This window comes from Pseudophryne corroboree, chromosome 3, assembly GCF_028390025.1.
Source record: "Pseudophryne corroboree isolate aPseCor3 chromosome 3, aPseCor3.hap2, whole genome shotgun sequence".
NCBI classification, from domain to species: Eukaryota; Metazoa; Chordata; class Amphibia; order Anura; family Myobatrachidae; genus Pseudophryne; species Pseudophryne corroboree.
In genome coordinates, this window is record NC_086446.1 from 358,470,858 (window position 1) to 358,615,036 (window position 144,179).

General features: G+C 43.6%; 2 protein-coding genes across 3 annotated transcripts; both read right to left on the bottom strand.

The window, feature by feature from the left end:
• Positions 1-2,467: 2,467 nt before the first annotated feature.
• LOC135055584 (keratin, type I cytoskeletal 19-like) lies at positions 2,468-53,831 on the bottom strand. 2 transcript variants are annotated; one of them, XM_063959814.1, is made up of 7 exons: positions 53,326-53,831; positions 48,743-48,825; positions 28,650-28,806; positions 24,043-24,204; positions 21,911-22,036; positions 16,599-16,816; positions 2,468-2,550 (listed from the first exon to the last, which is right to left on the bottom strand). In XM_063959814.1, the coding sequence occupies exons 1-7, from the start codon at positions 53,737-53,739 to the stop codon at positions 2,535-2,537; spliced, it is 1,176 nt and encodes a 391-aa protein (XP_063815884.1). In that variant the 5' UTR covers positions 53,740-53,831; the 3' UTR covers positions 2,468-2,534. The 2 variants fall into 2 exon arrangements, with proteins under 2 accessions (XP_063815884.1, XP_063815886.1); XM_063959816.1 differs by having other exon boundaries at positions 16,595-16,816; positions 53,326-53,828.
• Positions 53,832-56,651: 2,820 nt separating this feature from the next.
• Positions 56,652-87,480, bottom strand: LOC135055585 (keratin, type I cytoskeletal 19-like). Its single transcript, XM_063959817.1, has 8 exons — positions 87,062-87,480; positions 75,355-75,437; positions 73,606-73,762; positions 72,047-72,208; positions 70,323-70,448; positions 69,732-69,952; positions 65,618-65,646; positions 56,652-56,845 (listed from the first exon to the last, which is right to left on the bottom strand). The coding sequence occupies exons 1-8, from the start codon at positions 87,476-87,478 to the stop codon at positions 56,733-56,735; spliced, it is 1,308 nt and encodes a 435-aa protein (XP_063815887.1). The 5' UTR covers positions 87,479-87,480; the 3' UTR covers positions 56,652-56,732.
• Between the last annotated feature and the right edge of the window lie 56,699 nt (positions 87,481-144,179).

Genomic DNA, 144,179 nt, shown 5'->3' on the forward strand with positions numbered 1-144,179 from the left:
AGCCGGAAGGACGTCCGGCTGCGTTGCTAGGGGGAGGAGGAGATTACCTTCCAGGTCCGGGGCATCATGGAGGAAGGTAAGCTGGGGGGGAGGGGGGGAGGCGTCTGCGGCGGTGTCGACGGTGTCGGCGGGTTGCGGCGGTCGGCGAAAAGAAGCCCATAGACTTCTATAGGGTATCGCCATCCAGAGATGGCGATACCCTGGACGCCGAAAACGCGGCGGTAGGGTGTTAGTAAATATGAAAATGCGGTAAAACCCCTGTTTTCGGGGGTTTTACCGCATTTTTGCTTTAGTACATCCCGCCCCGTGTGTACCCCCCTTTACAGCTGACCAGTGGCAGCTCTAGTCTGAAATTGAGGCATCATATGACAAAAAATGCAAAAATGAAAGTCATTTAGCTCTTCAGTACAACCCAGCGTAAGTTCATGCCAGGCACTCAGAGGCAAAAGAGAAGGTGGTCCAGTGGTTTTGGCTTGCACATGTGCTGACGTCCCACTGATGGTACATCTGGGAGAATAAAGATTACTTATTGTAGCTAATTGTGGTGATAAGGAACCTTTATTTTCAGGTACTGGCTGCAAATCATAATAAATAGAGCCCTGAGAAGGGGTTTTATCAAAGCTCAGAGAGAGATTAAATGGTGAGAGATAACGTACCATGCAATCAGCTTCTGTCTTACATTTTACAGGCTGTGTTTGAAATATAACAGTAATGGATTGGATGGTACTTTATCTCTCACAATTGTATCTGTCTCCAACCTCTGAGAAATTCCCCCACTTATAAGTAACTTCTACTTTCCTTTCTTTCCTCATATAAGACACAGCAGCAGAGCTGTAGCTTATTATACACACTTTGGTCTGTTATCAGACACATTCCAGACTCTTCAGCTGAAGGGGTCTTCAAAGGAGGTTTCTTAGCATGAAAAGCAGTCAGCAGTGACTGCAGCAAGTCACTATGAAGTCAGCAGTGACTGCAGCAAGTCACTATGAAATGAGTGGTGAGAGATCTTTTCTAGTTCTGAAGCCACCTCTGTCTTTGTTTCTTAGGAACCCCTCTGACAGTTGAAGCCCTAGGAACCCCTCTGAAAGTTGAAGCCCAGCTGCAAATGTCTCTGTTGTCTCTGGGAGTTAGACCACTAGTACAATCCATTCTAATGCTAGTGCACTATGGGGATTGCATTGCTGTATGCTGGATTAAACTGTATTATTACTACAGTGTGGTGTAATGTGAACTGGGGCCACTTTGTGGCATATCATGAAGTGAAGGTACTGTGTAGACTCAAGTGAACTGCAGTCAGTACAGTGTGGCATCATGTGGACTGGGTGCACTATACTGTATATAACACATTTGTTGTACTGGAAGCATTTACACATTATACAGTACTTTTTAATAACATCACCAGTATATAATTTTGACAATTTTATTGGTAATTTAATAGCATTTAAATTCCAATGGCAAATATGTGGATCTACTTGGTGATGTTTGGATGCAATAATGGTTATGTACTGTTTGGGCATAATATGTTATGTGTAGTCATTGGTGTTAGTATATTATGGAAATAATGGTATAAATTGTATGATGGATGCACTTATTGTTTTTTGTTGGAGTACTGTGCACAACAAACATAGCTGGTTCCTGATATTTGCCCATTATTACTAGCTGTTATTACTGCCGGTTCCACTCCCAATGTTGTTGGACCCTTGTTTTGCATTACATATGATAATTTTGCTTGCGTTACAGGATGACCACTTCCCCTTTAGCAGTGCTTTGTGACTTGATGTGAAATATGTTATTTTGTTAACCCCTAGCATTTGTTCCCCAATGGTCCCTTTATGCCCTATTCGGAAACTGGCTGCTCTCCTCAGTTGTTGACACTCCTTCAGTGGGCCCCTGCCATTGCATTCCCTTGGTGGGCCCTTCACGATTCAGTCTGACACTGGGACACAGGTACTTCTTGCTGGAACCAACAAGTGGTTTAAACACTGACCGGACTACAGCAAAAACGCTATGGTTTTATGTTTTCATGGTTACCTAGTCTTACAATTCTGTTCTGCACCCTGCACCCAGGGTTTCTCAGCAACAGGAGCCCATCCCCCCACAGGATGCCTCTGCAAGTCTGCACCAGGCCTTATGTGCATACAGTCAATAGCTAACTGTTCTAATTGAGCACTATAGGATGTGGACTTTGAACCTAACTAAAGAATGTTAATGTACATTTACTGAGGTTAGTATATGTTTCTTTTATTACAACCCAATTGTGTATGTATCAAACCTATGAAAAACTTTCATAGTTTCATTTTTTTATTGCTAATGTCATGTCCAAGAAGCAAGTTGAGACTGTGGTTTAACCGCATGTAGGAAAAGACACACTGTGCGTGCCAAGTGTGTCTTGTCTGTTACAGTAATTCTATAGTTTCAGAAACACATTTTGTAATATATGAATGCCATAACCAAACAACAGACCAGCGCAGTTGTATAGCTTTATTTACACATGCCAGTTTTTGTATATCTTCCATTAACCTTTCAGTGTATCTTCATTTGGACATTGAACTGCAAAACAAAAGAGGTTTATTGGCAGTGAGAACAGGCCTACAGTAGAAGCTGTCAGAGTAATGTCATTCACACCTGTTCCTAATCCTGCTTTACAACAAACATGACATCATGGCTGTGAAGGTGCAGTGGTGATATTGTGAGTCCTTGCACACTAATCCCTGTGTCCTTACAAGACTAATTTCATGGACATTACAATAAGCTTTGAGACATGAAAGACAGAACTGACATTGCTGTAGCTTGATCATCTAATATACTGCAGAATGATATCTTTTAATTATTATTTTTTTGTTGCCCTTTTGAACTGAGGTTTTCATTGTCAGAACATTAGGATTTATATGGTATTAAATATTTGAAATTGCTTTATACTGTATGTATATGGTATTATCCAAATGTGTATTTTTTGTGATATCAAAGGTGCTGAAGATGCCTATGATAAAATGTACACTGTTACCTTTTGTTTTCCGTGTCACTGCCTTGCCAAGTTTCTCATCCTTCTTCATGCTTTCCTCTTGCTACTGTACACTGCACTCAGTGGCGTAACTACCATGGGTATAGGGGACCCGGTTGTCTCCAGGGCCTGCAGCTCCCCTACACCCAGTCATACATGGATTGCGCCAACACTGCAGGAAGGCTCCGATGATTAAAGTTTTTCCAGTGGTGCATGCTAGGGAGATGGCCATTAACAGTCGATGATTCAAAATCATCGATGGTGAATGGCCGATGTAAAATACTTTTGCCATCGATGGGGGGAGAACCAGATGGTTTCCCTTTATCGATGGAAAGGTACTGTATGACCAAATTTTTTATTTATTTATTTTTATCATAAATGTTGAGAGGTTTGAATAGGATACACTAATTCGACCTGATTCTGAGTCTGAGGCAATGTCTGAGGTTCAGTCCGTTCTTCTACCACTTGTCCATTCTCAGCGCTACAGTGTTGTACTTATAATTTTGTTTAACAATTAATTTTCTTTTCAGTTCTTGTTTTGTTTGAGGACAATATACTGTATTATTAATGCTGGTATTAGTGCAAATGATCAATGTTTTTCAACTGCACATTGTCTGAGATGAGTAGCTAAAATATTTCACAGTGCATGTATCTCCACCGTGTGTGTGTACAGTAGTGATTTAGACGCATGGTCACTGAAATGCAGGGGTTAAAGTTAGTGATGTGCACAGGACATTTTTCGGGTTTTGTGTTTTGGTTTTGGATTCGGTTCCGTGGCCGTGTTTTGGATTCGGACGTGTTTTGGCAAAACCTCCCTGAAAATTTTTGTCGGATTCGGGTGTGTTTTGGATTCGGGTGTTTTTTTTCAAAAACCCCTCAAAAACTGCTTAAATCATAGAATTTGCGGGTCATTTTGATCCCATAGTATTATTAACCTCAATAACCATAATTTCCACTCATTTCCAGTCTATTCTGAACACCTCACACCTCACAATATTATTTTTAGTCCTAAAATTTGCACCAAGGTCGCTGGATGACTAAGCTAAGTGACCCAACTGGCCGGCACAAACACCTGGCCTATCTAGGAGTGGCACTGCAGTGTCAGACAGGATGGCACTTAATAAAAATTGGCCCCAAACATCACATGATGCAAAGATAAATGATAGAAAAAAGAGGTGCAAGATGGAATTGTCCTTGGGCCCTCCCACCCACCCTTATGTTGTATAAACAGTAGAGATGAGCGCCTGAAATTTTTCGGGTTTTGTGTTTTGGTTTTGGGTTCGGTTCCGCGGCCGTGTTTTGGGTTCGAACGCGTTTTGGCAAAACCTCACCGAATTTTTTTTGTCGGATTCGGGTGTGTTTTGGATTCGGGTGTTTTTTTCAAAAAACACTAAAAAACAGCTTAAATCATAGAATTTGGGGGTAATTTTGATCCCAAAGTATTATTAACCTCAAAAACCATAATTTACACTCATTTTCAGTCTATTCTGAATACCTCACACCTCACAATATTATTTTTAGTCCTAAAATTTGCACCGAGGTCGCTGTGTGAGTAAGATAAGCGACCCTAGTGGCCGACACAAACACCGGGCCCATCTAGGAGTGGCACTGCAGTGTCACGCAGGATGTCCCTTCCAAAAAACCCTCCCCAAACAGCACATGACGCAAAGAAAAAAAGAGGCGCAATGAGGTAGCTGTGTGAGTAAGATTAGCGACCCTAGTGGCCGACACAAACTCCGGGCCCATCTAGGAGTGGCACTGCAGTGTCACGCAGGATGGCCCTTCCAAAAAACCCTCCCCAAACAGCACATGACGCAAAGAAAAAAAGAGGCGCAATGAGGTAGCTGTGTGAGTAAGATTAGCGACCCTAGTGGCCGACACAAACACCGGGCCCATCTAGGAGTGGCACTGCAGTGTCACGCAGGATGTCCCTTCCAAAAAACCCTCCCCAAACAGCACATGACGCAAAGAAAAAAAGAGGCGCAATGAGGTAGCTGTGTGAGTAATATTAGCGACCCTAGTGGCCGACACAAACACCGGGCCCATCTAGGAGTGGCACTGCAGTGTCACGCAGGATGTCCCTTCCAAAAAATCCTCCCCAAACAGCACATGACGCAAAGAAAAAAAGAGGCGCAATGAGGTAGCTGACTGTGTGAGTAAGATTAGCGACCCTAGTGGCCGACACAAACACCGGGCCCATCTAGGAGTGGCACTGCAGTGTCACGCAGGATGTCCCTTCCAAAAAACCATCCCCAATCAGCACATGATGCAAAGAAAAAGAAAAGAAAAAAGAGGTGCAAGATGGAATTGTCCTTGGGCCCTCCCACCCACCCTTATGTTGTATAAACAAAACAGGACATGCACACTTTAACCAACCCATCATTTCAGTGACAGGGTCTGCCACACGACTGTGACTGATATGACGGGTTGGTTTGGACCCCCCCAAAAAAGAAGCAATTAATCTCTCCTTGCACAAACTGGCTCTACAGAGGCAAGATGTCCACCTCATCTTCACCCTCCGATATATCACCGTGTACATCCCCCTCCTCACAGATTATCAATTCGTCCCCACTGGAATCCACCATCTCAGCTCCCTGTGTACTTTGTGGAGGCAATTGCTGCTGGTCAATGTCTCCGCGGAGGAATTGATTATAATTCATTTTAATGAACATCATCTTCTCCACATTTTCTGGATGTAACCTCGTACGCCGATTGCTGACAAGGTGAGCGGCGGCACTAAACACTCTTTCGGAGTACACACTTGTGGGAGGGCAACTTAGGTAGAATAAAGCCAGTTTGTGCAAGGGCCTCCAAATTGCCTCTTTTTCCTGCCAGTATAAGTACGGACTGTGTGACGTGCCTACTTGGATGCGGTCACTCATATAATCCTCCACCATTCTATCAATGTTGAGAGAATCATATGCAGTGACAGTAGACGACATGTCCGTAATCGTTGTCAGGTCCTTCAGTCCGGACCAGATGTCAGCATCAGCAGTCGCTCCAGACTGCCCTGCATCACCGCCAGCGGGTGGGCTCGGAATTCTGAGCCTTTTCCTCGCACCCCCAGTTGCGGGAGAATGTGAAGGAGGAGATGTTGACAGGTCGCGTTCCGCTTGACTTGACAATTTTGTCACCAGCAGGTCTTTCAACCCCAGCAGACTTGTGTCTGCCGGAAAGAGAGATCCAAGGTAGGCTTTAAATCTAGGATCGAGCACGGTGGCCAAAATGTAGTGCTCTGATTTCAACAGATTGACCACCCGTGAATCCTTGTTAAGCGAATTAAGGGCTGCATCCACAAGTCCCACATGCCTAGCGGAATCGCTCCCTTTTAGCTCCTTCTTCAATGCCTCCAGCTTCTTCTGCAAAAGCCTGATGAGGGGAATGACCTGACTCAGGCTGGCAGTGTCTGAACTGACTTCACGTGTGGCAAGTTCAAAGGGCATCAGAACCTTGCACAACGTTGAAATCATTCTCCACTGCACTTGAGACAGGTGCATTCCACCTCCTATATCGTGCTCAATTGTATAGGCTTGAATGGCCTTTTGCTGCTCCTCCAACCTCTGAAGCATATAGAGGGTTGAATTCCACCTCGTTACCACTTCTTGCTTCAGATGATGGCAGGGCAGGTTCAGTAGTTTTTGGTGGTGCTCCAGTCTTCTGTACGTGGTGCCTGTACGCCGAAAGTGTCCCGCAATTTTTCTGGCCACCGACAGCATCTCTTGCACGCCCCTGTCGTTTTTTAAAAAATTCTGCACCACCAAATTCAAGGTATGTGCAAAACATGGGACGTGCTTGAATTTGCCCATATTTAATGCACACACAATATTGCTGGCGTTGTCCGATGCCACAAATCCACAGGAGAGTCCAATTGGGGTAAGCCATTCCGCGATGATCTTCCTCAGTTGCCGTAAGAGGTTTTCAGCTGTGTGCGTATTCTGGAAAGCGGTGATACAAAGCGTAGCCTGCCTAGGAAAGAGTTGGCGTTTGCGAGATGCTGCTACTGGTGCCGCCGCTGCTGTTCTTGCGGCGGGAGTCCATACATCTACCCAGTGGGCTGTCACAGTCATATAGTCCTGACCCTGCCCTGCTCCACTTGTCCACATGTCCGTGGTTAAGTGGACATTGGGTACAACTGCATTTTTTAGGACACTGGTGAGTCTTTTTCTGACGTCCGTGTACATTCTCGGTATCGCCTGCCTAGAGAAGTGGAACCTAGATGGTATTTGGTAACGGGGGCACACTGCCTCAATAAATTGTCTAGTTCCCTGTGAACTAACGGCGGATACCGGACGCACGTCTAACACCAACATAGTTGTCAAGGCCTCAGTTATCCGCTTTGCAGTAGGATGACTGCTGTGATATTTCATCTTCCTCGCAAAGGACTGTTGGACAGTCAATTGCTTACTGGAAGTAGTACAAGTGGGCTTACGACTTCCCCTCTGGGATGACCATCGACTCCCAGCAGCAACAACAGCAGCGCCAGCAGCAGTAGGCGTTACACGCAAGGATGCATCGGAGGAATCCCAGGCAGGAGAGGACTCGTCAGAATTGCCAGTGACATGGCCTGCAGGACTATTGGCATTCCTGGGGAAGGAGGAAATTGACACTGAGGGAGTTGGTGGGGTGGTTTGCGTGAGCTTGGTTACAAGAGGAAGGGATTTACTGGTCAGTGGACTGCTTCCGCTGTCACCCAAAGTTTTTGAACTTGTCACTGACTTATTATGAATGCGCTGCAGGTGACGTATAAGGGAGGATGTTCCGAGGTGGTTAACGTCCTTACCCCTACTTATTACAGCTTGACAAAGGGAACACACGGCTTGACACCTGTTGTCCGCATTTCTGGTGAAATACCTCCACACCGAAGAGCTGATTTTTTGGGTATTTTCACCTGGCATGTCAACGGCCATATTCCTCCCACGGACAACAGGTGTCTCCCCGGGTGCCTGACTTAAACAAACCACCTCACCATCAGAATCCTCCTGGTCAATTTCCTCCCCAGCGCCAGCAACACCCATATCCTCCTCATCCTGGTGTACTTCAACACTGACATCTTCAATCTGACTATCAGGAACTGGACTGCGGGTGCTCCTTCCAGCACTTGCAGGGGGCGTGCAAATGGTGGAAGGCGCATGCTCTTCACGTCCAGTGTTGGGAAGGTCAGGCATCGCAACCGACACAATTGGACTCTCCTTGTGGATTTGGGATTTCGAAGAATGCACAGTTCTTTGCTGTGCTGCTTTTGCCAGCTTGAGTCTTTTCATTTTTCTAGCGAGAGGCTGAGTGCTTCCATCCTCATGTGAAGCTGAACCACTAGCCATGAACATAGGCCAGGGCCTCAGCCGTTCCTTGCCACTCCGTGTGGTAAATGGCATATTGGCAAGTTTACGCTTCTCCTCCGACAATTTTATTTTAGGTTTTGGAGTCCTTTTTTTACTGATATTTGGTGTTTTGGATTTGACATGCTCTGTACTATGACATTGGGCATCGGCCTTGGCAGACGACGTTGCTGGCATTTCATCGTCTCGGCCATGACTAGTGGCAGCAGCTTCAGCACGAGGTGGAAGTGGATCTTGATCTTTCCCTAATTTTGGAACCTCAACATTTTTGTTCTCCATATTTTAATAGGCACAACTAAAAGGCACCTCAGGTAAACAATGGAGATGGATGGATTGGATACTAGTATACAATTATGGACGGGCTGCCGAGTGCCGACACAGAGGTAGCCACAGCCGTGAACTACCGCACTGTACTGTGTCTGCTGCTAATATATAGACTGGTTGATAAAGAGATAGTATACTCGTAACTAGTATGTATGTATAAAGAAAGAAAAAAAAAACCACGGTTAGGTGGTATATACAATTATGGACGGGCTGCCGAGTGCCGACACAGAGGTAGCCACAGCCGTGAACTACCGCACTGTACTGTGTCTGCTGCTAATATATAGACTGGTTGATAAAGAGATAGTATACTCGTAACTAGTATGTATGTATAAAGAAAGAAAAAAAAACCACGGTTAGGTGGTATATACAATTATGGACGGGCTGCCGAGTGCCGACACAGAGGTAGCCACAGCCGTGAACTACCGCACTGTACTGTGTCTGCTGCTAATATATAGACTGGTTGATAAAGAGATAGTATACTCGTAACTAGTATGTATGTATAAAGAAAGAAAAAAAAAACACGGTTAGGTGGTATATACAATTATGGACGGGCTGCCGAGTGCCGACACAGAGGTAGCCACAGCCGTGAACTACCGCACTGTACTGTGTCTGCTGCTAATATAGACTGGTTGATAAAGAGATAGTATACTCGTAACTAGTATGTATGTATAAAGAAAGAAAAAAAAACCACGGTTAGGTGGTATATACAATTATGGACGGGCTGCCGAGTGCCGACACAGAGGTAGCCACAGCCGTGAACTACCGCACTGTACTGTGTCTGCTGCTAATATAGACTGGTTGATAAAGAGATAGTATACTCGTAACTAGTATGTATGTATAAAGAAAGAAAGAAAAACCACGGTTAGGTGGTATATACAATTATGGACGGGCTGCCGAGTGCCGACACAGAGGTAGCCACAGCCGTGAACTACCGCACTGTACTGTGTCTGCTGCTAATATATAGACTGGTTGATAAAGAGATAGTATACTCGTAACTAGTATGTATGTATAAAGAAAGAAAAAAAAACCACGGTTAGGTGGTATATACAATTATGGACGGGCTGCCGAGTGCCGACACAGAGGTAGCCACAGCCGTGAACTACCGCACTGTACTGTGTCTGCTGCTAATATAGACTGGTTGATAAAGAGATAGTATACTCGTAACTAGTATGTATGTATAAAGAAAGAAAAAAAAACCACGGTTAGGTGGTATATACAATTATGGACGGGCTGCCGAGTGCCGACACAGAGGTAGCCACAGCCGTGAACTACCGCACTGTACTGTGTCTGCTGCTAATATAGACTGGTTGATAAAGAGATAGTATACTCGTAACTAGTATGACTATAAAGAAAGAAAAAAAAACCACGGTTAGGTGGTATATACAATTATGGACGGGCTGCCGAGTGCCGACACAGAGGTAGCCACAGCCGTGAACTACCGCACTGTACTGTGTCTGCTGCTAATATATAGACTGGTTGATAAAGAGATAGTATACTCGTAACTAGTATGTATGTATAAAGAAAGAAAAAAAAACCACGGTTAGGTGGTATATACAATTATGGACGGGCTGCCGAGTGCCGACACAGAGGTAGCCACAGCCGTGAACTACCGCACTGTACTGTGTCTGCTGCTAATATAGACTGGTTGATAAAGAGATAGTATACTACTAATATTATATATACTGGTGGTCAGGTCACTGGTCACTAGTCACACTGGCAGTGGCACTCCTGCAGCAAAAGTGTGCACTGTTTAATTTTAATATAATATTATGTACTCCTGGCTCCTGCTATAACCTATAACTGGCACTGCAGTAGTGCTCCCCAGTCTCCCCCACAATTATAAGCTGTGTGAGCTGAGCAGTCAGACAGATATATAATATATATAGATGATGCAGCACACTGGCCTGAGCCTGAGCAGTGCACACAGATATGGTATGTGACTGACTGAGTCACTGTGTGTATCGCTTTTTTCAGGCAGAGAACGGATATATTAAATAAACTGCACTGTGTGTCTGGTGGTCACTCACTATATAATATATTATGTACTCCTGGCTCCTGCTATAACCTATAACTGGCACTGCAGTAGTGCTCCCCAGTCTCCCCCACAATTATAAGCTGTGTGAGCTGAGCAGTCAGACAGATATATATATAATATTATATATAGATAATAGATGATGCAGCACACTGGCCTGAGCCTGAGCAGTGCACACAGATATGGTATGTGACTGAGTCACTGTGTGCTGTGTATCGCTTTTTTCAGGCAGAGAACGGATTATAAAGTAAACTGCACTGTCCTCACTAGTAAACTCTCTCCACTCAGTCTCTACACTTCTACAGTAACAGTACTCCTCCTAGTCAGCTCCAGTAAATCTCTCTCAGTCTCTTATAATCTAAATGGAGAGGACGCCAGCCACGTCCTCTCCCTATCAATCTCAATGCACGTGTGAAAATGGCGGCGACGCGCGGCTCCTTATATAGAATCCGAGTCTCGCGATAGAATCCGAGCCTCGCGAGAATCCGACAGCGTCATGATGACGTTCGGGCGCGCTCGGGTTAACCGAGCAAGGCGGGAAGATCCGAGTCGCTCGGACCCGTGAAAAAAAACATGAAGTTCTGGCGGGTTCGGATTCAGAGAAACCGAACCCGCTCATCTCTAATAAACAGGACATGCACACTTTAACAAACCCATCATTTCAGCGACAGGGTCTGCCACACGACTGTGACTGAAATGACTGGTTGGTTTGTGCCCCCACCAAAAAACAAGCAATCAATCTCTCCTTGCACAAACTGGCTCTTCAGAGGCAAGATGTCCACCTCCTCCTCATCGTCCGATTGCTCGCCCCATTCACTGTGTACATCCCCCTCCTCACAGATTATTAATTTGTACCCACTGGAATCCACCATCTCAGGTGCCTGTGTACTTTCTGGAGGCAATTGCTGCTGGTGAATGTCTCCACGGAGGATTGATTATAAATCATTTTGATGAACATCATCTTCTCCAAATTTTCTGGAAGTAACCTCGTATGCCGATTGCTGACAAGGTGAGCGGCTGCACTAAACACTCTTTCGGAGTACACACTGGAGGGGGGGCAACTTAGGTAAAATAAAGCCAGTTTGTGCAAGGGCCTCTAAATTGACTCTTTTTCCTGCCAGTATACGTACAGTATACGCCAGTATACGTCTGACGTGCCTACTTGGATGCGGTTACTCATATAATCCTCCACCATTCTTTCAATGGTGACAGAATCATATGCAGTGACAGTAGACGACATGTCAGTAATCGTTGGCAGGTCCTTCAGTCCAGACCAGATGTCAGAGCCCGCTGGCATCACCACCAGCCGGTGGGCTCAGAATTCTTAGCCTTTTCCTCGCAGCCCCTGTTGTGGGAGAATGTGAAGGAGGAGCTGATGACGGGTCACGTTCCGCTTGACTTGACAAGTGTCTCACCAGCAGGTCTTTGCACCTCTGCACACTTGCGTCTGCCGGAAAGAGAGATACAACGTAGGCTTTAAACCTAGGATCGAGCACAGTGGCCAAAATGTAGTGCTCTGAGTTCAACAGAATGACCACCCGTGAATCCTGGTTAAGCGAATGAAGGGCTCCATCCACAAGTCCCACATGCCTAGCGGAATCGCTCCGTTTTAGCTCCTCCTCCAATCTCTCCAGCTTCTTCTGCAAAAGCCTGATGAGGGGAATGGCCTGACTCAGGCTGGCAGTGTCTGAACTGACTTCACGTGTGGCAAGTTCAAAGGGTTGCAGAACCTTGCACAACGTTGAAATCATTCTCCACTGCGCTTGAGTCAGGTGAATTCCCCCTCCTTTGCCTATATCATAGGTAGATGTATAGGCTTGAATGGCCTTTTGCTGCTCCTCCATCCTCTGACTGAAGCATATAGAGGGTTGAATTCCACCTCGTTACCACCTCTTGCTTCAGATGATGGCGGGGCAGGTTCAGGAGTGTTTGCTGGTGCTCCAGTCTTCGGCACGCGGTGGCTGAATGCCGAAAGTGGCCCGCAATTCTTCGGGCAACCGACAGCATCTCTTGCACGCCCTGTCGTTTTTAAAAAAATTCTGCACCACCAAATTTAATGTATGTGCAAAACATGGGACGTGCTGGAATTTGCCCACATGTAATGCACGCACAATATTGGTGGCGTTGTCCGATGTCACAAATCCCCAGGAGAGTCTAATTGGGGTAAGCCATTCTGCGATGATTTTCCTCAGTTTCCGTAAGAGTTTGTCAGCTGTGTGCCTCTTATGGAAAGCGGTGATACAAAGCGTAGCCTGCCTAGGAACGAGTTGGCGTTTGCGAGATGCTGCTACTGGTGTCGCCGCTGCTGTTCTTGCTGCGGGAGGCAATACATCTACTCAGTGGGCTGTCACAGTCATGTAGTCCTGAGTCTGCCCTGCTCCACTTGTCCACATGTCCGTGGTTAAGTGGACATTGGGTACAACTGCATTTTTTAGGACACTGGTGACTCTTTTTCTGAGGTCTGTGTACATTCTCGGTATCGCCTGCCTAGAGAAATGGAACCTAGATGGTATTTGGTACCGGGGACACAGTACCTCAATCAATTCTCTAATTCCCTGTGAATTAATGGTGGATACCGGACACACGTTTAACACCACCGCAGCTGCCAAGACCTGAGTTATCCGCTTTGCAGCAGGATGATTGCTGTGATATTTCATCTTCCTCGCAAAGGACTGTTGGACAGTCAATTGCTTACTGGAAGTAGTACAAGTGGTCGGCCGACTTCCCCTCTGGGATGACGATCGACTCCAAGCAGCAACAACAGCGGCGCCAGCAGCAGTAGGCATTACACTCAAGGATGCATCGGAGGAATCCCAGGCAGGAGATGACTCATCAGATTTGCCAGTGAAATGGCCTGCAGGACTATTGGCTTTCCTGTCTAAGGAGGAAATTGACACTGAGGGAGTTGGTGGTGTGGTTTGCAGGAGCTTGGTTACAAGAGGAAGGGATTTAGTGGTCAGTGGACTGCTTCCGCTGTCACCCAACGTTTTCGAACTTGTCAATGACTTCTGATGAATGCGCTCCAGGTGACGTATAAGGGAGGATGTTCCTAGGTGGTTAACGTCCTTACCCCTACTTATTACAGCTTGACAAAGGCAACACACGGCTTGACACCTGTTGTCCGCATTTCTGTTAAAATAATTCCACAACGAAGAGGTGATTTTTTTTTGTAATTTGACCAGGCATGTCAATGCCCATATTTGTCCCACGGACAACAGGTGTCTCCCCGGGTGCCTGACTTAAACAAACCACCTCACCATCAGAATCCTACTTGTCAATTTCCTCCTCAGTGCCAGCAACACCCATATCCTCATCCTGGTGTACTTCAACAGTGACATCTTCAATTTGACTATCAGGAACTGAACTGCGGGTGCTCCTTCCAGCACTTGCAGGGGGCGTGCAAATGGTGGAAGGCGCCACCTCTTCCTGTCCAGTGTTGAGAAGGTCAGGCATCGCAACCGACACAATTGGACTCTCCTTGGGGATTTGTAATTTAGAAGAACGTACAGTTCTTTGCTGTGCTTTTGCCAGCTTAAGTCTTTTCATTTTTCTTGCGGGAGGATGAGTGCTTCCATCTTCATGTGAATCTGAACCACTAGCCATGAACATAGGCCAGGGCCTCAGCCATTTCTTGCCACTCCGTGTCCTAAATGGCATATTGGCAAGTTTACGCTTCTCATCAGACGCTTTTAATTTTGATTTTTGGGTCATTTTACTGAACTTTTGTTTTTTGGATTTTACATGCTCTCTACTATGAAATTGGGCATCGGCCTTGGCAGACGACTTTGATGGCATTTCATCGTCTCGGCCATGACTAGTGGCAGCAGCTTCAGCACGAGGTGGAAGTGGATCTTGATCTTTCCCTATTTTACCCTCCACATTTTTGTTCTCCATTTTTTAATGTGTGGAATTATATGCCAGTAATATATCAATAGCAATGGCCTACTGTACCGTACTGCTATATATATATATATATATATATATATATGCACTTTTTGTGCTGAAGTGTTTGGTTTGTTTGGGCCCCAACAAGCGCCCATCATTTATACAGCTGAACATTCACCATCTAGTGAACACCATTCCCATTCCCTAAAACAAATTGGGACTTTATAATTTGCTTTGGAGCGAACCAGCCACACTGGTCTTTTGGATGTGGACATCTGTGTAATATACAATTGGGATACAGTATATGGCAGCGTGTAAATAATAGCAGCAGTGAGAATAATTATTTTATGAAAAAATGCATTGCATTTTTTATGCTTTTATTTTATGTGATTGAATAAAATGTTTATATAGTAATGATCGGTATCTAGCGCTCTCTTGTGATATTGCATGTTTCACAATTACTTTTTATCTATTTGAGTATCGCAGAATACTCATGTGGGAGCAGCTATAAGTATATAGATATCAGTATATCAATTCTATTATATAAATTGGGTGACCAACAGCTTTATTTTGTGCCTTATATCAGAGCGCCTGATTTGATAATTTTAGGAGTCATAATTATCAAGCACTATAGGATATTAAAAAGGACATGCATGATTTAACAAACCAAGCACTTCAGCGACAGGGGCTGCCACTTTTGTGCTGAAGTGTTTGGTTTGTTTGGGCCCCCACAAAACAAGCTAACAAGCTAACAATAGGCTTAAGGCAGCTAAGCTAACAATTCTACATTGCCAAGATGCAAGCTCAGCTCACACTGCTGGGATTCAAAGGACTTTTCTACATACAGCTCACAAAACAGTGCAAACAATATAATTATGTATAATTATATATACAGTATATATATATATATATATATATATATTTTTTTTCAATTCGTTGCTCGACTCACACTGTGATTCAAAGGGCTTTTATATGTACTTGAATAAATGCACTGGAGTACAGTTTCTACTAACTTTAACTTTATATAAAAAAAATTAAAACTTTTTTGCAACTGACACTGCAGGGAGTCACACTGTTTATATGTGAACGCAGTTGGGTATGGCTTGCAGAGTCACTGCAGTACCACTGTGTGACAGAAATAATTAGACTAAGGGGACTGAACATGGCACAGCCACTTGATGGACACAGCACAGCTTGTGGATGGACACAGTGACAGCACAGCTCGTGGATAGATAGTGACAGCACAGCTTGAGGATGAACACAGTGACAGCACAGCTTGAGGGTGGATACAGTGACAGCACAGTTTGTGGATGGACACAGATATAGCACAGCTTGTGGATTGGCACAGTGGCAGTACAGCTTGTGGATGGACACAGCACTTATATACAGCACAGCACAACAGCTCGACTGTAATGAAAGGTGCAGAGTCACCACCGAGGGGTTCTTCTTATACAGCGTCTACAACCCGCAAGAATCCAAAGCCAGGATGATGCCATTTTGCCTTGATTTGTAATTTGAGCCTACTGGGAAAACCCAAGCCAGGACTGAGATTTACCCGGATGCCAGAAGTTAGGCTGGCTTAGATTTCCTAAAATCTGAACTGCTCATCTCTAATGACATGTGGGTGAATGGGGCTATGTTTGTGTAGTTCTTTCCTGAATGCCACCAAATTGCATGGTATATGTATGTTTCCAGCCATGGGAACTACAGAGGGTACCAGCTATTGTTATACCTGTACATGCGGTTGTGCTGCCCGTCTGTACATTATATATATATATATATATATAAATATATAAATATTTCAGAGACACACATTCACATGAAAAAGGTGCTCATTGCAAGCCTGGCAGCGCGAGTAGGGATGTTTGCCATGCTTATAGCAATAGTGTATGAAAACAAATCTGTACTGAAGTGAAACTACTTGCAAATTATAATATGTAATCCCATTATTCCTAAAAAGATAAGCAAATCAATTATTACAGGGAAATTGTTAGTATGTTACAGTAGATACATTACCTACTTAGCTTCTCCATCCAGGAGACTACGGTAGGTTGCAATCTCCACCTCCAGCCGGCTCTTTAAACTCAGCAGGATACTGAATTCAGAGATCTGGTGGCTGACATCATTCCGTGTTCGGTGAAGAAGCGTCTCTATGTTAGTGATATGTTCTTGCAGTTCTGCCAGCTGCATGGCGTATTGGGTGTTTACATTCTCCAAAGTGACATCTGCTGCATTTTTCTGCCAATACAACAATGCACTGTCAGTTATTTTAGAAGGACAAATAGAAGCAGACAGAAATGTGAATGCAAAGTTAGGAATGAGCATCAATATATGTGCAAAAATCACAATTGTATATTAGTGCATACTGTATTTAGTTGAACTTAGACAACAATCTGTTCTTGGGTCTGTGTAACTAATCATACACAATGGGGAACAACTTTAAAAATGGTATTATGTCAAATATCTAGCAAAGATTGTGTGTACACAGCTAGAACATAAATAATCCGGTAATTTAAAATCATTATCTATATTAATAACACCTGTGCTGTGGTTGAATAGCATGAGACATATTGGTGTAATGCAGTGGTTTCCAAACTTTTTTGAATCACGGCGCCCTAGAATATCAGAATTTTTTTCACAGCACCCCTAGGCCAAAAATTTCTTATTGAGAAATTTAGAAAGAAATATTACATTAAGTACATTGCGTTTATATATGTCATCCTTAGGATCAGTTGTGTGGTGAGGGACAAGAATTGCTTCTGTTTGGCCACATACTTAATGACTGGCAGCCACCAGCACTGGTTTTGCCTATTATATTGACCATGAATAATTTGAATTGGTCCTGGACCACCAACCCAGGGCACCCCTGCAAGTGTCCCGAGGCACCCCAGGGAGCCACGGCACACAGTTTGGGAACCTCTGGTGTAATGTCATCACTAGCAGGGAAATATACAAGTGCACTAAATTGAAAGAAATCCGAAACAAGAAATACATTTTTATCTTAAATTAAAATCAAACTAAACCAGTGACGTGCGGTGAGGTGAGGTGAATGGCTGGGGAGGCACTGGCTAGAATCAGAACCAGATTTACACACACACACACACACACACACACACACACACACTCACACACACACACACACACACACACACACAAATCCGATGGTTCATGTAGGCTTTATACAAAGTTGTAGCAGTTTAACTTGTGTCACCCTTATATAAAATTAGACAGAAAAAAAAAAGTTGTGTTTCACTCCAAAATAAATATTACATTGTAGAAAACCTTTGCAGAATAACACACGAATACATCACATTTGTTCTGGAAATTGACAAATTACACACACACACACACACACACAAAACCATATGGGGGTGGTTCATTAAATAAGGTAACAAGCCCTCTCATTGCCTTAACGTGTTCAACTCGTACATATACGTGTAATCAATAGTATAGCCTTAGTACAGATTATTTTTCCACATAGTCCCCATACAACGAAACACCGAGGTATCTATCCCAACATAGGAGAAACCAGTGTCAAGCGCGTGAAGCCAGGACATGATGGCTTGCTGAACTTCACCAAAAGTTGCAAGTAGTTTTCCACACAGGTGCTTCTCAATGGTCCAAAAGAGATGGAAATCACTCTGTGCAAGGCCAGGGCTGTAGGGAGGATGGATCAGTACCAATGGTAGCACAATTCACACATGGAATTGACGAAATGTGGCCAGGCATTATCATGCAGCAACCCATGTTCTCAGCAACACAGGTCATTTTTGACAAATTGCCCTCCACAAATGGCCCAATGTGTCATAATAGCGGTCAGCATTCAAAGTATCTTCCTTGGTAGGAACTCAACAAGAAGCATGCCCTTTTCTGCTGAAGTTGGGTACAATGTGTTTTTCCATGTCATGGATGCTTGTTTCATCTCTGGTATCACATGAAACACCAACATTTCATTTCCTGTAACAAAATGGTACTATGTCAACTGCACGAGAGACAATCCCATCCTATTTGATTTTGTGAGCTGCTTCGGTATAAAGCGTGAACACTTTTTCCTGTACCCCAGTTGCTCATGAATGATGTTGTGCACAATACCCACAAAGATGTTCAGTTCCTCTGCAGTATCACTAACTGGAATGCCCCAATCATTATGAATCTGGTCACAAAAAGTCATGCAGAGAGCATTAAAATATTTTTAAAAGCTTCTATATTGCACTAACCCTTTTGTCCTCTAGGCTATTACTCGTGGTCCATACACTGAATTCTCACACTTGTCTTGGAAAGCAAATCTCTGTTTTTAAGCATGCCAGCCCCTGTGGCAGCTTAAACCCGCTGCTAACAATTCAAGTCATTACAACAACAGATTTTACACTTGAGGAATTAGCTCACGCCAATTGTTACTATATTTTGAAAACTCAATTTCTCTAACGTCCTTGAGGATGCTGGGACTCCGTAAGTACCATGGGGGAATAGACGGACTCCGCAGGAGATAGGGCACTTTAAGAAAGCTTTGGATTCTGGGTGTGCACTGGCTCCTCCCTCTATGCCCCTCCTCCAGACCTCAGTTTTACACTGTGCCCAGAGCGAGATGGGTGCACTGCAGGGAGCTCCCTGAGTTCTCTGCCTAGAAAGCATTTTTGTTTGGATTTTTTCTAAATTTTTACAGGGAGCACTGCTGGCAACAGGCTCCCTGCATCGAGGGACTGAGGAGAGAGGGGCAGACCTTCTTGTCGAAGATAGGCTCTGCTTCCTCGGCTACTGGACACCATTAGCTCCAGAGGGGGTGAACACAGGTTCTTACTGGGCGTCCACCCTCAGAGCCGCGCTGCCGTTCTCCTCACAGAGCCAGAAGAACGTCAGAAGACGTCTCAGGCGGCAGAAGCCTTCAGAGCTTCACTGAGGTAACGCACAGCACCGCAGCTGTGCGTCATTGCTCCCATACACCTCACATACTCCGGTCACTGTAAGGGTGCAGGGCGCAGGGGGGTGCGCTCTGGGCAGCAATATAACACCTCTCTTATGGCAAAAAGTATATATACATGTACAGATGGGCACTGTACATGTATATAAAAGAGCCCCCGCCATATTTTAGTAAGTTTGAGCGGGACAGAAGCCCGTCGCCGAGGGGGCGGGGCTTCTCCCTCAGCACTCACCAGCGCCATTTTCTCTCCACAGCACCGCTGAGAGGAAGCTCCCCAGACTCTGCCCTGCTTGACACATGGTGAAAAGAGTTTTAAAGTAGAGGGGGGGCACATATTTGGCGGTTATACATTACAGCAGCGCTACTGGGTTACTTTCGGTCAACCGCTGACCACAAAGTTCCCACCATTGGTTATAATGGAGCGCATAGGCGCTACATTGTAACACTGCCGTGTGCCGCCTGTCATACAGTACAGGAGCACACAGCCGATCAGGAGGATGGCACAACGTGGCATTCCCTGATTGGCTGAAGAAACCCTCTTAGACATAAGTCAGAGGGTGTTTCTGGCATTCGGGGAAAGGGGTCCCATGTGAAAACATGGGGCCCCTTTCAGTGCGAGGTCGGGTGTCCGTTTTATTATTTTGACAAGTTCCTGGATTACAAATGGATTACAAGAAGAAGAGGCTTCTACACTGGAGTATGTAAGTATAATTTTTTCCACAGGTACACCATGGATTCTACATGGAGAAGAGGACCGACCCTCGTGTGAACATAAGGTAAGTATGTGTATATGGAGGTGTGTATGTATGTATTAAAGTTATACTTTCAAGGTGTGTGTCTTATGTTTTTATTGGGGTATTTTTTTTAGTAGTAGTACTACAGGTACCAGCGGGCCCGGTTTTCCTCCGCATGCTGGTACTTGTGGTTCTCCAAGTACCAGCTTGCGGGGGAGGCTTGCTGGGACTTGTAGTACTGCTACTAAAAACAATATTCATTTTTTAACACAACGGCTATCAGCCTCCCATCCGCAGCCCATGGATGGGGGGGACAGCCTCGGGCTTCACCCCTGGTCCTTGGGTGGCTGGAGGGGGGGGGGGGGCCTTGATTTAAGGGGTCCCCACTCCTCCAGGGTACCCTGGCCAGGGGTGACTAGTTGGTTATGTAATGCCAGGGCCGCCGGGAGCTATATAAAAGTGTCCCCCGGCTGTGGCATTATGTATCTGGCTAGTGGAGCCCGGTGCTGGTTTCAGAAATACGGGGGACCCCTACACTTTTTGTCCCCTGTATTTTTGGAACCAGGACCAGGCGCAGAGCCCGGTGCTGGTTGTTGAAATATGGGGGAACCTCTATCATTTTTTTTCCCCATATTTTTGCAACCAGGACCGGCTCAAAGAGCCCGAGGCTGGTTTTGCTTAGGAGGGGGGAGCCCACGCATTTTTTTTTATTAATTTAACACTGATTTTTTTTTTTTTTAAAAGTGCACAATGAAGCCCAGCACGGATCTCTCAGATCCGGCCGAGATTCATTGTATTAAAGTCGGCAGTGTTTTACAAGTCACTCACGTAAAACACTGCCTAAAAAAACGAATGACATCGACATCGGTAAAACCGAAAATGCAGAATACGGCAGCTTAGTAAATTAGTCGCAATAAATTCAAAAAGTTGCATATTTACACTTTCGATGTCATTCGTTATTGAACTTTGACCTCAAACGGGAAAATACGAATCTTAGTAAATTTACCCCCCTGTTTCATCATTCATCTATTATTTTTCACATTTGAACTTTTGCTGTATTTATGATTCAGTGCTAATCATTTTTTAAATCGTGTGTCGACTTTCAGAAGTTTAACATTTTTATGTTTGTACATATCCAGCTTTTACTACAATAACATTTTTATACAACCAAACTTTTATGTTTTCCATCAAGGACTCTATATCATAACAGAATTCCCATTATTTGGATGCTACACAGAAGCAGATATGCTATTTGCATTGTACACAACATTATGCTGTACCCAAGCGCAATATAAATAAATAAATATGTTGACATATAAATACTTTAAGAACAAAGAGTAAAACCAAGACTAAATTAATGTTTAGTGAATATGTCTTTAACATTACTACAAAGAAATGTATTATTCTTTGGTCCATAAAAGTCTACTGTACCATCTGTTAACATAAAGACAAGCACAGATGGTACAGTAGACTTTTATGGACCAAAGAATAACACATTTCTTTGTAGTAATGTTAAAGACACATTCACTAAACATTAACTTAGTCTTGGTATAGTGCAATACCATATTATTACAATACACCAGCCACCAACATAACCCCACCAAACCATTTACAGAAAACCAGTCCCAGCACATGCATCAGCTTGGATAAACCCAGCACATACTGTAGTTCACTACTGACCTTGCTGTATTCAGCCTGAGACTCTATTTCCAGCTTTTGCACATTTTGTCTGTATTCTGTTAATTCCCTCCTGTACTTTTCCAAATCACTTGTGTTACTATGTACCTCTATATTCCATTCCTCCACCTGCAATGGTAAAACATGGTTTTCCAAACAATGTTACATTTGTGTACTGTGTGGCGTGTATAATATGTTTCAATATTGGGGTACATTTTGAAATTATCATAAAACAGTGGTGATTTTCTGTATTTTTTTCTTGTTGTCAATCCTTTGTGGACAGGAGGTTTTAAAATGCAGTATGAGATTCTATACCTGTACATGATGGCCCTCATTCCGAGTTGTTCGCTCGGTATTTTTCATCGCATCGCAATGAAAATCCGCTTAGTACGCATGCGCAATGTTCGCACTGCGACTGCGCCAAGTAACTTTACTATGTAGAAAGTAATTTTACTCACGGCTTTTTCATCGCTCCGGCGATCGTAATGTGATTGACAGGAAATGGGTGTTACTGGGCGGAAACACGGCGTTTCAGGGGCGTGTGGCTGAAAACGCTACCGTTTCCGGAAAAAACGCAGGAGTGGCCGGAGAAACGGTGGGAGTGCCTGGGCGAACGCTGGGTGTGTTTGTGACGTCAACCAGGAACGACAAGCACTGAACTGATCGCACAGGCAGAGTAAGTCTGGAGCTACTCTGAAACTGCTAAGTAGTTAGTAATCGCAATATTGCGAATACATCGGTCGCAATTTTAAGAAGCTAAGATTCACTCCCAGTAGGCGGCGGCTTAGCGTGTGTAACTCTGCTAAAATCGCCTTGCGACCGATCAACTCGGAATGAGGGCCGATATACCTAAGCCAATGCAGGAATTCTGGAGGGGGGTTTCCAAATGTTTGATTTTAGAGTGATTGTTGTCCATGAAGGATGCATAATTCAATTAATATGTAACAAGCTACAGTATAGTCTACCCTAAACAAAGTGCAGTTTATGTAATACAGTACTTCAGACATATGCAAGCCCAATGATCATGGTAAGCCATTCACAAGATTCTCTTTCAGTTGCAATGAATGAGCACTCAAATCCAAAGACACACACGCACACAGCAGATTTGGTAGAAAAAATCTGCTTCTAAAGGGCACTTTCAGCAGCTCCATTCTGCCCTTTATACTGCACACATGCACACAGCAGATTTGGTAGAAAAAAATCTGCTTCTAAAGGGCATTTTCAGCAGCTCCATTCTGCTCTTTATACTGCACGGAGTGGCCACGGACCCCCCCCCCACCACCACCACCCCCCGTGTTTGCCAATGATATATGCAATTCTTGAGATTCAGGGATCATTTTATATGGAAAATTTAATTAACGGACATGTGCTTAATTAGTTAAGCCTAAAGCCTACCCCCGTTCCACGCGTTATCTTGCCCAAACATTTATGTTATCCTAAAAATTTATGTCTGAAATACATGCTTAGATGTCATCTTTTCACGCCTTGGGAACTTGTCTACGCTTGCCTGCAATTCTTATATACAGGATGTAGCATATATAAAGCAGTTAGCTGCTACTAAAACCCTTTAAAAGTGGTGGAATAATAAATAGCATCTATATGCTGTACATAGCAATTAGTATTATATTAATATATCAATATTCACATAAGGGTGTTTATATTACTACAACCTAGTTTATCATGAGATATTTTGTGGTGATTCTCCTGTTGTTGTTTTTTTAAAGTTGCAATCATTTACATGGCAAAAGCAGGTTGATTTAGCCATGTAAATGATTGCCACTTTAAATAAAAAAGGATAACTCTCACAAAATCTATCACTTCCTGATTCTCACACCCTATTCCCCCAAATATACACTCTTTGCAACATATTGCACATAAATCTTATACATTTATTAATTCTTATATTATACCTATAAACACCCTCTGCTGTACATACTAATTTTGCAACGCCTCACACAGGTCTGCCTACTGTTTTTTGCCTCTACTTTGGCTGAATTAAATGTTACCTTTATACCAATTACTTGGGACACAGTTATGTAATTCTGCTAGTCCAATGGTTTATGTGTTCCATTATATATAACCTACTTTGTCACTCATATACAAACTTCCAGGAAAGTCTTTTCAGACAAACTCACTTTTTTCTCAAACAAAAATTTGGCTTCCAAACGATATTTTTCCACCAGCTGCTCATACTGTGTTCTCATCTCCTCCATGACTTTCCCAAGATCCGCAGAGGGAGCAACATCCAGTGCCACATCTACGGCACCATTTGATAGTTTACGTAGCTCATTTATCTCCTGGGCAGAGATTAATAAGTAAGCAAATAAACATGCATGTTGAGTTTCTAAGAGTTACCAATCAGAAACAAGCTTATATTGATTTGATGCAGTTATTATTATTATTATTATTATTACATATTATTTATAAGGCGCCACATGTGTTTCGCAGCGCCGTACAAAGGACAGTACAGGGAGACAAAACATAGCATTACAGTAAATAAATAACAGAAATAGAGTACAGGTAACATAGAGCACCACACATTCTCAAGACATAATACAGCTAAGATGTAAGTATTGAAGGAATGATCATCGTACTACTAGAGGCTGGTGGCCAGAGATGGAGATGAGCCTTTACTAGCAGGGTAAAGATGGTCTTTGAGTAGGGGAGAGCTGCGAGTGAAATGTGTCGAGACGAGGGCTTAGATAACAAGAGGAAAGAGGGCCCTGCTCTGAAGAGCTGACAATCTAGTGGGGAGGGGTGACAGACAGATGACAAGAGGTGCAGGCAAACGGGAGTTAGCCTGATGGCAATATGCAAGCAAAGCTGAGATGTTCATGGCATGAGGCAGGGGGTAGGAGGCGCGGCTTCAGGACTGGGTTATGCATCGGGAGGGTATGCTTTGATGAATAAGTGGGTTTTTAGTGCCCGTTTGAAGCTTTGCAAGGTCGGGGAGAGTCTAATGGAGCGGGGGAGTGCGTTCCACTGAAGGGGTGCAGCACGGGCATAGTCTTGAACATGAGCATGGGAAACAGTGACCAGGGCGGTGGAGAGGGAACGGTCATTGGTCGACCGTAGGGGGCGGGAGGGAGTATGAAAGGAGAGGAGGTTGGAGATGTAAGGAGCAGTGGAATTAGAGATGGCCTTGTATGTGAGGGTGAGGAGTTTGAAGAGGATTCTGTAGGGGAACGGGAGCCAGTGTAGATTTTGGCGAAGGGGAGTGGCAGATGTGGTGCGGCGGGAGAGGAAGATAAACCTAGCTGCAGAGTTTAGGACAGATTGGAGGGGAGCAAGATGGGAGCAAGCGAGGCCAGTGAGGAGAACATTGCAGTAGTCATGTCGTGAGATGACCAGTGAGTGGATGATGTGAGTGGATGATGTAGTTGCACTCTGGGAGAGATATGGCCTGATACGAGCAATGTTGCGTAGCTGGAAACGACAGGATTGTGCCAGAGCTTGGATGTGGGGTGCAAAGGAGAGGGAGGAGTCAAGAGTGACACACAAGCAGCGGAGTTGGGGAATGGGGGAGATGGTGGTGTTGTCAACAATGATAGAGATATTGGTTGGGGATGTTGCTCTGGATGGGGGGAAGATGATGAGTTCAGTTTTGTCCATGTTGAGCTTCAGAGAGCGCTCAGACATCCAGGAGGAGATTGCGGAGAGGCAGCTGGAAACCTGGGAGAGGACAGAGGGGGACAGATCGGGAGAGGAGAGGTAGAGTTGTGTGTCATCACCATAGAGGTGGTATTGAAGGCCAAAGGAGTTAATGAGCGCACCCAGGGAAGAGGTGTACAGGGAGAACAGAAGGGGTCCAAGGACAGAACCCTGAGGGACACCAACAGGAAAGATGGAAGGGTGTGAGGTGGTGCTGGAGGCAGACACAGAGAAGGAGTGGTTAGTGAGGTAAGAAGTAAACCAGTCAAGGACAGTGATAGAGAGGCCAGCGTTTTGGAGTGTGCGCAGGAGGAGAGGATGATCTACGGTGTCAAAGGCAGCAGAGAGGTCCAGAAGGATGAGCAGAGAGAGGTGGCCCCTGGATTTGGCCGAAAGCAGGTCATTGGTGACTTTCACCATGGCAGTCTCAGTTGAGTGGAGTGGGCGAAAGCCTGATTGTAGTGGATCGAGGATGGAGTTGTCAGAGAGGTGGCTTGTGAGATGGCAGCAGACCAGTCGTTCAAGTAATTTGGAGGCGAAAGGGAGAAGAGAGATGGGGCGGTAGTTAGTGGGTGATGAGGGGTCGAGGTTGGATTGTTTGAATGGTGAGGGGAAGATGCCGGTAGAGAGGGACAGGTTAAAGAGGTGAGCAAGGTGGGAGCAGGCAGTGGGGGAGAGGGAGCGGAGAATACGGGAGGGAAGGGGGTCCAGGGGGCAGGTGGAGGGGGGGGGGGAGGATAAGATGAGGGAGTGGACTTCTTTTTCTGAAGTGGGACGGAAGGAGGACAGGGTGGGATAGATGGAGGGGAGGGATAGAAGGGGCAGATGGGTGACGGCGGGAGATGTCGTGTTGGATGTCCTCAATTTTGGAGATGAAGAAGGAGGCAAAGTCAGTGGCAGTGAGGGAGGATGGGAGGGGAGGAGGAGGGGGGCGAAGGAGAGTGTTGAAAGTTTCAAAGAGACGGCGTGGACAGGAGGACTGAGAAGAGATGAGTGCTTGGATAAAGGATTGCTTGGCAAGGGAAAGAGCAGAGCTGTAGGAGGAGTGAATAAACTTGAAATCGAGGAAGTCCGGCAGAGAGTGTGATTTCCTCCAGGAGCGTTCAGCGGAGCGTGAGCATTTTTGTAAGAAACGTGTTAGTTTGGTGTGCCAAGGTTGGGGTTTGGAGCGGTGGAGGGGGACAGAGGAGAGGGGGGCCACAGAGTCGAGAGTAGCGGTTAGGGAAGAGTTATAGAAGGAGGCTGCCTGGTTGGGACAAGTCATAGTGGAAAGAGGAGAAAGGAAAGTCTTGAGGGAGGACATGAAAGTGGGGTTGAGAGACCCGAGATTGCGTCTGGTGGTGGTGGGTCTGGGCGTGGAGAGGAGGAAGGAGGATGAAAGGGTGAAAGAAAGCAGATGGTGGTCAGAGAGAGGGAAAGAAGAGTTGGAGAAATCAGAGAGATCACATCGGTGGGTGAAGACAAGGTCGAGGGAGTGGCCGAGATTGTGAGTAGGGGTGGAGGTCCATTGAGAAAGTCCAAAGGAGGTGGAAAGGGCGAGAAGATTAGTGGAAGCAGCATTAGTGATGTCAATAGGGATGTTAAAGTCACCGAGGATGACAGAGGGGAGGTCGGAGGAGAGAAAGTGGGGAAGCCAGGCAGCAAAGTTGTCAAGGAAAGGTGAACAGTGGGGCGGTAGATCACTGCCACATGGAGGTGAATGGGGTAGAAGAGGCGGATAGTGTGGACCTCGAAGGTGGAGAAGGTGAGTGAGGGCTCAGGTGGGATGACACGAAAGGTGCAGTTAGGGTAGAGAAGGATGCCCACGCCTCCACCCTGGCGGCCATCAGGTCTGACCGTGTGGGTGAAGGAGAGGCCTCCATAGGAGAGGGCTGCAGGGGAGGTGGTGTCAGAGGAGGAGAGCTAGGTTTCAGTGATGGCGAGAAGGTGAAAAGAGTGGGAGATGAAGAGGTCGTGGATAGTTGGCAGCTTGTTGCAGATTGATCTAGCGTTCCAGAGTGCACAGGAGAAAGGAAGGGAGGGGACAGGGGATATAGGGATAAGGTTGGCTGGGTTCTGAGTGTATGTGGGTGGGTTGGAATTTGGGGGGTGAGACCTGGCAGTGAGGATTGGTATGGGGCAGGATCGAGGAGCCATAATTCGGTACAGTAGTGTTGTTCAGAGGAATAGAGTGGTGTGGGTGTAATATAGAATGAACAAGGAGAATGTGGGGTGTAGTGAAAGCAAAAGACAGTGCAAAAAGGATTTTAAGAAATAATGGAAGGAACGGAAAGGCTGAGAGGGATACACAGTGGTTGTAGATTGTATAAATGAGGAGTGTGAGCAATGTGTGAGAGCAGTAGGGCTGTTACTTAATCAGACAGGTAGTTTAGTGTCCAGGCTGTGCAGGCTGCAGGTGTTGCTGGTAGTGGTGTAGATAACTCACTGTAGTCTGTTGTTTGCAGGTCTATTGTGGAGGTGGTGATGATAGTCTGTTGTCCTTCTGTTTCTCTCCTGTTTCTCTCCGTATATCTCCAAAGATTATATCATCATACTTTGCACTAACATACTTAGCAACAAAAGATGCTTTCAGCCAAAGATGCTTCCAGCCTTGATCTATACTAGTTAAATAACCATGCAGACATATCTACAGGGTTAATTGATAGCAGCACCCACCCTCTGAAAACTCAACCCACAACAAAAGGTTGCCTCAAGGTGTGAACAAAGCAGTATACCCCCACTAATACACAGTGAGAACAGACTATAGTCTGGCCTAGAAATCACTAATTAAAGATAAAGTTGTCATTACCAAACATAAATCAAAAAGCATGTGATGGATGTAAAGTTGCAGCAGTGAGAGATTTTTGCAGGAGTGATAAAGTTGTCATTACTCTAAAGAATCAATGTGTCATATTCAGACAGTATCAGGGCTGTGCGGCATATATTCCAAAATTTATATGACAATTACTGTAGTAAATCAACTCTCAGCCATTGAATAAACCAGACAAAAAAACAAAAAAAACAAAAAAAACACATGATTGTTTGGTACAAGTTTCTGAGTTATTGGATTATGTCACTGTCCTATGAGAATCCCTTTTGTATCTACACTCACCTCAGTGTGGTTACTCTTGAGATAAATTAATTCCTCTTGGAGGCTCTCTATCTGAGCCTCTATTTCTGTCTTCAAGATGGTGTGATGATCAATGACCTTTCGCAGATCAAATATATCTTTTTCTGCTGAGGCTCGAGCTGCCTGCTCATGTTCAAACCTGGAGCAGAATTTGGGAAGAATAACTTAAAGCAAAGTGAGTCTGTCATCTCACCAGAACATTTATTGGGGATTGTTTATGACAGACAAATGCTACTCAGCACAATCACTGATTTTTTACACAGTTCTGCCTTAACATGCTCATCACAGACTTTGTACTCAAAGATGACTGCTTTATTGACATATATACATTTTGGATATAAAGGGCCTGACTCCACAAAGCATGCAGCTTTGTATGTAACTGCATCTTGTGAATTTGAGCAAACTGTGCATGCTAGGATGGGGTGTAGTATACTGAAGACCACCCCTAGTATGAGTACCCTACATTTAAGGCACATGGATTTAATACAATGCCAACTAATAGTTTAACAAACTAAAGATACAAACTAGGCTTCCTATATGCTGTAATCAGACTCAGGGAAATGTATTAAACCATGTAGAGAGATAAAGTGGAAAGAGGGGTGTGCAATAAGTTTCCAAATGTGCAGTGCATAGGTAGAGTAGACACAATCTGACTGGTTGTGAACTGTAATCTGTGACTAAAATACTTGTGAAATGTCAGGGCACAGAACCATATAAGCAGCACTACACACCCAAGAAGTCAGAATGTTCACTTCCTTCATGAGCTCATTATGGAGCTCAACAGAGACCACTGGAGAGCCGTGATCTTCTATGACTACATGATCTCATTTGACCAACTGTGAGCTGCTTTTGGGAAGGCAGCACTGTCTCGGTTCACTGTGTTATAGTGGTTTGCAGAATGTCAGTGTGGGAGAGGGTCCCTGAAAGATGAGGAGTGCTGTGTCTAAACTGTGTCTGCCATCACAGAAGACAATGTTGCTGCCATGCGGAGCCTAGTTGATGTGGATGCAAGGGTAACCATGGCCCAGCTAGAGAAGGAGACAGGCATCTCCTCGGGATCCATCCACTTGATACGCCATGAAAGCTTAGCCTGAGCAAGGTTTCTGCACACTGGGTGCCCCATCAACTGACTCAAGAGAAGAAAGAGGCTCCGGTGACTCTGTCTGGGAGATCATCAGTGACAATGAATCCTTGATCTACAGTTTTGCCCCTGAGACCAAACAACAGTGGCCATGGCTATTCCTCCCACCATGTTCCGTTATGCTGAAACTGTGACTTTGAACATGGGTTTTAACAATTCCTGTGGGCCAAAATTCACAACCTAGTGTTTCTGGTTCATTTGTAAGAGACTTTGTATGTAGCTCAGATGTAATTTACATTACATTAAATAGTAAAAAAAGTACATTATGCTCCCATGACAGAATGTTTCAGTTAGAGATGTGCACGAACCTCTTTTGGTATTGGTTCTAATTCATCATTGTGTTTTGGTTTTGGCAATTGTTTTGGTTAGGATTCTGTCTATGGTTTTGTTAAAACTTGATTTTAGAAGACAAATATTGATTATCATTAATACAACTCATTAAAAGTCAATAAACAGCTAAAATCATGTAATTTTTGCAATCCAAAACCCAAAATTCAGATTTAAAATCCAAATTCTGAACCAAGAGAAGATCCGATCCGAGTCCCTGATTTTCCCCGGATCAGGTTTTGGTTCAGTTCAGATCAACAAAATACGGGTGGATTTTGAAATTTGGAGAACCACACCGCACATCTCTAGTTTTAGTAGTGAAAAGTGCCATATGGCGTAAAGACACTGCATGAGGACGCATCTGTATATAGTGATGTGCACCGGACATTTTTCGGGTTTTGTGTTTTGGTTTTGGATTCGGTTCCGCGGCCGTGTTTTGGATTCGGACGCGTTTTGGCAAAACCTTCCTGAAAATTTTTTGTCGGATTAGGGTGTGTTTTGGATTCGGGTGTTTTTTTACAAAAAACCCTAAAAAAACAGCTTAAATCATAGAATTTGGGGGGTCATTTTGATCCCATAGTATTATTAACCTCAATAACCATAATTTCCACTTATTTCCAGTCTATTCTGAACACCTCACACCTCACAATATAATTTTTAGTCCTAAAATTTGCACCGAGGTCGTTGGATGACTAAGCTAAGCGACCCAAGTGGCCGACACAAACACCTGGCCCATCTAGGAGTGGCTCTGCAGTGTCAGACAGGATGGTTGATTTAAAAAATAGTCCCCAAACAGCACATGATGCAAAGAAAAAAAGAGGTGCACTGTGGTCGCTGGATGGCTAAGCTAAGCGACACAAGTGGCCGACACAAACACCTGGCCCATCTAGGAGTGGCACTGCAGTGTCAGGCAGGATGGCACTTCAAAAAAATAGTCTCCAAACAGCACATGATGCAAAGAAAAATGAAAGAAAAAAGAGGTGCAAGATGGAATTGTCCTTGGGCCCTCCCACCCACCCTTATGTTGTATAAACAGGACATGCACACTTTAACGAACCCATCATTTCAGCGACAGGGTCTGCCACACAACTGTGACTGAAATGACTGGTTGGTTTGGGCCCCCACCAAAAAAGAAGCAATCAATCTCTTCTTGCACAAACTGGCTCTACAGAGGCAAGATGTCCACCTCATCATCATCCTCCGATATATCACCGTGTACATCCCCCTCCTCACAGATTATTAATTCGTCCCCACTGGAATCCACCATCTCAGGTCCCTGTGTACTTTCTGGAGGCAATTGCTGGTGAATGTCTCCACGGAGGAATTGATTATAATTCATTTTGATGAACATCATCTTCTCCACATTTTCTGGAAGTAACCTCGGATGCCGATTGCTGACAAGGTGAGCGGCTGCACTAAACACTCTTTCGGAGTACACACTGGAGGGGGGGCAACTTAGGTAAAATAAAGCCAGTTTCTGCAAGGGCCTCCAAATTGCCTCTTTTTCCTGCCAGTATACATACGGACTGTCTGACGTGCCTACTTGCAGGGCCGGTGCAAGGTCTCTTGGCACCCTAGGCAAAACTACTGCCTGCTGCCCCCTACACCACCAATTACACACTTTCCCAGTCAGTAAGGTGAAAGTGCATGGACAGCTTCTTATATGTTTCCCAGCAGTCTAACTGCATTGAGTACAACAAGAATGTCTCTCTCAGAGACATCCAAATTTGATGGGTACACTCAGTGGCTCTCCCTTCCCAGATTCTGGCACTCTACCCAGTTGCCTATCTCTTTCCATTTCATTCTGTCTCTCATACATACTGTACATACATATCCATACACTGCCTATTTCATATATACATTCATACATACTCTGTCTCTCTCCTATTCCTTCACATTATCTACTTTTTCTGTGTCTCTCATTCTCGCTCTCCTTTACACACATACTATCTCCCTTTATTTCTGCCACACACCTCTATCTCTTATACATACATATACTCTATACATACATACACTGCCTCTCTCATATATACATTCATACATACAGTACACTGCCTCTCATATATACATTCATACATACACTGCCTCTCATAAAGTATATACATTCATACATACACTGCCTCTCTCATATATACATTCATATATACAGTACACTGCCTCTCATATATACATTCATACATACACTGCCTCTCATACAGTATATACATTCATACATACACTGCCTCCCCCATATGTATGTACGTACATACACTGCCTCACATATATACATACATTCATACACTGCCTCTCACATACATACATACATACATACATACATACATACAGTACACTGCCTCTCATATATACATTCATACATACACTGCCTCTCATATATACATTCATACATACACTGCCTCTCATATATACATTCATACATACACTGCCTTTCATATACATACATACACTGCCTCTCATATATACATTCATACATACACTGCCTCTCATATATACATTCATACATACACTGCCTTTCATATACATACATACACTGCCTCTCACATACATACACTGCCTCACATATATACATTCATACATACACTGCCTCTCATATATACATTCATACATACACTGCCTCTCATATACATACATACATACATACATACATACACACACTGCCTCTCATATATACATTCATACATACACTGCCTTTCATATACATACATACACTGCCTCTCACATACATACACTGCCTCTCATATATACATTCATACATATACTGCCTCTCATATACATACATACACTGCCTCTCACATACATACATACATACATACATACATACATACATACATACATACACTGCCTCTCATATATACATTCATACATACACTGCCTCTCACATACATACATACATACATACATACATACATACACTGCCTCTCATATATACATTCATACATACACTGCCTCTCATATACATACATACACTGCCTCTCTCATATATACGTTCATACATACAGTACACTGCCTCTCATATATACATTCATACATACACTGCCTCTCATAAAGTATATACATTCATACATACACTGCCTCTCTCATATATACATTCATATATACAGTACACTGCCTCTCATATATACATTCATACATACACTGCCTCTCATACAGTATATACATTCATACATACACTGCCTCCCCCATATGTATGTACGTACATACACTGCCTCACATATATACATACATTCATACACTGCCTCTCACATACATACATACATACATACATACAGTACACTGCCTCTCATATATACATTCATACATACACTGCCTCTCATATACATACATACATACATACATACATACACTGCCTCTCATATATACATTCATACATACACTGCCTTTCATATACATACATACACTGCCTCTCACATACATACACTGCCTCTCACATACATACACTGCCTCTCATATATACATTCATACATACACTGCCTCTCATATACATACATACACTGCCTCTCACATACATACATACATACATACATACATACATACATACACTGCCTCTCATATATACATTCATACATACACTGCCTCTCACATACATACATACATACATACATACATACATACATACATACACTGCCTCTCATATATACATTCATACATACACTGCCTCTCATATACATACATACACTGCCTCACACATACATACATACATACATACATACATACATACACACACTGCCTCTCATATATACATTCATACATACACTGCCTCTCATATACATACATATACTGCCTCTCTTATATACATTCATATATACACTGTCTCTCATATACATACACTGCCTCTCTCGTATATACATTCTTAAATACACTGCCTCTCTCATTCGTACGTACATACACTGCCTCTCATATATACACTTCCTCTCTCGTATATACATTTATACATACACTGCCTCTCATATACATACATATATACAATGCCTCTCATATACATACATACTGTATATACACTGCTTCGTACGTACGTACATAGCCTCTTTCATCCATCCATACACTGTCTCTCTCATATATACATTCATACATACACTGCCTCTCACATACATACATATACTGCCTCTCATATATACATTCATATATACACTGTCTCTCATATACATACACTGCCTCTCTCGTATATACATTCTTAAATACACTGCCTCTCTCATTCGTACGTACAAACACTGCCTCTCATATATACATTCATAAATATACTTCCTCTCTCGTATATACATTTATACATACACTGCCTCTCATATACATACAATGCCTCTCATATACATACATACTGTATATACACTGCTTCGTACGTACGTACGTAGCCTCTTTCATCCATCCATACACTGTCTCTCTCATATATACATTCATACATACATACACACACTGCCTCTCACATTATATATATTTCTCTAACGTCCTAGTGGATGCTGGGGACTCCGTCAGGACCATGGGGAATAGCGGGCTCCGCAGGAGACAGGGCACATCTAAAAAAGCTTTTAGGTCACATGGTGTGTACTGGCTCCTCCCCCTATGACCCTCCTCCAAGCCTCAGTTAGGTTTTTGTGCCCGTCCGAGAAGGGTGCAATCTAGGTGGCTCTCTTAAAGAGCTGTTTAGAAAAGTTTTTTTTTAGGTTTCATTCAGTGATTCCTGCTGGCAACAGGATCACTGCAACGAGGGACTTAGGGGAGAGATCTCCAACTCACCTGCGTGCAGGATGGATTGGGATCTTAGGCTACTGGACACTGAGCTCCAGAGGGAGTCGGAACACAGGTCAGCCTGGGGTTCGTCCCGGAGCCGCGCCGCCGATCCCCCTTACAGACGCTGAAGAAGACGGCAGAACGGAGGTCCGGAAACAGGCGGCAGAAGACTTCACAGTCTTCATGAAGGTAGCGCACAGCACTGCAGCTGTGCGCCATTGTTGTCACACGGCTCACTGACCTAGTCACGGAGGGTGCAGGGCGCTGCTGGGGGCGCCCTGGGCAGCAATATAAGTACCTTATTGGCAAAATAAATACATCACATATAGCCATTAAGGCTATATGTATGTATTTTAACCCAGGCCAGTTCTTAAAAACCGGGAGAAAAAACCCGCCGAAAAAGGGGCGGAGCTTATTCTCCTCAGCACACAGCGCCATTTTCCCTCACAGAAAGGCTGAGGGGAAGGCTCCCATGCTCTCCCCTGCACTGCACTACAGAAACAGGGTTAAAACAGAGAGGGGGGGCACTGATTTGGCGATATAAATATATATTAAATGCTATAAGGGAGGAACACTTTTATAAAGGTTGTCCCTGTATAATTATAGCATTTTGGTGTGTGCTGGCAAACTCTCCCTCTGTCTCCCCAAAGGGCTAGTGGGTCCTGTCCTCTATCAGAGCATTCCCTGTGTGTGTGCTGTATGTCGGTACGTGTGTGTCGACATGTATGAGGAAAATGTTGGTGAGGAGGCGGAGCAAATTGCCTGTAATGGTGATGTCACTCTCTAGGGAGTCGACACCGGAATGGATGGCTTACTTGTGGAAGTACGTGATCATGTCAACACGCTGCGAGCCGGTTGACGACATGAGACGACCGGCAAACAAATTAGTACCTGTCCAGGCGTCTCAGACACCGCCAGGGGCTGGTAAAAACGCCCATTTACCTCAGGGACACTGACTCCAGTGTCGACGGTGAAGAAACAAACGTATTTTCCTTTAGGGCCACACGTTACATGTTAAGGGCATGAAGGAGGTGTTACATATTTCTGATACTACAAGTACCACAAATAAGGGTATTTTGTAGGGTGTGAATAAATTACTTGTAGTTTTGCCTGAATCAGATAAATTAAATGAAGTGTGTGATGATACGTGGGGTTCCTCCGATAGAAAGTTATGGGCGGTATACCCTTTCCCGCCAGAAGTAAGGGCGAGTTGGGAAACACACCTTAGGGTGGATAAGGCGCTCACACGCTTATAAAAACAAGTGGCGTTACCGTCTCCAGATACGGCCGCCCTCAAGGAGCCAGCTGATAGGAAGATGAAAAATAGCCTAAGAAGTATATACACACATACTGGTGTTATACTACGACCAGCAATCGCCTCAGACTGGATGTGCAGCGCTGAGGGGGCTTGGTCGGATTTCCTGACTGAAAATTTTGATACCCTTGACAGGGACAAGATTTTATTGTCTATAGAGCATTTTAAGGATGCATTTCTATATATGCGTGATGCGCAGAGGGATATTTGCATTCTGGCATCAAGAGTAAATGTGATGTCCATATCTGCCAGACGAAGACACGACAGTGGTCAGGTGAGGCAGATTCCAGACGGCACATGGAAGTATTGCCGTATAAAGGGGCGGTCCATCGGACCTGGTGGCCATGGCGACAGCTGAAAAATCCACCTTTTGTTCCCCGAGTCACATCTCAGCAGAAAAGGACACAGTCTTTTCAGTCTCAGTCCTTTCGTCCCCATACGGGCAGGCGGGCAAAGGCCAGTCATATCTGCCCAGGGGTAGAGGAAAGGGAAGAAGACTGCAGCAAGCAGCCCATTCCCAGGAACAGAAGCCCTTCACAGCTTCTGCCAAGTCCGCAGCATGACGCTGGGGCAGTACAAGTGGACTCAGGTGCGGTAGGGGGTCATCTCAAGAGTTTCAGCACGCAGTGGGCTCACTCGCAAGGGGACTCCTGGATCCTACATGTAGTATCCCAGGTGTACATTGGAAATTCGAGACGTCTCCTCCTCACAAGTTCCGGAAGTCTGTTTTACCAACGTCTACCTCCGACAGGGAGGCAGTATTGGAAACAATTCACAGGCTGTATTCCCAGCAGGTGATAATCAAAGTACCCCTCCTACAACAAGGGAGGGGGTATTATTCCACACTATATTGTGGTACTGAAGCCAAACGGCTCGGTGAGATCTGGAATATTTGAACACTTACATACAAGCGTTCAAATCAAGATGGAGTCACTCAGAGCAGTGATAGCGAACCAGGAAGAAGGGGACGAGATGGTGTCACTGGATATCAGGGACATTTACCTACATGTCCAAATTTGCCCTTCTCACCAAGGGTACTTCAGGTTCGTGGTACAGAACTGTCACTATCAGTTCAGACGCTGCCGTTTGGATTGTCCACGGCGCCCCGGGTCTTTACCAAGGTAATGGCCGAAATGATGATTCTTCTTAAAAGAAACTTGGACGCTTTCCTGATAAGGGCAAGGTCCAGAGAACAGTTGGAGGTCGGAGTAGCACTATCTTTAATAGTTCTACGACAGCACGAGTGGATTCTAAATATTCCAAAATCGTAGCTTTTCCGAGGACACGTCTACTGTTCCTAGGGATGATTCTGGACACAGTCCAGAAAAAGGTGTTTCTCCCAGAGGAGAAAGCCAGGGAGTTATCCGAGCTAATCGGGATCCTCCTAAAACCAGGAAAAGTGTCAGTGCATCATTGCACAAGAGTCCTGGTAAAAATGGTGGCTTATTACGAAGCAATTCCATTCGGCAGATTTCACGCAAGAACTCTTCAGTGGGATCTGCTGGACAAATGGTCCGGATCGCATCTTCAGATGCATCAGCGGATAACCCTATATCCAAGGACAAGGGTGTCTCTCCTGTGGTGATTACAGAGTGCTCATCTTCTAGAGGGCCACAGATTCAGCATTCAGGATTGGATGCTGGTAACCACGGAGGCCAGCCTGAGAGGCTGGGGAGCAGTCACACAGGGAAAAAATTTCCAGGAAAGTGTGATCAAGTCTGGAGAATTCTCTCCACATAGAGGGAGCTAAGAGCGAAATTATAAGGCTCTAAACTTAGCAAGACCTCTGCTTCAAGGTCAGCCGGTATTGATCCAGTGGGATAACATCACGGCAGTCGCCCACGTAAACAGAAAGGGCGACACTAGAAGCTGGAGGGCAGTGAAAACACTGCAAGGATTTTTCGCTAGGCGGAAAATCATGTGATAGCACTGTCAGCAGTGTTCTCTCCGGGAGTGGACGACTGGGAAGCAGACTTCCTCAGCAGGCATGACCTCCACCTGGGAGAGTGGGAACTTCATAGGGAAGTTTTTCCGCATGATTGTGAGCCATTGGCAAAGACCAAAGGTGGAAATGATGGCGTCCCGCCCGAACAAAAAACGGGACAGGAATTGCGCCAGGTCATGGGACCTTCAGGCGATAGCTGTGGATGTCCTGGTAACACCGTGGGTGTAACAGTCGGTGTATGTGTTCCCTCCTCTGCTTCTCATAACCAAGGTATTGAGAATTATAAGACATAGAGGAGTATGAACTATACTCGTGACTCCGGATTGGCCAAGAGGGACTTGGTACCCGGAACTTCAAGAGATGCTCACAGAGGACTAAGGGCCTGGGGAGCTAAGAAGGGACTTGCTTCAGCAGGTACCATGTCTATTCCAAGACTTACCGCGGCTGCGTTTGACGGCATGGCGGTTGAATGCCGGATCCTGAAGGAAAAAGGCATTCCATAAGAGGTCATACCTACCCTGGTCAAAGCCAGGAAGGAGGTGATCGCACAACGTCATCACCACATGTGGTGAAAATATGTTGCGTGGGTGAGGCCAGGAAGGCCCCACGAAGAAAATTCAACTAGGTCGATTTCTACACTTCCTGAAAACAGGAGTGTTTTGAGCCTAAAATTGGGGTTCTTTAAGGTTTTAAGTTTCGGCCCTGTAGAATTTCTTCCGAAAAGAATTGACTTCAGTTCCTGAAGTCCAGATTGTCAAGGGAGTATTGCATATACACCCCTTTTTGTGCCTCTAGTGGCACCGTGGGATCTCAACATAGTGTTGGGATTCCTTAAAATCATATTGGTTTGAACCGCTCAAATCTGTGGATTTGAAATATATCACATGGAAAGTGAACATGCTGTTGACCAATATCTCACATGGACAGTGACCATGCTGTTGGTCCTGGCCTCGGCCAGGCGTTTGTCAGAATGGGCGGCTTTGTCTTGCAAAAGCCCATATTTAATTTTCCATTCGGACAGGGCAGAACTGGGACTCGTCTCCAGTTTTCTTCCTAAGGGGGTGTCAGGTTTTTCACCTGAAACAACCTATTATGGTGCCTGCGGCTTCTAGGGACTTGGAGGACTCCAAGTTACTAGACGTTGTCAGGACCCTAAAAATATATATATATATATATATATATATATATATATATATATATATATAGTTTAGGACGGCTGGAGTCAGAAAGTCTGACTTGCTGTTTATATTGTATGGCACCCAACAAGATGGGTGCTCCTGCGTCTAAACAGACGATTGCACGTTGGATCTGTAGCACAATCCAACTTGCACATTCTGTGGCAGGCGTGCCACAGCCTAAATCTGTAAAGGCCCACTCCACTAGGAAAGTGGGCGCATCTTGGGCGGCTGCCCAAGGGGTCTCGGCATTACAACTTTGCCGAGCAGCTACGTGGTCAGGGGAGAACACGTTTGTAAAATTTTACAAATTTGATACTCTGGCTAAGGAGGACCTGGAGTTCTCTCATTCGGTGCTGCAGAGTCATCCGCACTCTCCCGCCCGTTTGGGAGCTTTGGTATAATCCCCATGGTCCTGACGGAGTCCCCAGCATCCACTAGGACGTTAGAGAAAATAAGAATTTACTTACCGATAATTCTATTTCTCGTAGTCCGTAGTGGATGCTGGGCGCCCATCCCAAGTGCGGTTTGTCTGCAATGCTTGTACATAGTTATTGTTACAAAAAATCGGGTTATTCTTGTTGTGAGCCATCTTTTCAGAGGCTACTTCGTTTTGTTATCATACTGTTAACTGGGTTCAGATCACAAGTGGTACGGTGTGATTGGTGTGGCTGTTATGAGTCTTACCCGGGATTCAAGATCCTTCCTTATTGTGTACGCTCGTCCGGGCACAGTACCTAACTGAGGCTTGGAGGAGGGTCATAGGGGGAGGAGCCAGTACACACCATGTGACCTAAAAGCTTTTTTAGATGTGCCCTGTCTCCTGCGGAGCCCGCTATTCCCCATGGTCCTGACGGAGTCCCCAGCATCCACTACGGACTACGAGAAATAGAATTATCGGTAAGTAAATTCTTATTATATATATATATATATATATACATACACACACACACACACACACCATTGCACTGCCTTGTATACTGTATACATATATATGCAGCCACTCTCATTCATTCATACATACATACATACACACACACACACACACAGCCTCTCTCATACATACATGGCCTCTCATCATACATACATACATATACGGTCTCTCTCATACATACATAAATACATGACCTCTCTCATACATATATATATGGCCTCTCTCATACATACATACATACATACATACATACATACATGGCCTCTCATCATACATACATACATACATACATGGCCTCTCTCGTACGTACGTACGTACGTACGTACGTACACATATATATATACATATATATATATATACGGATTCTCTCATACATACATATATGGCCTCTCATATATACATACACGGCCTCTCTCATACGTACGTAGGTACACATATATATATATATATATATATATATATACGGCCTCTCTCATACATACACGGCCTCTCGTTCGTATGAGGCCGTATATATACGGCCTCTCTCATACATACATACATATACGGCCTCTCTCAAACATGCATACATATATGGCCTCACTCATACATACATAGCCTCTATCATACATACATATACAGCCTCTCTCATACATACATACATACATACATACATACATACACGGCCTCTCTCATACATACATACATACGTAGCCTCTATCATACATACATCCATACATACATACATAGCCTCTATCATACAAACATCCATACATACATACATACATAGCCTCTATCATACATACATCCATAGCCTCTATCATACATACATCCATACATACATACATATATATCCATAAATCCATACCCTGCCTCTCTCATACATAAATACACTGACTGCCTCCATAGTCCACACATAGTCCACCAGGGCACACTGTGACCTCTACCACTTTCTCGGGGAGTGACTCCTCCAGGAAGCCACTACTCCGGATGCCGCATCACCACAAAGGACACCTTACCGCTGGCCGGGTTGGCGTGGGGGGGTTACTGCTGCCTGCCAGCGTCAATCGGCTCATGGTCCCGGCGGCCGGGTTGGCGCTGCTGCTGCTGGCGGGGAGGCACTGCTCCTCGTTGCGGTCACCGGCTACACAACGCCGCTGGCGGTGTTAATGTGCCGCTAGTGAGGAGCGGGCACCTGCTGCCTCTGACTGCATACGCGGCGCGCTTGTCCTCAATCCCCTCCCCATTGAAAATATTAAGGAAAAAATGGGTTGCTGGGGGAAAAGTGGCTGCCGCCCCTGTCACCAGCATCTGGTACAGTAGACGAAAGATGTTAAAGAAACATCTTTCATTTGAATGTTGGGCTGAATAAGAGGCGCCCTCCAGCGGCTGCCGCCCTAGCCAGCTGCCTAAAGCTGCCTAGTGGTAGCGCCGGCCCTGCCTACTTGGATGTGGTCCCTCATATAATCCTCCACCATTCTTTCAATGGTGAGAGAATCATATGCAGTGACAGTAGACAACATGTCAGTAATCGTTGGCAGGTCCTTCAGTCCGGACCATATGTCAGCACTCGCTCCAGACTGCCCTGCATCACCGCCAGCGGGTGGGCTCGGAATTCTTAGCCTTTTCCTCGCACCCCCAGTTGCGGGAGAATGTGAAGGAGAAGCTGTTGACGGGTCACGTTCCGCTTGACTTGACAATTTTCTCACCAGCAGGTCTTTGAACCTCTGCAGACTTGTGTCTGCCGGAAAGAGAGATACAACGTAGGTTTTAAATCTAGGATCAAGCACGGTGGCCAAAATGTCTAATTTCAACAGATTGACCACCCGTGAATCCTGGTTAAGCGAATTAAGGGCTCCATCCACAAGTCCCACATGCCTAGCGGAATCGCTCTGTTTTAGCTCCTCCTTCAATGTCTCCAGCTTCTTCTGCAAAAGCCTGATGAGGGGGATGACCTGACTCAGGCTGGCAGTGTCTGAACTGACATCACGTGTGGCAAGTTCAAAGGGTTGCAGAACCTTGCACAACGTTGAAATCATTCTCCACTGCGCTTGAATCAGGTGCATTCCCCCTCCTTTGCCTATATCGTAGGCAGATGTAAAGGCTTGAATGGCCTTTTGCTGCTCCTCCATCCTCTGAAGCATATAGAGCGTTAAATTCCACCTCGTTACCACCTCTTGCTTCAGATGATGACAGGGCAGGTTCAGGACTGTTTGCTGGTGCTCCAGTCTTCAGCATGCGGTGGCTGAATGCTGAAAGTGGCCCGCAATTCTTCGGGCCACCGACAGCATCTCTTGCACGCCCCTGTCGTTTTTTTAAATAATTCTGCACCACCAAATTATATGTATGTGCAAAACATGGGACGTGCAGGAATTTGCCCAGATGTAATGCACACACAATATTGCTGGCGTTGTCCGATGTCACAAATCCCCAGGAGAGTCCATTTGGGGTAAGCCATTCTGCGATGATGTTCCTCAGTTTCCGTAAGAGTTTGCCAGCTGTGTGCCTCTTCTGGAATGCGGTGATACAAAGTGTAGCCTGCCTAGGAACGAGTTGGCGTTTGCGAGATGCTGCTACTGGTGCCGCCGCTGCTGTTCTTGCTGTGGGAAGCAATAAATCTACCCAGTGGGCTGTCACAGTCATATAGTCCTGAGTCTGCCCTGCTCCACTTGGGTACAACTGCATTTTTTAGGACACTGGTGACTCTTTTTCTGTGGTCTGTGTACATTTCGCCTGCCTAGAGAAATGGAACCTAGATGGTATTTGGTACCGGGGACACAGTACCTCAATCAAGTCTGTAGTTGCCTGTGAATTAACGGTGGATAACGGAAACACGTTTCTCACCGCCCAGGCTGCCAAGGCCTGAGTTATCCGCTTTGCAGCAGGATGACTGCTGTGATATTTCATCTTCCTCGCAAAGGACTGTTGGACAGTCAATTGCTTACTGGAAGTAGTACAAGTGGTCTTCCGACTTCCCCTCTGGGATGACGATCGACTCCCAGCAGCAACAACAGCAGCGCCAGCAGCAGTAGGCGTTACACTCAAGGATGCATCGGAGGAATCCCAGGCAGGAGAGGACTCGTCAGACTTGCCAGTGACATGGCCTGCAGGACTATTGGCTTTCCTGTGTAAGGAGGAAATTGACACTGAGGGAGTTGGTGGTGTGGTTTGCAGGAGCTTGGTTACAAGAGGAAGGGATTTAGTGGTCAGTGGACTGCTTCCGCTGTCATCCAAAGTTTTTGAACTTGTCACTGACTTATGATGAATGCGTTGCAGGTGACGTATAAGGGAGGATGTTCCGAGGTGGTTAACGTCCTTACCCCTACATATTACAGCTTGACAAAGGCAACACACGGCTTGACACCTGTTGTCCGCATTTGTGTTAAAATAATTCCACACCGAAGAGGTGATTTTTTTTGTAATTTGACCAGGCATGTCAATGGCCATATTCGTCCCACGGACAACAGGTGTCTCCCCGGGTGCCTGACTTAAACAAACCACCTCACCATCAGAATCCTCCTTGTCAATTTCCTCCTCAGCGCCAGCAACACCCATATCCTCATCCTGGTGTACTTCAACAGTGACATCTTCAATTTTACTATCAGGAACTGGACTGCGGGTGCTCCTTCCAGCACTTGCAGGGGGCGTGCAAATGGTGGAAGGCGCCACCTCTTCCCGTCCAGTGTTGGGAAGGTCAGGTATCGCAGCCGACACAATTGGACTCTCCTTGGGGATTTGTGATTTAGAAGAACGCACAGTTCTTTGCTGTGCTTTTGCCAGCTTAAGTCTTTTCATTTTTCTAGCGAGAGGATGAGTGCTTCCATCCTCATGTGAAGCTGAACCACTAGCCATGAACATAGGCCAGGGCCTCAGCCGTTCCTTGCCACTCCGTGTCGTAAATGGCATATTGGCAAGTTTACGCTTCTCCTCAGACGCTTTTAAGTTTGATTTTTGGGTCATTTTACTGAACTTTTGTTTTTTGGATTTTACATGCTCTCTACTATGACATTGGGCATCGGCCTTGGCAGACGACGTTGATGGCATTTCATCGTCTCGGCCATGACTAGTGGCAGCAGCTTCAGCACGAGGTGGAAGTGGATCTTGATCTTTCCCTATTTTACCCTCCACATTTTTGTTCTCCATTTTTTAATGTGTGGAATTATATGCCAGTATCAATAGCAATGGCCTACTACTATATATACTGCACACAACTGAAATGCACCACAGGTATGGATGGATAGTATGCTTGATGACACAGAGGTAGGTAGAGCAGTGGCCTACTGTACCGTACTGCTATATATTATATGCTGGTGGTAAGCAAACTGTGCAAAACTGAAATGCACCACAGGTATGGATGGATAGTATACTTGACGACACAGAGGTAGGTAGAGCAGTGGCCTTCTGTACCGTACTACTATATATTATATACTGGTGGTCAGCAAAATTATGCACTGTACTCCTACTATATACTACAATGCAGCACAGATATGGAGCGTTTTTCAGGCAGAGAACGTATAATACTGGTGGTCACTGGTCAGCAAAACTCTGCACTGTACTCCTCCTATATAATACTGCTGGTCCCCAGTCCCCACAATAAAGCAGTGTGAGCACAGATATATGCAGCACACTGAGCACAGATATGGAGCGTTTTTCAGGCAGAGAACGTATAATACTGGTGGTCACTGGTCAGCAAAACTCTGCACTGTACTCCTCCTATATAATACTGCTGGTCCCCAGTCCCCACAGTTAAGCAGTGTGAGCACAGATATATGCAGCACACTGAGCACAGATATGGAGCGTTTTTCAGGCAGAGATCGTATAATACTGGTGGTCACTGGTCAGCAAAACTCTGCACTGTACTCCTCCTATATAATATACTGGTGGTCCCCAGTCCCCACAATAAAGCAGTGTGAGCACAGATATATGCAGCACACTGAGCACAGATATGGAGCGTTTTTCAGGCAGAGAACGTATAATACTGGTGGTCACTGGTCAGCAAAACTCTGCACTGTACTCCTCCTATAATGCTGGTCCCCAGAATAAAGATATTTGCAGCCCCCTGAAACAAAGTGAGAGGACGCCAGCCATGTCCTCTCACTATCATTTCCAATGCACGAGTGAAAAATGGCGGCGACGTGCAACTCCTTATATAGAATCCGAATCTCGCGAGAATCCGACAGCGGGATGATGACGTTCGGGCGCGCTCGGGTTAACAGAGCCGTACGGGAGAATCCGAGTCTGCCTCCGACCCGTGTAAAATGGGTGAAGTTCGGGGGGGTTCGGATTCCGAGGAACCGAACCCGCTCATCACTATTAATTAATGGAGTTATTTCACTGCTTAAGTATACAGATGTAGCCACCCTAATCTATGCGAAGGATGGTGTTGCTAGTGTGCCAACAAATGCATGCACGCACCCATTCATTTCTGAGTCCAAACATCTGGCTGCGACTGGACACAGCATGGCGACTAATGCAGCGTATGTCTGTCCGTATGATTCGCAACAATGAGAGTTTCTACATCTGTATTTGTATTAAAAAAATCAGCTTTTTATTTTAGATTTTTACTGTTTTAATCTTCTTTAGCTATTTTCAACAGGGGGATGCAGAGTAAATGATAGAATACTAGTGACTATAGGCTGCATGAGACTACAATGAGCTTATAGATTAATTGTAGGCTCAGTTACCACTGACGTTGATAGAAAACATTCAGTAGCAGAAACTCAGAAGTTTTTTAAGTTTTTTACCAAAAAGAAAAAAAAGAAAGGTAGTTCTGTGGTGCACTTAGTCGATGAGTTTCACAGTTTTATTTTTATTATTAAAACGTAACTTTTATTAGTATCATAACATATATAATCTTCCCACTTATCTATAAAAAGCGAAATATTAAAATGTAGAGATAGAAAGAAATAATAAAATCTGGCGTTGGAGCACCCGATATTTCTCCTGTACTTATTAAATATTCGATCCAAATACCAATAGTGTTATTGTGTCTGAACCATAACGATATATTAATTCTAATTCTCTAAATATATCCTAAAGTGATCTATTAATAATGTCCTTCCTCCTCTTATAAACCAGTCCAATTGTGTGGTTATGAGGTAATTACAGGAAGGTTATATATAGATCACTCGATATTGAGTAGGTAATATGCAGTACAGTTTGGTTGTCCTTTCAATTCAGTGATGTGTTTCCTCATGCAATGTTATGAGGTTGATACAATGTATTATGTTCAATCATTCACTGTTGCAAACTGACTGAACAGATCACTGTAGCAGTATTGTGACGAATGGGCTGCTCACTCACTCCTCTTATGCCTTGATCTAGAGCATATTCCCAAATCAGTACATCTGTAATAATAATGTACTGTGGTATGATAATACGGGGTTATCCCATTCACAGTTCCTGCCTAAATGTGATCTTTTGATATATATTGTCCCTTGGTATTTGATAATTGGAGCTTGTGCAGGACTGCAGAAACTTAATTTGTAAGTATACAGTCCTACATAGGACACTCGCAGACGTGTTAATAGTAATATTGTATGTCAGTTTAGTTATCAAATCTTTCCTCTATATAACCGTGAGGTGTATGGTCCAAATCACCGCTGCTGTATAATGACATGCAGATAAATGAATAGTGCCCGTATATCAGGGACGTGCGGTGAGCACGTCACTGCCGTATATTATCACCTGGGGCTCAAATTGATCTCTGCAAATCAACCTTTATGTCTGCTAGCAGTGTACTGAAAACACATACGTTATACTAAGTAGGAGGATTTCACACAATAACAGTCTGCACTTGCTGCATCTATTAGAGCTTTCTCATAATGCAAGGAACTTCTATTGATGTAGGTATACTTGAGTTAAATCATTTCATAGGTGTTAATGACACATAACGTATTTGTACATTGTTACAGGAGCAAAAAACGGAGCTACCAGCGCCTCACTCCAATGCGCATTTCGCATGTAGCTTAATCATGGAGCGTTTTTCAGGCAGAGAACGTATAATACTGGTGGTCACTGGTCAGCAAAACTCTGCACTGTACTCCTCCTATATAATACTGCTGGTCCCCAGTCCCCACAATAAAGCAGTGTGAGCACAGATATATGCAGCACACTGAGCACAGATATGGAGCGTTTTTCAGGCAGAGAACGTATAATACTGGTGGTCACTGGTCAGCAAAACTCTGCACTGTACTCCTCCTATAATGCTGGTCCCCAGAATAAAGATATTTGCAGCCCCCTGAAACAAAGTGAGAGGACGCCAGCCATGTCCTCTCACTATCATTTCCAATGCACGAGTGAAAAATGGCGGCGACGTGCAACTCCTTATATAGAATCCGAATCTCGCGAGAATCCGACAGCGGGATGATGACGTTCGGGCGCGCTCGGGTTAACAGAGCCGTACGGGAGAATCCGAGTCTGCCTCCGACCCGTGTAAAATGGGTGAAGTTCGGGGGGGTTCGGATTCCGAGGAACCGAACCCGCTCATCACTATTAATTAATGGAGTTATTTCACTGCTTAAGTATACAGATGTAGCCACCCTAATCTATGCGAAGGATGGTGTTGCTAGTGTGCCAACAAATGCATGCACGCACCCATTCATTTCTGAGTCCAAACATCTGGCTGCGACTGGACACAGCATGGCGACTAATGCAGCGTATGTCTGTCCGTATGATTCGCAACAATGAGAGTTTCTACATCTGTATTTGTATTAAAAAAATCAGCTTTTTATTTTAGATTTTTACTGTTTTAATCTTCTTTAGCTATTTTCAACAGGGGGATGCAGAGTAAATGATAGAATACTAGTGACTATAGGCTGCATGAGACTACAATGAGCTTATAGATTAATTGTAGGCTCAGTTACCACTGACGTTGATAGAAAACATTCAGTAGCAGAAACTCAGAAGTTTTTTAAGTTGTCAGGTATAGAGGAAGAATGGTGGAGTTGGATGCAGAGGCTAACAAAGGAGGTCATTCCGAGTTGTTCACTCGCTAGCTACTTTTAGCAGTCGTGCAAATGCATAATTGCCGTCCACGGGGGAGTGTTTTTTCGCTTTGCAAGAGTGCGAATGCCTGTGCAGCCGAGCGGAATAAAAAACATTTTGTGCAAAAAAAGACCAGCCCTGTAGTTACTTATTCTTTGCGATGATTGCGGCGACGAAGGTCCCGGAATTGACGTCAAATACCCGCCCTGCAAACACCTGGACACACCTGCGTTTTTTCAAACACTCCCAGAAAACGGTCAGTTGATACCCATGAACGCCCTCTTCCTGTCAATCTCCTTGCGATTGGCTGTGCGAATGGAATCGTCACTAGAAGCAGTACAAAACAAAGATGCTCTTTGTACCCGTACGCCACGCGTGCGCATTGCACCCCATAAGCATGCATAGTTTTGCCATTTTTTTAAATTATCGCTACGCAGCGAACATCGGCAGCAAGCGATCATCTCGAAATGACCCCCAAAGACAAGAGTAGAATGACTTTAATGTCAAACCTAAGAACCAACACAGATAAATATTATACAAGATTACTTGTTCCTTACTTTATTTTGAAGTCACTGCTTGCCAAACATGTATTATCTATCTGCAGTAATATGCCGGCATTTTCCATAGTGGCATTCAGAATCTGGAAAAACATGAATTACACTATACAGTATGTCCAATAAACGCATTTATTAAGAATAATGAGCTCATAAAACTGTCAAATGAACAGATCATAGCTTGGCAATAGCTTAGCGAATTTCCAAAGCTTAATATCTCCAATAACATTTTACCAGTCACCTTATATCATTGTAAAACATTATAATTACTTACAAGAGTACTGTATTACAATATGCAAATCACACAATACTGCTGAACTGCTTAGACAGCTATGTATAACGAGCCCGATTCAGACCTGGGGGTAAATTTACTAAGATGGGAGTTCTATTTAAGATGGGATGTTGCCCATAGCAACCAATCAGATTCTATTTCTCATTTATCTTACACCTTCTAGAAGATAATACCTGGAATCTGATTGGTTGCTATGGGCAACATCCCATCTTAAATAGAACTCTCATCTTAGTACATTTACCCCCTGATCGCTGCTGTGCATTTTCGCATAGAGGGTGATTATCGAACTATTGCGCATGCATATGCACCACAATGCGCAGGCGCATCACCAAACAGCGACAGGATGGTGACAAAATTTTGATCGCACAGCCATTTGCAAGGTGATTGGCAGGAAGAAGATGTTTGTGGATGGTAACTGCCCGTTTTCTGGGAGTGTCTTGGAAAAACGCAGGCGTTCCCAAGCATTTTCAGGGAGGGTGTGTGACATCAGCTCCAGACCCGATCAGCCTGATTTCTTCACACTGGAGGAGTAAGTATTGAGTTAGGCATAGACTGCACACACTGCACATAATGGGGAATACATTCGATGGTGAGTGTGATGCAAACGCAGGGTCGGACTGGCCCACAGGGGTACCAGGGAAACCACCGATAGGCCCCACTGCCTGAGGGCCCACTCCTTCCTCTAGGGATCAGATTCCAGACTGTGCACTTGTATTATACATGGTAGATAAGTTTCATTACACTGCACTAAAATATTGTGTATTTCAAGCCTCTGTGGAGGCTAGCCACACACCCTTTGTAGGCTGGCCACACCCCTAAGAATGGGCCCCTGTCACTGCATACCCCCGGTGGGCCCTTCATGCCCCAGTCCGACACTGTGCAAACGGTTTTGCAGCTGTCCACTGTCTGATGGGAAATTTCGCATAGCGTACACATGCACTCGCACACTTGCACAGGGCAAATTTTCACTCCCCTTGGGCGGCGATTATATGAGTGCAGGACAGTGTAATTTGCAGCATAGCGATCGGGTATGAATTAGGCCCAACATACAGAAGAAGCATACCTGAGCCCACCATCTGCACTTAGGCAGGGGGGGTTGACTAATGTGCAGCACCCAGCAAGAGCCACCCCTAGGTATGTGCCTCACGTGCATAGTGGGAAATACACCACTGGCGAGGACTGCAGTTATTTCATGTTGCACAATGTGTGTTTGGATCTTTTTATTTTACATTGATGGGTGTGCCTAGAAATGTACCTCTGGCCAGAAGTGTAAATGCAAAGTGAATTCTTTATGAGAACAGGATAAGAAAGAATGACAGACAGCTTGTAAAAAAATCCAAGTCCTTTTGTGCAGTGAAGGGGTACTTCCATTCTTACAGCAATATCAGGACAGTAACTTGGTGTGTGCCTGAGGTGCCTTGTCCACAGCGCATATGCACTGTGGAGCACTGCCATCGCCACTGCAAGCAGCAGTGTGTGTGGGGGGGGGAGTGGCTGCTGGGTGCTTGGTGGGGGATGCTGAGAGACATACGGTGCTGGGGGGGATGCTGAGAGACATGGAGTGCTGGGGTGTGAGGGATTCTGAGGGACATAGGGTGCTGGGGGGATGCTGGGAGACACAGAGTGCTGAGGGGCTGGTGGGAGGGTTGCTGGGAGACAGAGTGAGAGGGTGGTGGGTGGGTTGCTGAGACACAGATTGATGGGGGAAGGGTTGCTGAGAGACACAGAGTGATGGTGGGACGGTTGCTGGGAGACACAGAGTGAAGGTGTAGTGGGAGGGTTGCTGAGAAACACAGAGTGATAGGGGGTTGCTGAGAGACACAGAGTAATGAGGGAGGAGGGTTGCTGAGCGACACAGAGTGACAAGTGAGGGGGAGCAGGCTGAGAGAAATTGAAGGGTATAAGGCTGAGAGACAGAATGAAGGGAGGCGGGCTGAGAGACACAGAGGGTTTAACCTGATATAATGTGTGTAAGGGGCTCTACCTGGTGTAATGTGTGAAAGGGGCTCTACTTGGCATAATGTTTATAAGGGCTCTGCTTGGTATAATGTGTATTAGGGGCTCTACTTGGCATAATGTGTGTAAGGGCTCTACCTAGTGCAATGTGTGTAAGGGCTATACCTGGTGCAGTGTGTATAAGGGGTACTACTGTGTAGTGTATTTTGAATAACGGACACCACTGTGCAGTGTATTGTGAAATGGTACTATTCTGTGCCCACACCCCTACATTTTCATGATGGATTGCAGTGAGGGGAAGTCAGAGAGAAGGAACTTACAATAGTTGAGCAAGAATGAGATATGTATTGAATATGTGGGGTGAAGGACAGGTAGGAATCAAAAATTCCACCCAGCAAACTTGGGGGACGGCTAGGAGGGAGATGAACTCAACTGAAAGAGAGAGGCCCCAGGTTCAGTTTTGTTCATGTTTTACTTGAGACATCCAGCATGAAATAGCTGAGAGGCAAGAAGATGCCCGGGTAAGAACTAGGGAAGAGAGATTGGGGGAAGATTGATAAAGTTGGGTATCATTAGCATAAAAGGTGGCATTGGAGACCAAAGGAACTAATGAGTTTATCAGGGGAGGAGGTGTAAAGTGAAAAGAAGAGGGGACCAAGGATAGAGAGTTTGGGAATGGCAACAGATATTGGAAGTGGGTGACAGGGAGTATTAGAGGTAGGTGAGGTAGGGAGTGGGTCACAGTCATGGAAATCATTAGAGTGAAAAGTTTGAAGGAGAAGTGGGTGATTGACAATGTCAAAGTCAGCAGATAGATCGAGAAGGATGAAAATAGACTAGTGATCATTGGCTTTGGCAGTAAGGTGGTCATTGGTAACCTTAGTGAGGTTGGTTTCTGATAAGTGGGTGAATGGAAACCAGACCAAACAGGGTTCCAAAGTGAATGGGAAGAGATGTACAGGGGGAGTCACCTTTCCAATAGTTTGGAGCAAAAAGAGAGGAGAGATATGGGTGGTAGTTAGAGATTCAGGATCACGTAAGTGTTTCTTAAGGATGGGTGTGACAACTACGTGGTTGAGGAATCAGGGAATAGTGCTAGTTGAGAGGGACAAGTTGAGGGACAAGATGAATAGGTGGATAAGGTGGGAGTAGGCAACAGAAGAGGGAGTGAAGGAGGTGAGAGAGGATAAATTCTAGAGGGCATGTGGATCGATTAATGATGAAAGGAGGACCCAAACCTCCTGGCATGTGTGGTTATACAGCAGCTGGAGGGCCGCTCATTGCCCATCCCTACACTAGACCCTTATATTGGACTGTTTAGCATAGGCAAAGCAGTAGGAGGACAGTATTAATTTGAAGTGGAGAAATTTGGTGTGAGACTATGATTTTCAGTTTTAGGGTGAAAGGTAGATTAACTGTTACTATTTGTAATAGCCGGTGCAGTGCAGTCAATGGTAGACATGAGTGAGCCAATATAGAGGGAGATAGCATGGGCAGGACAGGAGAAGTTGGAGGTGCAATGAAAGAAGAGAGAAATGAGAAAATCAAGATTACATTTGATTATAGTAACCATGGGTGAAGGAGGGGATGATGGGGGAGGGAAAGACTAAAGGAGAGAATATGATTCTCAGAGAATCTCTGCTCTAAAATAACTATGGTTCTCTTGCTGTGCTAAACCATAATCCTTGGTAAAAAATCTAGGATTATTTGTGCAATTTGAGGCACTCCGGGGGAGCAAAGTTGATATTCTGCTGTGCATTGATGATTTTGTACTACATAAACGACCTTCTCACAGCTCATTTCACAAGTCATCAATAACACCTACAAATGAAAAATGAGTACCCAAAGGACTATAAGGCTATAGATAGGTTACTTTTTATGATTGCTGACTTACATTTTACAGTATTGTACTATTTGTATCTCTGCACTGTGATTGGCTGGTTCTCTAGTTGGTTACATTATTCTGCCATTTGAGGTGACTATGGACTGGTTCACAAACTTTAATGGTCATTCACAAATTAGGGAAAATGCAAAAATCAGCAATGCAATTTCATCATCATTCGTGTAATTTATCATCATATTTACAATAATTTGAGGTGACATTGTTACCTCTTCCTACATGCACATTACTATATTTTAGCAGAAGCCCGCATTTACTGTATCACCCAAAGTTTTGAGAGCAGCATTATATAAATCTGGTGGACAAATATTCATATTAGTGTTTTTATAAAATAAAGCATACTGTATGCAGGGCATATTATAAGAAGCAAGAACTGTACATTTTGTTGGTTGAGATGGTATTAATTATTAATATTTTGATAAAGAGATAAATTATTACCTGTTTTCTCAGATCATCAATCATTTGAAAGTAATGGTTGTCATCTCTTTCCAAGTTTCCAGTATTTTTGGTGTACCACTCCCTGATTTCTAGCTCTAGCTGGGCATTAGCCTTCTCCAAAGAGTGCACTTGGTCTATGTAAGTGGCCAAGCGTTCATTCAAGTTCTGCATTATCTCCTTCTCATTCCTGATGGCTCCCATTTCTCTGCTCCTTTGTTTCAGTGGGCTCCCTGTGAGTACTACATTTTGTGTAGTAGAAGAAACTCTGGTGCCCAGACCTCCTGCTCCACCATAAACACTGGAAGCATAGCCTCCTGCTGATACTTTCACATAGCTTCCACCGCCAATGCTGCTGCTCTGTACATGGCCAGCTTTGATAGTGTTCACCTTCTTGACAGTAACGTGACTGTACATTGTGAAAATCAACTGAAAACTGGACTCTCGGTTTCTGTCTTTTTATATGTTATAAATTAGGCAATGACACTGAGTTTTACAAAAGCCTGATGGTATTTTTAAATAGTAAAATTCACTTTGATGTTTAAAGAGTGATAAGCTGGCAGGTATCAGCAACCTCCAAATTCATACCCTGTAGGTCAATGCTCTGTTTCAGCAATGTCTGGTTTATTCTTCATCTGCAGAACTCAATCATTATGAAAGTGGGATTTATGAGATCATTCTCTAGCTGATGTTCCCATGGAACTGTATTTAATCATTGCTAAACTAAACTTTGCCCACCCCTCATGATCACTGAAGTTTAACTTTAATAAATAATTAAACACATTGGAATTTCTAACAAATTCTTGTAGGCTGGTGAGCAAATACAACCATTTATTGGATGTTGTTGTTATTATTATTATTATTATTATTATTAATAGCAGAAGGATGACTTTTATGAGTGACACATTTCTATGATACCGTTGTCCAAGCAGGGCACATCATATACCAAATTAAAGGACTTGGGGTCTAATTCAAGGTTGATTGCAAAACAAAATTTTTCTATAATGGGCAAAACCATGTGCAGTGCAGGTGGGGCAGATATAACATGTGCAGAGAGGGTTAGATTTGGGTGTGGGGTGTGTGCAAACTGAAATCTAAATTGCAGTGTAAAAATAAAGCAGCCAGTATTTACCTTGCATAAAAACAATATAACCAACCCAAATGTAACTCTCTCTCTGCACATGTTATATCTGCCCCACCTGCAGTGCACATGGTTTTGCCCATTAGAGGAAAATTGTTGTTTTGCACTCAACCTTGAATCAGGCCCTTGGTCCTTACATTTGCAGAAAAAAATTGACATTGTAAGGGTTGCTTTGTTTTGGAGTTATGTGGCAAACATCCGCCTAACATTTATAATGGATCACCATTGCACTCTGCAAAATGTGACAGTTGGTGAACTCTCCTGAGCACTTGCTGGGTGGCCTGGAAAATATGACCTGCTGGGTGGTCTGGAAACTGTGACATTTATTTGCAGCCACCTACTAAGCAGTGATTTCTTCACATTCGACTCCAAAGGGGGTGAAAAGAGGTAAAATGTTCCGCCCAGCAAACCTTTGCCCATTTCAAACCAGGCACATCAGCTAGTTATTATTTTTATTTCTTCTGCACATCTTAATTGTATTACCTTTAATTCTCCGTGATATCTAGTACCCCATCTCATTAAGAGAAATATTAGGAAGCTGAATTATGAAAATGCAATTAAGGCCTGGGTTAAGGGCATGAAAAGCTAAATTAAAGGAGTTCAGAAAATGTAATAATTCAAGCTGCAACACAACATGTTAAACAATGAGACTAACAGAATGAAGACGCTACATAGTAGATCAGACAAAGGGGCATATTCATCATGAAAAAATTGTGCAATGAGAATTTTTAGTTTTCAATTCTCATTGTATTCTCTCACAATTTCTTCAGTATTCATTATGCCCCCATCAGAAAATTGTTACTTCCAAAAAACTGATCTTTTTGAGAAGACAGTTTTTTGGAGAGTGATAATTTTCCCAACTGGCTGATTGAGCGCAATTCCCCCCCCCCCCCCCCCTTCACCAAAACCGTGGGCGTCTTAATTTTCCCCATTGGCTGATTGAGAGCCATTGCCCTCCCCCTTCACCAAAACCGGGGGCATCTTATTGGCGTGGCTGCCCAGCTGCAGAAAGAGTAATTGCAGCTGCGGCACCTCTGGCCCCTCCACCCCCGGCGGTATCTTATTGCCAGGCTTACCGGTTGCTGCTGTAAGTATTCTACACTGACATTTCATAGTCCCCCCCCCCCTTTGCATGGTATTGCGGGGGGTGGCTATGGAATGTCAGTGCTGCAGCCGTGGCCCTCCGCGCCCCTCCCCCTCTCCCTTGGCATCTTATTGCTGGGCTGCCCAGCTACTGCTGAAAGTATGAAACAAAGCAACGATTACATAAGATTCACCATCGTTCAAAGACAACTAGTAACAGGATGGAAATAGGGGCTTTGTCTTCAACGCACCATGAGCTACCAGTGTTTTCACTAAAGCGTGAAGACTGTTAGGAATTGCCTGAACATGTCTTTGTTATAGATAGGAGGGAACTACAGTGTGTATCAAAGTGGGTCAGATATGCGATTTTAAAACTGCCATCAATTGTAGGCCATTTCAAAACAAACAACACAAATTTTTTATCATCTCTGTTTTGCATAAGATTGAATCCTGTGTGCAGAGCTAACCACCTGCAGATTACTACAAATCACATGTGGGGTTTTTTGTTTTTTTAGACCAAACCACTATTTTGAAAGCTAAACATCATGATATCAGCACAGCCACAACTTTGTGAGCTCCATCGCATCATTTTGCCAGTACTTCTGGAGAGATGTCTCTCTGCAGCAATTGTTAATGTTATTCCTATAATAGTGCCTTAGTTCATTTTCTGAACCATAGTAGTGCCCTAGTTAATATTATGCCCCATAGTAGTTCCCGAGTTCACATTATGTCACATTATACAACACACTACCCCATTTCATATTATGACATACAGTGTTCCCAGTTCATATTATGTCACATTACAGTGACCCTAGGTTATATTATGCCCCACTATAGTGCCTCCTCTTCATATTGTGCCATAGAACAGTGCCCCAGTTCATATTACATAACATTATAATGCCCTCAATTTCATATTATACCACATTACAATGAGCAGGTCCAGGGGCATAACTAGATACTGTATATTTGATAGGGAAGGTATGGTTTTCCCTTGAAAGTGATTGCCCCTTTATAAAATCGTCCAACTTCTACCAACATCCCATCGAACTAAGGCATCATTAAATCGAGCCCTATGTATCCAATTCCTTATCACACAATCAGACAGTTTGTTTAAGACATTTTATTTGGAAAGCTTTGTTAAAGGTATGCCTTAATCCAGTATTGCATTTACATAAATGTGTCCTTTTTATTGAAATATACTTGGTAGCTTCTCTTCAATCTCTTTAACTTCAGTGGTCACAACTTTTCCGTCAATCATTTCTTCTACAATAGTCTTTATCTTCCTGCTTCTGTTTTGTTCTGGAATGAAAGAAATGGTTTGAGGTCAAGCATTACGTATTATTACATGTCTTATGCAGGTGTCCACGGAGCAGGCCAACTGAGCTACCGAAATTTAGTAATTACTCTTTAAGCACTCCACACACATTTTATGTATTAGATCTCATCGCAGGATGTCAAACTAAACACCAAAATGGATAAAGGTACTGTATTAAATACATTAGCTTGACAAAATTATGCAATCCCCTAAAAAGTCAATTTATTAGTCTGTATTATAATGACATTTACATAGATTCTTCCAGACAATATTTTTTATTGTGAACTTGTAGGCTTTTGAAGTAAATTTTCAAGCTCATTATTCATTGTAAATAAAAACTGTAGAAATGTTGCTTGTATAAGTAGTCAAACCCTGTGTTATGGAATTGCCAAATTTTCACAGATTAAAGACACTGACCTAACAACTGGCGTTCAATTAGCCCCTATCTGTGAATCTTTAAAAAAAGTCAGCTTTATGGATTAAAGACCCAGTATTCAAATAGCATACAGATGGGTTAATCTTGACCTTTAATAGGATTAATTGAGACTGGACAGTCGGACTTAATCCCCTGCTGTAATGACTTAATCCCCTGCTGTATTGTTCTCTGTATTGTATTGCAGCTGGGAACAATAGATTAATGGTTTATGTTAATAAACCATGGTGTGCCTAGGCGCAGTAAAACTAGCAAAGATAACCGTGGACCCATCTGTAGGTCATACTATGAATGGAAAGGACAGCCATGAAAATGAAGACCAAAGAGAATTCTAAGAAAATAAATTATAAAGTTATAGATATGCACAAGGTATGACAAGGCTACAAAATAATATGCAAATGCTTAGATATCCCTGCGAGGAAACAGAAGCTGCACTGTAGCACCCAAGCACTGTCGAGACAAGACCATTCTTCAAATTTAGTGTTAGAGCAAGAAGGAGACATTACTAAAGAAAGAACACATCAAAGAATGTGGAGTTTACTAGAAAACATCCCAGCTGCGATCCAGCTAAAATTTGTGATACAATATTGTGGTCACATGAGACAGAACTGGAGCTTTTTGGGCCTACTTCAAAACACTACGTGTGGCACAAACCTAATGCTGCCCATGCCTAAAGAAATACCATCCCAACAGTAAAGTTTGGGGATGGCAGCATGATTTTTTTTTTAATTGAAGGATTGATGGAAGGTGCAAAATACAGATAGATACTGCCAGACTACCAGCTTCAGTCTGCTGGAAAACTAAAGCTTGGGACAAAAGTTCCTCCTTCAGCAGGACAATGATCCCAGGCACAAGGCCAAAGCAATGCTGGCATGGTTGAACAACAAAATAATGAATGTTCTACCATGGCCAAGATAAAGTCCAGGTCTCAATCCAATCAATGTTTGTGGAAACTACAGTATTTTAAAACTGCAACCCACATGCATCATCTAACCAACCTGAACAACATGGAGCAAGTCGGCTAGGAAGAATGGGCAAAAATGGCTCCCAAGTGCAAATATTGGCCCATCAGATTTAATGCTGTTATTGTAGAAAAAGGTGATTTTACCAAGTACTAGTCTGCAGCAGTGGAATACTTATGCAAGCTGCACTTTTCAGTTTTTATTTTAAATTGGCAAGAAATAACATTTTATATTAAGAGTCTACGGGTTCACAATACAAATACTGCACAATCAATAATATAGAGATGAGCGCCTGAAATTTTTCGGGTTTTGTGTTTTGGTTTTGGGTTCGGTTCCGCGGCCGTGTTTTGGGTTCGACCGCGTTTTGGCAAAACCTCACCGAATTTTTTTTGTCGGATTCGGGTGTGTTTTGGATTCGGGTGTTTTTTTCAAAAAACCCTAAAAAACAGCTTAAATCATAGAATTTGGGGGTAATTTTCATCCCAAAGTATTATTAACCTCAAAAAACATAATTTACACTCATTTTCAGCCTATTCTGAACACATCACACCTCACAATATTATTTTTAGTCCTAAAATTTGCACCGAGGTCGCTGTGTGAGTAAGATAAGCGACCCTAGTAGCCGACACAAACACCGGGCCCATCTAGGAGTGGCACTGCAGTGTCACGCAGGATGTCCCTTCCAAAAAACCCTCCCCAAACAGCACATGACGCAAAGAAAAAAAGAGGCGCAATGAGGTAGCTGACTGTGTGAGAAAGATAAGCGACCCTAGTGGCCGACACAAACACCGGGCCCATCTAGGAGTGGCACTGCAGTGTCACGCAGGATGTCCCTTCCAAAAAACCCTCCCCAATCAGCACATGATGCAAAGAAAAAGAAAAGAAAAAAGAGGTGCAAGATGGAATTATCCTTGGGCCCTCCCACCCACCCTTATGTTGTATAAACAAAACAGGACATGCACACTTTAACCAACCCATCATTTCAGTGACAGGGTCTGCCACACGACTGTGACTGATATGACGGGTTGGTTTGGACCCCCCCCAAAAAAGAAGCAATTAATCTCTCCTTGCACAAACTGGCTCTACAGAGGCAAGATGTCCACCTCATCTTCACCCTCCGATATATCACCGTGTACATCCCCCTCCTCACAGATTATCAATTCGTCCCCACTGGAATCCACCATCTCAGCTCCCTGTGTACTTTGTGGAGGCAATTGCTGCTGGTCAATGTCTCCGCGGAGGAATTGATTATAATTCATTTTAATGAACATCATCTTCTCCACATTTTCTGGATGTAACCTCGTACGCCGATTGCTGACAAGGTGAGCGGCGGCACTAAACACTCTTTCGGAGTACACACTTGTGGGAGGGCAACTTAGGTAGAATAAAGCCAGTTTGTGCAAGGGCCTCCAAATTGCCTCTTTTTCCTGCCAGTATAAGTACGGACTGTGTGACGTGCCTACTTGGATGCGGTCACTCATATAATCCTCCACCATTCTATCAATGTTGAGAGAATCATATGCAGTGACAGTAGACGACATGTCCGTAATCGTTGTCAGGTCCTTCAGTCCGGACCAGATGTCAGCATCAGCAGTCGCTCCAGACTGCCCTGCATCACCGCCAGCGGGTGGGCTCGGAATTCTGAGCCTTTTCCTCGCACCCCCAGTTGCGGGAGAATGTGAAGGAGGAGATGTTGACAGGTCGCGTTCCGCTTGACTTGACAATTTTGTCACCAGCAGGTCTTTCAACCCCAGCAGACCTGTGTCTGCCGGAAAGAGAGATCCAAGGTAGGCTTTAAATCTAGGATCGAGCACGGTGGCCAAAATGTAGTGCTCTGATTTCAACAGATTGACCACCCGTGAATCCTTGTTAAGCGAATTAAGGGCTGCATCCACAAGTCCCACATGCCTAGCGGAATCGCTCCGTGTTAGCTCCTTCTTCAATGCCTCCAGCTTCTTCTGCAAAAGCCTGATGAGGGGAATGACCTGACTCAGGCTGGCAGTGTCTGAACTGACTTCACGTGTGGCAAGTTCAAAGGGCATCAGAACCTTGCACAACGTTGAAATCATTCTCCACTGCACTTGAGACAGGTGCATTCCATCTCCTATATCGTGCTCAATTGTATAGGCTTGAATGGCCTTTTGCTGCTCCTCCAACCTCTGAAGCATATAGAGGGTTGAATTCCACCTCGTTACCACTTCTTGCTTCAGATGATGGCAGGGCAGGTTCAGTAGTTTTTGGTGGTGCTCCAGTCTTCTGTACGTGGTGCCTGTACGCCGAAAGTGTCCCGCAATTTTTCTGGCCACCGACAGCATCTCTTGCACGCCCCTGTCGTTTTTTAAAAAATTCTGCACCACCAAATTCAAGGTATGTGCAAAACATGGGACGTGCTGGAATTTGCCCATATTTAATGCACACACAATATTGCTGGCGTTGTCCGATGCCACAAATCCACAGGAGAGTCCAATTGGGGTAAGCCATTCCGCGATGATCTTCCTCAGTTGCCGTAAGAGGTTTTCAGCTGTGTGCGTATTCTGGAAAGCGGTGATACAAAGCGTAGCCTGCCTAGGAAAGAGTTGGCGTTTGCGAGATGCTGCTACTGGTGCCGCCGCTGCTGTTCTTGCGGCGGGAGTCCATACATCTACCCAGTGGGCTGTCACAGTCATATAGTCCTGACCCTGCCCTGCTCCACTTGTCCACATGTCCGTGGTTAAGTGGACATTGGGTACAACTGCATTTTTTAGGACACTGGTGAGTCTTTTTCTGACGTCCGTGTACATTCTCGGTATCGCCTGCCTAGAGAAGTGGAACCTAGATGGTATTTGGTAACGGGGGCACACTGCCTCAATAAATTGTCTAGTTCCCTGTGAACTAACGGCGGATACCGGACGCACGTCTAACACCAACATAGTTGTCAAGGACTCAGTTATCCGCTTTGCAGTAGGATGACTGCTGTGATATTTCATCTTCCTCGCAAAGGACTGTTGAACAGTCAATTGCTTACTGGAAGTAGTACAAGTGGGCTTACGACTTCCCCTCTGGGATGACCATCGACTCCCAGCGGCAACAACAGCAGCGCCAGCAGCAGTAGGCGTTACACGCAAGGATGCATCGGAGGAATCACAGGCAGGAGAGGACTCGTCAGACTTGCCAGTGACATGGCCTGCAGGACTATTGGCATTCCTGGGGAAGGAGGAAATTGACACTGAGGGAGTTGGTGGGGTGGTTTGCGTGAGCTTGGTTACAAGAGGAAGGGATTTACTGGTCAGTGGACTGCTTCCGCTGTCACCCAAAGTTTTTGAACTTGTCACTGACTTATTATGAATGCGCTGCAGGTGACGTATAAGGGAGGATGTTCCGAGGTGGTTAACGTCCTTACCCCTACTTATTACAGCTTGACAAAGGGAACACACGGCTTGACACCTGTTGTCCGCATTTCTGGTGAAATACCTCCACACCGAAGAGCTGATTTTTTTGGTATTTTCACCTGGCATGTCAACGGCCATATTCCTCCCACGGACAACAGGTGTCTCCCCGGGTGCCTGACTTAAACAAACCACCTCACCATCAGAATCCTCCTGGTCAATTTCCTCCCCAGCGCCAGCAACACCCATATCCTCCTCATCCTGGTGTACTTCAACACTGACATCTTCAATCTGACTATCAGGAACTGGACTGCGGGTGCTCCTTCCAGCACTTGCAGGGGGCATGCAAATAGTGGAAGGCGCATGCTCTTCACGTCCAGTGTTGGGAAGGTCAGGCATCGCAAACGACACAATTGGACTCTCCTTGTGGATTTGGGATTTCAAAGAACGCACAGTTCTTTGCGGTGCTTTTGCCAGCTTGAGTCTTTTCAGTTTTCTAGCGAGAGGCTGAGTGCTTCCATCCTCATGTGAAGCTGAACCACTAGCCATGAACATAGGCCAGGGCCTCAGCCGTTCCTTGCCACTCCTTGTGGTAAATGGCATATTGGCAAGTTTACGCTTCTCCTCCGACAATTTTATTTTAGGTTTTGGAGTCCTTTTTTTTCTGATATTTGGTGTTTTGGATTTGACATGCTCTGTACTATGACATTGGGCATCGGCCTTGGCAGACGACGTTGCTGGCATTTCATCGTCTCGGCCATGACTAGTGGCAGCAGCTTCAGCACGAGGTGGAAGTGGATCTTGATCTTTCCCTAATTTTGGAACCTCAACTTTTTTGTTCTCCATATTTTATAGGCAGAACTAAAAGGCACCTCAGGTAAACAATGGAGATGGATGGATTGGATACTAGTATACAATTATGGACGGACTGCCACGGTTAGGTGGTATAAAAAAACCACGGTTAAGTGGTATATATTATAATAATAATACAATTATGGATGGACGGACTGCCTGCCGACTGCCGACACAGAGGTAGCCACAGCCGTGAACTACCGCACTGTACACTGGTTGATAAAGAGATAGTAGTATACTCGTAACAACTAGTATGACACTATGACGACGGTATAAAGAATGAAAAAAAAACCACGGTTAGGTGGTATATATTATAATAATAATACAATTATGGATGGACGGACTGCCTGCCGAGTGCCGACACAGAGGTAGCCACAGCCGTGAACTACCGCACTGTACACTGGTTGATAAAGAGATAGTAGTATACTCGTAACAACTAGTATGACACTATGACGGTATAAAGAATGAAAAAAAAACCACGGTTAGGTGGTATATATTATAATAATAATACAATTATGGATGGACGGACTGCCTGCCGACTGCCGACACAGAGGTAGCCACAGCCGTGAACTACCGCACTGTACACTGGTTGATAAAGAGATAGTAGTATACTCGTAACAACTAGTATGACACTATGACGACGGTATAAAGAAAGAAAAAAAAATACCACAGTTAGGTGGTATATATTATAATAATAATACAATTATGGATGGACGGACTGCCTGCCGACTGCCGACACAGAGGTAGCCACAGCCGTGAACTACCGCACTGTACACTGGTTGATAAAGAGATAGTAGTATACTCGTAACAACTAGTATGACACTATGACGACGGTATAAAGAATGAAAAAAAAACCACGGTTAGGTGGTATATATTATAATAATAATACAATTATGGATGGACGGACTGCCTGCCGACTGCCGACACAGAGGTAGCCACAGCCGTGAACTACCGCACTGTACACTGGTTGATAAAGAGATAGTAGTATACTCGTAACAACTAGTATGACACTATGACGACGGTATAAAGAATGAAAAAAAAACCACGGTTAGGTGGTATATATTATAATAATAATACAATTATGGATGGACGGACTGCCTGCCGACTGCCGACACAGAGGTAGCCACAGCCGTGAACTACCGCACTGTACACTGGTTGATAAAGAGATAGTAGTATACTCGTAACAACTAGTATGACACTATGACGGTATAAAGAATGAAAAAAAAACCACGGTTAGGTGGTATATATTATAATAATAATACAATTATGGATGGACGGACTGCCTGCCGACTGCCGACACAGAGGTAGCCACAGCCGTGAACTACCGCACTGTACACTGGTTGATAAAGAGATAGTAGTATACTCGTAACAACTAGTATGACACTATGACGACGGTATAAAGAAAGAAAAAAAAATACCACGGTTAGGTGGTATATATTGTAATACAATTATGGATGGACGGACTGCCTGCCGAGTTCCGACTGCCGACACAGAGGTAGCCACAGCCGTGAACTACCGCACTGTACTGTGTCTGCTGCTAATATAGACTGGTTGATAAAGAGATAGTATACAATACATACAACAATATACTACTATACTGGTGGTCAGGCACTGGTCACCACTAGTCACACTGGCAGTGGCACTCCTGCAGCAAAAGTGTGCACTGTTTAATTTTAAATTAATATAATATTATGTACTCCTGGGGGCTCCTGCTATAACAACCTGCAGTGCTCCCCAGTCTCCCCCACAATTATTATAAGCTTTGCCTTTTATACATTGATGTGCAGCACACTGGGCTGAGCTGAGTGCACACAGACTGAGTCACACTGTGTGACTGGCTGCTGCTGTGTATCGTTTTTTTTCAGGCAGAGAACGGATATAGCAGAGAACGGATATATTATATTAAAATAAATAAAAGTTAACTAACAACAACTGCACTGGTCACTGTGGTAAACTCTGTCTGACTCTGCACAATCTCTCTCTCTCTTCTAATCTAATTTCTAATGGAGAGGACGCCAGCCACGTCCTCTCCCTATCAATCTCAATGCACGTGTGAAAATGGCGGCGACGCGCGGCTCCTTATATAGAATCCGAGTCTCGCGAGAATCCGACAGCGTCATGATGACGTTCGGGCGCGCTCGGGTTAACCGAGCAAGGCGGGAGGATCCGAGTCTGCTCGGACCCGTAAAAAAAACATGAAGTTCGTGCGGGTTCTGTTTCAGAGAAACCGAACCCGCTCATCTCTACAATAATAGTGTCATTAGTAAAACAGGCATATCTGTTAACTTTTACTCGGTTGAATTCTTTATGATCTGTGAAATACTTTATGTATCTATGAAAGATTTATCTGAGTGATAACATGTACTGGTTTACATCAGGGACGGATCTAGACTTTTCTTTAGGGGGGGCGGTTTACTGTTTAATCTTGACTCCTCCCTCTACAGTCCCAACTCCTCCCATCTGCAATCCTAACTCCTCCTCTCTCAATTCTGACTGAACTTTTTGAGTGAGACTGAGATAGAGCTTTGTTATTGTTCTATGTACATGTGACTGTGCTATGGGGTAATTGTAATTATTAGCCCTAGTACCCACACACAAGTGAGTGAGGGGCAAATGCTCTGTAACCCTTGCTCTCCTGGCTCCTCTGTGCTGCTGTGGTATAAGCTGCAGCACATCGTTCTGCCTCAGGCTCTCCCAGGAGAGATCTCTTCTGCTCAAAAGTGGGCGTGGCTATGACTGTGTTAGGGGGGGCGGTCGCCCCCTTCGCCCGCCCCTAGATCCGGCCCTGGTTTACATCAGTTCTACAGTCTCAGCCTATTAATAAGACATTGACTTATCAAAGTTAGTGAGTGGGGATGTGAAAGTAACACACATACATTTGTCACAAATCAGTTGTCCTACCAATCAACTTAACAAAATTTACAAAATATTGTAATTGATGTATTTTTCAACTTTGGTTCTACTTCAGCAAAGTTGTATAATGTGAACCTTATGTATTGGCATGATCTCATTGTCTTCTTTTGAGCTACATTACCAATGGTTTTATATCATGGTGTCATCTGAATGGAATTGGTTTATTATGTCCATTTTTATTTCACATTTACTTTGTGGAAATGTATCTAGTAATATATCTGATTATATTACCTTTTAGCTTCTCTTCTAATTCCAATGTCCTGTAAAATGATAAAAATGAATATGTAAAATATCAGAAGTTATACCTAAAATCATTTATCTAGTTCAAATACCAGGACTTACAGTATATTAAATATCACCTATAAAATTCTTATTTCTTACATATGATAATGCAGAAAATTGACTTTTAGCTTAACACCAATTAATGATGATGAAGGTTGTGATGAAAAGTATTGGGGGGGGGGGAGATCTGACATGTGATTATTCAATGGTCGGCCAAACCCAACATGTTTGGCCTGTTCTCAACAATGCCGATGCCAATTTATTTTAAAGACAGATTGACATTGTCATAAACGGGGCTAAAACCTGTCAGGTTTGGCCATGCTTCTGATCTGCGTGCATTCCGACAGATTTCCTGACTTGTCAGAAAAAAGGGGGCAATATTGAATAGGTCAGAACCCCTTCCGACTTAAACCAGTCGCAAACTGCCGTCTTTCTGACAAGATGGCAGTTTCCGAAAATAATTGAATACACCCCCCCGGGAGTAGTTAAAACTAGAAATTGCCAATGGAAAGAAAGTTGTGGAACTACGTATATAATATTATGTTTAATCAAAGGAACATATTTCATAGAATATCTAATAGTTCTAATGGATAATTGATATTTGTAGTTGCCACATTATTGATTAACCAATGCAACTTAAGCTTTGATCTGCCATTGTGGAGGATGCATTCTAAGGATGTCATTCCAAGTATACATAGTTTCAACTGGAGTTTAAATTCCATCTCCTTTCTTCACAGGTAATACCATTTTTACCATATATTTCTGAAATCTTCCTTCACTATGGACACACTTTTCACACCCCAAGAAACTTTGTCTGTCTGCAACTGTGATCATGTCTTCAATGCAACTCCCCCATGTAAATTAGTCTGATGAACATACTGGAATAAATGCACCCACCCCCTGTACCAGAAGATACAGTGTGTAGTACTTAACCGTCATATTTTTATCCCAAAAACTTGTCAGAAATTGTATTTTTTTCATTTAATAGAGTTTTGAATGTAATCCTATATATTTAAATATTATACAGGTTGAGTATCCCTTATCCAAAATGCTTGGGACCAGAAGTATTTTGGATATCGGATTTTTCCATATTTTGGAATAATTGCATACCATAATGAGATATCATGGTGATGGGACCTAAGTCTAAGCACAGAATGCATTTATGTCACATATACACCCTATACACACAGCAAAAAGGTAATTTTAGCCAATATTTTTAATAACTTTGTGCATAAAACAAAGTGTGAGTACATTCACACAATTCATTTATGTTTCATATACACCTTATACATACAGCCTGAAGGTCATTTAATACAATATTTTTAATAACTTTGTGTATTAAACAAAGTTTGTGTACATTGAGCCATCAGAAAACAAAGGTTTCACTATCTCAGCCTCACTCAAAAAAGTCCGTATTTCGGAATATTCCGTATTTCGGATTATTTGGATATGGGATACTCAACCTGTATTAAAAAAAAATATACCTAAGAGTTGTTTTGAACCCTTTGTGTCCATAGACCCCATAATAAAATCACTTTCCACCCCCTAGTGGAAATAGTACCCTCAGCAGTATCGCTCCAACCCTCCTATCGGTAATAGATCCCAGTGTCAATGTGTCTCCATGCATTCCCCCATGTGTCACTTTATATGCTGTTTACATTTTTTATATATCCACCAATCCAGAAATAATTATTATGTGGCATAACCCCCCTTACCCCGACCCAGTGCGAAAAGATACCCGCATTACCCCACCTCACCTTGTGCCATAGCCCTGCCCCTTCATCTTGTTGCAAAGTCCACACTGATGCAGTTGATATTTGCACAGGCAGAGAGCAGCATATTTGTATTCTGAAGGAAACTATATTCTGCTTCTCATACTTTTGTTATGGCTCATGAGCACCAAGTCCCGTTCAGGAGTGAAGTCAGCACTCACAGACCACGATATCACTCCCGGGGGCTGACCAGTTGGAGGAGATCTGTTCTGCTCATGTGCTGAATGGATTTCCTGCATAGCAGACCAGGACACAGCAGATAACACATACACCTAGTATGCAGCCATGTCAGGTAAAACCCAGCAGGCTGTGGTCACTACCCATGTGTATGTGTAGTGCAAGGTAAGTGGTTAAGAGAATGAATTTCAAGTTTCAGCCTGCCATCGTGAAGGCTGCATGCTAAGGATGTCATTCCAAGGATACCAAGTTATTACTGCAGTTTAAACTGGATTTGTGCTGGATTTTGCCACTCTCTCTAACCTGATTATGGCTGGATTATATCCCACTCTATAATCTTAAAAAAAACAGTAAGCTTTCAAGCATTACAACCACTGCATGCTACCACTCAGTTCCACTTCCTGAAATCTCCCTGGGTAATCCTATAGATTGTAAACTTGCGAGCAGGGCCTTCCTACCTCTATGTCTGTCTGTTTTACTTTTTACCCAGTTTTGTCTATTACTGTTGTTCCCCAGTTTTGTTCTATTACTGTTGTTCTAATTATAAAGTTCAACGGAATATGCGCTATATAAGAAACTGTTAATAAAAATAATTTGACACATTAACTGCATTGCATGTCATTCCATACTGCTGCATCATGGACTCCCTACTTTACCATAACTCCCCTGTTGCCCTACTTCTCAATCCCACTTCAACCTACTGAAGTTTTTCTTTTCTCTGTAATTTCCCACTGCATGTTATACGTCAATGAATTGCTCATCCTACTCCCCTGTAACCTACGTAGTGCACTCTAGATGGCTGCATCATCTAGTACTTTCACAGGCAGGATGAACAACCACTGGAACTTCATGAACAATTAATAGTTCTGATGATTTAACAAGGATCTCGCCTAGAATTTTTTATGTCACCATTATGTGTCATCTTTTCCAGGCATTGCCTATTCTGCCCAGTGTAATCCTACAGTATGTATCACCTAAAATGGCTGCCTCACATGGATCCTTTAGGATCAATAATGCTTGGAAAAGATGACACTAAATGGCTGCCACATCTTTGTATTTTATTCAGGCTTTCTCTATCTTATGTACATATAAACCTCTGTATTATGTTCATACTATCTGGAAATATTATTATTATTATTATTATTATCATTAAGCATTAAGTATTGCTAACTTGCTACCATTCCCAATATTGCGACTAATGGTGTGTACACACGGTGAGATCCTTGCTTTGCACAATTTTGACTATGCAATTTCCCTTGAACTACCCCAGAGCCCAGATAGCACAGATAACACAGATTTTGACTATCTGTACTTTAGATTTTGTCTACAGTATGTACGATTTTGACTAAGTGCCAATTTTGACTATACTTTGTGCTAGATAGTACACTAGATAGTCAATATTGACTTGCCTACACAGTCTATCTGGCCTTCCGATACCGACCCCACGGGAGCATGCATCGGAATCGAATCGGTATCGCAAGCTGCTTAACACCTTGAGATACTGTATGCACTAACTTTCCTCAAGATTTTAACTATAAAGTCAAAATCTTACAGATTTACCTCACCATGTGTACACACCTACACACATACCGATCCGCCGCTGAGCTGCCCGACGGCGGATATAGCTGACGGGTGACCCGGCGGCAGGGTGGAGGTGACAGGGGGAGTGAAGTTTCTTCACTAACCCCGTCACCCGGCTCCATAGCACTGCACGCTAATATTGGTAATCTCGTCCATATTGTCCTGCATGCATAAGCGACGGGGCACCAACAATTAACGAGCGCGGGGTCGCGCATCGTTAATTGTTGGTGTCTACACACAGAACAATATGAACGAGTTCTTATTCATTTATGAATGAGAACATTCATATCATTCTGTTTTATCTGCCAGTAGGTAGGGCCCATTAAGATTCTAAATCTGTGGTTTATTTTTCAGTTTATAATGTAACTATTCCATAAAGTATTAAATATTTTCAAAACTAAGGTATACTGTGTCCTGAGATAACTGAACCCCAACTACACTGCATAATGTGTACTGCTTTGAAAAAGTCACAACAGTTACTGTATAGCAAGAAATGTTTGGTTTGGTTTTTATATGTGAAAACCTTTACTCACATTTCCTCTTCCCCCTCCAGTAGACGACGGTAAGTCTCTATCTCTATTTCCAGGCGTATCTTGATGTTCAGGAGAACCTCATACTCTTGAGTCTGACGCCCCATGTCCAATCGAATCTGCTGCAGTTGGGCTTCAATATTGCTTATGAATCCCTGTATCTGGGCCAGCTTAGAAGCGTACTGAGCATTTACATTTTCAAGGGTGGCGCTTAATGCATTTTTCTGCAGGTAGAAACAGATACATCAGATGTGTAATAAAGTAGGATAGATTAGGTTTTATTTAGGAAGAAGAACTATGTTCATACAAAAGATCTAAAAATTCTGCAGTATGGGTTACAATTTTCTTATTATCCAAACTAATTTTTCAACCTAGGTTCTAGAGACAATAGTACTTTGACTAGTACACAGAATGAAGAAAGCAATACAATGTAATACAGTACAAAAAAAAACATTCATATGGGATTTGACATTTTTGGGAAATAATTTACTATTGTTTAATATGATCTTATTACTGTATATTATATATATATATATATATATATATATATTAGAACTAATGACAATGATTGTTAGATTGACTGTCACACAGTACCTTGCTCTGTTCTGCTTGTAGCTCTATTTCCAGTCCTTGTACATTGCGTTGCAGCTCTATAAGTACACTTCTGTGTTGCTCCAGATCACTTGTATTTCTGGTTATATCTGTGTTTATCACTTCTATCTGGAAAACAACAAACATATTGTGTGTGTAAATTCAATAACTATATTTCTTAAAAATTCTTGTATGAGGTTGATCATAGATGTTCACTACGAACCTACTTGTGTTCTGTGTGCACAGTGTGTCAGCTGCAGTTACGGTGGACAGGTAGACCTGTTATATCTCAGTTCAGCACACTTTCTAGAATGAATAAGGAACTTACATTATACTATAGCGGGCAGTGGTTCCTAAACCGGATGAACTCTTAGGTGCCGTGAGGCACATGCAGTGGTGCCTTGGTTTGGTAGTCCAATACCAGATCAAATTATTTATGGTCAATGTGATAGATAAGACAAGTGCTGATGGCTTCCAATTATAAAATATCTGGACAAGCAGTAGTGCAACCCTGTCCACTACCACATAATGGAATCTAAGGATTACAGGTAAGCACAATTTTCTTAATTGATCCATTTTTCCAGAATTTCTCAAGAAGAAACTTTTGTCCTGGGGTGCCATGAGCAAAATTATGATGCCGTGATTCAAGAAAGTCTGGGAGCTACTGCTATAGGGGAGTGTAACATGCGGTATAATAAGTGCATTTTAGCTTAATGTGGAATTTTAAAGAGAGAAAACACATTTATAAATAAAATTAATAACATTCATCTACAAATAATGCCTCTCTTAGCTACCTATATTTAAAATCATAGCCAAGCTTGCCTCTCATATGCTTCATTCCTCATGAGACCATCCTTATGCCATCCATACAGAGTCTAATTTAGATTAGGGGAAATTAAAAACCTAAGGTCTAATCACCAAATTTCCAATATGTTTGGCAAAGGGTGAGTGGCACTTTTATGGTGTCCAAGGCAGTGTTCTCCACTTTCAAATTTTTTTGGCCTGCAAAGTGTATTACAGTCATGGTACCAGGGATTATTACATCAGTAATGGCAGCCGCACTGTTCTGTTAGTTACATCAAGGCGGTTATGGGTTCCCCACTTCTCCCCATAAAGCTTACATTTAAATGTAGTTAGCTTAAAGGTAAGCTACTGTGATAAGATAAAAAATTAATATGGTGTGGATTCCATGGATTCAGGTTATATGGGTTACTTTTTTAATTCAAAATAATGAGAGCCCACTGTATATGGAGAATGTAAGCCCAGATGGATATCACTAAGCAGTGCATAAGCACTTATTTAGCAGAATTTATTCAACTGCTTAAGGCTGATGAAGAGTTGAAATCTGTTCTTGAAACTATAGTGATATACGATTTTTTTTCAGGGGGCAGTTGATACAGTAAATGAGTAGTACATGGATAGTTCCACTGAAGGGGCACAGCTGCTATGGGGCTCAGAGCTAAGGGGAGCCCAACAATGCCTGCCCAAGGCAGGTGCATACACAGAAAAGCAGATCTGGGCATCTTTTAAGTACAATGTTAGGGGTCTCAGAAAAATGGGCCTGGCATTGCCATATTCCTCAAATATTACTATACTACTTCCATGATTTCATGTATTGTAAAATCTGATTTTGCGTAAGAGTTTCAAAAATGGACATTCATTCACGCTTCAAATTTGGCATTTATTCAGGGTCACACACATTCTTACTGTCTGTGCAGCATACATACCTGGCTTTCATGATGTTCCCTGGCATCTTTCCTTATCTTTTCTACTACTGTTTCACATTGGACTCTCATGTCAGCCAAGACCTTGGCTAGATCCAGAGAGGGAGCTGCATCCATTTCTACGCTGACTTTACCTCCAGCTTGCTGACGAAGGACTCCAACCTCCTGTACATACAATAGATACACAGGAATAAATCTTGGGTCAATAATATCCAGAACAGTTTCTAACTTTAGAGCCTGCTGTACTTTGTTGAATCATCATCATCAACTGTGCAGTGCTGGACAGTCAGTATAATAAATCATACACAAAAACAAATCAAATACACAAAAATACATAATACAAATCATATACCCAGTAACAGAACAAGTACATCTGGAAGTTGCCTCTCGTGATTGTTTTGGAAGTGTTGTTTTTTTAAATATACAGACGTGTTCTTTTTTACTGTTGCTTCAGTCATGCCAAATAGCCCCTATCAGCGCACTAGGTTCAGTGCACCTCGGCCACACAGAGTGCCTTATTTGCAGGCATAAAAGACATAGAAGCAGCGTTTCCTAACTGGATGGAGGAGGGTGCTGCCGCTGGCTGTGCTGCTTAGTCTCTGCAGCCTTGTCCCCACCACCTGCTCCAGCCGCCACCCGGGTCCCGGCGTATGCACAGTAGTGGTAGCAGAACTGTGCATGTGCAAACCCTGGCTTCTCTGGACTGCATCAGCTGCAGCTCATCGAAGGTGACTAAGGCTGAATGGCAGGGAGAAGTGACAAAGCTACATTTCAAGCGTACACTGGAAAAGGGGGTTTGTGACATTTGTACATCTGTGTGCAACTCAGTCTGAATCTGTATAAAAAGTGCTCAGATGTGAGCAGTCATGACTTTTTGTCATGACAAATTCCATTGTGCTACATCTGCAACTTTATATGTGTGTGTAAAACCAATTCCTGTGTTGTCAAAGTTACAGACTAGTGTCTCTAGTACACTGGGCTGCTATTTGCTGCATCAGTGATGTGACTAAGATACAAAACTTAAAGAAAAATACAATACGCTACTCGACTTGGAATGTCTCAGTCACGCCAGTCGTCTCATGCCACATGGCATAAAGTCGCCCATTCAGTGAAGACACTTCTGTATGGTATTCTGCAATTTGTGTCACAATGAGAAAGTTCATGGTTTTCTCTTTTGATTATAATTTGCTGTATGTTCAGGTAAACTCAAATATCCTTGCTCAGCAACCAAGGCTAAAAACTTAACATTCCGCGCCTACTATTTTACAGCACAAAGAACAGTGAGGAATTATTGGGACTATGACTATGATCAAACAGTGAAAAGAGTGGAGACATGGACCAGTTCAACTGTAGCCATTTTGTGGGCTAAACCAATATTAATATGAATATACTCTAGTAGTTTTCTAGAAACCATTGACATTGCTTAGGCATGAATCACATAGTACTTCATGCCTCAGTAATAACTAGTTCTTAGTGAATTTAACTGATTGAACCCACTAAATAGGTATTAATAAAAATGACAGCCAATTTTAATGGTAGCATGTTGATAAAATGAAACTCACATCATCATGGTTCTTCTTGAGATAAGCCAGCTCCTCTTGCAAGGACTCAATCTGCACCTCAAGGTCTGCTTTGGCCAGGCTGAGATCATCTATAACTTTACGCAGTCCCATAATATCTTGTTCCACACCCATCCTCAGGCTCTGTTCCGTTTCAAATCTATAACACATTAATAGCAGAGACATTTTATAAACATTATCATGGAGATGAAATAAGCAGTTAAGTATTTAAAACTTCTAACAGGAAATGATGTTTCAGAATGTACAGTCTCTGTAGGACAGTTTTCACACTTTCTGCAATTAATGTAGGTGATTAGTGATTCACCTACCTGCATCCAAGACATTATCTGGAATTACAAATGTGTGATGATTTATTTTTAGTATTTGATCAGTGAATTAATTTGTTGCAATTTTGTGTGTATTAAGTTTGTTTCTTATTTTGTTCCTAGAAATCCACTTCTCCCTTAAGTCCAACATGAAGGCACAAAATGCATCCTTTAAAGAGTATAGGACTAGACTTAAGTAAAGTGCCTCCAGCTTTGAGCTGGAGAGAAATATAAATTCTTTAGTGTATGGGAGATGTCCATGTGTCCCTCTGTAATGTGTCCCTATGTATGCGCTTAATAACTGTGTTATCCACGCTGAATTCACTGCTATTTGGTTCCCTTGGCTTGAATATAAATCAACCGAAGCATATAAAAACTCCTTTCTATCTACCACAAATGTGGCCTAGCTTTCCTGTCCACAGGCATATTTTTCAGTCAGCTTTAAATATTCTTGTATGTTCCACTACTGCCCTCCCTCTAACTTTTTCCCTCTCTTCTATATCTTCTGTTTGTTCTCTCCCTAATCTTCACTTTTTCCTATATATTAATTTGTCTTTAGAAAACTAATCCGAGCGGTTCTGTTTCCGCTGATATTTTATAAGCATACCCAGAGTCGGCCCTAGGCATAGGCAAACTAGGCAAATGCCCAGGACATTTGGAATGTCTAGGGGCACAAGCAGTTTATGCTGATTAAAATTATATGCTCTGTGTGTGACTGCTGCTGTATCTGCATATGAAATGCTACGTTACAGTGTATTCCTGGAAATCACTGTAACGTATCATTTCATATTGTTCAACATTTTCATTGGGATAATATATATATATATATATATATATATATAACACAAGTTTTAATATAGGTGTTTCTTTTTTTGAACAGTACATTTTTATGTTCCACTTTAAAACGTAGACAGATATGTACAAAAAGGAAGCAGCCACAGTGTTAGTTACACATGGCTAATAAGACACGTCATCGAATGACTGGTCTGTGTACTTTGTAGGTGTTTTCTTTCATAAGTTAAGATTAGTTTGCATGCTGCATAGGGCATGGTCTAGGTCTTTTACTTGTAGCGAGATCTGAGCTAGGAGTGCAACTACAATATAATGTGATCTGTATTGGGCACACATTCACTTGTTGGAAATTGTATAACCAATTAATTAGTTAGAATAGCTATCTGAAGAGAATGCTACGTGGAAATGTGCATGATTATAAATGCAAGCACTTGCGTTTATTCACTGTTCTGGGTATGTCTAGTGAGTGTTTGATCCAAAGGTGCAATTTCCTACTGGAGAATGTCTGCAGATGAGTTATTGCCTGTGACATACTGTGATCATTTCTAGCAGTATTGAATATAATTATGCTGGGTAACAGTAGCAGCTATAGGCATACTGTAAGTACAACTCGTGTACTGTAGAGTGTGTTTACTTGAGTCTGAAGTCATCTGCTGCCAACTTAGCATTGTCTATCTGCAACAGTATTCTTGCATTGTCCAAGGAGGAATTCAGAATCTGAAAAACAAAGAAATCCCAGTTAATGATATATATTTTTTGTATTGTATATCTGCTTTAATGAAGGGCTAATCTGTCAAAGTTTAAATTGCTTCATAGCTATCAGTTAAGTCAGAAGCCACATTTGTTCATCGGATGCTGTTATTAACTGTAAATGATGCTTAGTAACATGATTAAAATAGGATAATGTAAGTTGAATTGAAATGTACAGCTATTTTCATAAATGAAATATTAGACTTTCTAGTTATGGAAACTAGATGACTGTCAGCTCAGTCCAATGAAAGGAAAACGATCTCTTGGCCTAAAATCCCTTAGGTCATTAAATATCCGATTGGATCTATTACTCTAGACCACAAGTTCTCAAACTCGGTCCTCATTACCCCACACAGTGCATGTTTGCAGGTCTCCTCACAGAATCACAAGTTTAATAATTAGCTCCACCTGCGGACCTTTTATAATGTGTCAGTGAGTAATTAATACACCTGTGCACCTGCTGGGTTACCTGCAAAACATGCACTGTGTGGGGTCCTGAGGACCGAGTTTGAGAACCTATGCTCTAGACCAGGGCTGGCCAAACCGGTCCTCGAGATCTACCAACAGATCATGTTTTCCAGGCCTCCTGGAGATCTGTAGAATTGTCAGTTAAGAATGAATGCATCACATCTTAATTAGTAATGACTACACCTGTGCACCAGCTAGGTGGTCTGGAAAATGTGAACTGTTGGTAGATCTCGAGGACCGGTTTGGCCAGCCCTGCTCTAGACCTTATATTATCCCAAGTCCTAATACAAACCTAACTCACAACTTTAAACATAGCACAAGCTGTAAAACTATCTGCAATCTTAAAAGAGCTCTAATTTTACAGTAGCAAACCCAAGGATAAGAACAGAGCATGTTTTACTTCAGTACTTCCATTAATTTGCCTTGCTATTGGTATACAATTATAATGAGCATAAAGCCAGCAGATGTAACTGCAGAACAGATCATATTGAGAGAAGATAAAAATGTCTATGCAAAAGTGCAAGATAATGGTAAAGAACTAAAATAAGTAATTTACTATTATTATTATTATTATTATTATTAAGAATTAGGAAACTTTGAACCATAAAGACTGGATTCCTTATAGAGAGGTTTGATTAATGGGCGATAGAAGTTTTTCCAGCTCTTGCGATTAGCCGGTATCTTGGAGTATTGCTACAAAAGCAAACAGAAGCGTAATTATTTGTTTAATTAGAAAGCGGTTTATTGATTAAAGAGAAAGTATCTCCCTTACCATAGGAAGCATGTGTGCATGCCCTTATTACAGAACAAACTCCCTTGCCAAAAATAAATGATATTTGTCTAACACTTAAAAAGCTGGCAGACACCAGTTATAGAACATAACGTATCAATGATGTAGAATATGAGTGCACTGGATTGATTGCTGACAATGATGTCTTTGTTACGTTTTCTTTTAGCTATTTATGTCTGAGTTGGGATGAGGCGTGGAAGGGCGCGCTAATACTTCTCTAATATTACTAAGGTTTCCTCAGACAATGATCTTTTCACAGTGATGGCTCCCTCCCTTAATCATTCAGCTCTTTGTATTCTGATGTCTTATTATTTCACTGTGTTTGATCATATATCAAAGTGTAAAATCTTCATCTCCCCATTTTGGTGTTTGTCAGTAACTGCTTCTGTAATATGTCATTCTATATGGGAAATACCTCCTGGGAGTTATCGCCTATGCATTGTATATAGAAAGACACGTAATTAACCGAGTATAATTTACATTTTCAAAGAGATTGTCAATCCACTTCTTTTCACACAACCATAGTCAATAAGCTTAAGAATGACTATATCTACCTTTCCTGATATTACATAAAAAGTGTTCTCACGTTATGATGTCAACTTAGCAAGCATTTTACAGTATCTACTGGGAATACACACAGTATCTACCCATGTAGCAATTTTTGCCACACGTTGCACATTACAAATGCTCACATGTTCTGAGTCCATGAATGCAAGGTAAAGAGCTTCTAGAATGCATGTTATGTAAAGGAAAATCAGTTGAAACCCAGTTTGTCATACTGGATTAATGTACAGAATTACATAACAATCTGAGACAATAATCTTATTGCAGATAGAGAAGTAGGGTAGATGGCTGTAGTGGTTTATAATATGACTTGGAACTTGCTGTTGGCACAAACAGTCATTTTTCCTCACAGAACCAGTGAATAAAAGACAAGAAAAAAAAAAAGAAAAAAAAAAAACATACTTCAAAGATTAATGCAAGATTCTATTGGCATATAACTAAGAAAAGCATGGGCAGGCCACTGTGTACTGGGAAAATGAGGTCATATCTCAATGTATGTTTTCCTGTATGTTGCATAGTGTACACTTTACACTATTATAAATTGGTATCAGTAGCACTGTGGTGTTTTATGTCCATATAAGGTAAAAGAACTCTAAAGAACAGGGTGTGACTGTTGGGTGTGGAGGAAGAAAAGTTATATTTTAACCAATACATTTCTGCCTGGTGTCATATACATAACACACTGTAAGCAGGCACATCCGTATGACAGCTGTTTCAAGGTGACCGAACACATTACAATTTTGACTGCTTATTACATTATCTTATATTGAATTGGCTACATATCAAAATAAGTTATGCCGATCATTGCAGAGTGTCAATTCTTGTGGACATTGACCACATTCTGACCATATATGTGGTAATTTTCCAACTGCACTAGGAGACTAACACAGAGTTACATACAATTCAATTTTGCTAACAAATCTGGTATTTTTTGCACTCTACACAATGGGTGCAAGGTGTGCGGTGCACATAGGCTCCTGTTCCAGAGGGGCCACACCCTGCACCATACCCCTCCGATGTCCCATTTTTCCTGTGATTTGTGCATGAGCAGTAGATATGTCCCCAGGAATAAGGCATGGGTTCCCAGAGACCTACAGTATGCTTACTCAGTAGACCCTGGCACAAAGCTAGAGTCTCCTGTGCTGCCAGAGAGGAAGGGTCCCAATCGGATCCTACACATGGGCTCCCTCCTCTCTTAAACCACCCCTGACAGTACATGTTCTGCAACAGAATACATGCATCAGAGTGAGATTCAGAATCATATGAAACTCGGGGGCTGATTTATCAAAGCTTGGACAGAGATGAAGTGGAGTGAGAAAATTATTACCAACCAGTCAGCTACTGTCATTTTTCAAACACAGCCTTTAAAATGACAGTTATGAGCTGATTGGCTGGCACTTTATCTCTCTCAAAGCCCCTCAGTCACATCACCACTTCTGGTAGAACGGGTGTAAGAAGGTGGAACAATTCTTCAGTCTTTCACACTGTAACGTCATCATTGGTCTGTGCAGCATATTTCTGCTGGTAAAATGTAATTTATACAGCAACTACCTTTTTTCTCAGTGCTTATAAGGGTGAACCTATTTATCAATTGATTATACTGTATGTAGGATAATGAACCCACTACTGTAAATTATTATGGAGAATATAAGTAACCACAGAGTTCTATGACCATGTAAATGCACAAGGTTTATGGGCTGTCTGCTTTTATATACTGTAGGGCACACACCTCTCTGGTGATTTTTTTTATTTTGATGACATCAGAACTCATTTATTATAGGTGATTACTGGAGAAATTATCTGTCTATCTATCTATCTATCTATCTATCTATCTATCTATCTATCTATCTACAATATCGTTATCACAAAATCAAAGCATAGTATAACGAAAATATCCCTGCATTTCTGACCACAAAGCAGCCCTCATAGGTTTTTATGAAGGCTGCTAAGCTTGAGTAGGGTAGCTAACACCATCAAAAGTAATAGCCTATGGGCTACATTTTAGTAAAATTTACCAGAGAGGGTTACTTCTGATCTCTCTCTGAATCTAGAATAAAAAATATTGTGGTAGCTATCACTTTGATTCTAGGCATTTGCTGTGACAGAGCTTTTTTAAAGTTCTGTTCTGGCGCCCCAAACATAGTAAGTGCAAGCAGTCCTTTTCATGACCACATTGCGAATTGCGGGATTGCTGTTTTTTTATTTAATACAACCACATTTTATGTGCTGTTGTTGGTAAATATGCCCCAAGGTCAGCCAAATAGGATTATATAAAATGGAGGAAACAGAAATTACATGGAATTTGGTAAAATATGTAAGTTGATAATTGATATTTACCCCAGCTTGTAACCAATTAATCTTGGGTAAATGTGACCCCTTTCTCACTATTTAGAGTTAGAAGAAGTGAACAGATAACTTAATACATGATAGGGGATATATGCTCTGGTCATGAAGTACAGTGCCTCCAACCAGTGGTGAATGAGGCACGTGCCTAGGGGCTGGAGGTCTCAAGGCATCCAGGCTGGCAACCAAAATGAAGGGGGCACTGACATGATGGGTGATGGGGCGGTGCAATAATGTGCCTAGGGGTGGCCTGATCCCTAAATCCGCCCATGCCTCCAACATAAGTGGATTTACTTTAAAAATTCACCTACAGTATTTTTTAGAAGTCCCCCCAATCAAGTATTAACTATTCTTTCAATTAGTGAACCCTGTTTTTGCCAGCTAGTCTGTTCTCATCAGAAAATGATGCCCTGTAGACAACATGTTTGTGAGCAGGCTCTTGCCCAAGGGCCCCAGGTGTTTAAGGGCCCTAAGTTTATAGCTGAGGGTCCCCTCTTTCCAGGGGTACCAGATTTTTGAAAATCGGCCCTAAAGAACCAGAGATTTTCCGATGTCAAAACAGTGGTCCCCATCCAAGCCTATTAATTGCTCTTCCCAGCCAGATATCTTGAGTTTTGTCTGGCTTAGAATTTTTTTGAGGGTATACTCCAAAAGCTGGGATTCTCTCCTTTTGGTGGACACTGGCAGCTTGTCTCTACAATGCTCATAACCAGCTATATCAGCCTTCCAGCAGCTGGTCCCTGCTCCAACCCACATGCCTGGTATGCAGTTTTATATTTTCGTCGGTGGATTGCTCTGGCTCCTGAACTCTGATCCCCAAGTTCGCAGTACCTTCTGAAAGGTGGGAGTCTCTAGTTTTTTTTATCTTATTCAAAGCTAAGAAATCTATTTCCAGGAACTTGAGATATCTGCAGTCAAGTCAACTGCCCTACCGGAGGAAAATTATGAATATTAAGTAGAGATGAGCGGGTTCGGTTTTACTCGGATTTTCACGGATGTCTCTTGTCTTGGATAACCAATAAGATGCCGTTTTGAGAACCAAGTAAATCCGAGTAAAACCCGAAACCGCTCATCTCTAGTTTTAAGTCCACTCCACTATCCACCCCTCACCTGCGTATTAAACACCCCCTACTACACTGGAAGTCATGTACCTGGGCCCCTTCATTCAGCCCAGTGCCCCCTTCTGCAGTTTAGTGTTCTCCCTCCAGCCCCATCTCCCACCATCAGTGCAGTAAAGTAGTAATTAGCAGAAATTACTGTTCAGGTCCTACATGCTGAACATAAGATAGAACACCCCCTACCACCCGTGGGACATCAAAACTGCCGCTGATAGCACCCCCCACCCCTACTGCTGTCGGATGGGTATGGGCCCCAGTGCATTGCTGTGCCCAGGGGCCTACACTGCTGTTAAGACGGCCCAGTTTGTGAGTGATAGACTACTGCTTAAATCATTCCAAACATTCCTGCAATAATGATTCGCGATTTTGTTACATTTATTTCAAGTATTTATTATCAGAGCTGTGAAATGATCTTTATGTTAAGGGTTAATTAGCATAATATAGTGTATGTAGCCCATGTCAATCACACTGTAAGTACTGTTATAGCATGGGTACAAGGAGAGCCATTACTAGCTAGGTATAATTATTAGGGATGATGAGCCTATAATAAATTTTTTTACAGAAACCTAAATGAAGGATTTTAATTACACACAGTTATTTTATTATAGCAGAGGTCACTATACAATATGAAGCTTTTACCAAGTGCTATTTAGACCAACTTGTGTAGCTTACAATCTGCTGTGCCAGACTGATGAAGAACAAGTACTGTAAGAGAGAATTTGTATAACAGTTGCAGGCCTGCACAGAGGTATATAAATGCCTGTTATAATAACTGTATCATTTGTGTGGGGTTTTTGTTATATATGTGTGTGTTTTGTCGAAGACTAATGGCGAATAAGTGTTTCACAAGCTGGGCCGTTGAGAGCCATGCAGAGCCCCGGTAAAGGACTGGGGGGGTGGCTTATTCAGTGGGCGTGACTATGCCCTTTATTTTAAATATATGTGAATAATAAAATAATTGCAGTGCCGCTTACAAGGGGGGTGCCGTTTTAACATGGGGGGATGCTGTTTTAACATAGGGAGGCAGGGAAAAGGCACTCGCTTCCTACCTTACTTGATCTAAAAGTGGGTTTCCTCCTCCCTGGCCAGTGCCATCTTCCCAGTGATATTTGGGAAGATGACACTGGCCACGAGAGAGCAAAGGCTCTGGCACAGTGCCAGAGTCTTTGCTTTCTATTTGTAGCGCCATCTTCCCGAAGATATCACCAGGAAGATGTCACAGCAGTACAGGTATCCTCGGGAGGTGGTGGTCAGCGGACCCAGGCCCCTCCAGTAGACCGGGCCCGGGTAATTTGAACCTGCTCCCCCTGCCTCTCGGCAGCACTGTTCATAAGCAAGATAAAAAGCTAAAACTATGGGTGCTAGTGTATGGGGGATATTTGTGATAGAGTCCGGGTGCATATGCCATCTGTGCACAGCTCTCTAGTGTCAGCATATGACATAAATACACTAATTATACGTGCTCCTTTTGTTGAGCATAAATGATTACATCCAATATACATCCAACTCAGAATCAAGCTCTATGTGTTTTCTACCTTGCTGGATGTTTATTTAATGGTTAAAGCCTCAATACACCATGCAGCATAAGACTCCCGGCGTGAGTGAGCTGCACTGAGTGGTGTAGCAGAGCATTTTTTTCTTTACATTTTGATCTTTTTCACATCACAGATGCAGCAAAACACCACTTAAACTGTACCAGAGACACTGGGCTGTGACTGTATCCGCACAGGAATTCATTTTAAAGTGACAGATAAAGCACAACTAAACTTGGCGTGAAAAAAAGCCATGGCCGCTGCATTGTAGCATTTCATATACAGATTCAGAGTAAGTTGCAAACAGATGTACAAATGTTACATAACTAATCAATCAGTGCAGTGAGTGGTTTTGTCACAACTGGTTTTGTATCCAGTTGTTTCATTTATGTGACTAAGATACACATTCAAGCAAAAAAGATGTTTGTCCACAACACCCATAGAGTGAGCGCAGCGGGCCCACAAGGGGATTGTTGAGCTCGGCTCCCCCACGGCATTCCGATGCCAAGATACCAGTGTTGGTATGCTGACTGGCGGTCTCCTGATCGCCGGTCATGCACACCACACCCATGATACATATCATCTCTTTTCATAACCAGTAAGTCCAGTAAGTCTGTATGTTCCTATATCTCCTATAAGTTGTTTTCAAGGTGTGCCTGCCCAAGAAGATCTTGGTTTTAGCAGGCCCAGTGAAAGGGGGACAGCTGTACCAGGCCAATAGATTTTAAGAGGCCCTTGCCCCTCAGGAATCTTGGGAGTCTGGCCAGAGGTGTATCTAGAGAGGAGGGGATCCATGTGCCGTCACCGTGTGTGGGCCCCATCCTCTCCCATAGCCTGCAGTGCTACTGTTAGAGCTCTGAGCACTGAGACTCTGTGCCAGAGTCTCTAGTGCTCAGTGCGCTAGCATTGGTGGTGCTGGCTACGGGAGAGGAGGGGGACCACACACGGTCACCGATGGATGCTGAAGAAGGTGAGTATAAAAGAAATGGGTGCACCCATTATAGATACGCCACTGAGTCCAGTTCATGTGTCCACCATTGCAGTATTCAGCTGGGCACATGCAGTAAGAGAGATCCTGGTGGTCAGTGCAGTAGTTGCACTACTGGATTGGAGAGGATTTAAGACTTCTGTGAAGAGATGTAGCAGGTAAGTGTAGGCTTGGCTAGAGAGTCATGGCTCGAGTGGGGGTTGGGAGGCTTGAGATGTAGTGATACATTGGGGAATGGAACTGGAGACATGGGTTAGGGAGACACAGGGGAACATGCTGGAGAGGCACAGGATGATGGGACTGAGAAACATGGGGAGGTGATGCTGAAAGACACATGGGGATAAGGTTGAGAGACACAGTAGATGAGGCTGTGAGACCTGGGGGGGGGGAGGGGGTGATAGTGAGAGACACTGGAGCAATCATAAGGGGGAAAGCAGGCTAATTTTCAAGGTCTGGGCTTGTTAAAAGGGCCTGTGTCTGTCATGCGCTCCCCCCCTTCTTACTTCTCTCCCTATGCTGCTTGGCTGTGATGGGTCCAGAGAAGCGTTCTCCTCTGCCAGTGCCCACATGATGTGCAGGGGTATGGGTAAAATGCCCCTGGCTGACAAATGCACTGCTTTTTCCCCCCATATTTTTTGTAGGCAGCATGGCCACACCCTACAGTACCTGGGACCGACCCCGCTTTCTACGGCCCTGTAGATGCATCGTGTTGATGAGGCTTGGTGACACGGGGGCCAAATGTAATAGAATGAGAGTTTCAGAAAGTGAGAGATTTGGTAAGGTTTTGCAGTTTTTTTTTTTAAGTGGCAATCATTTACACAGCAAGATAAACCTGGTTTTGCAGTGTAAATGATTGCCACTTTAAAAAAAACTGAAAAAGAGACATAGGTGGGTGGTTTGGTGAAGCTGAGATACACTGGCGAAATGAGGCTAAGAGACACAGAAGATGAGATGATGACAGGAGATACAGAGGCACCATGGGAGAGACATACTGTAGGGAGAATGATGATGAAGACACAGAGATGGTGCTGGAGAGATGCAGATGAGGATGGGGTTGGAGCGACATAGGCTATGATGTAGCTGGAGAGACATGGAGGATGAGTCAATGACAGGCCAGTCTGTACCTACCCAGGATGAAAGTGGGCCCCAAAAAAATAAGGATACCGGGCCCCTAGATTTCTGTTGCCGACCTTGAGATATATATATATTTTTTTTATGAAGAATGGTAAAAGTGCACTGTAAGTTCCAATTAGTGTAGCATATCTAGCATGAAATTGCCCAGAAAAGATGGTGCACATCACATGAACCTGGAAAGGATAGAAACGGATGTTCTACAATGCAGTAATGGCTTAGTTGCACTTCTGCAGAAAGATACAAACTGGGATCCAGATGCATATAGGCCTGAGAAAGCTGTATCATATACCAGCAGGTAGAAACATTGGATGATGATGGTTGCTGGCACTGGTGAACTGCTTAAGATTGACTGATGTAAGTCTACCACTGATGCTGATTGGTGAATCCTTTTTCACTTTTGCATGTATTATGATTTTATAATGTTTAAGCACAAGTTGTATCTGCTGTAATAAAAAGGTTGTTTTGATGTGTAGTACCAAAATGATTTATGCAACTAAATCAATGGTTAGCAATGGCTTTGGTTATGTTTTGTCCACAGTCATAAAGTAAACATTTACTATTTAGATGCCATAATGTCAACAAGTACAAAATGGCAACATGCACATAATGTTGATAACCAATTTACAACCTAACCACTAACCTTAATTCTACTCTTTAACCACTCACCCTAAAATTTATATTGTTCACATTTTGACTGCATAGTCATTTCATGTGTCATCATTTTGACTGTGTCAGCATTTCAATTGTCAACATTTTTACTCTGTAGACATGTTGACTGATGACAATGGTATTGCCGATGTTGGTTCTATTCTGGTCGATTTTAGATAGACCCAAAATTGACTTTTAGTAAATATGCACCAAGGTGTTTGAGGACAAATCCATGTGCTATTCTAAAAACCTGCCACTTCAGTTCCATTTTGAGGACTTATGGGCAACAGTGGTTATGCAGTTACAGTATGTTGTAAATATAGTAAGTACACATGTACTGGAGACTTATTTCTAGTAGGACCTTGCAAATAAAATGATTGTCCTTAAAGTAAACCTACCAAGCACCAATGTAAATAGGTCCAGGTGTGTAGGTTGGCTTAGTGGTATTATATTGCACAGTGTGATATTTGCATATCATAACTTAAAACTGAATGATCTATTTTCCATTTTTCATTTGTAAGGACCTCATTTTCTGGTAAATACCCAAAACAGTTGCTAATAGGTAGCTATGGCTAATTCTATTACATAGAACCATCACAGCTACAGTATACTGTAGTTCCTCATTTATTTTATTTATCTTGTCACTTTCTTTTCCATCATTTAGTTATACAGCATATATACCTGTGCTAGGAAAGGCCAATAAAATGTATTAGCACCTTAGCTGATGTAATTTTATTTAGGCACCCACACTTAAGTAGTAATCAGCTTCTAATCAAGAAATAGTAGTTTTTACATATGTTAATAATGCATATCGGGATATTCATAAAGTGTAATTTGGAAACTTCTCATCAGTGGTATTATATCTATTTATAACCCTTGCAACATTTTCCTCACATGAATATTTAATGCTTACAATATAAACAGCCTGGTCTTTTGGAAATAGTATTACTATTGTTTATGTACAGCAGGGAATAAATATTCGTTGGTACTTTGTTGCTTTTATAGAAAGTGCTTTATTTTTACACTTTAGAGGTATATTTACTAAAGTGCGGGTTTATAGAAGGGGAGATGTTACCCTTAGCAACCAATCAGATTCTACTTCTCATCTAGCACCTTCTAGAAGATAATAGCTAGAATATGATTGGGTGCTATGAGCAACATCTCTACTTCTGAAAATCTGCACTTTAGTAAATTTACCTCTTAGATTTGAATTTGGACACGTCTCTCTCAGAACTAAATCTCTCTGCACATTTGACACCTGCCCCACCTGCAGTGCAACATGGCTTTACCTATGTGCACAGTTACTTGCTCCCTTATGCTTTATCTTACTTTATTTCCAACTTAGAATCAGGCCCTCCATGTGTAGATTTATAGCCCTGTATGTTCAGCTATATTTGGGTAATAAAACTTAATAAATTAATTCTGTGTTTCAGACAGGAAGTGAATATAGCTTTTAGCACTCTCCTTCAGTGTATGGCAATTAGATAAAATGATTCTTGTATTCAGTAACGCATGGAGAAAATGATTCTGTGTACTCTTCTATACTTCAGCAAGACACTGCCCATATTCACTAGTATTTAAGATGTTGGGTCTAGTACAGCTTTATACCAATAAGATGTGTGCAGTCAAGAGCACTTGGTACCCTTATAGTAATGGAAATGTTTTTCTGTGGAAAACTGAATTTGAATATTCCAGTTCTCGGCTGTTTCTATACAAGGAGAATTATTACAAATTATTCTTAGTCACCACTGTGCTGAACTACTGTTTATGCATTAAGTAATTATGCATGTTGTTTACCCAGTAACTAGGGTAGGATTCTGCCAAAACCAATACAACATGAAAAGACTGTCTCTGTTATTATATCCAATGTATCTATTGTTGTCTGAATACATAAAGACTAGTGGGTGGCTAGTGTTTACATTTTGTTGTAAAGTAAATTACTGATTGTAGAATTTAAAAAATAATTGGTTTTAAGAACTAAATGACATTAAACATTCGTGACTCACCTGGTCCTTCAGTTCTTCAATTAGTTTGTAGTAGTTTTGATAGTTACGCTCCACACTGCCAGAGTTCTTGCTGTACCAATCCTTGATCTGGATTTCTATCTGGGCATTGGAGCTCTCCAGAGATCGTACTTTCTCCAGGTAGGAAGCAAGACGGTCATTCAGGTTCTGCATTGTCTGTTTCTCATTTCCGTTGAGTAGAACATCACTATTGGTGCTAACTTGAAGTTTACTGAGGCTACTACCCAATCCACCACCATAGCCTGAGCTGCTCGAGATTTTAGTGCCATATCCACCAGCACCGCCATAGACACTGCCAGCATATCTGTTGGAAACTACACTGTTGTAGTTTCCTCCACTTAAAGTTGGTGCTCGATCTACAGAGGCCAACCTTTTGTATGTGATTGTGTTGTAGGACATGGTTGGTTTCAACTGGAGAGCAGGTGAATAGGGACCTGAGTACAATGCGCAGCCCAGAAAACAGGAACACATGTACTGCGTGTATAACTCTTTATATATCAGGCACTTCAGCTCCTCCTTCCCTATAAAAGCACACTATACTGTACCTCCATTGCTGATAAGAAATCCAAGAAAAGAACTATGCAAACAAAACCTTTGAATCCTATTATTACTCATTTTTTCTTAGTCTAAAATTAATTTACAGATCTTAGAAAGCCATTACACATTTTTTGTGTCTTTAGTTATTTGCTTGTTCTGTTGAACAAACAAAAGAAATAACTTGCCAAACATGGGAGCGACATAAATTATGCTTGTCCTCTATTTAATATTCACCATTTTCAAGGCTATACATTTACTTTCTCTATATAGTAGTTCATTCCACTTCATATACCTGTACATTTACATTCTCTACATATTAGTCCATTCCGCTTCATATGCCTTTCAATAATTATCAGGTCATTTATATATACTCTGCGTACGTAACAGTGGAGTGTCAAAACAAAAGCTGCTTTATATGGAGCTATCAATAACATTCACATAATATATACGTAATTTCCATATACAGTATTAGCAGAGCTGGAGATATTTTGACATTCTATTTACATATGTAATTCATTTGAGTGTAGGCTATTGCTCACCGTCATTAGTCAATTTATGAGAAATACAGGCCGATTGTCAAGCCCTTTAAAATGATTACTTAAAGAAAGTCTGATGCACATATGGAAAAAAATCTCCATGAATTATCAGAACTTTGGAGTACATTTACTAAGCAGTGATAAGAGCGGAGAAGTGAGCTAGTGGAGAAGTTGCCCATGGCAACCAATCAGCACTGAAGTAACATCTATAACTTGCATACTATAAAATGATACAGAGCTGCTGATTGGTTGATGGGGAAATTTCTCCACTTGCTCACTTCTCCGCTCTTATCACTGCTTAGTAAATGTTCCCCTTAATTGTCTATGTGTTCGGTTATTTTAGTCTTAATAGTACAGAAAGAACTCCATTCATGGGCCTAAACAATCCTTTTATCCACTCCAAAATTGTCAGGATTAACAAGATTTCAATTTGTGTTTCCAGAAATTGCATTTTGTAATTGTGGTCTGTGCTGTATGTTGTTATCGGCTAGCCCCATGTGATCCTGTTATGGGCTACACAACAGCAACCAACCAATTTGCACCCTTATATGTAGCCCAACTGAACAGAGGTAGAGCCATTTGGCAGCATTATATAAGAAGATCCATTCTTTTTACTACATGCTTACTTTGTCAGACTACAGATGTGCATTCCAGTTCAAATTTAGCAAAATAAACAAAATAAAAGAATTGTACAGTTTGTATTGGCACTATCTGTGGGCAGAATGTGAGATTGCATTTCATGTTTAGTTAACCACACCTGCTAAAGGAGAACTAAACCTATTTATAGTATCCCCAAAAGAAACATTGGACCTCGTTCATGTTTGAAAGCAATTGCATATGCAGTTGGGGGGTTTTTAGGTTTACGGAACTGTTAATCATTGCAAGTGAAGCTGCCACCCAGGAAAGAAGATTGGTGCCCGCCAGTGAAGCTGCTGCCCAAGAAAGAAGATTGGTGCTCATCACAAAGTCCACAGCAATTATGTTCTCATATGCAGCACCACTGCAATAACAAGGAATATCAACTCCTAGGGTTGACCTATGGTTACGCAGATTGGCCGCAGCAGTAGTGACGACGGTGCCATGTTTTCTTACATACATGATTGCAATCACATTATGGGGGGTAACCAATTGTTTGAAAAGTCGGTTGGGTGTCTGTTTTTTCCTGTCTAATAGATATGAAAAAACAGACACCCAACTGACTTTTCAAACATTTGAATTCCCCCCAATGTGTTCCTTAGAATCAGGGCCACAGTGGAGGAGAAATTGTGACTAGACTCCTTGCAAAATTGAAGATATAGAGTAGTTGGTGGAGAGAAAGCACTGGAGCTGTTGCAATCAAATATTCCACATTACACCCACCCCCCCACTCCCCCACCCCCATTTTTGCAATATGTGTCCCTGATCTGTAAACTAAGAAATACTGATAATTTTAACTTGCTGTAAAAATATAACTATAATAAAAAAAATGTCCGCTCCGGGGATAGGATGTACACCTCCTGTATTGCTTCCTTCCCTTTCTACTGTGCTTTGCTCTCCTTTCTATCACTACTAGCCGTACTACTGTTGGCCAAAGCAGAATCATTTAATCCCAGATGATATGCTCCATGTGACTGCTGTGTACCTGATACACAGTGTCTGAAGAAGAGAAATGAACAGGCAAAACCAGCACAGTAGCAGGGCTCAAATGTCCCCTCTGCCGCCCAGCCCCCAAAGTGCCTGACATCATGAAGTGAAGAGCCCTAGCCACAACTGGGGACACAATAAGTGTAGCACTCCAGAATTCCTGATTTTTCAGGAAAGTAGGGGTAGAACATGTTGGAATTATGTGTGTATGTGTACAGGTGACCAGGTATGTAGTAGAGCTTGAGTGGAACAGGGTTTACTGCAGGCTCCAGCTGGTGACTGTATAATACAAGGGGGTAGGGGTGCAGGATGCTGGAATACGGTGATGCAGGTAGTTTGGTCTCTAACTGAAGCTAAGCAGGAGATGTCATCTCCCACTACTATAGTTCACTCCTGCACAGTGTCAAGGGGTGTGGTATAACAGATAGACAGTGTCTAGTTAGACAGTCAATAGATAGACACCACATGTTAGACAGTCCAAAGGTCGACAGGGTCAAAAGGTAGATATGAAAAAAGTAGACAGTACAAAAGGTCAACAGGGTCAAAAGATGGACAGGGTCAAAAGGTCGACATGAAAATGGTCGACATAAAAAGGTAGACAACATTTGTTTTTGCATTTTTGGGGTTTGTGTGGATAGTTTTCTCATCTGGGACCCCCAATTGTAGAAAAGCATTCACTCGCCACGCTTTGGGCTTGGTGGCTCACTACGCTCGCCACAAGGTTTATAACCATCTCTATGCCAACATGGATAGAGTATGAAAAAGTCCAACTACATGTAAAATTGAAAAAACAACTGTCTACCATTTTCATGTCACTCTTTGTCCCTGTCTACCTTTTGACCCTGTCGACATTTTGTGCTGTCTACCTTTTTTCATGTTGACCTTTTGACACTCTCGACCTTTTGACCCTGTCTACCTAATGTCTGTCTAACATATGGTGTCTATCTATTGACTGTCTAACTAGACACTGTCTATCTATCATCCAGATACCATGGCAAGATGGCGCAGCATATACGCAGTAATAGCCTCAGTGTTCATCTTGGGAGCCAACATGGAGTTTGCACAATAGCGCACTCCAATATCAACACCCTACACTGCACTACAAAATCAACACCCCAGGCTCACTACAAGCTTCTCCATGTTATATAGACATTCAAATACAGCTTTCTCATAGCAACCTGTAATAAAGGTAGGGTTAAACACATAATAAAACATTCAGTCTTCTTTTTGACCGGATTATGCACAAGTTCATTATGCATAGGCTTACCATACTATCCCTTTGAAACGGGACACTAATGAATTATATAGGTTCCATGGCTGACTGACTTCAGGTCTGCATTCACCAGGTTTTTAGCAGCTAGGGAACCTGTGTAATTGATGGGTGTCCCTGTTTAAAGTGATATTACGGTAAGCCTACTTATGCATGCCCCCAGCGATAAGCAAAGTAAAGGTTGGTACTCACAGAGAGATCCATGCTTAAAATCTAAGCAATCTGACTAGATTGCTTAGATTTTAAGCACAGATCACTCGTGTGTACCCCCCACAGCGATAGCGATGTACAGACCCGCAGTGGCGGGAGAGATGTGTGCTAAGCGGTTCGCTCAGCACACATCTCTCCTGTGTATACCAGCCTTAAAGAGACAGCACTATGCAATATGATTCCTTAGAAATTAACAGTGTCTAATTTCTAAAAGTTTGAAATTAATGAACAGAGTTCTCCTTTTGCACCTTTAAGGAAAGACAGACCATGTAAGCCTGAGGCAGCAAGAAAGCTATTGCAGATTTGTCAAAGACTATAATTAAGGCTGTACAATATAAAATGCAAAATCAGTGACGTGCGGTGAGGTGAGGCAGAGCCTTTCCTGTCATGCTAACGTATACACCAGAGTTTTGACTATATAAAGGATATGACAAACACAAAGACTATGGGCCTAATTCAGACATGATCACTAGGCTGCGTTTTCTCACAGCCTGCGATCAGAACTGAACTGCGAATGCGTATGCAATGCGCGGTCGTGACGGACTGCAGCAATGGGGATCTCCGGGCAGCAACGGAATGGTGTGAAAAAAGCAATCGCACGGCGATCACAAGGAGATTGACAGGAAGAAGGCGTTTGTGGGTGGCAACTGACCGTTTTCAGGGAGTGTCAGGAAAAACGCAGGAGGGTCCAGGCATTTGGAGGAAGGATTTCTAACGTCAGCTCCAGCCCCGATCATCGCAGCGGCTGAGTAAGTACTGGGATGAGCAGAAACTGCACAAAATCAGTTTGTGAAGCTCTGCTACACATGCGGTCGCACACTTGCCTCCGTAGGCGTCCACTATTTGATTGCAGGGCTGCAAAAATTGCTGCCCAGCGATCAGGTCTGAAATAGGCCCAATATTATAAATATCTTCTTAGTATTATTCTAATTTTTATAGTAAAATTATTCTAATTTTTATAGTAAAAAAAAAAAAGTAAAAAGTCTATGACAGGTGAGGCAGTGCCTTCCCTGCCTTCCTTTTCCGCACATCTCTGATCAAAACACACCAAATTTCCAGCAGTATATGCTGCTGAACCTGTGTATAATGCCAACATGATCTCTTGGGCTCATATATTGTGTGTAAATCTGGCTCTGGTATTAGCCAGTTCCTCCAGAGCCATTTACCTCATCAAATGTCCCTACAATATATGCAACATTTGAGCTTGAATAGTGGTTGCTGGAGCAAGAGAGTCAAGAGCAGAAGTAAGGGAGGCATTGTATAGGGAAGCAGCTTGTTCAGGACAAGAGAGAGAGAGCGAGAGAGAGCGAGAGAGAGAGAGAGAGAGAGAGAGAGAGAGAGAGAGAGAGAGAGAGAAAGAATAGGAGAGAAGTGAGCCAAGCATGGAGAATAAGGATACAATGTCAGTAGCCTCAATGTTGTGCTTAGTGATGGTAGCCTTAGGAGTTGGAGATGGAGAAGCAGAGAGTGATAAGTTAAAAGAGATGAGGTGACGGTCAGAGAGGGGGAAGGAGGTGTTGGAGAAGTTGGAAATATCACGTTAAGTGAAGATCAAATCAATTGGGTGCCCACTCACATGGTAAGGTGATGAGGTCCACTGGGAAAGACCAAGAGATGATGTGAGATTAAGGAGTTTAGAGGCAGATGATTCTGTGGAGATATCAATTGGGATATTAAACTTACCCAAGATAATGGAGGGAATCAGGGCCAGTGCTAGGGTGTTTGGTGCCCCCCCCCCCCTACAAACTATACATTTGTGCCCTCCCAAACTTTACAAAGGGACAGCACACATAATGCCCCCTGTAGTAGTGATGCTTATACACATAATGCCCCCTGTAGTAGTGCTGCTCACACATAATAGAAATAAAGAGAACTAGTCTCCGGTGGTATGCCAATCCCACCCTCCTGGCGCTATTATTAATTTAAATAAATAAATGTACAGCAGCGTATGTTTTGAGACTTGGTTAGAGTCTCTAGCATATGAAGGTAAGTAAATAGTTAAAACATTGCGCTATACAGTATATTACTCCAAATAGAAAAATAAATAAATAGATAGATATATTGGCTGTGAATCTATCAGAAGTAAGGTCGAGAGACTTCAGATCAGTATATATATTATATATTATACTCATCTGAAGTCTCCTGACCTTACTTCTGATAGATTCACAGCCAATATATCTATCTATTTATTTATTTTTCTATTTGGAGTAATATATAGCACAATGTTTTAACTATTTACTTACCTGCTTACACATAATGCCCCATAGTAGTGCTATTTACACAATGCCCCTGTAGAAGTGCCGCTTATACACACAATGCCCCCTGTATTAGTGCCGCTTATACACAATGCCCCCTGTAGTAGTGTCACTTACACTCATAAAGCCCCCTGTAGTAGTAATGCTTACACATGTAACGCCCCCTGTAGTAGTGATGCTTATACACGTAATGCTCCTGTAGTAGTTCCACTTATACATAACACCCCCTGTAGTAGTACCGCTTATACACAACGCACCCTGTAGTAGTGCCGTTTATACAAACTGCGCCCCTGTAGTTCCGTTTATACACAACGCTCCCTGTAGTAGTGACGCTTACACACATTATGCCGCAGTCACACATACACACATGTATACACACACACATACACACACACACACACACACATACATACATTACACATACAGTCACACATACACATACACACACATATACACAGATACTGTATACACACACACACACACACACACACACACACACACACACTTTCTCTCTATCGCTCACTTACTTTCCATCAACTTACCTAAGGAAGTCTGGCAGGCTGGAGCTGAAGCAGATCATCCTTCTGTGTAGCAGGCTGCAGCCTGGTCCCGTGTAGCCCCGCCCCCTTTTAGGTCTCGCACACTACACTGTCACAGGGGAGGAGGAAAGGAAGCTTCATGCTGCTAGCGCTGATGCCTGTCATAGAGTGTGACAGGCGCAGCAGCTAGCAGCAATAAGGACATCATCACTGGGATGCAGAGCAAGGAGAGAGCCTCTCCAGCTTGGCCGCCTCCCTGCTTTGCATCCTTTGATGAGCGGGTAGTGTCGGGCCTGGAGGGAATGTCTGATGAGAGGAAGTGAGTTAGCCAGAAAGCAAAGTGTTCAAGGAATATTTAATTTGTCTATCAGGTGTTCAGTGTACCTTAAGATACTGTAGGTACCTCTGATACACTATACATTTGTATTATTATTGTGGCTTTTGTATATGGGGCTGATCTTATGAGTTGTCATTGTGATCTTGCATCTTTGGACATGCCATTTGTGGCTTTTGTTGATTGTGTCCATATGTTCATCTTATGATCTGATTCTCACCTTTATGTATTTATTTTGATTTGTTACTATAGTTTCTCTTGCGCAAATCATATTGTTTGCTGATATCATCATGCCGCATGGGACTCCGCAGTGAAGGCGCATTATGGATGGTCCCATGGAGTTATTTAACTAGGTAAGTTTTTTGGGTGTATGCATCCTGACAAAAGTGTTTTTATACAAATTGAAATGTTTGTCACATAAAGCTACATCTATCTAAATACTTTCCCTCAGAGCACTCAAAGCAAGGAGTTTGGACACCAAACCTCCCAAACAGGGGCGTTTTAACAGAGAAGGGGGCCCCTGTGCAGACTTCAGGTGGGCTTCTCCTTTGCATGGTGCAGTAGTGTGCGGAATCTACTGTGCATGCGCCGGTCTCAAGAAACATAGCACCAGTTTCACTACTGCACTTGCACTGCAGCCATTTTGGCTGCGATTTCCGCCACGACTGCAGCATCTAACACTTGACTCTGCAAAATATGGGTGCAATGTCTGCAGTGTGGGCCCCATGCAGGGCCGGATTGGACATTAAAGTCACCGGGAAGTTCCCCGGGAGCCCAGCTGGATTGCGGGGCCGAATGCAGTATGTGACCGCGCACCCAGTGGCACATGAGTGACATTTGCTATAATCCCCGGTAGCCCGTCAGGACATATCAGAGACAGACAGCAGCTAGTAGGAGCTCAGTGCTTCTGCAGCCGTGAGACAGAGCTCCTCCAGTCCCCGGCCGGCACCCGCCCAGACAGAACAGCGCAGCAGAGACTGACACATGGCCATGCACTGCACTGAGTGGCCGCTCTCTCTCCTTCCTGTCACTCTAGTCCAGGCCTGCTTGTCTCCTCCCCTCTCCACCCTCGATTCTCCTGTTCTGCTCTCTTCCCTCCCTCCCACTGCACCAAAAGCTTTGCGACACCCCATCCCACAGGTTCCCTTCACACTGCTGCAAAGTCCAAACCCCTCACCATTCACGGCACCCGTCCACCTCCCCTCCATCCACAGGCTACCCTCAACGGTATCTCTCCCCTCAGAGCCGCAAACCACCCCTCCCCCTCATTCGCGGCACCCGCGAACCCCCCTCCCCCCACAGGTGACTCTCTCCTGTAGCTCTCTCTTCAGAGCCCAAAACCATCCCTCCCCCCCATTTGCGGCACCTGCGACCCCCCCCCCCTCCCCCCACAGGTGACCCTCTCCTGTAGCTCTCCCTTCAGAGCCCAAAACCACCCCTCCCCCCATTCGCAACACCCGCGACCCCCCCCTCCCCCACAGGCTACCCTCTCCAGTATCTCTTCCCTCAGAGCCCCATACCCACCCCTACCCCCATTCGCGGCATGCGTGACCCCCCCTCCCCCCACAGGTGACCCTCTCCTGTAATTCTCCCTTCAGAGCCCAAAACCACCCCTCCCCCTCATTTGCGGCACCTGCGACCCCCCCCTTTCCCCACAGGTGACCCTCCCCTGTAGCTCTCCCTTCAGAGCCCAAAACCACCCTTCCCCCCATTCACGACACCCGCGACCCCCCCTCCCCCACAGGCTACCCTCTCCAGTATCTCTTCCCTCAGAGCCCCATACCCACCCCTACCCCCATTTGCGGCATGCGTGACCCCCCTCCCCCCACAGGTTAGCCTCTCCTGTATCTTCCTTCAGAGCCCAAAACCACCACTCCCCCCCAGGGGTGTATCTAGGGGTCTGAGCGCCCCTAGCAAAGTAAGGAACTGGTGCCCTCCACCTCCCCCACCCAGGGGCACAGAGGGGGGAGTTACAGATGGGCTGAGGTCAGGGACACTGATGGAGAATTACAGGGTGTAGGGCTTACAGGGAGGCTGAGGTCAGGGACACTGAGGGGCAATTACAGGGAGGGTGTGGGCAGGGACAGTGAGGGGGAATTACAGGAGTGTGTGGGAGGGACACTGAGGGGGAATTACGGGGAGGGTACGGGCAGGGACACTGAGGTGGAATTACAGGAGGGTGTGGGCAGGGACACTGAGGGGGGAGTCACAGGGAGGCTGAGGTCAGGAACACTGAGGAAGAATTACAATGAGGTTGCAGGCTGGGAGACTGAGGGGGAATTACGAGGAGTTTGCAGGCAGGGACACTGAGCTTGAATTACGGTTAGGGTGCGGGTAGGGACACTGAGAGGGAATTACATGAGGGTGCGGGCAGGGATACTGAGGGGGAATTATGGGCAGGGACACTGAGAGGGAATTACAGGAGTCTATGGGCAGGGTCACTGAGGGGGCAGTTACAGGGATGGTGCGGAGAGGGACACTGAGGGGCAGTTACGGGGAGGGTACGGGCAGGGACACTGAGGTGGATTTACAGGAGGGTGTGGGCAGGGACTCTGAGGGGGAGTCACAGGGAGGCTGAGGTCAGGAACACTAAGGGAGAATTACAGGGAGGGTTCGGGTAGGGAAAATGAGTGGGAGGGGCTACAGAGAGGCTGAGGTCAAGGACACTAAGGGGCAATTACAGGGAGGGTGCGGGAAGGGACACTGAGAGGGAATTACAGGAGTGTGCAGGCAGTGGCACAGAGGGGAGTCACAGGGTGGCTGAGGTCAGAAACACTGAGGGAGAATTACAGGGTGGGTGCAGGCGGGGATACTGAGGAGGAATTACGAGGAGGGTGCGGGCAGGGACACTGAGATGGAATTACGAGGAATGTGCAGGCAGGGATACTGAGGAGGAATTACGGGGAGGGTGCAGGCAGGGAGACTGAAGGGGAATTACGAGGAATGTGCAGGCAGGGACACTGAGGAGGAATTACGGATAGGGTGCGGGTAGGGATACTGAGGGGGAATTACGGGGAGGGTGCGGGTAGGGACACTGAGAGGGAATTACGGGGATTGTGCGGGAAGGGATACTGAGGGGGAATTATGTGAAGGGTGCAGGCAGGGACACCGATGGAATTACAGGAGTGTATGGGCAGGGTCACTGAGGGGGCAGTCACAGGGATGGTGCGGGCAGGGACACTGAGGAGGAATTACAAGGAGGGTGCAGGCAGGGAGACCGAAGGGATATATGCACACATACATACAGTTAATAACCCCTTTCGAGGTGTGATGGCACTACATGTCCCAGTAAATCCAGTTGACAAGGAGTACTGGGACTTGTAGTCTCAACACAGCTGGACAGGCAGTCACTGGTCTAGATACCTCTCCATACAGAGCTCTTTGTAACCTGTGATCCAGACTGCCAGGATAGACCATGCAGTGCAGCTACAGTACCGCAGAAAATATACAGGTATGCTCATGCTGCACTGCTGACTGGTGCTGATTGTAGTGGCTGGTGTTTGGTGACAGACCGCGTGGGACCAATGAGAAGGGGAGCGGATGAGGAAGAGGAGGTGCCTCGCCCCTCCCCATACCTGGAAGTGCCCTGCTCCCCGGCTATATTCACCATCATTGTTACTGTAGTCACAGAGAGTGTCAGAGTGCAATACGCTTCTGAGAGTCCGGCAGTGGATGAACACTGCTAAGGGATGTACTCAGTGAGAACTACTATGTCATTCTACCCCCTGGCGCGGGTGGCACTGCCGTGCGGCGCCCCCCCCCCCCCCTTGGCCAGCGCCCCTGGCAAGTGCCAACCTGGCCAACAGGAAGATACACCCCTGCTCCCCCCATTTGCGGCCCCCACGCCCCCACTCCCCTCCCCCCACAGGCTACCCTTTACTGTATCTCTCCCTTCAGATCCCCAAACCACCCCTCCCCCCATTCGCGGCACCCACTAACCCCACCCCTCCCCATAGGCTATCCTCTCCTGTATCTCTCCCCTCAGAGCCCCAAACCCACACCTCCCCCCAATTCATGGCACCGACAACATACCACCCCCCTTCCACCACAGGCTACCCTCTCCTGTATCTTTCCCCTCAGAGCCCCAAACCCACCCCTCCCCCCAATTCGCGGCACCCATGACCCCCTCCCACCCACCACAGGCTACCCTCTCCTGTATCTCTCCCCTCAGAGCCCTAAACACCCCTCCCCCCATTTTCAGCAACCTTGACCCCCCTCCCCCGCCCCACACACACACAGGGCCGCCATTAAAAAGGGACATGTTCTGAAATTGAGCCCAGTGATTTGCTCTTTCTCTAACATCCATAGGGAATACTGGGATGGTACGGTGGGGTATGTTTTGCTACCTGGGCTGACATCAGGGGGCCCTGTCTATTTGGTCAGTCCCTGGCCCCATAATTTCTGATGGCAGCCCTGTATACACAGGTTACCCTCTTCTGTATTCTCTCCCCTCACAACCCCCTCCCCACCAGCTGCACCTGCGACCATAGGAGTGCGCATGGGGTGTGCATTGTGTGCACAGGCACACCCTAATGCCTTCCATTTCAGGGTTGGATTAATGGGAGGTGACAGCGGGGCGGGGCAGGTGACAGTGATAGGCATGGTGCTGCCCATTTACTTGGCGGGCAGCCATAGAGATAGAGTCATCACCGATGGCACTTCAAAAGTGGCACCATCCGCCAGCTAATCAGGAGCAGCCACTCCTGATTGGCCGCTGCTCCGCAAGCTAGTCTCCAGTTGGCTGAAGGCCCGCACCACATGTGAAGTGCCACCGGTGAAGTCTCTGTATACTATTGACTAAGCAAGTTAACACTGCAGTGTAGGCTCCACACACTCCTAGTACCTGTCGGGGGAGAAGACTGAACAGGAGACTGGGCTACAGGAGAGCCATGACCAACACAGCCGGACATCGCTGTCTGCTTGGGGCTTTCCATACTCTGCAGCCCTAAGGGAGAAATCACATTGACCACACCATTCGGATCCTGGCACCGCTAATAGGTAAAGGTAGGGACAGCTGCAGCACCTTCTTTTCTATAGCACGGCTCCAGTTACTTCTTCCAAAAGGAGCTATATACATTTAAACTGAGTGTCATTTATGTGTTATAGTGTGGTTACTGCTGATTGGCATAATATGTATAAGGGCTCTTTTATGAGGTGTAATGTGTATAAGGGCTCTTTTGTGTGGTGTAATGTGTATAAGGGCTCTGCTGTCTAGTGAAATGTGTATAAGGGCTCTGCTGTCTAGTAAAATGTGTATAAGGGCTCTGCTGTGTGGCGCAACGTGTATAAGGGCTCTGGTGTAATGTGTATAAGGGCTCTGCTGTCTGGTGTAACATGTACTAGGGCTCTGCTGTCTGGCGTAACATGTACTAGGGCTCTGCTGTCTGGCATAACGTGTATAAGGGCTCTTTTGTCTGGTGTAATGTGTATAAGGGCTCTGCTGTCTGGTGTAACATGTACTAGGGCTCTGCTGTCTGGCGTAACGTGTACTAGGGCTCTGCTGTCTGGCGTAACATGTATAAGGGCTCTGCTGTCTTGCGTAACGTGTATAAGGGCTCTGTTGTCTAACGTAACGTGTATAAGGAAGGATTAAGGAGTACTACTGTGTGGTGTAATGTGAATAACGGACACTACTGTGCGATGTAATGTGCAGTGAATTTGTGCCGCTGCTATGTCACTTAAAGCTCATACACACTAGAAGACTTGAAAGATGTGAAAGATGAACAATGTGGAAGAAGAGCAATTTCCCTTGAACTCCCTGACAAACGAGATTGATGTATACACTGAGCTTTTTTTACAAATGATTTGATCAACGAATGATCTGCTTTGCTGGGATTGAGGAAATTGAGCTGTATGCATGGACGACTAACAATCTGCTTCTAACAACCACGGTCGCGTGCATTGTTTGCTGTGTATACACTAGAACGATCTGAACGATTTGATCGTTCACAATCGTCGTTATCGCTCATATCGATGGAAAACATCTTCTAGTGTGTATGGGCCTGTCCGGCGCACATCTCCTATATATATATATATATATATATATATGTATAGTCCTCCTGTGTAACGCACACCATGAAAGCAGCCCATTCACATAAAGACCAGCACACCACGTTAAATGCCAAAAAAGTTCTTTAAATGTAATTAAAGTGCAAAAGATCACATCAGATAGAATTCCATATAGCAGCAACTGTTGAAAATATTTCCAATCGATACATGAAAGCTTCAAACCAAAGGACTTATCTTGTCAGCTAGTGGATGCATCATCCTGTAATAATTAGCCCGACAGCTGTTTCGGTGTATGACCACCTTCCTCAAGGGCTCCACAGACACTAACCCCATGGTTGCTGCTTAAATAGCCAGGGCGCCCATCATCAGCACGCTGACGTCCCACAGGTGCGATGACTCGCTCACCCGTCCACTCGCGCCAAAGCCGGCATCCATCTCCACAACACCGCTGTGAACCACACGCCATCCGCCTTTGGAACGCACTTCCGGTTCCGGTCTGTGCGCTCGTAATGTTGTCCGTGCAGGGATACAGCCACTCGCATCCGTCGGTCCGTGCCACTACTGTCGCACGCCAGCCGGAGCTTAGTAGCAGACCCCAATGCACGGAGGCTCATTATTCTTATCATAAATATAATGACTGGACTCAAATGCATTAAATATATTGTCAGACCACACAGTGTATTTTATAATTCAAACCAGGGGATTGGTTCCATAATAAGGTTCCATTATCTATTATCCCTGAGCACTGTTGGCATTAACTTATAAGTCCTGTTCCAAAATTCAATAAGGGGTGCCAGTTGGCCAATGCGGTTTTCAGATTCCTAAGACATCACACAGTTAAGGATATCAGCAAAGCCTGACAGGCGCCTCATAGCTATTAATTGACAAAAAATCACTATAATAAGCAACTGACGGAATTTTTTTTTACTGTGACATGACAAGATGATACATCCAGAAGAAGACCCATCCATGTTACATTATTGAAGTACTATACATCATCACCTGTAAACACAAGCAAAATATTTGCATTCTTATGTATACTCAAACCAATACAGTACACAAGATCCAAACAATAAACATTATACATTATTCAACAAAATACATGAACCACCATCCCCCGTGCAAGCAGCCCTCTCATAGTCCCTACAGAAAACATTCAGATTTAATTCTTAAAAAACAAAACCAGATAAATTTTCCCGGCGCCAACCAGGTACCTAGTATTAAACTAAAATCTTGTCGCTGCTCTCAAAAAACCAGGGGTACTCAGCCCCTATATAACCAACAATAGAAAAACAAAATTTGAAAGCGCTGAAACTCTATATATTGTATTTAAAAGGATTACTTTATTTATTCTTATTATTTTTAGTAATATATAAAAAAAAACATTAAAAAAAGCTTTTAGATCAACAATGCAGTAAAATTCACATTTACCCTCCCTATACCATATGGGTATTTCCCCCTTTCTTTTTCCTAGTCTCCAGAGACTGCTCTACTTATTTATTATGCAAATAGTTTTTTATTCCTATCCAGATAGTCTCTGCAGAGCAGGAAATTCAGTTACTTTCACTCAAAATTTGCAACAATAGTATCTTATTTACTTATATAGTTACAAACATTTGAAACAGTTTCTATATTCTAAAATATCCTGGCTATGTCTGAGCTCAAATGACTCTTGCTGGATGATTAACAGAACACTGCTTTCAGTCCGTTTTTTTTAAATTGGACCTAATTAGTAGACTCAGCTGAAAAATGTGGATTTTATAGAGACATAGTCATTTTTCCTTCCACACCATATATTTTGTTTTGTTTATATATTAGGATCCTCTTATTCCGTTATACGAACAGTCAATTATATATACAGCGCTGTTTTGTATACATGGCCATGTATATGTTTCAAGGATGAAATACCTTTATCCCGTTAGTCGTCTGTGGATACTAGCATCGATCAGTGTCGCTCCCGGCTCTGGTAGCTGAAATTCCTTTTTGTTGTGAGCACTTATCTGGAGATTCTGATCCCGTTCCACATCGACTTACTGGGGGTTTATAAACAGGAGGGATCCGTGTGACTGCTGATGATTATTAAAAGCGGCTACGGATATGGTATAGGGAGGGTAAATGTGAATTTTACTGCATTGTTGATCTAAAAGTTTTTTTAATGATTTTTTTATATATTACTAAAATAATAAGAATAAATAAAGTAATCCTTTTAAATACAATATATAGAGTGTCAGCGCTTTCACATTTTGATTTAATTCTTCATTAAGACCTCCCGGGTAAACTGTATCAAATTTATATATCAGTTCACATTCCCGTTGGAGTAGAAGTTTATGTCGGTCTCCTCCCCTCTTTAGCGGTCTTATTTGATCCAAGGGCATAAATTTGAAGTCTTTTAGTGCATGTCCAGCTTCAAAAAATGTTTGGCCACTGGTGGTGTACTCTGGTCAATTTTACTCATGGCTTTTTTAATGGAAGAGCGATGCATTCCAATTCTTTCTTTCAACATCCTAATGGTCTTGCCAATGTAAATTAGTTGGCAAGGACAGATTATCATGTAAATCACGTATTTACTGTCACATGTCATATGCTGTCGTAACAGATGTTTAACTCCGGTCTTAGGGTGCTTGAAAAAATAACCTGTTAATAAATATCGGCAAAAAACGCATCTCCCACATTGATATGAGCCAGTCTTGAGGGATAGCCAGTTCTGCTTAGGGACTGTCAGGCTAATATCAGATGATGTTAATTGATCTTTTAAATTCCTGCTACGTTTATATGCAAACAATGGTTTATTTTTGCAGAAGTCCCTCATGATAGGATCAGTCTCTAATATATGCCAATGCCTTAATACAGAGTCTCTTATATGTCTTGAAGCTATGGAGAATGTGCTGGGAAAAATTAACCTGTCGGTTTCCTTCTCCTTTTTGTCACAAAGTTTCCCGATCCAGGGTCAAGCATTTTTGTATTGCACTGTCCACATCATGTTTATTGTAGCCCCGTTGGATAAAGTCGGACCCCATTTTATATAGAGCTTCATTCAAAAGAGCGGGATTAGAGGTTATCCTAACTACTCGTGAAAGTTGAGCAAAGGGCAGGCCCATTTTCAACGGTTTAGGATGAAAGCTTTCCGCCAGTAATAATACCGTGCTTTATCAGTACTTTTCTTAAAGATAGATGTCTCGAACAACCCTTCCTTAATGGAGATCGAAACATCAAGGAAATCTATGTTAGAGGGACTGCTTGCACAGGTGAGCCTAATGGTGCCTGTAAGACTATTAAGATGTGAAACAAAGTCATTGAGGCTTGTTAAATCCCCAGTCCACACCATAAAGATATCGTCAATGAAACGAACAAAAAACGCTATGTATAATGAAAATTTAGCGTTATTTTCTCATATTCGTGCATGAATAAATTTGCGTATGCTGAGGACATGTTTGACCCCATCGCTGTTCATCGCAATTGTAGGTAAAATGTATTCTCAAACAAAAAATAATTTTTGTGTAAAATTCTATCAATCAACAACAAAAAGAATTCAATTGCAGGCCCCTTATAGTGTGGACTGGTGATAATGGATTTTTTTTATAGCATCTATTCCTTCTGTGTGTCCTATATTGGTATAAAGACTAACAATATCACAGGTGACGAGTAAACAACCAGGTGGAGGATTACCAAAGGTCCTCAATTTAGTCAAAAAATCTGTTGTATCTTTCAAAACAGTAGGGGTATTGAGAACTATAGCTTGAAGAAAAAAAATCAACATATTGCGATAAACTTTGACAGAGGGAACCTCTTGAAGAAATGATAGGCCTCCCCGGTGGTTTTAACAAAGATTTATGAACCTTGGGCAAAATATATAATAAGGGAGTAATAGGGTTATCTTGTGTCAAAAATTATGATGTAGCCTCATCAATCCATCCATTACCTAATCCCAAGGAAATTACGGCATCTATCTCTTTTTTATACCCAAAGGTTGGATCGTATGATAGCTTTTTATAGCAGGCTGGATCCTCAAGTTGTCTATTCACCTCTGATATGTAATCAACTTCACGGCCTGACGCTTTCGCAATACCACAAGGAAAAATGCATTCCCCACGGGTTTAGGATTAAAAATCAGCCAACCATTGGCAGGAATAATAAAGATTTCTGTAAACAATGGTGTCACTGGCACAAGTACAATCCAGCTTCCTCAGGAGCTCCTGAGGAAGCTGGATTGTACTTGTGCCAGTGAAACGCGTTGAGCCTTTTCCTACATCTATCTGGACTCCACTTTCCTAATAGACCGACGGGACCTCTGTCATCCTTTGGCAAAAATTGGACTCTCCCTCTCATCACTGGATGAATCATAATCAAACCGGTTGGCCCACACCTACAGCTATAAATGGACTTGTCCTAATGCTGATGCCTACATTTCTGTGGATCCGGTAATTATCTACATAATACAGTGCTTATATCTTGGGAGATTGTCTTAGTCATAAGGATTGGACTTTGGTCACATAAGGAAGTGGATTACTGCACAAATAAGCTTATCCAGATAAGAAGAATGAACTCTACCAATTAGTGGTAATAGGGATATATTCCTTTTTTTAATTGTTTTATATGTAATGTCAATAAATTGTTTATGATTTTATATACAAAGCAAACCATCTCCTATTAATTTGTCAGCCAGCACTTGTATACACTTTCTTTTCATCTCTCTGTCAAAGTTTATCGCAATATGTTGATTTTTTTCTTCAAGCTATAGTTCTCAATACCCCTACTGTTTTGAAAGATACAACAGATTTTTTGACTAAATTGAGGACCTTTGGTGATCCTCCACCTGGTTGTTTACTCGTCACCTGTGATATTGTTAGTCTTTATACCAATATAGGACACACAGAAGGAATAGATGCTATAAAAAAATCCATTATCACCAGTCTACACTATAAGGGGCCTGCAATTGAATTATTTTTGTTGTTGATTGATATAATTTTACACAAAAATTATTTTTTGTTTGAGAATACATTTTACCTACAATTGCGCGAAACAGCAATTGGGTCAAACATGTCCCCAGCATACGCAAATTTATTCATGCACGAATATGAGAAAATTATTTTTTTTCAATAACGCAAAATTTTCATCATACATAGCATTTTTTCTTCGTTTCATTGACGATATCTTTATGGTGTGGACTGGGGATTTAGCAAGCCTCAATGACTTTGTTTCACATCTTAATAGTCTTACAGGCACCATTAGGCTCACCTGTGCAAGCAGTCCCTCTAACAAAGATTTCCTTGATGTTTCGATCTCCATTAAGGAAGGGTTGTTCGAGACATCTATCTTTAAGAAAAGTACTGATAAAGCACGGTATTACTGGCGGAAAGCTTTCATCCTAAACCGTTGAAAATGGGCCTGCCCTTTGCTCAACTTTCACGAGTAGTTAGGATAACCTCTAATCCCGCTCTTTTGAATGAAGCTCTATATAAAATGGGGTCCGACTTTATCCATCGGGGCTACAATAAACATGATGTGGACAGTGCAATACAAAAATGCTTGACCCTGGATCGGGAAACTTTGTTGACCGGTGACAAAAAGGAGAAGGAAACAGGTTAATTTTTCCCAGCACATTCTCTATAGCTTCAAGACATATAAGAGACTCTGTATTAAGGCATTGGCATATATTAGAGACTGATCCTATCATGAGGGACTTCTGCAAAAATAAACCATTGTTTGCATATAAACGAAGCAGGAATTTAAAAGATCAATTAACATAATCTGATATTAGCCTGACAGTCCCTAAGCAGAACTGGCTATCCCTCAAGACTGGCTCATATCAATGTTGGAGATGCGTTAATTGCCGATATTTATTAACAGGTGATTTTTTCAAGCACCCTAAGACCAGAGTTAAACATCTGTTACGACAGCATATGACATGTGACAGTAAATACGTGATTTACATGATAATCTGTCCTTGCCAACTAATTTAGTTTCAATGCTTTATTAGGTTTTCACATTTTTAAAACAGTGTATAAAGTCAAATTATACTCAGTAAGACAAAATATTGTCATCAGTATGACTGTAAAGTAAAACAATGTTTCAGAAGTATTTAAAGGTAAATGGTCTAACATGTGAATCTCCGTATTGGTCAGTATAACAGTTTTAACTCAAACATATACTTTTAGAACGAAGATAATGTATAAAGTAATTAAATCCCTGTATGTGTAGGTAAGCATTATATCATTATAACCTTGCATCGTGAGATATAGATTTGCATATTAATCTATAGCTTATACAATATTTATAGACAATTCCAGTAATTTCAACAGAATTAAAGACAGGCGAGTTATTATAATTTTACAAGGACAGATATCTACAAAACTATTTACGAACAACTTGTATGGGGGGGAAGACACAGACGTGGGAGGTAGGTAGGGAAGAAGGGTATAAGGGAAAAAATTAGTTGAACCCTTGTAATACAAGGGGATTTCTGTTAAGTAATAAGATGGAGACTTGGAAAGTACAATACAAATATCTAATCCATACCACAGTATCCCATATCTAGACCATTATTAGACTTTATGGTTACCAGTATGCATCTCCATTGAAATGTTTGATTGCAATTTGAAATCCAAGGAAGATATAAATTGACCCCATTTATCATTGAATTTTGATATTCGATAGCCTGGGTTGAGGGAGAGTGCCCTTTTATCAAAATACAATAACTGCAGCAATCTTGCTTTCAATTCTTGTACCGAGGGGGCTTGCTTCTTGGTCCAATAAGTTAAAATAAGTTTTTTAGCCATGGTCAAGGTTATCGTTAGAAAGGGGATGGCTTGTTTCTGTTGCGAGGTTAATGCCCAATGTTTAAAATTGACACAAAGGCAGGCTAAAGGATGAGGGGTAAGGGATAGGTTTAGTGTCTTATTAAGGAATGAAAGAACCTTGCGCCAAAATCGAAGTATTTTGGAACACGTCCAAAAGCAGTGGAAATATTTAGCATTAGCCATTCTACATTTAGGACACGATCCAGGTTCTGAGGAGTCTATATATTTCCTTTGTGCTGGTGCTATATATATCCTATGGATGGTTTTAAAATGTACTTCTTGGAGATATGCAGATTGTAAAATTGACATAGTTTTGGGGTAGTGGTGTAATAATTGATGGATTCCATCAACATCTGGGACATCCTTTTTCCAAGAATCTAATAGAGGTAGAACTCCTTTGTCCGAATGTGGAGAGAGGAGTATTGTGTATAGGGATGAAGATTTGAACTTGCTGAATGGTAGAGAGCGGAGCAGATTCGCAAAAGGTAAGTTAACCTTAGTAACCGCATAGGTATTTTGCAAGGATGATATGTAGTGGCGTACCTGCAGGTATAGATAAAAGTGGGAATTAGGTATGTCATATCTTTCTACTATGTGTGTAAAGGAAAAAATATGACCACCCGGGTCAAACATTTTTGTTGCCAAATTTAATCCCTTCTTACGCCACAATCTGATTGCGGGGTTGTGTAGGGATGGTTGGAAGGTTGGATTGCCCCAAATTGGGATATACGGGGAGTACCTGTGAGTAGAATGTAAAGTCTTGTGAATTGTAAGCCAGCTATCATACGTGTCTTTAAATAGTATGTGCTGTAGGACGGATAAGGGAATAAGGTGTATTGGGGAGTGAAGAAGGGCTCCAGGTGAGAATGGTTGAAAAATAGATTGTTCTAGAGTAAAGTCAACATAGTCTGATGTTTCCAGTAACCAATCTGATATGTATCTGAATTGTGCGACTTTGGAGTACAACCGAAAATCTGGGATTCCCAAACCCCCTTCTCTTTTATGTTTTGTCAATTTCATGAGGGATAACCTGGGTCTTTTATTCTGCCATAGAAAGGATGAAATGGCTTTATTGAGTTTGATAACGTCTTGGGGAGAGATGATGCAGGGAAGCATTTGTATTGTATAGTAAATTTTTGGAAAAATTATACTTTTAACTACAGCTGCTCTACCCAGCAGAGATAATGGCAATTTATTCCATCCATCTAACTGGGAGAGAACTTTATTAAGTAAAGGTGTAAAGTTGGCCTTGTATATTTGCAGTGGGTTCTTAGTAATTTGGATTCCCAAATATTTTATAGAGAGGTCTTGGATAGTAAATTGACTTATTATCGGTAGGGATTGGGTCTGAGTCGATAGGGGTGTTATAGGTAAAATATCCGATTTAGAAATATTAATTTTGTATCCAGATTGAGTATGATATGCTAATATTATGGCCATAATTGCGGGGAGGGAAGTCTCAGGCTTAGAAATAAAAAGAAGCATATCATCTGCAAAAAGTGAAACCTTTAGTTCCGATGAGTTAATTGATATACCTGTGAACAAGGGGGCTGATCTGAGTGATATTGCTAATGGTTCGATCGCCAATGCAAACAGGAGTGGGGACATGGGACACCCTTGTCTCGTGCCTCTCTGGATAGGGAAAGGAGGGGATAAAAAACCATTACAGGCTATCTGAGAGGTAGAGCTTTTATATAGAGTCTGGATGAAAGAGATAAAAAGAGCAGGAAAACCAAAACGTTCCATGGTGGAAAACAGGTGAGGCCATAGAATTAAGTCGAAGGCTTTTTCTGCATCTACACTGAGTATCATTTTCCCACTATTATCTGAATCTTTATCATAACATGCCTGGATTGCGGCTAAAACTTTCCTGATATTTACAACAGAGTGCCTGCCTTTAATAAAACCAGTCTGGTCCTGATGAATTATGTGAGGTAGTACATGATTCAATCTGTTAGCAAGTATTTTTGTTAATAATTTATAGTCCGAGTTTAGCAAAGAAATTGGTCTGTACGACCCAGGAATATCATGTGGCCTACCTGGTTTAGGGAGGACCTTGATAATGGCTGAATTAAAATAAAGGGGGGCATTATGATTAAAAAGGATAGAGTTGAAAACAGAGACCAATATGGGGCAGATTTTAACATTGAGCATCCTATAAAAGTCCCCACTAAATCCATCCGGACCAGGAGATTTAGCTTGCTTAAGTGTTTTGACTGCATCTTGGACTTCCATTATAGATACAGGACTCGTCAATTTTGAGAGATGTTCTTCAGGAATAGAGGGGAATGTTAGATTTGTCAAAAAGGAAGGGTTGTATGGAGAAGAATCTGTTTCCACAGTGGTGGGGGGGGGAGGGGGGGGTGCAATGATATAAGAAATCCATAGTCATCTTTTAATAGCTAAAATAGCTCTTCTCTAAATATCATAAAATATAAGATGACCACGGTGTTATATATATAACAGCATATGGTAGGTAGCAAGCAAAGACTATTAAGATCCTGTATCCCCTATTCAGAGCGTGTATAGCATATAGCATAGTAACAAATAGAACGTAGACGGGGACAGCATACGAATATTTGTATGGGGAGAGATACGTAGAATACAATTAGAAATGTCTTTTCAAGTATTGGCATTCGCTGGGGCATCAGAAATGTCGTCATAAGTTGTCCGGGACCCTTCATCCAAAAAGGCCTGAGCATCAGCAGGAGAGGTAAAGTCATAATGTTTATCATCCATAAAGATACGGAGTCTGGCTGGATACATAAGAGCAAACTTTTGTTTAGCTGCCACTAAGGAAGAGCAGATTGGCGAGAACGCTTTACGTGCCTTAGTAAGTTCCACTGAGAAATCCTGAAATACACGGATCCTGGAACCTTCCCAAATCAGGGTGTGCTCTCTGCGGGACGCCTTCCATATTGCGAGTTTGTGGAGATAATTTAAACATTTAAAAATGACCACCCTTGGCCTTTTATCATGCGGTTTCGGGGACGGACCAAGTCTGTGAACCCTTTCCACTATAAGGTCAGCACATTCAGATTCGATTTTTAGAAGTTTGGGAATAGTGGTGTTCACAAAAAGCATAAGGTCAGGGCCTCTTATTGATTCAGGAACTCCAACTAATCTTATATTACATCTTCTTGTCCTGTTTTCAATATCGTCTATCTTGTTCCAGAGGTGATAATTATCTCTCTGGAGTCTGTCAATAGCACTCTGTGCATCAGCTAAATCATGGCAAACAGAGCCCATCCGTCTCTCAGTATCTCCCACTCTGATCTGCAGCTGCTGTATTTGCTGGGTAATCTCCGTCACTGCCTGTGCTAAAAGAGGGGTCATTGCCTGCTTAATCGCTTCTACTATGTCCCCATAAGTGGCAGGGGCGTCTGGAGCTTTGCGTACCTGCGGAATGTCTTCGTCTGGGGAAGGTGCAGCTGCTTTTTTTGAAGCAGGGAGAGGAGACGCCGCGTCTTGGCCCGCCGCCATGTGAGGCTCTGCCCGGCGCTTCTCCAAGCGGTTCTGCTGCTGCGGCTTAGTGGAGTGCGGCGCTGAGAGAAATTTGTCCATCTGAGGTCTCAGGAGCAGGGAGACAATCGTGCGGGGGGTATTGGAGGCAAAGGTGCCGTGAAAGGTGTTTTTAGCTGTGGGCTACGGAGCAGAGCTGAGCGATCACGCTGCAGCTCCCATGAACCCGGAAGCGGAAGTCCCTTGCCAACTAATTTACATTGGCAAGACCATTAGGATGTTAAAAGAAAGAATTGGAATGCATCGCTCTTCCATTAAAAAAGCCATGAGTAAAATTGACCAGAGTACACCACAAGTGGCCAAACATTTTTTTGAAGCTGGACATGCACTAAAAGACTTCAAATTTATGCCCTTGGATCAAATAAGACCGCTAAAGAGGGGAAGAGACCGACATAAACTTCTACTCCAACGGGAATGTGAACTGATATATAAATTTGATACGGTTTACCCGGGAGGTCTTAATGAAGAATTAAATCTGAATGTTTTTCTGTAGGGACTATGAGAGGGCTGCTTGCACGGGGGATGGTGGTTCATGTATTTTGTTGGATAATTTATTATGTTTATTTTTTGGATCTTGTGTACTGTATTGGTTTGAGTATACATAAGAATGCAAATATTTTGCTTGTGTTTACAGGTGATGATGTATAGTACTTCAATAATGTAACATGGATGGGTCTTCTTCTGGATGTATCATCTTGTCATGTCACAGTAAAAAATTTTTTCCGGCAGTTGCTTATTATAGTGATTTTTTGTCAATTAATAGCTATGAGGCGCCTGTCAGGCTTTGCTGATATCCTTAACTGTGTGATGTCTTAGGAATCTGAAAACCGCATTGGCCAACTGGCACCCCTTATTGAATTTTGGAACAGGACTTATAAGTTAATGCCAACAGTGCTCAGGGATAATAGATAATGGAACTTTATTATGGAACCAATCCCCTGGTTTGAATTATAAAATACACTGTGTGGTCTGACAATATATTTAATGCAATTGAGTCCAGTCATTATATTTATGATAAGAATAATGAGCCTCCGTGCATTGGGGTCTGCTACTAAGCTCCGGCTGGCGTGCGACAGTAGTGGCATGGACCGACGGATGCGAGTGGCTGTATCCCTGCACGGACAACATTACGAGCGCACAGACCGGAACCGGAAGTGCGTTCCAAAGGCGGATGGCGTGCGGTTCACAGCGGTGTTGTGGAGATGGATGCCGGCTTTGGCGCGAGTGGACGGGTGAGCGAGTCATCGCACCTGTGGGATGTCAGCATGCTGATGATGGGCGCCCTGGCTATTTAAGCAGCAACCATGGGGTTAGTGTCTGTGGAGCCCTTGAGGAAGGTGGTCATACACCGAAACAGCTGTCGGGCTAATTATTACAGGATGATGCATCCACTAGCTGACCGGATAAGTCCTTTGGTTTGAAGCTTTCATGTATCGATTGGAAATATTTTCAACAGTTGCTGCTATATGGAATTCTATCTGATGTGATCTTTTGCACTTTAATTACATTTAAAGAACTTTTTTGGCATTTAACGTGGTGTGCTGGTCTTTATGTGAACGGGCTGCTTTCATGGTGTGCGTTACACAGGAGGACTATGAATTGAAGTATGAGATTACAGCACCCAATCTTTTTTGACTTGGAAATGAGTGCGGTTTCTTCCACTGATGCTTATATATATATATATATATATATACACACACATAATATTTGCTGCCCTCAGGACCCTTCACGGCGGCACGTATTACACCCCTCTAGTTATGGCCCTGTGTTCTAATCCCGCCTACTTTGGTGTTTGTTCCGCCTATCATTGATTTGGTGCTGCCCACATGGGGCCACTTCATGACATTTTTCCAGGGCCACTTTTAGTTCCCAATCCGCCCCTGGCCCCATGCACCACACACTTTACATCCCTTACAGAAACGCAAATGCTCCTAAACCATATTAATACACTTAACTTGTGAGCCTAAAAGTAATAGTGTGATTTATGTGCATGCTATGCTGAGCAATGTGCATTTTAATACAGGAAGATTTAAGGGGGTGCACATAAATCACACTATTTGCATGCTATCAAAGTATACAGAGCAGCTGATTGGTTGCCATGGGCAACTTCTCCACTGGCTCACTTCTCCACTTTTTTCACTATTTAGTACATCTCCCCCCTAAGTCTTGGAGAGTGCGCATAACTGCTTTTTTTCCAACACAGCCTGTAACATGACAGTTAGTAGCTGACTGGCTGGTGCTTAATCTAATTTTCTCTTACTTTGGGATCTATTTACTAAGCCTTGGATTGACATAAAGTGGACAGAGATAAAGTACCAGCCAATCAGCTCCTAAATGTCATTTTGCAAACACATCATGTGACATGACAGGAGCTAATTGGCTAGTACTTTATCTCCAGTGCCTTTATCTCCATCCAAGGCTTAGTAAATAGACCCCTTTATCACTCTCCAAGGCTTAGTACATTTCCCCCATAAAATACAAGGGATTTGCAATTCAGCTGATGACACAATTTTCTGGAAGAGGAACACTGACAAACCATGCAATTGTATGGAATAAGCCCTTCACAACTGGTTACAGAACTGTATCATAGTTGTTAAAACATCCCTACAGTTATTACAGAATATTTACTTATCACACACACTTCCATAAAGTAATAATAAAGCCTATCCCACTGGCTCACATCAAACAATACAATTATTGTAGTTAAATAAGGAAATAGATTGGCAGTACATTGGCAGGCAAAGCAAAAAATGAAAATAATAAAAAATGTTTCACAGCCCTAAACAATAATATATTTAACTGATAAATTAGACAATATATAAAAGCAATAAGCACCATCAAACATATTAGTATAACAAACAGAACAAGGGGGGTAATTCCAAGTTGATCGTAGCAGGAAATTTTTTAGCAGTTGGGCAAAACCATGTGCACTGCAGGGGGGGGCAGATGTAACATGTGCAGAGAGAGTTAGATGTGGGTGTGGTGAGTTCAATCTGCAATCTAAATTGCAGTGTAAAAATAAAGCAGCCAGTACTTACCCTGCACAGAAACAAAATAACCCACCCAAATCTAACTCTCTCTGCAAATGTTATATCTGCCCCCCCTGCAGTGCACATGGTTTTGCCCAACTGCAAAAAAATTTCCTGCTGCGATCAACTTGGAATTACCCCCAAGATACCCTCACATTTACAGTAATGATATGGTTCGGATTTATCAAGCTATAATTGAAATGTTAATGTGGAACAGGTCACTCATACTGTAGGTAATTGATGGGAAACACAGCTCAATTGTATTAGCAATTCATGTGCACTGAAAAAGTAAACCAGAGATATTTAAATTTGTATTCTTTATTTTTCACAATCATTTTCATTTTAAACGGTAACAGCATAATAATTAAAAAAAAATATGGCAGAATGACTTTGTCGTGGATTTCTGTTGATCAGCGTAACATGACAGCAGCTGGTTGGTTGGTATTTTATCACCATGCAATTGATCACTCTCCAATGCTTGATAAATCTGGGCCTTAATTCCATTTATATATAAGCTTATATTTTAATTTTAGCACCAAAACTTACCGTAAAACAAATGCTACAAAAGAACAACACATGACAATTTTCTTACCACAGGCCCATCTCTTCTTGGGATGAGAGTTAATACTGTAAATGTAATTTCTCTATATCTAATTAATCAAATGAAGTTTAGACTGTGTCCCGAGTCCCACCACTTTAGCAGGTTTAGATAAAGTACACCCAGTATCTCAATGGTCCTCACAACTCATTGAGACAGAGGATCCATACACATTACATGGTCTAATACTGACGTAGTTATATCCTTATCATAGACACTGACAAACACTGATCATCATCCCAGGCTGTGCCTCACACACCAAACAGCCGTCAATCCTAGCACCAACTAGCCACCTCCCAAGGGTCTACATCATTGGACACAGACTTCCTGAACCCGGCTGTCCTATGGCTCAGTTGGGAGCTAGGGATAACCATCTGCCATCAGTGGCTAACAACCAATGATGTTTACCACTGTTGATCAATGTTTTTACCATAAATGGTGAAAATCTGATGGTTCTCTGCCATCGATAGCTGTCAGGGAGTGTTTATTTATTTTTTGTCAGCCCCAGGAGCATGGAGCTTAGCCCCACCCCCAGTGGCCTACTAAGCCCCACCCCCAGTGGCCCACTAAGCCCCACTCCTTTCCTGATTGGCCCACCACCTGACATTTTCCAAAGCAATGATGGCCATCAATTTCTGCAAACTAACAATGTTTCCCCTTTGATGGTTTCATGCCTGTGACGTTAGCCCACTGATGGCAAGCTGTGTGGTGGAGCTGGACCTTTCCTTGGCTCTAGTGTGCAACTGTTTGTCATAATATTTAAGCCAATAATATTACAGATTGTTACGTATTTGTTAGCAGGGGTGTAGTATGGTATGCCGGCGGCCGGGCTCCCGGCGACCAGCATACCGGCGCCGGGAGGCCGACCGCCGGCATACCGACAGTGTGGCGAGCGCAAAGGAGCCCATTGCGGGCTCGCTGCGCTTGCCACGCTGCGGGCACGGTGGCTATTTTATTCTCCCTCCATGGGGGTCGTGGACCCCCACGAGGGAGAATAGCTGTTGGTATGCCGGGTGTCGGGATCCCGGTGCCAGTATACTGTGCGCCGGGAAACCGACATTCGGCATACTGAAGACCACCTGTTAGCAGTGCTTCCTTGCAATGGGCATAATTCAGAGCTGATCGCAGATGTGCAAAAATTTAGCACATTTACGATCAGTCACACAGACATGTGGGGGGACGCCCAGTACAGGGCTAGTCCACCTCGCATGTCAGGCCCGACCCCCCCCCCCCCCGCACAAGTACAAAAGCTTCGCACAGTGGTGATGTTTTTGTACCTGAAGAGTAGCTCCCTACCAGCGCAGCTCCTGCGCGCTGGCAGGGAGCTACTCGTCACTGTGAGGGTCGCAGCGGCTGTGTGTGACGTCACGCAGCCGCTGCTGCCCGCACCCCACACAGTCCAGGCACACCTGCGTATCCTGGACCGCGCCCCCTAAAAAGCGGCCAAATGCTGCTGGCCCGCCTCCTCCCGCCCAGTGAACACCTCTGCCTTTCAATCAGGGCTGAGATGGCCGTCGGCTGTCTGGCATGCGCCGGCACACTGTGGCACTGGCACACGCGCAGTTCAGACCAGATCGGCTGCTGTGCGAAAATGCACAGCACCGATCAGGTCTGAATTAGGCCCAAAACTGGGGTAATGAGAGTACTTAGTACTTAACATCTCCAATTAAATAAGTAGATGGTTTAGTGTTCCAAGTTTTTGTCACTTATTTTTTTTGGGGGGGTTGTTCGCATTCCAGTTTTATTTGTTCAGTAGACTGTGGTATGCTCCTTACTAGGACGGGCTGATTTTCCACAATCAGGCAAAAATTTGATTCCTTTAGCGGGAAGTGAATATGGTCCAGCTTCGGTCGCAGCAGCTCTGAGAATTTATGTTAATGCTGCAGATGACATCTTTCCTAAAAAGATGCCGACTGCTGGCTTCTTATTTCCACTGTCAGTGTCCAAAGATGGAGCAATGGATCATCATCTGTCGAGGGCAGTGAATCCGTGTCCAATGAAGCAGTCGCTGACTTCGGTATGCCTCAAAAATGGAGTTGACACGCCTCTGTTTTCAAGGCCACTTTCCGTCTTCAACCCCTCAATGCCTGTAGCCTGTCAATCAGGATATGGCTTAATCCACACTCCGACTGGAGCTGCAGCAGCATCGCAGCACATGTCTGCTACGATTTCGGCGCATTATCATTGTGACCAAATCAGGGCTGTGTCTGTGTCTGTATCACGCCCTATATCATTAAGATAAAGGAGTGGTGAACACTCAGAGTGGTGACCTATACGTTGCGAGAGTGTACACAGATAAAGATACTACTACAGTATGTACATGTTCAACCAATAAGATAAAAACCGGCAAACATAAAATGTGCCGCAAATTATAAATAAATGATGGGGGTTTAGTTAGTGAATTGGCCAATGCACGGAAGCCTGCAAACCGCTCGCAAAGTAATAAATCCTGATGTTGCTTCTCATTGATGGATATTGTTCCTTAGGCACTATTTAAGTTGTTTCAGTTATAGTCTAGGACAGGGGTTCCCAAATGCAGTACTCAAGGCACTCCAGCAGTCCAGGTTTTAGGAATATCCCTGCTTATGCACAGATAATATAATCAAACTGTCTGAGGTAACAATTAAGGGGTCTATGTACTAAGAGATAAAGCGGACAGGAATAAAGTACCAACCAACCAGCTCCTAACAGCCTGCAACATGGCAGTTAGGAGTTATTTTTCTCCAAGGCTTAGTATATACTATAGCTCCCAGTGTCACCTGTGCCTAATCATGGATATACTTAAAACCTGAACTGTTAAGGTGCCTTGAGTACTGCATTTGGGAACCACTGGTTTAGGGGGTAAATTTACAACAAATCTGTCCAAACAGATGCACTACACAAATAAGAATAATCTGTGCAGGCTTCATTAGTTAAAAATATAATAAAAGGGTTATTTTTTTTTAAATGCATGAGGTCCATCCAAAAAAACACTAACTAACCCCAGATACCTCAGCCTGGGCCGGTATAGGAAAATGGGGGAAAAAAATAGGTTCTCCATATTTTCCTATAACCAGTATCGGACTGAAGCAGCCAGGGGGATGATGCCAGGGCTGCCATCAGGGTAGTTGCTGCCGGGGTTGGTGTACCAGACCCAGACACTTGGCAGAAAGGGGGCCTGTACATTCCTAACACTCCTATCGCTATCACCTGTTACTACCCCCTTGTATAAAAAGTAGTGATGTGCACCGGACATTTTTCGGGTTTTGTGTTTTGGTTTTGGATTCGGTTCCGCGGCCGTGTTTTGGATTTGGCCGCGTTTTGGCAAAACCTCCCTGAAATTTTTTTGTCGGATTCGGGTGTGTTTTGGATTCGGGTGTTTTTTTACAAAAAACCTCAAAAACAGCTTAAATCATAGAATTTGGGGGTCATTTTGATCCCATAGTATTATTAACCTCAATAACCATAATTTCCACTCATTTCCAGTCTATTCTGAACACCTCACAATATTATTTTTAGTCCTAAAATTTGCACCAAGGTTGCTGAATGACTAAGCTAAGCGACCTAAGTGGCCTACACAAAAACCTGGCCCATCTAGGAGTGGCACTGCAGTGTCAGACAGGATGGCACTTCAAAAAATAGTCCCCAAACAGCACATGATGCAAAGAAAAAAAGAGGTGCACCAAGGTCGCTGGATGGTTAAGCTAAGCGACCCAAGTGGCCGACACAAACAACTGGCCCATCTAGGAGTGGCACTGCAGTGTCAGACAGGATGGCAGATTTAAAAAATAGTCCCCAAACAGCACATAATGCAAAGAAAAAAAGAGGTGCACAAAGGTCGCTGGATGGTTAAGCTAAGCGGCCCAAGTGGCCGACACAAACAACTGGCCCATCTAGGAGTGGCACTGCAGTGTCAGACAGGATGGCAGATTTAAAAAATAGTCCCCAAACAGCACATGATGCAAAGATAAATTAAAGAAAAAAAGAGGTGCAAGATGGAATTGTCCTTGGGCCCTCCCACCCACCCTTATTTTGTATAAACAGGACATGCACACTTTAATAAACCCATCATTTCAGCGACAGGGTCTGCCACACGACTGTGACTGAAATGACTGGTTGGTTTGGGCCCCCACCAAAAAAGAAGCAATCAATCTCTCCTTGCACAAACTGGCTCTACAGAGGCAAGATGTCCAACTCCTCCTCATCGTCCGATTCCTCACCCCTTTCACTGTGTACATCCCCCTCCTCACAGATTATTAATTCGTCCCCACTGGAATCCACCATATCAGATCCCTGTGTACTTTCTGGAGGCAATTGCTGGTGAATGTCTCCACGGAGGAATTGATTATAATTCATTTTGATGCACATCATCTTCTCCACATTTTCTCGAAGTAACCTCGTACGCCGATTGCTGACAAGGTGAGTGGCTACACTAACCACTCTCTCGGAGTACACACTGGAGGGGGGGGGGGGGCAACTTAGGTAAAATAAAGCCAGTTTGTGCAAGAGCCTCCAAATTGCCTCTTTTTTCTGCCAGTATACGTACGGACTGTCTGACGTGCCTACTTGGATGTGGTCACTCATATAATCCTCCACCATTCTTTCAATGGTGACAGAATCATATGCAGTGACAGTAGATGACATGTCAGTAATCGTTGGCAGGTCCTTCAGTCCGAACCAGATGTCAACACTCGCTCCAGACTGCCCTGCATCACCGCCAGCGGGAGGGCTCGGAATTCTTAGCCTTTTCCTCGCAGCCCCAGTTGCGGGAGAATGTGAAAGAGGAGCTGTTGACAGGCCACGTTCCGCTTGACTTGACAATTTTCTCACCAGCAGGTCTTTGAACCTCTGCAGACTTGTGTCTGCCGGAAAGAGAGATACAACGTAGGTTTTAAATCTAGGATCGAGCCTGGTGGCCAAAATGTAGTGCTCTGATTTCAACAGATTGACCACCCGTGAATCCTGGTTAAGCGAATTAAGGGCTCCATCCACAAGTCCCACATACCTAGCGGAATCGCTCTGTTTTAGCTCCTCTTTCAATCTCTCCAGCTTCTTCTGCAAAAGCCTGATGAAGGGAATGACCTGACTCAGGCTGGCAGTGTCTGAACTGACTTCACATGTGGCAAGTTCAAAGGGTTGCAGAACCTTGCACAACGTTGAAATCATTCTCCACTGCGCTTGAGTCAGGTGCACTCTCCCTCCTTTGCCTATATCGTAGGTAGCTGTATAGGCTTGAATGGCCTTTTGCTGCTCCTCCATCCTCTGAAGCATATAGAGGGTCGAATACCACCTCGTTACCACCTCTTACTTCAGATGATGGCAGGGCAGGTTCAGGAGTGTTTGCTGGTGCTCCAGTCTTCGGCACGCGGTGGCTGAATGCCGAAAGTGGCCCGCAATTCTTCGGGCCACCGACAGCATCTCTTGCACACCCCTGTCGTTTTTTAAATAATTCTGCACCACCAAATTCAATGTATGTGCAAAACATGGGACATGCTGGAATTTGCCCACATGTAATGCACGCACAATATTGCTGGCATTGTCCGATGTCACAAATCCCCAGGAGAGTCCAATTGGGGTAAGCCATTCTGCGATGATGTACCTCAGTTTCCGTAAGAGGTTTTCAGCTGTGTGCCTCTTATGGAAAGCGGTGATACAAAGCGTAGCCTGCCTAGGAACGAGTTGGCGTTTGCGAGATGCTGCTACTGGTGCCGCCGCTGCTGTTCTTGCTGCGGGAGGCAATACATCTACCCAGTGGGCTGTCACAGTCATATAGTCCTGAGTCTGCCCTGGTCCACTTGACCACATGTCCGTGGTTAAGTGGACATTGGGTACAACTGCATTTTTTAGGACTCTGGTGACTCTTTTTCTGACGTCTGTGTACATTTTCGGTATCGCCTGCCTAGAGAAATGGAACCTAGATGATATTTGGTACCGGGGACACAGTACCTCAATCAATTCTCTAGTTCCCTGTGAATTAACGGTGGATACCGGAAACAAGTTTCTCACCACCCAGGCTGCCAAGGCCTGAGTTATCCGCTTTGCAGCAGGATGACTGTTGTGATATTTCATCTTCCTCGCAAAGGACTGTTGGACAGTCAATTGCTTACAGGAAGTAGTACAAGTGGTCTTCCGACTTCCCCTCTGGGATGACGATCGACTCCCAGCAGCAACAACAGCAGCGCCAGCAGCAGTAGGCATTACACTCAAGGATGCATCGGAGGAATCCCAGGCAGGAGAGGACTCGTCATACTTGACAGTGACATGGCCTGCAGGACTATTGGCTTTCCTGGGTAAGGAGGAAATTGACACTGAGGGAGTTGGTGGTGTGGTTTGCAGGAGCTTGGTTACAAGAGGAAGGGATTTAGTTGGCAGTGGACTGCTTCCGCTGTCACCCAAAGTTTTTGAACTTGTCAATGACTTCTGATGAATGCGCTCCAGGTGACGTATAAGGGAGGATGTTCCTAGGTGGTTAACGTCCTTACCCCTACTTATTACAGCTTGACAAAGGCAACATACGGCTTGACACCAGTTGTCCGCATTTCTGTTGAAATAAGTCCACACCGAAGAGGTGATTTTTTTTTGTATTTTGACCAGGATGCCAATGGCCATATTCGTCCCACGGACAACAGGTGTCTCCCCGGGTGCCTGACTTAAACATACCACCTCACCATCAGAATCCTCCTTGTCAATTTCCTCCCCAGCGCCAGCAACACCCATATCCTCATCCTGGTGTACTTCAACAGTGACATCTTCAATTTGACTATCAGGAACTGGACTGCGGGTGCTCCTTCCAGCATTTGCAGTAGGCGTGCAAATGGTGGAAGGTGGCACCTCTTCCCGTCCAGTGTTGGGAAGGTCAGACATCGCAACCGACACAATTGGACTCTCATTGGGGATTTGTGATTTAGAAGAATGCACAGTTCTTTGCTGTGCTTTTGCCATCTTAACTCTTTTAAGTTTTCTAGCAGGAGGATGAGTGCTTCCATCCTCATGTGAAGCTGAACCACTAGCCATGAACATAGGCCAGGCCCTCAGCCGTTCCTTGCCACTCCGTGTCGTAAATGGCACATTGGCAAGTTTACGCTTCTCCTCAGACGATTTTGATTTAGATTTTCGGGTCATTTTACTGAGCTTTATTTTTGGGGATTTTACATGCTCTCTACTAAGACATTGGGCATCGGCCTTGGCAGACGACGTTGATGGCATTTCATCGTCTCGGCCATGACTAGCGGCAGCAGCTTCAGCACGAGGTGGAAGTGGATCTTTAATCTTTCCCTATTTTACCCTCCACATTTTTGTTCTCCATTTTTTAATGTGTGGAATTATATGCCAGTAATATATCAATAGCAATGGCCTACTAATATATATACTGCGCACAACTTAAATGCACCACAGGTATGGTTTGGATAGTATACTTGACAATACAGAGGTAGGTAGAGCAGTGGCCTACTGTACCGTACTGCTATATATTATATACTGGTGGTCAGCAAAATTATGCACTGTCCTCCTACTATATATATACTGTGCAAAACTTAAATGCACCACAGGTATGGATGGATGGTTTACTTGACGACACAGAGGTAGGTAGAGCAGTGGCCTACTGTACCATACTTCTATATATTATATACTGGTGGTCAGCAAAATTATGCACTGTCCTCCTACTATATACATACTGTGCAAAACTTAAATGCACCACAGGGATGGATGGGATAGTATACTTGATGACACAGAGGTAGGTAGAGCAGTGGCCTACTGTACCGTACTGCTATATATTATATACTGGTGGTCAGCAAAATTATGCACTGTCCTCCTACTATATATATACTGTGCAAAACTTAAATGCACCACAGGGATGGATGGGATAGTATACTTGATGACACAGAGGTAGGTAGAGCAGTGGCCTACTGTACCGTACTGCTATATATTATATACTGGTGGTCAGCAAAATTATGCACTGTCCTCCTACTATATATATATATACTGTGCAAAACTTAAATGCACCACAGGTATGGATGGATAGTATACTTGACCACACATAGGTAGAGCAGTGGCCTACTGTACCATACTGCTATATATTATATACTGGTGGTCAGCAAAATTATGCACTGTCCTCCTACTATATATATACTGTGCAAAACTTAAATGCACCACAGGTATGGATGGATAGTATACTTGACGACACAGAGGTAGGTAGAGCAGTGGCCTACTGTACCGTACTGCTATGTATTATATACTGGTGGTCAGCAAAATTATGCACTGTCCTCCTGCTATATATATACTGTGCAAAACTTAAATGCACCACAGGTATGGATGGGATAGTATACTTGACGACACAGAGTTAGAGCAGTGGACTACTGTACCGTACTGCTATATATATACTGGTGGTCAGCAAAATTCTGCACTGTCCTCCTACTATATACTACAATGCAGCACAGATATGGAGCATTTTTCAGGCAGAGAACGTATACTGGTGGTCACTGGTCAGCAAAACTCTGCACTGTCCTCCTACTATATAATACTGCTGGTCCCCAGTCCCCACAATAAAGCAATTAGCACACTGAGCACAGATATTTGCAGCACACTGAGCACAGATATGGAGCGTTTTTCAGGCAGAGAACGTAGATATTTGCAGCGCACTGAGCACAGATATTTGCAGCACACTGAGCACAGATATTTGCTGCACACTGAACATAGAAACTGAGAGGACGCCAGCCACGTCCTCTCACGATCATCTCCAATGCACGAGTGAAAAATGGCGGCGACGCACGACTCCTTATATAGAATACGAAGATATAGAAAGAAATGGGAGCGCTGAATGAGTCTAAAGAATAAATTTGTTTATTACTAAACTAGTAAAAACAGTGTTACATTAAACACATGAATTAGAGTAAAAATAGGAATGTACATACATATGATGACCCATTAATAAATGGATAAAAAATCAAAAATCAAATAGATATATATTATTGACTGTGACTGCAGTATACTCCCTGAAGAAACATGAGATGAGTCTTAATAAACTTTGTTGAAAACACAATGATATTTGGTAGTTTTTCAACCGTGCGTCCACGGATGAACTGGTATTAGACGAGGGAGACTTATAAGAGGTACCTCTAGTGTGTCACTGTTACAAATGTAGTCTCACCTCTCTTTTAGCTCGTGCAAGCGGCATGAAATTTTAGAAGCGGCTTTGTCGAGCCGGGTAAACAGTGTCCCAAAGGTGAAATAGCGGACACCGGCGCTGTGCTGCTGCCTTACTTTTGAATGAAAACGGTGTGTAGAACCAGTTCCTCCTATGTGTGTTATCCGATGGAACAGAACTTGTTCGTTCTGAACGCTGTACTGAGCCGGGTGTGCGGCGGCTCGATGCAACCAGAGTACAGAATGTCACGCCGCTGGAGAAATGTCCGTATATTGCGGCTGAGCTCTCATCGGTCCACACAGCTGGAGGCTGTCAGGGGAATATCGCAGTCAGACTGGATCCTTCACTGGAGTGTCTTAACGCGTTTCTCGGCCTGTAGCACTGGCCGTTTCATCATAAGGGAAATGAATGAGCAAGTGAAAACTTTTCAGGGTATAAATACCATGTTGATTAAAAGATCATCATCTGCTGTGCTGATTAATTGATTCTTAAACGTAGGTCTCTGCTGAAATGTATTCAGCCTATATAGTGTGTCATCACAATACATATAAAAAGGTAAACGAGCACTTAGTATTAAACATAATATATATATATGTAAAATATCACAATATACACATTCTTATTGGTTTAATAGATTATGTAGATATTATTTATTAAAAACTATATCATTATTTTATTATTAATTATATAGTGGTAATCATTTTCAATGGGCTCCAATTAAAGGAAAAAGAAAGAAAGAAAAAAAGACAGAGTACAAAGCTATGAAAGGATCAAAAATTCATTATAATATTTCGAGGATGATTCGTTTTGTACATATTGGAGAAATGCTAATAGCAGTAATCTTATTGCTATTAAAATAAAAATATAAACATGTTTTTATATATCAGATTAATTGTCATTAGTGTCTGAGGACAAATTAGAATTATATCTCATGAGCTTATTCGAATCATGTGTAATCGCTCACATTATATAGAATCCGAATCTCGCGAGAATCCGACCGCGGGATGATGACGTTCGGGCGCGCTCGGGTTAACCGAGCAAGGCGGGAGGATACGAGTCTGCTCGGACCCGGCAAAAAAGGGTGAAGTTCGGGGGGGTTCGGATCCCGAGGAACCGAACCCGCTCATCACTACAATTTAGGGAAAAGAATATTGATGAATTGCTTACAGTGAGAATCTGGAAGGCCATGCTGGCCAACTTCCAGTTCCAGAAACCAGAGAAAATTTAAATGTCATCTAGATAGATCACATAATCTTATTCCAAAGGGGTAGAGGGTATCGATCTTTAATTGTGGTGACATTAAGCCCCCAGGAAGTCTATGCAAGGACTAATACCTCATCCTTCTATTTGATAAAAAAAGGCCTGCTGCCGGAGATTTAGACTCCCTGATAAAGCCCTGTTTGAGGTTCTTTTGAACATACTCTATAACATCCTGTGTCCCAGGATGTTATAAAGGAAATACTCAACATCAGAGAGTGTCTTTGCCAGGTATTAAGTTGATGGGACAATCTCATTCTCAATGGGCAGCTAGGATCTCCGCCACTTTTTTGCTGAAACCGTCACTATAGGACTGATACGGAAGAGGCAATGTGTCTTTGTGACTGGTGTCAGTACTTAAAATAACCTGCTGTGGAGGTATTACTGCTTACAAAGACTCCTGATGGCAGTCTGGGCCCCAGGGTAGGATTGCTCCTATCGATAATCAAAAATAATGAATCATTCATTTCTGCAGAAAAATTTTGACAAAGCCAGTTTTCAATTTATTGCTACACAGATTTTTAGTACATTGATCCTTTCAATATGTATTAATATTGTAATAATAAACACTGTATTTTTTTTTATAAGGGAGTGTATCCTTTATATAACGTGTTATCTGTCTTTTATTATTGCAAGATAAGCAATTTAGTTTTATAATATCATACCAGATTATTTGTTTGTATCAACTGTTGTCGTGGATAAGCAGACTGCCCTTTTTAATTATGGTATAATTCTATATTTTTATTATATTTAATACAGTATGAACACCATTGACAACGTGTAGTCATAACTTTTGACTTTCCCCCATTTTATTGGCTTACGCTCATTTTGTCCATAATGTCTAATTTAGTAGCAAAACCTTCTTGTAGATTTTGGAGGTTATTTTCAATGTGCAGAAATGTGCAGCACAAAATATAATTTTCTGATATACTGTAAAGTACCTGGATTTGCACTAGTAGTAAGTCTCTGCCTGCCATAGTTTGTGGGTCAAATTGTATTGTTTGCACTGCCGATGTGAGTAGTTAATCATAGTGAGGTATTCTCCAGAAGTTATATATTAATACCAAAATACCAAACACACTGTATAATGAGGTGTGGAATTAACTGCAGCTGGAGAATCTATAACAAACAGTAAGCATACAATGAGATAGGGGAGAGTTAGGGCCCTACACATTGGGTGATTTTATGGATTTTAACGTCCAACAATATTATCGGTGGTCGATTTTTTCATCAACGATTTTTGCCTACACAGTAGACGATATTGATGGCCGATTGGACGATATGACAGTACATACATCTATATCGTCCAAATTGACTTGCGTGCATAAACGAGGATAGATCAGCTATGAACGACTGCGGGGCCGCGCATCATTCATCGTTGATTCATACACACTGAACAATATAAATGATTTATCATTCATTTTTTAACTATATTGTTCATGCACTGTATCTATCATCGTTATCGTCAAGCTTTAGAGCTTTGGATGTAAATGATTAGAAGCTTGAATTTAGTAGAAACAATACTGATACGCTTGTTACATTTAAAAGAGAAGTTTGAATTGTTTTGAATCATAATTCAGAGGATAAATTTAGGCTTCTGAGATTAAAGCAGTTTTAAGGATCAAACACTAACCCACAGTGATTTACTGCTAGTTGGTCAAAGTTGCATATGCTTGGCTATGGAGCTTACACAATGCTGAAAGTGGCAAGACCTGTTTGCAAATGGAGTGACCTGCAAGTCTGAATTAGCCCTTTTACGTACCTTAAGCATTCCAATTTTATAAGCGGTCTGTTGCTGAGATAACACAATTCTATAGGTGGTGTGCTTCATAGTTTCCCATGAGAGTGGGGAGACCATAGTGGTCTATACTGTATTTCTCAATCAATCAATCAATCAATCAATCCCACAAGGTTGGGGCTTGCATATAGAAATGCCAAAAACAAAAATTACAATAACCACCGTATCTCTTACAAGAGGTAAAGAAGAACACCTGGCAGGAGGAAATTAATATACATTACCCCAGTGCTACCCACAAGTACTGGGAGGGGGAAAGTAGTACTAGCTCCAAAGGTATTTCTTAGGGTACTACTTGCCTCCACTGAATTTGTCCACAGAGCAATTCTGTAAAGTACTGGCACCAAAAGTAGTACAGGTTGAGTATCCCTTATCCAAAATGCTTGGGACCAGGGGTATTTTGGATATGGGATTTTTCCGTATTTTGGAATAATTGCATACCATAATGAGATATCATGGTGATGGGACCCAAGTCTAAGCACAGAATGTATTTATGTTTCATATACACCTTATACACACAGCCTGAATGTCATTTTAGCCAATATTTTTTATAACTTTGTGCATTAAACAAAGTGTGTGTACATTCACACAATTCATTTATGTTTCATATACAGCTTATACACACAGCCTGAAGGTCATTTAATACAATATTTTTAATAACTTTGTGTATTAAACAAGGTTTGTGTACATTGAGCCATCAAAAAACAAAAGTTTCACTATCTCACTCTCACTCAAAAAAAGTCCGTATTTCTGAATATTCCGTATTTCGGATATTTGGATATGGGATACTCAACCTGTATAATGTGCCCTACTTGCTATAACTTGTGCTAGATGACAAGAGCAGACAGAGAGGGGGGGTGCTTCCCCCCCGATATCCCCCTAGCACACTAAAAAATTACCTGTAGACATACCTGAACCTATCTGGTAATAGAGATTCAGAGAATTGATCACTCATGTTTCCAAACGCATGTTTAGCTGCTGAGCCACTTCATGGCTTCTCTGATATCAGCAGTCCTAACACTACATAATAGCAGTGCCCACATAGGGCTAGATGACAAGAGCAAGGCTATTTTGTTAAAATCATATACAGACTATGGATATTGATTTACTGTAAATCACATGAGTAATGTTAATACAGGAGTTCAGCCTAATTTTTAGATACTGGTGGAATGCAAGTGAGGACTGAATACACAGAACTGCACCAGTGCTTTGAGTTCTGTAGCAATGATTTGACACATTGGGGGTAATTCTGAGTTGATCGCAGCAGCAAGTTTGGTAGCAATTGGGCAAACCCATGTGCACTGCAGGGGGGCAGATATAACATTTGCAGAAAGAGTTTGATTTGGGCGGGTGATTTTGTTTCTGTGCAGGGCAAATACTGGCTGCTTTATTTTTACACTGCATTTTAAATTTCAGTTTGAATACATCCCACCCAAATCTAACTCTCTCTACACATGTTATATCTGCCCCCCCCCCCCCCCTGCAGTGCACATGGTTTTGCCCAACTGCTAACAAAATTGCTGCCGCAATCAACTCAGAATTAGGCCCATTGGCTTTTACAGTCCACAGCAATTGGAATATACACACTATATTTAGAGCAGCAGTATAGTTAGGTATAAATAAGAAACCACAGTTTGCAGTTCAGGGCTGATTGGTTTATGTAGCTGCACAGAAATCCAATGTTAATTAGCCCGGAATCACAGCTGAACACAGGTGAAATATTTAGTATAAAAGTAATGCACAGAACACACTTAGGGGTCTATTTACTAAGCCTTAAATGGAGATAAAGTCGCTGGAGATAAAGTACCAGCCAATCGGCTCCTAACTGCCATGGCACAGGCTGTGTTTGAAAAATGACAGTTAGGAGCCGATTGGCTGGTTTTTTATCTCCAGCGACTTTATCCAAGGCTTAGTAAATAGACCTCTGAATACTGAAGCAAGGTTAGGAAATTCAAGAACTTAGCATGAGAGGATAAACTGCAGGTAGACAGCTGGATTTCAGAAACTGTTCTGGGAACAGAGACCGAGTGACAAGGCTACAACATGAACTAAAACTACATACTAGAATCTAGAACATAGGAATTATCACCTCCACAGGACACAAGACAGACAGGGAATACATAAGGAATGCCAGTCTCTGATAGGTTGCTAATGTCAGCTGACACAGGTGCATTCTGACTGAAGGGAATGCTACCAGACATGTAATCAGGGTTGGACTGGCCCACCTCTTTTAAGGATCAGGTTTCAGACTGTGCATTTGAATTATACATTATACATAAATAAATACATACATACATACTGTATGTTACCTTTACTGCACATTACTATGGTGTATTCTCTAAAGTGCATTGCCGTTATTAATCTGGTACATAATCATGCATGCATTAGCAGTATTTACTATATATATTTATCAAGGTGCCCAGACCATGTACTCTCTAATGGTTAGCCAAGCTTCTGCGGTGGCTTGACACACCACCTCTGGAGACTGCCCACACCCCCAAATTTGGGCCCTTACCACTACATTTCCATGGTGGGCTTCATGCCCCAGTCCAACACTGTGCAGAATCACAACAGCTAGATTCAAGCTGTGAGAATATCCTCTGGAGAGCTGTGAAGGGGAAACAGGTTGCTAATTAAAAAGTAAGAGTAGTTGAAGGGCACCTTCAAAAGGATTAAATAGGCTTGCTTTATCAATATGTCAATCACTAGGAAGATGGCATTGTGTATGTAAGGAGATAATGATGAAAAATGATTCTGCATTTTAGGACTGCTATTGTATGGCAATGGTTAGCTGATCAAGTATGCGAAGATATGGATATTGGCATGTGTACCGCAGGACAAGAGGTGTAGCATGTTATGCCGGCGCTTGGGATCCCAGCGGGGTGAGCGCAAAAGAGCCCCTTGCAGGCTCACTGCGCTCGCCACACTGTGGGCATGATGGCTATTTATTTTCCCTCCAGGGGTATCGTGGACACCCCAAGAGGGAGAATAGTTGTCGGTATGCCGGTTGTCGGGATTCCAGCATTGGTATGGTGAGCGCCGGAATCCTGATAGCCAGCATATCAAATGCCTTCCTGGACAAGTTGTGATATACTATTAGTTGTTTATTGCATTGCAGTCCACTAAATGGCAGTTTATTATCTCAAATGTATCTCTCACAGACATGACCATCTTTCCTCTCCTTTTTTATTTACTTTTCCATGATCTTATTCGTGTCACCCTTATTTGTGTCCCTTTAGCAACCCTTATTCTGTATGCCTGCCCTTACCTTGTATACATACTTGTATACATACTCATTAAGTGCTGAACTGCTGTCCTGAATGAGAGTTTTGTCTAATTTACGGAAGTTAATGTTTTTTTGGTATGTAAAGACAATAAATGGAACAGATGAACTCATCAGTAGGTTTCAAAATTCTTTGAAAGTGACCTTAATTGGCAGGTAAAAGATTCTATCAATAAAGAAGAACATGTGTTCTTTGCGGGCACACACATTAACCTTTATTCAAGTCAAGTTAAAAGCAAATCAGAGAACCTAAAGTTATGTGTAATTAAAGTAACATAACATATTTGTCAGTTAAAAGATGGGTTAATTGACCTTCTTGACCTTCATTGACCTTCTGTTTAATACAGATATTAAACTTATTGTAAACTTCCTAAATGAATTGTTTATTTACATGCTGTATCAATCCTGAAGTTCCATATCAAAAGACCATATTTGAAAGAACTGAGGTATCATACTGTATGACTATAGCACTATTATCATTTCCAAAGACACACTTTGTGGGTCATTCCAAGTTGTTCGCTCATTGACGATTTTCGCTATGCTGCGATTTGTTGCTAATTGCGCATGCGCAAGGCACGCAGGGCGCATGCGCTTAGTTATTTAACTAAAAACTTAGCAGTTTTGCTGTGGATCCTGCGGCGCTTTTCAGTCGCACTGCTTATCGGTGAATGATTAACAGGAAAGGGGCGTTTCTGGGTGGTAACTGAGCGTTTTCCGGGAGTGTGCTAAAAAACGCAGGCGTGTCAGTGAAAAACGCGGGAGTGTCTGGAGAAACACGGGAGTGGCTGGCCGAACGCAGGGCGTGTTTGTGACGTCAAACCAGGAACTAAACGGACTGAGCTGATCGCAATCTGTGAGTAGGTCTGGAGCTACTCAGAAACTGCAAGTAATTATTTATTAGCAGTTCTGCTAATCTTTCGTTCGCTATTCTGCTAAACTAAGATACACTCCCAGAGGGCGGCGGCCAGAGCCGGCCCTAACCAATATGATGCCCTAGGCAAGATTTTGGCTGCTGCCCCCTAGCATCGCCGCTAGTTCTGCAGGAGATGCCTGGCATGAGTCAGTTGGCAGCTCTGCTAACGTTGGGCGCCTTTTGTTTATGATGTGCAATGCTGCTAAAAGCAGCTAGCGAGCGAGCAAACAACTCGGAATGACCCCCTTTGTGCCTTTGTTGTACAAATAAAAATTACCACTATATCAGTGGACTAAATTCCAAGATTCTTTGAGATAATACGGACAGTGCGCTAACTTATTAGGTGTGCCAGGACTCCCAATTAGCTGCCAACTTTGTCTGGTTATCTTAATCAAAAATAGATTTTTCACTACCCACACAGCATCAAGACTATTATTACTGTATACCTTGATAAAATTAGCTGCCAACAGCCCCATACACACGGGGGAGATGAATGCTGAGCGATCTAGCACAGACCGCTCAGCACACATCTCTCTCCCCACTCAGCACTCAGCGCAATGTGTGCAGAGCAAGGGAGGACGCTCATTTCACCCAGCGGTAACATGAGCGATCTCACTAGATTTTGCATGCATGCATGACAAATCTACAGCCGGCGATAGTAATGCGCTAGACAGCGTATCGCTATCGCCAACACCCTACACATGGAGAGATCCGTGTTGTGTGCTAGAAAAAGTTGCTACTATTAACATCACTACTTTGTGTCTATTGTCTCATTCAATTCCATTAGTTATTGGTTACTATTTGGGAATGTAAAAATACATACTGTTAGGCGCCGGGGTCCGCTCGTCGGTGCGGCCCGGCGCCTAGCAACCAGGGACGCCGTGCGCGTACAGCCGCCGGCTCCCTGGCAACGCTGGACGCCGGGCGCACGGAGCCGCTCTGACCCTAGCAACGGGGACGCCACGTTCGGGCCGCGTTCCCCGTTGCTGGGTCTGTTCTAATTGCATTATGGTGTGCTGGCCGTGCAGCATGCAAGCTGCACGGCATTAATTGTGATCACCCAGTCTGGCTCCTGATTGGGGAGCTCACAGTTATAAGCACCCTTTGGACTTCTCACAGACGCCGGTGATAGCTTCCTGTTTGCCTGTGTCAGTTGCAGAAAGTTTCCAGTCCTGCTCTATCCGGTTGTTCCTGTCCTCAGTGATCCAGTACTCGGAGATTTGTCATCTTTTCCTGGAGTCTGACCGAGCACCTTTAGCATCCTGTGGTGTTCGTGAGTCGCGGCGCAGCCGTGTGTTGCGGCTTGTCCGCTTACTGTTTATTATTTAGTATATTTGTGTTCTGGAGCTTTTGCGGAGGATTCCGCATCCACAGATCCACTCTGGTATCCAGCGGTGCTGGATAGGAGTAACGGATCAGTGGATCTTTGGTTGTCCTTTTCCCTGGCGGCTAGTCCGCACATACCTTTGGTTTAAGTTAGTTAGCTTGTAACCCCTGGCCTGGTTGCTTAGTCAGAGGGCCCCTTGTTATCACCCTGTCTCGGATTTCCCTTTGTCTCCCATTAAGACCTGAGGGGTCATCGGGGTTGGGCAGACATAATCCGCCCTTCGAACGCGGCTGCCATGGGCTCAAGCAACCATAGTCTCGCAGGGGATTTCTGATAACACGGGCGAGACAACGGAGTTAGGGCGCCAGGGGTTACTAGGCTTTCCTGCTCCCACAACCAGCATAACTTCCCAGTACTCTGACCTCTGCCATACGATCTCCTCTGGTCTGGAGTACGGGAATCATAACATTATCACCGGCCAGACAAAAAAAAATTAAAATTAACAGGAGTTAATTTTTTTTTACTTATTCAGTTGGGAGATTTTGTCGGCCTCATGAATCCCACCGGTGTTGGGCCAAATCCTGGCCAGCTTCTAGTTAGTCAGATTCAAGAACTTACTCAGATGGTTCAGGATCTGTCCCTCCGGGTGAGGTCACAGGAAGATCTGTTACGGACTTCCCCGAGGGTCATCCCTGAACCAAAAATGCATCTGCCTGACCGTTTTTCTGGGGATAGAAAACAGTTTTTTAATTTTAAAGAGTCTTGTAAACTTTATTTTCGTTTAAGACCAGTCTCCTCAGGTACGGAGGCTCAGCGGGTTGGAATTATTATTTCTCTGCTTCAGGGGGATCCTCAGACCTGGGCTTTTGGTTTAAAGACAGACGATCCGGCCTTATTGTCTGTAGACGCCTTTTTAAAATCTTTAGGGCTATTGTATGACGACCCTGATAGAGAGGCGTCCGCTGAGAGTCAGTTGCGTGCTCTCAGACAGGGTAGGAATCCTGCAGAGATTTATTGTACGGAGTTTCGCCGTTGGTCGAACGACTGTGGATGGAATGACCCAGCCCTGCGCAGTCAGTTTCGCCTCGGCTTATCTGAATCTATAAAAGACAGTCTCCTTCAGTATCCCGCTCCTGAGACTCTCGATAAACTCATGGAGCTCTCTATTAAGATAGATCGTCGGCTCAGAGAGCGGAGGGCTGAAAAAGGAGCATCTGTCGGGTCTACTCCTTGTGTTTTTTCCATTCCTGTGGACATGGAGGAGCCTATGCAGATAGGTCTCTCCAAATTGTCTCCTGAAGAAAGAACCAGGAGGCAAAATTCTGGTCTTTGTTTATACTGTGGAGGTAAGGGACATTTTGCCCGTAGTTGTCCGAACAAATCGGGAAACTTCCCGACCAAGTGAGTTGTGAGGGGGTTCACTTTGGTCTGCAGCTTATCTCCTCAAATAATTCACTGTTAGTCCCTGCTAAAGTTTCCTTTGGCAGCCTCTGTTCCTCGGTCTCTGCTTTTGTGGACAGTGGAGCTGCAGGGAACTTTATGGATTTAACATGGGCCAAGGCCTTAGGTATTCCTCAGTTAACCTTGGGTAGGTGTGTCACCATGCATGGTTTAGATGGGAGTCCCTTGTCCAATGGGGTTATTTCTCTCTGTACACCTCCTGTTTTACTTTCGGTAGGAGCTCTGCATTCTGAAAAGATTGAGTTTTTCCTCACCCATTGTCCAGCAGTTCCTGTGGTTCTGGGTCACCCTTGGCTGGCCTTTCATAATCCCATCATTGATTGGCAGTCGGGGGAGATCTTACAATGGGGTACCATCTGTAATAAAGAATGTATTACGCTTCCAATCCGAGTAGCTGCCGCCGTTCCCGCACCCATTCCTGTGGAATACCAGGATTTTGTTGATGTATTTTCCAAGGGCAATGCAGATATTCTGCCTCCCCATAGGCCTTATGATTGTGCCATTGAGCTAATTCCTGGTGCCACATTGCCTAAAGGAAGGTTATATGCACTGTCTGGTCCTGAAACTGTGGCCATGAATGAGTATGTGAAAGAAAGCCTTGAGAAAGGATTTATCAGGCCATCTAAATCCCCTTTAAGTGCAGGTTTCTTCTTCGTAGAGAAGAAGGATGGTTCACTCAGACCCTGCATTGACTTTAGAGCTTTGAATAAAATCTCAGTAAAGAATACTTACCCTCTGCCGCTGATCTCTGTCCTCTTTGATCAGCTACGTTCGGCTGTGATTTTTTCCAAGATTGACCTGAGAGGAGCATATAACCTCATCAGAATCAAGTCAGGGGATGAGTGGAAAACGGCATTCAGTACTCAGTCAGGCCACTATGAGTATCTGGTTATGCCATTCGGCCTGTCTAACGCTCCGGCAGTCTTCCAGGATCTCATTAACGATGTGCTTCGTGAATTTCTTGGAAGATTCGTGGTAGTCTACTTAGACGATATTTTGATATATTCTGACTCTGTAGAACAACATGTTACCCAGGTGCGTCAGGTTCTAAAAAAATTACGTGAAAATCACCTATATGCCAAGCTGGAAAAGTGTGAATTTCATGTCACAGAGGTATCCTTTTTAGGGTACATCATTTCCCCTCGGGGATTCTGTATGGAACCAAAGAAGCTCCAAGCCATCCTTAGTTGGGCGCAACCCACCAACTTAAAAGCAATTCAGCGCTTTTTAGGGTTTGCGAACTACTATAGAAGATTTATTCACTCTTTCTCTGACCTAGTTGCTCCCATTGTGGCACTGACTAAGAAGGGAGCAGATCCTACCAATTGGTCACGTGAAGCTGAGTTATCTTTTCAGGCCTTGAAACAAGCCTTTGTCTCAGCCCCTGTCCTCAGACATCCCAACCCAGAATTGCCTTTCATTGTTGAGGTTGATGCCTCGGAGGTTGGAGTAGGGGCTATCCTATCTCAGAAGGATCCGGATTCCCTTGAATTACATCCTTGTGCCTTTATGTCCAGGAAATTCTCATCTGCAGAATCCAACTACGATGTTGGTAACCGGGAATTGCTGGCTATTAAATGGGCTTTCGAGGAGTGGAGGCATTGGCTTGAAGGAGCGACTCATACCATTTCAGTTTTGACTGATCACAAAAATCTTCAATACATTGAATCAGCTAAACGACTGAATGCCCGGCAGGCTCGTTGGGCTTTATTTTTTACTCGTTTCAAATTCATTATCACCTTCAGGCCAGGTTCCAAGAATACTAAGGCAGATGCCCTGTCACGCAGTTTTCTTCCAGTTCAAGACAACAGTCCCGTTACTCCCATACTTCCGTCTTCAGTCATTCGGGCAGGCCTCACACAGGATGTATTTACCCAGTTAAAGCTGCTTCAACATCAAGCTCCTGGAAATACTCCTGCTGGTCGTCTTTTTGTCCCTGAGTTTTTGAGAGCAACTGTTTTGACGGAGTTTCATGATAGCAAAGTTGCCGGGCATCCGGGAATCGCTAAGACTTTGGAATTAGTCTCCCGCTCAGTATGGTGGCCTGGTCTTTCCAAAGACATTAAAGAGTTTGTTTTTTCGTGTCAGGTCTGTGCACAGCATAAAGTTCCCCGTTCTTTGCCTATCGGTCAACTTATGCCCTTGAATGTTCCTCTTAGGCCATGGTCGCATATCTCCATGGATTTTGTGGTGGACCTCCCTCTGTCAGCCGGATGCCGAGTCATATGGGTGGTAGTGGACCGTTTTAGCAAAATGGCCCATTTCATTGCTCTTCCCCGATTGCCATCTGCCCAGGGATTGGCAGTCTTGTTCCTCCGCCATGTTTTCAGACTCCATGGCTTACCCACTGATATTGTTTCTGATCGGGGTCCACAATTCATTGCACAATTTTGGAAGTCTTTTTGTGCTTCATTAAAGATGAAATTATCTTTAACGTCCGGCTATCATCCCCAATCCAATGGGCAGACTGAGCGAGTTAATCAATCTCTAAAACAATATTTGCGTTTGTACTCGGCCAAACTCCAAAATGACTGGTCTGAGTTTCTTCCATTGGCGGAGTTTGCTTATAATAATGCCTGTCATTCTTCCACCAATGTGTCTCCATTTTTTGCAGTTTTTGGTTTTCACCCCAGAGCTAATTCATTTTTTCAACATTCCTCTGTCTCCTCACTGGCCCTGACCTCTCATCTTAAATTTATTTGGAGAAAAGTGCACCTGGCTCTCAGAAAAGCGGCATTCCGGGAAAAAAATTTTTCTGACAGGCTCCGGCGGCCGTGCACTTTTAAAGTAGGAGATAGGGTGTGGTTGTCGACTCGCAACATTAAACTCCGACAAACCTCAGCCAGATTGGGTCCTAAATTTATTGGACCATTTCACATTATCAAAAAAGTCAATCCAGTTGCTTTCCGGTTACGTTTACCAAAAACTTTACGGAACGGAAATACCTTCCATTGCTCATTGCTGAAACCATATGTTTTGTCCAGTAGATTTCCTCGTAAAATATCTCAGGGGAGATCACCAATAAATGTACAGGGTCAGCAGGAGTTCTTGGTGGAGAAGGTTCTCGATTCCAAGTTGTCCCGGGGTCGGCTTTATTTTTTGGTGCATTGGAGAGGTTATGGGCCAGAGGAAAGGTCTTGGGTCCTGGATGAGGATCTTCATGCCCCGAGGCTCAAAAGGGCATTTTTTCGAGAATTTCCTCAGAAACCTGGCTTTAGGGGTTCCTTGACCCCTCCTCAAGGGGGGGTACTGTTAGGCGCCGGGGTCCGCTCGTCGGTGCGGCCCGGCGCCTAGCAACCAGGGACGCCGTGCGCGTACAGCCGCCGGCTCCCTGGCAACGCTGGACGCCGGGCGCACGGAGCCGCTCTGACCCTAGCAACGGGGACGCCACGTTCGGGCCGCGTTCCCCGTTGCTGGGTCTGTTCTAATTGCATTATGGTGTGCTGGCCGTGCAGCATGCAAGCTGCACGGCATTAATTGTGATCACCCAGTCTGGCTCCTGATTGGGGAGCTCACAGTTATAAGCACCCTTTGGACTTCTCACAGACGCCGGTGATAGCTTCCTGTTTGCCTGTGTCAGTTGCAGAAAGTTTCCAGTCCTGCTCTATCCGGTTGTTCCTGTCCTCAGTGATCCAGTACTCGGAGATTTGTCATCTTTTCCTGGAGTCTGACCGAGCACCTTTAACATCCTGTGGTGTTCGTGAGTCGCGACGCAGCCGTGTGTTGCGGCTTGTCCGCTTACTGTTTATTATTTAGTATATTTGTGTTCTGGAGCTTTTGCGGAGGATTCCGCATCCACAGATCCACTCTGGTATCCAGCGGTGCTGGATAGGAGTAACGGATCAGTGGATCTTTGGTTGTCCTTTTCCCTGGCGGCTAGTCCGCACATACCTTTGGTTTAAGTTAGTTAGCTTGTAACCCCTGGCCTGGTTGCTTAGTCAGAGGGCCCCTTGTTATCACCCTGTCTCGGATTTCCCTTTGTCTCCCATTAAGACCTGAGGGGGCATCGGGGTTGGGCAGACATAATTCGCCCTTCGAACGCGGCTGCCATGGGCTCAAGCAACCATAGTCTCGCAGGGGATTTCTGATAACACGGGCGAGACAACGGAGTTAGGGCGCCAGGGGTTACTAGGCTTTCCTGCTCCCACAACCAGCATAACTTCCCAGTACTCTGACCTCTGCCATACGATCTCCTCTGGTCTGGAGTACGGGAATCATAACACATACAGTAGCAGCTAGTTTTGTATATTCCCACTCTTCAGCTAGTGGTACTTATCTCTCTCCACCTTATCCCTTTCAAAGGATTAGTACACCTCCCCAGGGGTGTATCTAGGGGTCCGAGCGCCCCTGGCAAAGTAGGGAGCTGGCGCCCTCCCTACATACATTTGGAATAAGGTGTGAGTATTGGAAATGGGGCATGGTCTTGTGGGGAAGGAACGGGACACAATAGTACTTACAATTCAAATTATGCCACACAGTAGTGTCCCTCATTCACATTACACTGCACAGTAGTGTCTCGTATTCACGTTACACCATCCCTCCCCCCTAACCCTCCTTTCCCACAGCCTGACCTTAACCTGCCCCCCTCCCCCAAAAGCTTCTTCAGTGGTGCCTAACCCTAACCCACCCTTCCTAATCTCCCTCCCTGCAGCCTAACCCTAGCCCTTTCGCCCTTGCAGCCTAACCTTAACCCTCCCACATAGCTTGCCAGTGGAGACTTTGGCACCAACTCGATCCCGATTTTTGGCATTCTGCATCGCTATCTATGTTGGGATGCCAGCATCAGCATTCTGAGCAGTTTCGGGATGCTGGCGTCAGCTTTCCGACCGCCGGGATGCCAAACACCGGCATCTCGACTGCATCCTGAATGAAATGCTAATGAGCTGCTGTGAGATGAGCCTCAAATTGACCCAGCCATTAACCAAACACTATTAGTTGGGTGGAAGGAGTGTTTCCTGTTAGAAAAAACATTAGGGTGCCATCACTTCCAAGATAAAATGATCAATTATACAATTAACTGATATACATTTCCTTGAACATGGCCTTGAAATCGATAAGATATGTATTTTGTTTATTACACTCAACAAGTTAAAGTTTTCATTTACTTTCTACTTACTTACATCTAACATACATGAAAATCGTGTAGTTTTCCAGGTACTACAGTCCCTTCTCCCAAACACTGACACTTTTTTATTATCTTAACAATATCTAACAATTGCTGTGTACCTGGTGAGAGTCTGTTACTGTAGTAGTAGTAACAGACACTCACCAGGTACAGTCTGACAGTACTGCTTTTCTATCCTTTGGCCGCAGGTGGCACAGCCAGGCGGCGCCCCCTCCTTGCCTGGCGCCCCTGGCGAGTGCCATCCTGGCCAATAGGAAGATACACCCCTGCACCTCCCCCTTAGTTTGTAAATGGTGAATATATTAAATGTGATAACCATTAACTATATACCTAAGGAGATTAATTCCTATCTCTCTAATATATAGTTATTGATGTTTATAACTGACAGTCCCTATTACACTGTTATAATACCTTTAATTACCTCTCATGAGAACAGCTACAGTATGATGGTGCTGTATTCCTGGTGATCGCAGCACAGCACAAGGTAAATATATATGCTGTATGGCTGCTATTTAATCAAGATGGTTATCAGTGGTGAGGAATAAGCCTGGGCTGAAGTTTATGTCCTGCTTGAGACAAGGTTTACAGCCTCATGTTAGTGCATAGACCAACAGGTTCAGTTACATAGTTACATGTTACTTTACACTTGTAGTGTTAGTGAATAGTTAGTAATGATAAATGAAAAAAATAAGTTATTAAAAAACGAATGATGTTATCAGAAGAGAGCATAACCAGCAAGCTTCAGGATAGTAAAGTAAAATGTGGAGATGTGACGATAAGGGAAATACATAAATATGTGATAAAGGTAATAAATAAAATATAAAATGTAAAGTTATAATTTGTGATTTGTTAATGAAAGCGTAATTTCACTATGGTCCTAATTCAGACCTGATCCCAGCAGCAAAATGTTTCTCTAATGGGCAAAACCATGTGCACTGCTGGGGGTAGGGGGGGGGGGGGGGGTGTAACATGTGCAGAGAGAGTTAGATTTGGGTTTGTTTAAACTGAAATCTAAATTGCAGTGTAAAAATAAGGCAGCCAGTATTTACCCTGTGTCAGGAATCGACTCACCACAGCCACATCTGTCCGTCGGTGCGGACTCCGTCCGGGGTCCCTACGTTCTGCTGTCGTCCGCTCCTCTGCCGCCAGACGTCATCCTGGGCCTAGGAACGCTCCTGTAACAGCGGGCGTGTGAGCACGCCGCGTTCCCGCCGGGCCGCAGCATGGGCGCCGCCATGACAGTCTCCATCGGTCAGAGTACGGCGGCCAATCCGGAGCTTGGCCGCACCTCCTTTTCCCACTCCAACCAATGTCTGCACACCAGGGGGTATATCAGGAGCTGCAGGGTGAGCCTGTGGTTGTCCTGAACTTTGTGTCACTCCTGCGACCCATGTGCCTGGATTCTCCGTGTTCCTGGTTACCTTCCTGGATCCTCCGTGTTCCTGGTTACCTTCCTGTTTCTCCGTGTTCCTGGTTACCTTGCTACATCTCCGTGGAACTACAAGCATCAGCAACCCCTGCATCTGTATTTGGCTCCACACCTAACTACAACCGCAGTGTGCTTCAGCCTCTGCAGTAGAGACTCTCTCCAGGTGCATTCCATCACCTCACCTGTGAAGCAGCTTGCTAGCTGCCTGTGCTTAACGAACTGCTCTGTGAACTTCCACCTGAGTCTCCTGCATCTGCTACCAGGTTTGCTACACATTTATTACCATCTCTGCTGGCTCCACGTTTTAAACCACTCTGGTTCTCACACCAGTGAACTTATCTATCATTACCATTTCCTCCATAGACTCTCAGCTTCCAAGCTGCACCATTTCCATTGCATACTTTTTATTGTTTATTCCTGCACGTTATTCTGCTGCCTTATTGTGTGAACTTTTATGTTAATAAAACACCATTGCGCTGATGCGCAGAAACCCAATCCAGCCTCCTCACTTCTTCCATCCTACCTCCACTGACCCACTAGCGCCCCCTCCGGGGACACAAGCAAAACCGAACCTGACAGTAAGTTCAGGACCGATGGACTCGGACGGTGGTCAGAGTGTGGGGTCAGGGGCCTTACAAAATCTGGTCTCCCGCTTGGATGGTCAAGAGGCTGTGCAGCAGCAGATGTTCCAGTTTCTGCAAGGAATGTCCTCCCGGATTGATACATTACAGCAAACCCTGCCTAGTGTACTTGCTACTCCAGTTCCAGTTACCCCAGCACCTGCAAGTGCTGTGAGTTCTTCTATGCCGGCTGCATCAGCTCCAGTGTCACGCTTGCACCTGCCCGTGCCTAGCAAATATGATGGCAGTCCGAAGTTATGTCGCGGGTTCCTTAACCAATGTGAAATCCAGTTTGAATTATTATCACACAATTTCCCCACGTCAAGATACAAGGTTGCCTACATTATCTTACTGCTCTCTGGTTCTGCCTTGAGTTGGGTGTCTCCTCTGTGGGAACGTGCTGACCCTCTGATGAACAACTACGCTGAATTCGTGTCAACCTTCAGACGTATCTTTGACGAGCCAGGTTGTGCAACTTTAGCCTCTGCAGACCTTATTCAGCTTCGTCAAGGTACCCGGAGTATGGGACAATATGTCATCCAGTTCCAGACGTTAGCCGCAGAGATTCAGTGGAATAATCAAGCCCTGGTAGCAGCCTTCTGGCATGGACTTTCAGTTCGGATCAAGGATGAACTGGCAACCCGCGATGTCCCTGAGCAATTGCCTGAACTGATTTCTCTATGCATCAAGTTGGACTCTCGCATCCGCGAATGCAACAGTGAGCGTGCTCGTAGTGAGCCGCGCAAGTCAAGAATGGTACCTTCAGTACAATTTCAGCCTCCACCTTCTGATGAGCCTATGCAAATCAATAGGTCCCGCCTAACTCCTGAGGAGCGGTCAAGAAGACTCCGTGAGAGATTGTGTCTTTATTGTGCGGCTGCAGGTCACCAGATCAATTCTTGTACAGTGCGTTCGGGAAACGCCAGATCCTGACTTGTAAAGGAGGAGTCAAGTTGGGATCTTCTAGACAAGCTCCTTCAAACCAAGACCTCATTCTTCCTGTGACTTTAGAGACTACAGATGGTCTTCAGTCTGCATCTGCGTTAGTGGACTGTGGAGCCGCAGGAAACTTCATCACTCAAGCTGCGTTAGATAAGTTTCGTTTGCCTATCTGCGAACTCTCATATCCAGTCTACATCACTGCAGTAGATGATAGCCGAATCTCCAAGGGGAATATCTCTCACCAAACCAGGCCAGTGGTTCTGGGAGTCGGGTTCCTGCATTCTGAATTAATAAAGTTTTTAGTTATTCCTCAGGCAACCCAGGAGATCATGTTGGGAATGCCCTGGCTCCAACTACATAATCCGCAGATTGATTGGTCTACGTTACAACTCACTTCCTGGGGTTCACATTGTCGCCAGTCCTGCTTAGCCCAAGTTTGTCCTATCAAGTCTTCTGAAGTCAAAACCCAGTCAAATCTTCCTGCGGCTTACCAAGATTTCTCTGACGTCTTCAGTGAAAAGGCCGCTGATGTTCTGCCGCCCCATAGAGAGTGGGATTGCCCCATTGACCTCATTCCCGGCAAGAAACCACCAAGGGGGCGTACCTATCCGTTATCCGTTCCTGAAACTGAGGCGATGAGCGACTACATCAGGGAGAACTTACAGAAAGGATTTATCCGTCCCTCATCTTCACCCGCTGGTGCGGGCTTCTTCTTTGTTAAAAAAAAGGATGGAGGATTACGTCCATGCATTGACTACCGGGGTCTCAATGACATTACCATCAAAAACAGTTATCCATTACCACTCATCACTGAATTGTTTGATAGAGTTAAGGGAGCCCGCATCTTCACTAAGTTAGATCTCCGCGGTGCCTACAACCTCATCAGAATCCGTAGTGGTGACGAATGGAAGACAGCTTTTAATACTCGAGATGGTCATTACGAGTACCTGGTAATGCCATTCGGGTTGAGCAATGCCCCAGCAGTGTTCCAGCACTTTGTTAACGAAATCTTCCGTGACGTTCTGTACAAATACCTCGTAGTTTACCTGGATGATATCCTCATCTTCTCCCAAGATCTCTCTTCTCATCGTCTGCAAGTCCGTGAGGTCCTCCGACGTCTTCGTGAGAACCGTCTCTACGGCAAATTATCCAAGTGTACCTTCGAAGTTCCCTCCATACCCTTCCTGGGGTATATAATTTCCGGATCGGATCTCCAGATGGACCCGACAAAGTTGGAAGCCATTGCCAATTGGTCCATTCCAAGTAGTCTCAAGTCTATTCAGCGATTCCTGGGATTCGCCAATTATTATAGGAAGTTTATCCGAGGATTTTCAACTCTCATCGCTCCTATTACCAACTTAACTCGGAAAGGGGCAGATCATTCCAACTGGTCAGAAGAAGCTTTAGCGGCATTTCAAAAGATCAAGCTGGCCTTTATGTCTGCTCCAGTTCTGTCTCAACCAGATGTAAACAAGCCATTCCAGTTGGAGGTGGATGCCTCCACAGTAGGAGTTGGAGCTGTTCTCTCCCAGAAGGGAACTGATGGGAAGATTCACCCTTGTGGATTTCATTCTCGTAAATTCCTCCCTGCAGAAGCTAACTATTCCAATGGAGATCAAGAACTACTAGCGATCAAGCTGGCCCTTGAGGAATGGAGGTATCTCCTGGAAGGGGCCAAATTTCCGTTCAACATCTATACGGATCATAAAAATCTGCTTTATTTGAAGGCAGCCCAGTGCCTCAATCCTCGCCAGTCCCGGTGGGCTATGTTCTTCTCTCGTTTTAACTTTAAGCTTCATTTCCGCCCAGGTTCTCAGAATATCAAGGCAGACGCTTTATCCCGATCTATGGAGTCCGAAGAGGAGACGTCCGACTCGGTTCCGCATTCCATCCTGAGTCCAGTGGTATTTGCTTCGTCTCAAGTTTCTCCTGCTCCACCTCCTGGTAAGACTTTTGTTTCCCCCAGAACTCCGTTCCAAGTTGCTGTCTTGCGCTCATCAGTCCAAATTCACTGGGCATCCTGGTGTCCTGAAAACTTTCAAGTTCCTCTCTGAGACATACCGGTGGCCGAAGATGAAAGTTGACATCAAAGATTTCGTGGCATCCTGCCGGAAGTGTGCGCAGCACAAGACTCCTCGACAATCTCCAGCAGGTCAGTTACAACCGTTATCTGTTCCCAGCCGTCCCTGGTCACACTTGTCCATGGATTTCATCTCTGACCTTCCCTCTTCTCAAGGATTCAAGCTTGCCCAAATCTTCCTACGGGAGATTTTCCGCTTACATGGACTACCCACTGAAATTATATCTGACCATGGAGTTCAGTTTGTGGCAAGATTTTGGAGAGCCCTTTGTTCTGCCATGCAAGTCAACCTCAAGTTTTCATCAGCCTACCACCCTCAGACGAATGGGCAGACGGCGAGGGTAAACCAAGAGTTAGAAACCTTTTTAAGACTTTATGTTTCGTCTTCTCAAGATGACTGGTTGGACCTGCTCCCATGGGCTGAATTTGCCCACAATTTCCGCTACCATACTGCTACAGAAACAACTCCGTTCTTTGCTGTATATGGA

Coding starts and splice junctions, on each gene's coding strand:
- LOC135055584 (XM_063959814.1), bottom strand. CDS start 53,739: ATGTACAGTCACGTTACTGTCAAGAAGGTGAACACTATCAAAGCTGGC. Junction 28,807..48,742: donor AGCAGTGACTTCAAAATAAA/GTAAGGAACAAG, acceptor ATTCTGCTCCAG/GTTTGAACATGAGCAGGCAG. Junction 16,817..21,910: donor CTCAGGCTGAATACAGCAAG/GTCAGTAGTGAA, acceptor TTGTATTGGCAG/AAAAATGCAGCAGATGTCAC.
- LOC135055585 (XM_063959817.1), bottom strand. CDS start 87,478: ATGTCCTACAACACAATCACATACAAAAGGTTGGCCTCTGTAGATCGA. Junction 73,763..75,354: donor GCAGATGACTTCAGACTCAA/GTAAACACACTC, acceptor AATGTGTTATAG/ATTTGAAACGGAACAGAGCC. Junction 72,209..73,605: donor TCAAGAAGAACCATGATGAT/GTGAGTTTCATT, acceptor TTGTATGTACAG/GAGGTTGGAGTCCTTCGTCA.